Genomic DNA, 144179 nt, shown 5'->3' with positions numbered 1-144179 from the left:
CTGTTCATGGAAGGAAGTAAGACCTTACCTGGAAGCATAAGTCCTCTATGTAGTTTTTATGAAGAAGCTTTTTATTGAGAAACTCGCTACCTATGCACATTCTTTCTGAGGAACACTTCTGGACATTTCTGAGGAAAAAAATACAGAATAGATAAATTACTATTTTTCTCTAAAATCTATAAGAAGTTAAAGACTGTATCAGTTTTCCAGTGTGTTAGGATGGCAGAGTCCTACTTTTGAAGTACACCTTAGCAACACTGTATAGCCAAAAATGCTTTTATACATTGAGTGTGTATGTTGCTTGTTTGGAGAATCAAAACCACAACTATGTAAAAAAAAATTAAAATTTAAGGTTTCATTGCATATTCTTACTGATTCTACTGGCTAGAAAGGTATTCAGTGGGAAAATGTGAAAGAAAAGTCAAGCTTTAATAGTGACTTTAGGAGTTTTTTGCCCTATCTAGCTATTCTATATCTAATATTGTCACTTTTTTCCTAAAACAGGTGATGTTAATATTTATAGTCATTTTAAACTCTATCTCTTTTCCTTCCCCATTTGCTATTGCTGGTATTTTGGGATTTCAAATATTAAATAACCTGCTTTCATTGTCACTATCTTGAGAAAGATGGCTGGTGTGTAGTCATAAACCCTCTCTGGCAATGCAGTTAGTGATACAGTCTCTCCATTAAGCCAGCTCTGCTATCCAAGCAGAGAGAATTTAACGACCTAGATATAACCACCGGGAGAAGCAAATAATGCAATCCTGGTTAACTTTCTGAAATATACTTTTATCTAACTTGAACTGCCAAATTTTATATGATAGCTGTGTTAGGGTTCTCTAGAGAAACAGAACTAATAAGGTATACATGTAGAGAGAGAAATGGGGGGAGCAGAGAGATATTTAATATAAAAATTGGTTCACACAATTATAGAGACTGGGGAGGCCAAAATCTGCAGTGTGAACTAGCAGGCGCAAGACACAGAAGAGCCAATGATACAGATGAAGTCTAAAGGCAGTTTGCTAAAGAATTCCTTCTTCGTCAGGAAGGTTGATCTTTTTGTTCTATTCCGGCCTTCAACTGATTTCATGAGGCCCATCCACTTTACAGAGAGCAATCTGATTTCCCCAAAGTTCATCAATTGAAATATTCATTTATCCACAAACACCCTCCAAGTTGACACAATAGCATGTACATTAATCCCTTACACCTTATTAAAATACTGACAAAAAGACAGGTAACTTAAAATAAATGTTTGATAAACTAACAAAGACATTCTCATTTTATAGGATGTAATGAAGAGGAGGGGGTGGAGGTTATAGAAAATCCATTAGAAGGGAATCACTGAAAAGCTGATGTAAAGGAAAACAGTAGGACTTTTCTTTTTCTTTTCTTTTCTTTTCTTTTTTTTTGTATTCTGTTATTAAATCTCTATGTGTTTACTGTTGTCCCAGAGGCCTTACATATTAGTGGCACATAAAGATAGCTATGAAAACTCATGAGTGCTAATGATTTCAGACACTTCAAAGAATCATGTGTAAAAACCCTACAATTAGTGTGACAATTAATAAGCAGTTTTAATCATACCAGGGTAAGAGATTTTTCAACCTTAGCCTTCAGTGTTAACATTCCCAAAGAGAAAGCAGTATTATACACAGCAAAAATTAAATAATTAAACTTTGGTAAAGGTGTTCCTATTCTGACTCCCAATCAAGCAGAATCAGATATATATGTAAATCTGTAGATATATATTTAGGGTTTTCTGGGGGGTCATTTTCTGAACCTCTCTTATTGGTCCCAAGGCAAGAGTTAGAGTAATTTGTGAGGAATTCTCCCCAGCTAGATTACTGTCTTTTTTTATCCCTGGATACTTAAAATGTGTAAAATTCCTACACTTCCTTGATTCTTATCCTCTACCCTCAAAGCTTTATCCAGTGATTGGGAAAATTTTTGTTCAGCTATGCAATCATACTGGATGAAATGGAAAATAAAAAAGCAGAATCTTGTGCCTTTTGTGTCAAACACAGCACTCTTCCAAGTGCTCAGAGTTAATCGAGCCACCCCCATTTTCGCAAGGTTCTAAAACATTCATTCAAAAACTGTCTCTCTTCAATCTATGAAAAAATAATAAAATGGCTCCTAATTCACTTGCATTTTTAAATCTTCATTCTTTCAAATAACCTGTCAAATATCTTTAAAGCTCTCATACCACATCTTATTTTTATATTTGGAAACAATACAAAGACCTATGTAAACATTAGAGTGAATAGATCATGTTAGAGTAATATCAATTAGATCTATTTTCATTAATCATATATTCAAATGTGTGCATTCAGGCTTTATATATGAATTTTCCCAAGGCAATATGAAAACATTTAGGTAAGTGTTGCTGAACATTACGTGCAACAGTGTGATCATTCATGAACATTTATATGAATCTTTCCTTGCCCATCCAAATAAATGCCACATTGAGCATTCAATATGTTTGAATGTGCAATATCTTACAAAAAAAATAATAATCTTTCTTCAAACCATAATGTTATACATTATCTTACTATTGGGCTTTTACTGTTGTATTAGAGTGTGATTCTGCACATATTATCTTTGGGATTTTATGCTATGAGCCATGGGATGCTCCTATACAGTGATGCTTGGATCATTTGACCTGAGCTTTATTATCTTACTACAAAGAGAAAATAGACAAGAGGTGCTTGCTACTTACATCACTGTCTCTTATTTTGATTGTTTCATTTAGATAGTAAATCTCAGTGGCATTAAAGGTGATCTTGAAGTTAAATATTGTAAAGGAATTCCAAAATTAACAATGGGCTGCTTTAAACTACAAGATGAACAAAATCCACTTAAAACTGTATTCATTCTTTTCTTCACTTCTATTTTACTTTAAACCTCCAAGAATTAATTAAACAGCCCATTTTTCTAAAGCCTACAAAGACACTAGGCTTGCTGAAGTCAGCCATAGTAAGCATCAGAAAAAAGCTGTATTTCCGCTATAAATTCCTGGATTTCTTGTAAGAAATATATTCTTATTCTTACAGAAATGTTAAATAACAAAAACACGTGTAACTTTAAACAGTGTCACCTACGTGAATATTAATTACAGTACAGAAAAAAAACTAATGAAACTTGAACCAACTTACTCAATACTCCCAGAAATTATGGTAAAAATGGGAAGGAAAAAAGGCTCTAAAATTATTTTAAATGCAAAATCAAAGAAGCAGTGACTAACCAACACAATGTCCTTTTCAATCACTTTCTGTAGCATATAATGTGATGGCCAACTCAGAGTTCTCCCTAGGATTGAGAAACGCAGGGAAGAGGCCAAGATGGTGGAACAGCAAGGAAGCTTTTTTTGTGTATCTCGTCCTTGAAATACAGCCAGATCAACACTAAACCTGGACATCTAGAAAACTGACTTGAGGATTAACACAACAATCTTCACAAGTTGAACCACAGAACTCAGCAGGTACGTGGCACAGAGAAGTGAACTGGGGGAGAGAGAAGCCGCGGAGGGCAAGGAGATGTTTTTTGTTTGGGGAGAGAGGATGGAGACAGGGGGAGAGTATGGGAAAGCATCTTCCCCGCTCAGAAGCAGCTGGAGAGAAAAGAAAGAGTATGCAAGGGACTGAACAAAAAAAGGGAGAAAGGAGAAAGGAAAGGGTTTAAATTCCATTAAGACTCTAGAAACAGGTGGAGTGCAGAGACTGAAACTCCACAGCTCGATACCTGGTGGTGCTCTAATGGAAAGGGCAAATCCCCAGAAGCAGGGAGCGAGGCCCAAGGGGTCCATGGGCCACATGGGGAGAGGCAGTTTCCCTGCTGGGAGGACATTTGGTAGAGGCTATGTGGCCACCCCACAGGCAAAGGTCCCTGTGGACCCTGGAGAACAACCACATTTGCTGGTGCTGGAACATGGACGTTAAGGGGGAAGGCTGGTGCCAGATACATGTTGTGATTTACCATAATCCCTAAAACACTGCTGCTATAAGGTTGTGGGAAATTTTTCCAGGGGTGTGAGGGGGTGTAGCACCTAGCCACGGTCTCTGAGCATTGACAGCAGCACTGTCCTGGGAATGCTCCTGGGGGCAGACGGGCACCTGGCCATTGCTCAGTGAGACCCTACCCAGAAGGTCTGAGCAGATCAAAGCCACAGTCCTTCAGAAGTGAGGAGTTGGGAAACAGCCCCATTTGAGAGAAAACACAGGAGGGAGGTGCCACCTGGCAGCCTAATGGCTTGGTCACAGTGTAGAAGCAGGGAGTGGACAGAAGCCAGAGAAAAAGGAGGGGTGCTTGATTTCCAGTCATGGAGAGGACAGAGTTCTGATACCAGAGACTGGGTAGCTGGGAGACACCATGTTCACCCCTCCACGCATGTGCATGCACTCCTAAACTTGCATCAGCAATCTACCCCAGTAAGCTAAGCAGTGCCATCTAGTGGAAAACCCTGCCCAACAGGGCCAACCGTGTTCTTGACAAACTCATTTATGCATCTGCTTAGTTTACAGACTATAAAGTGCTTCAAGCTTGACTTCTACAGGAAACCAGATATAATTTCAATCATAATTCCTGTTCACTGGTCTTTTATTAAATTTTTTCTTCTTTTTCTTTTCTTTTAGTTTATTGAATACAGAAAGAGAAAAAATTATTTTTATTTTCATTTTTTATTAAGAATAATTTTCTTTAATTTTCTTCTACATTTTTTATGTTTTTGTAAGTTTTTCAAATTCTACTTTACTTCTATCATTCCATTTTGTTCTATTTCATTTTTTCAATTTTTCAAACGTCTTCCTTTTTTCCTTTTTTTTCTTTTCTTATCACTCCCTTTTTTCTCTAATCTATCAAGATCCTTTCAACAACCAGACCAAAACACACCTAGGACCTAGATCATTGGTGTGATATTTTTGTGTGGTTGCTTTTAAGTTTTTAATTTTAATTTTTTTTACCTTATTATTTTCTTCCTTCAAAATGACAAAAAAAGGAATGCACCCCAAAAGAAAAAACAGGAAGAAATGACAGCCAGGGCTTAATCAACAAAGATACAAGCAAGATGCCTGAACCAGAATTTAGAATCATGATAAAAAGAATACTAGCTGAGGTTGAATATAGATTAGAATTCCTTTCTGTGGAGATAAAAGAAGTAAAAACTAGTCAGGGGGAAATAAAAAAGGCTATACTGAGCTTCAATCTCGAATGGATGCCACGGGTGCAAAGATGGATGAGGCAGAGCAATGAATCAGTGATATAGAGGACAAAGTTATGGAGAATAATGAAGCAGAAAAAATAGAGGGAGACTTACGCAAAAGAGCACGATTTAAGAATTAGAGAAATCAGTGACTCATTAAAAAGGAACAACATTAGAATCATAGGGGTCCCAGAAGATGAAGAGAGAGAAAAAGGGGTAGAAGTGTTATGTGAGCAAATCATATTGGAAAACTTTCCAAACCTGGGGAAAGACACAGACACCACAATCCAGGAAGCACAGAGGACTCCCATTAGATTCAACAACAACCAACCATCAATAGGGTATATTCAATGCACTGAATCAGAAAAATATGCAGCCAGGAATCCTTTATCCAGCAAGGCTGTCATTCAAACTAGAAGGAGAGATTAAAAGTTTCCCCAGACAAACAAAAATTAAAAGAGTTCAAGAAATTTTAAGGGGGACTCTCTGAGGGGAGAAAACACAAAGAAAAAAAAAAAGAGACCAAAGCAACAAAGACTAGAAAGGACCAGAGAACAACATCAGAAACTCCAACTCTCCAGATGACATAATGGCAATAAATTCATATCTTTTAGTACTCATTCTAAACATCACTGGAATAAATGCCCAAATCAAAAGACATAGGGTAACAGAATGGATAAGAAAACAAGATCCCTCTATATGCTGTTTACAAGAGACCCACTTTAGACCTAAAAAAAAAATTCAGATTGAAAGTAAGGGGTTGGAGAAACGTCTATCTTGCTAATGGTCGACAAAAGAAAGCCAGAGTAGCCATACTTATATCAGACAATCTAGACTTTAAAATAAAAAAAAAAAAAACTCTAACAAGAGATGAATAAGGGCATTATATCATAATTAAAGGATGTATCCACCAAGAAGACCTAACAATTGTAAACATTCATGCTCCAAATATGGAGTGCCCAAATATATAAATCAATTAATCACAAACATAAAGAAACTCAATGATAATAATACCATAATAGTAGGGGACTACAACACCCCACATACAACAATGGACAGATCATTTAAACAGGAAATCAACAAGGAAACAATGGCTTTGAATGACACACTGGACCAGATGAACTTAACGGATACACTCAGACATTCCATCCTAAACAAGCAGAATACACATTCTTCTCTAGAGCACATGGGATTTTCTTCAGAATAGATCACATATTAGGACACAAAATCAGTCCTCAACAAGTACAAAAAGATGAAGATCATAGTGTGCATATTTTCAGACCACAATGCTATGAAACTTGAAATCAACCACAAGAAAAAATTTGGAAAGGTAACAAATACTTGGAGACTAAAGACCATCCTACTAAATAATGAATGGGCAAACCAAGAAGTAAGGAAGTCGAAAAGTACATGAAAGCCAATGAAAATAAAACACCACAGCCCAAAACCTCTAGGACACAGCAAAGACAGCCCTAAGAGGAAAGTATATAGCAATCCAGGCCTTCCTAAAGAAGGAAGAAATGTCTCAGATACACAACCTAACCTTACACCTTAAAGAACTGGTAAAAGAACAGCAAATAAAACCCGAAACCAGCAGAAGACAGGAAATAATAAAGATTAGAGCAGAAAGAAATGCTATCAAAACAAAAAAAACAAAAACAAAAACAAAAACAAAAACAAAAAACAAAAAACAGAAAACCAAAACAGTAGAACAGATCAATGAAACCAGAGCTGGTTCTTTGAAAGAAATAACAAAATTGATAAACTCATAGCAAGTTTTATCAAAAAGAAAAAGGAAAGGACTAAAATAAATAAAATCAAGAATGAAAGAGGAGAGATCACAACCAATATAGCAGAAATAAAACAGTAAGAGAATATTATGAGGAATTATCCGTCAATAAAATGGGCAATCTGGAAGAAGTGGACAAATTCCTACAGACATATAAACTACCAAAACTGAAACAGGAAGAAACAGAAAATTGAACAGACCCATAACCAGTAAAGAAATTGACTTAGAAATAAAAAAGGTCCCAAAAAAACAAGAGTCCAGGGCCACATGGCTTTCCAGGGGATTCTACCAAACATTTAAAGAAGAGTTAACGTCTATTCTCTTGAAGCTTTTCCAAAAAAATAGAAATGGAAGGAAAACTTCCAAACTCTTTCTATGAAGCCCACATCACCTTGATTCCAAAACCAGACAAAGACCCACTAAAAAGGAGAACTATAGACCAATTTCCCTGATGAACATGGATGCAAAAATCCTCAACAAGATATTAGCCAACTGGATTCAACAATACATTAAAAAATTATTCACCACGACCAAGTAGGATTTATACCTGGGATGCAGGGCTGGTTCAATATGAGCAAAACAATTAACATGATTCATCACATCAATAAAAGAAAGGACAAGAACCATATGATCCTCTCAATAGATGCAGAGAAAGCATTTGACAAAATACAGCATCCTTTCTTGATAAAAACCCTCAAGAAAGTAGGGACAGAAGGAGCATACCTCAAGATCATAAAAGCCATATACAAGCAACCCAAAGCTAATATCATCCTCAATGGGGAAAAACTGAGAGCTTTCCCCCTAAGGTCAGGAACATGACAGGGATGTCCACTCTCACTACTGTTATTTAACGCAGTAAAGGAAGTCTTAGCCTCCTTAATAAGACAACAGAAACAAATAAAAGGCATCTAAATCGGCCAGGAAGAGGTGAAACTTTCACTCTTTGCAGATGACATGATACTCTATATGGAAAACCCAAAAGATTCCACCAAAACACTGCTAAAACTGATCAATGAATTCAGCAACGTCGCAAGATATATGATCAATGCAGAGAAATTGGTTACATTACTATATATCAATAATGAAGGAACAGAAAGAGAAATCAAGAAATTGATCCCATTTACAATTACATGAAAAACCATAAAATGCCTAGGAATAAACCTAACCAAAGAGGTGAAAAATCTAAACACTGAAAACTATAGAAAGGTTATGAAAGAAATTGAAGAAGACACAAAAATACGGAAAGATATTCCATGCTCCTGGATTGGAAGGAAAAATATTGTTAAAATATCAATACTACCCAAAGCAATCTACATATTCAATGCAATCCTTATCAAAATAACACAATACTTCACAGAGCTAGAACAAACAATCCTAAAATTTGTATGGAACCAGAAAGGACCAAATAGCCAAAGCAATCTTGAAAAAGAAAACCAAAGCTGGAAGCATCACAATCCCGGACTTCAAGCTGTTTTACAAAGATGTAATCATCAAGACAGTAAAGTACTGGCACAAAAACAGACACTGAGATCAATGGAACAGAATACAGAACCCAGAAATGGACCCACAAATGTATGGCCAACTAATCTTTGACAAAGCAGGAAAGAATAAACAATGGAATAAAGGCATTCTCTTCAGCAAGTGGTGCTGGGAAAACTGGACAGTGACATGCAGAAAAATGAACCTGGACCACTTTCTTACACCATATACAAAAGAAAACAAAACGAAACAAAACAAAAAAATAACCCTCAAAATGGATGAAAGACCTAAATGTAAGACAGGAAGCCATCAAAATCCTTGAGGAGAAAGCAAGCAAAAACTCTTTAATCTTGGCCGCAGCAAACTTCTTACTTAACACGTCTCCAGGGTCAAGGGAAACAAAAACAAAAATGAACTATTGACACCTCATCAAAATAAAAATCTTCTGCACCGCAAAGGAAACAATCAGCAAAACTAAAAGGCAACTGACAGAATGGCAGAAGATATTTGCAAGCAACATATCAGATAAAGGGTTAGTATCCAAAATCTATAAAGAACTTATCAAACTCAACACCCAAAAAATAAATAATCCAGTGAAGAAATAGGCAAAAGACATGAATAGACACTTCTCCAAAGAAGACATCCAGATGGCCAACTGACACATGAAAAAATGCTCAACATCACTCATCATCAGGGAAATACAAATCAAAACCACAATGCGATCCCACCTCACACCTGTCAGAATGGCTAACATTAACAACTCAGGCAACAACAGAGGTAGGCAAGGATGCAGAGAAAGAGGATCTCTTTTGCACTGCTGGTGGGAATGCAAACTGGTGCGGCCACTCTGGAAAACAGTACGGAGGTTCCTTAAAAAATCAAAATAGAACTACCCTACGACTGAGCAATTGCACTACTAGGTATTTATCCAAGGGAAACAGGTATGCTGTTTCAAAGGGGCACATGCACCCCAATGTTTCTAGCAACTCTATCAACAATAGCCAAAGTAAGGAAAGAGCCCAAATGTCCACTGATGGGTGAATGGAATAAACAGATGTGGTGTACACACACACACACACACACACACACACACACACACACACACAATTGAATATTACTTGGCAATCAAAAAGAATGAAATCTTGCCATTTGCAACTACATGGATGAAACTAGAGGATATTATGCTAAGCAAAATTAGTCAGTCAGAGAAAGACAAATATCATATGACAGCACTCATATGAGGAGTTTAAGATACAAAACAGATGAACATAAGGGGAGGGAAGCAAAAATAATATAAAAATGGGGGGAGCAAAACATAAGAGACTCTTAAATATGTAGAACAAAGAGAGGGTTGCTGGAAAGGTTGTGGGAGGGGGGATAGGCTAAATGAGTAAGGGGCATTAAGGAATCTACTCCTGAAATAATTGTTGCACTATATGCACTAACTTGAATGTAAATTTAAAAATAAATACAGAATTAAAAAAAAATTTTAAAAAACTTTAAAATTATAAAAAAGAATAAAAGCATATAGATTAAGAAAAAAAAAGGATTGAGAAACCAATTCTCCCACATTTTGAGAATGCCAGTAGCTAACTCTCTCTAGAAATTCCCTTTAGCTGAAGAAAGCATCTATACTTAGGTCATATCCCATCCCAAAGTAGAAATCTACCCATTGTCAAAACAGGAGTATATAGTCATGGCTCCTTCATCGAAAGGCAAAGCCACTGCTAAGGGGCATCCTAACTCCCCTGCTTCCCAGGACACCACATACATTCATCCATGTAACTGCTTTGAAGTTCTGTTTCTTTCTTTGTCCAATTCTAGTGCCTTTACTCCTACAAAATGCTGATATTGAAGGTACAGACCAAAACACTTCCCACATGGAAATCTCCATCTGAGTCTGTTTTCCATAAATCCTGACTTAAGACAATTAGTGTCAGTCATAGTCTAAGTATATAGTTTTAATATGGGACCATGAAGCTGAATACCATGTGAACAAATTGGCAAGGAGGACTTCATAACTGGCAGTAGGTGGAGCTCTTCAATTATACCAGTGCATTTGTTAAAACACCTGTGGTAAACTGGTTTGGTATGCTGGTGCAAATGAATGTACTCACAAATGCAGTATCTCAGGATTTTGAGTAGCTGAGGGAAGCATTAGAAGGAAATTACATAAGATATCTCCTACTGAGTGACTTTGATGCATCAGAGAAGACCAATAGAAGGCTGTGGGTGATGAATCACCAATTGGAGGTGAAATGTGAAATTCAGAGGGCCCCTATGGCAGCTTACTAAAGATACTCTTATCTCATGCAACTGGAAGCAGGAAAAAAAACCCTGAGAATTTGGCCCAGGAATTAATTATAATACATCAGAGAGCCTTCCAGAGAAGGTTGAACTGTCAGTTTTTCCAACAAAGGATGTGCCAGTGATAGATTCTTGGTTGAAAAGAGTGAGACCCTTTAGGTTTGAGTTGGGAACATCTGGGTTGCTGAATTCATAAACAATAGCTCCAGATCCCTTGAATCCTCTGGCATTTCTAAAAAGGGTTGGGGGGCGCCTGGGTGGCGCAGTCGGTTAAGCGTCCGACTTCAGCCAGGTCACGATCTCGCGGTCCGTGAGTTCGAGCCCCGCGTCAGGCTCTGGGCTGATGGCTCGGAGCCTGGAGCCTGTTTCCGATTCTGTGTCTCCCTCTCTCTCTGCCCCTCCCCCGTTCATGCTCTGTCTCTCTCTGTCCCAAAAATAAATAAAAAACGTTGAAAAAAAAATTAAAAAAAAATTAAAAAAATAAAAATAAAAAGGGTTGGTATGCCTTCACTGCTTGAAAATGATGCAGTGATCACTGCTTCATGGGACATCATGAACACCCCTCAGCACCTGGCTGTAGCTCCTCATTTAGTCTCTAAACTGGGAAAGTGTGAGGGATGCTAAGGGAGATAAGGGACTATAGACCCCAAAGGAACCTGAGGTCACTTCCCAATAAACTTCTAGTGGGTTCTGCAGGACCTAGCCAATATACACTTGAAGGAGTTGGGAAAATATGCTTGGGACTACATCCTGAGAGTCCTACATCAAAAAAGGTAGAACATGAAATTGGATAAGGAATTGTTAGTTTAATTGATAAGGAAGAACTATCCCATTATAAAGGATTTGAGACTTTGACAAAGACCTCAGAAAACAGTACTAATACACTTTCAAGATGATTCTTGGAAGCTTAGAGAAAATGATAGCCAATAATAAGTAAAGTAGAAAAGCCAAAACTGCCATGGCAGACATGAAAAAAAGGAATTTAAAAAATTCACAAAAGTGACCAAGCTACTGGATATACTATGTAAGGCTAGACAACTTAGAACTGCATTCTAAGGTAAAACCTGGAATACACCCCAATTATAAAAACAATAGGAACACACTAGTAAAAGAAACACCATCATCCTTGAGACAATCAATGGCAACTGTCTTCTGTTGGTAGGGCTCATAGCATTTATAATAATAAGTGCTATTATAGAACTGTGTTCTCAGAAGGTAAGAGGGATGATAGAATCTAGAAAATATAGAGGTCAAAGGCAGCATCTAACCATCAGAAGCAAATTGGGTGCAATTGTTATAATGAGTGACAAAATTGGAGTGGCTGTCATGGGTACTCCTAGAGAGTTATGGAAATGGTTACCTTTCAGGCAATGTGAAATAATACAAAGGTACTAGGATTAATCCAAGATTTGGAACTGGCTTACTTGCTACCCAGTAGGCAAAGAAGATACAATCTTGAAAGGAAGGTAGGACATTAGTGCAAATTGTGGCCCAACTCCTAGTAATTTCACTAGTGGTGACCTGGAAAGATGTTCCAGTGGGTGAGAACACCTTTGCAGGTGTGATGGTATACATGTTAGAGGCAGGAGGATTAAATGTGGAATTCATGTGACATACTTGGATACTTCCTGTTACTTCATCCCTCTAATGTAAGTGTGAAGAGACACATGCAGCAACCTTGTCCCAGGAAGATTATGATTACCACGGAGTCAGAACACTCATGAATGAAGGTTTGGGTCAAACCACTAAGTAAGCTACCAAGACCTTCAAAGATGATAGCTGAGGGTTAGAGAAGGAGAGAGAGACAGTGAGTATTAAGATATAGCCCTGTGACCATCTGCAGTGACAGGGGCTATATATTTTTTAATTAACTACTGCCTTCTAAGATTCCTCCCAGAAAGAGAGGCCCTTGAGAATCCTACAAGAAGCGCTTCTCCAACATGTGTAGAGAAGTGAATCTGGAGCAGGGAGTAGGTGGGGATAGGTAGTGACAAGAGCCATGAAAATGTACTGTTGACACATCCTGCTTCAGAAAGCATAAATGATAGAAGACCCCAGATACTACACTGTGAATTTACAACCCCATTCCTGCCAAGGCCACACTTCCTACGGGCTACTACCAACTAATTACTAATTAGGGCAGAAATATTCATGCCCTCTAATGGGAAATTTTGTCTCAAGGATTCTCCATACACTTGACTGAAACCCTCATAGTTGTACTAAAGGCTGAGATTTCATTTCCTGTTCGGCCCTTTTCCCTTTCCGCCTTCCTTCAGAGGTGTAACATTGCACGAATTTGATGGTTCTCCCTGCTTCCTCTGGCTGCTTCCTTGTATTCCTTCCTCTAGTATATCTTGCAAGTCTAATCCTGCCTTGGCTTCTGCTTCTTAGATGAAATGAATTAACACTATGTGATCTCTAATAGATGGGAAATGCTTAGGGCTAGTCTCATGTTCTCATTAAGTTCTGAATGTATTCCATGTTCTGGATTGAAATGCAGGAATTTAAAAGCAAAACAGAACAGAGTTTGCTGAACTGCAGAGAAGATACTTGTGTTCTAGACCTGCAAATCAGCTGGAATTTCAGGACAAGTAACAGAAGAGGTAGAAATATGCAAAGCAGTAGCCCCAGAATTCTACATGTGGTTTCCCACACATTACAGCATGAGGACAGAACTGTGCATGTACTCAGGGGGTCTTAAAAAGACCCAACAGAAGGTAATTAACTGCTGCAGGATAAGACCTAATGGAGGTCATGTGAGGGTGGGAGATTTTGGAGTTATAACACATCCAAGGCTTCCTATAATAAATTATCTATCCCCACTAGCTGCTCTACAATAAAAAGAAATGAGACATGCAAAACATGTAACCCCACAGTTAAGCAAAAAGGGCACATAGAAACATAGCCCAGTATAAGCCAGATACAGAAATTATCAAAAAGAATTTAAAAGAGTTAAAGCAAATATGACAAAGGTGTTACGGAGAAAATTGGACATGATGAAGGAGCAGATGGGGACTCTGAGAACTGCTATGAAAATCTATAAAAGTGAACCAAATGGAAACACAAATATACAAACAAATATCTGAAATGAAAAATTTAATGAGCAAGCTTAGTGGGAGGTTAGATATAGCATGAGAAAATGTTAGTGAATTTGAACACAGTCCAATAGAAATGATCAAACCTAAAGAATAAAGAGGAAAAAAAAGTTGGGAGAAAAATATAAAACAGGCTCAGTGGCCAGTGTTAAAATAGCAATTGATATGATACATGTCATTAGTGTTTCAGAGGAGAGGAAAGAAGAAAATGGGTCAGAAAAAGAGTTCAGTTGAAGAATGATGGCCCAAACTTTGCTAAACTATGTGAAAAACGTCAGCCTATGATCCAGAAAGCTTGTTAAACAACTCCTACATACATAATAATCAGACAGCTGGAAATTAAAGATAAGAAACAAAATGCTGGAGAAATATTAAAAGACACATACTTATGTAGGAACAAATATAGGAATCACAGCTGCCTTCTCATTAAAAAGATAGAGAGGGAAATAAATACAATGAAATAACATCTGTAAAGTGCTGGAACAAGAACAATAAATATTATCCCATAGGTGTTCTATATCAAGCAAAATCGTCCTTCCAAAAGTTGGGTGAAAAGAACATGTTCCCAGCAGACCTGAATTACAGAGGATATTAATGGAAGTGTGTAGGTAGAAGAAAAACAATGCCACATGGAAATTCATATTTGCATAAAATACTAAAGAGGATGGTAAACATATGGATAAATATAAACAAATATTTTCAGTTTGTACTATCTTAAAATTTTTAAATGTCTACCAATTGAAACAAAAACAATAACAGTGTATTGTGTGGTTTATTATATATTCAAAGGGACACTATATGACAAAAGCACAGTGGTAATAAATAGAAGTATATACTTGTAATTTTCTTACATTTTAATGAACTGTCATAATATGCTTTATGAATGAACATTTCTAACTCTTAATCCTCTTCATGGAGATAAAAAGTACAACATAGGAAATATACTCTATAATATTATAATAATGTGACTATACTTATCAGGGTGAGCACTGAGTAATGTATAGAATTATCAAATCATTATGTTGTATACCTGAGACTAGTATAATATTGTATGCAAACTGTACTTCAAAAAAATGAACATTCTAACATGCATAGCAACCAATCTATGAAAGTAATAAATAGAAATATGTCTAAATATATAAATAAAATGAAATGGTAAAAATGTTGGAATAATCTAAAAGAGGGTGGGAAAGACAGGAAAGAAAGAAAAGAAGCACAATAATTAATCCAGTAGAAAAGTAATATAAAATTAATATACCTAAACCAAAGTATATTCAAAATTGGTTAAAATCAAACAGACTTTAAAAAAATTAGACTAAAAACTCTAAATAAAATGAAAAATTATAAAATTTGATTTAAAAAAAATCAAGGCTTAATTATAGGCTGTCAATAATTTCTCCTTAAATATAAAGGCAAAGATAAGTTGAAAGCAAAAGAAGAAAAAGGGTAGAATTTACACAAAGGATACAAGAGTGCTGATGCATAGGGGCATTTGTACCCCAATGTTTATAGCAGCACTTTCAACAATAGCCAAATTATGGAAAGAGCCTAAATGTCCATCAATTGATGAATGGATAAAGAAGTTGTAGTTTATATATACAATGGAATACTACTTGGCAATGAGAAAGAATGAAATATGGCCTTTTGTAGCAATGTGGATGGAGTTGGAGAGTGTTATGCTAAGTGAAATAAGTCATACAAAAAAGACAGATACCATATGTTTTCTTTCTTATGTGGATCCTGAGAAACTTAACAGAAGACCACGGAGGAGGGGAAGGGGAAAAAGAAAGTTACAGAGAGGGAAGGAGGCAAACCATAAGAGACTCTTAAAAATTGAGAACAAATTCAGGTTTGATGGAGGGTGGGAGGGAGGGGAATGTGGGTGATGGGCATTGAGGAGGACACCTGTTGGGATAAGCACTGGGTGTTGTATGGAAACCAATTTGACAATAAATTTCATATTAAAAAAAGGAAGAAAAGGTATATGATAATGCAAATTATCAATAAACAAAATATTGAAAACTCTCAAAACTAAGTCATGAAAGAGAAGCTACTAATGGTTTTATATAACCATTCCCATGGAGCTTAAGAATAGGATAAACTCATCTACAGTGAGATAAATGATAAAGAATCATTACATATGGTAGGCAGAGAAAGTAAAAAAGTACAGAAGGCATTTCTGGGCTGATGGGAATGATCTATGCTTGGACCAGAGTGCCAGTCATAACTTACGGATTTTACCATACTCATCAAATTGCCCCCTTAAGAAGAGTACATTTCAATGAATGTAAATTATATCAATAAAATTAAAATGACTCTCCCCACAGTCCACATTAGACAATGAGAAAGAGTAACTAAACTCATTGTTATGCTTTTGTGAACACCTCTATTCAGCTAATTGTTCCTTTGTTTACTTCTTTCTCCCCTGATCAGATATTTTGGGTTGTTGGCTTGATATTTCAGAGTTTTTACATCTGCCTTTCAAATGTAAACATTATTAACTTATTGAGGTGATATAATTAAGGGAAAACTGTCTCCAAGATTGAGATTCAGGAATATATGTGTGTCATGTTTGTTCTCTGGAATTATAGTGGAGTACACCCTCTAAATTTTTTAGAGTGGAGTTAGTAATGGTTGCCTCCTGAGAGAATTTTTAAAATTAAAGAGCAGAGACACAGTTGTTATATGAAGAAGACCCAATAGCTACATAGCCATGAAGACATAAATGTAACCTGACTATGGATTAATAATACTAAAGAATAAATATGCCAATCATAAAGGGTAAAGAGTAAACCAGAAATAGTACAGAAAAGAAACCTGAGCTATAAGTTTGGCAGTTCCTACCCAATCACAGTCCTATGGAAAGAGAGCTTTGGCCATCAGGCTTCAAATACATTTAGTTCATTGGCAAAACCATTCCTAGGCTGAGATGAATAAAATAAGCTATTAGCTATTAATAATGTGAGCCTACCCTTCGACACATGGAACATCATCATATATTTGAGTCAGTAAATTTGGTGGTCAGACACTAGGATCATGAAAGTTTTACCATAGAATTGCTATTATGTGAGCGTTTTAGGAATATGGACTAGTTAACTTTTCTAACAGTACTATTCCCATTGCTTCACCTGTTTTTATTTTCTATGATTTTTACAGAAAGATTCTTGACATTTATTCTTTCTTTAAATCTCCTCTCCCTTTGGACCCTGCAGACTGTCAGCATTTGTATTTCTATCCGTGGCAGATAACATGTCTATCTGCCCAGTACAGATTTATCTCCTAATGATTATTTTCCTAACGGATCTATCTATTATAATGTTTTATCTTGTGTTAAGATCTCAGTGCTACATTCCAGTGGTAGGATTTATTTTAGGTGCTAAATTCTTGCTTTTTTTTCCTGGTAAGGGCCTTACCTCGCCTAATTTATGAACATGGGGCACACAGAGACCTCCTGAAGGATATGCCATGGTACTATCTCATTGATTTGGGGCTTGCCCACAGTACAAGCTTTAGCCAAAGGAATGTGAGGGAACATAACATACAGAAACTTTAGGAGGCATCAAGAGTTCTTCTTTTTTGGATGTCCCAAATAAGGCACACTTTTTGAGGCTGGAATCTGGAATGAGAAGACATGTAGCAGAGCCATAGAAGTTGACCACAGCCACTGACATCTATTATGAAAAAGAAATAAATGTGTGTTATAGTAAACCACTGTGATTTGGGGAGGGTCACTTGTTATTAATAAAGCTAACTAGTAAAATTCATATACTGGATTAGGAGATAATCAAAATGAAATACTGTAACAGCAAACTTGAATTGCTAATTTGAAGCCATTTTAGAGGTTGTGTGAAGTAAGAGTGAAAAATATACTGTTTAAACAAAAATAAAAATAAGATTAAGGTTACTTGAAATTCACATTCATATAAAATAAGAAAAAAAATCTTAAATAAGAAGGTATCTGCGATCTAGAGTTACTAAAAAAATATTATTTCTTTGCCCTTTGGTTATAACAATTTAAGATTAAGTAACTAGCTAGTCTTCTCATCACTTCATGATCACTTTTGAGCCTTTGAGGAGAGATCACTCCTTCTCCAGCAAGCAGTCACAAGAGAAGTCTATTTTTCTTTGGCATGTCAGGTAAGTCATTGTCAGTGAAGGAAACTATCCCTTTTGGTTCCCCTTTACATATACAAACAATCTATTTATGTCATCAGTGTTATCTTCATCGCCTCCTGTTGTCATCTACAGACCACCTATTCACTGTCATTAATTAATGGCCTGCTCAATTTGTGTAATCCACACTTAACTCCTATTATTCTTAGTGACTTCCAGTAGTCACACAGACAATTTATCTAAAACCCTAGACTTTCTGCACTTCTTGTTTTTCTCATCTCTAGCAAAATTTGGTTTCACTTCAATTCAATCTCCCATTAGTCTCCCATTCCCATAATAATTTTGCATCCTGCACAATCATTAACGTATTTTCCCCCAAATCCAAGTTGTAAGTAACTCACTCTCTTAGTACTACCTATCACCTTTCCAGCTTACTTTCTCTGGCAGCCCCTTAAATTTAGTATATTGTATTGAAATTTCATCCCACAGGGTTGTAGACTTTATCTTAATGCATCTGTCCTCTTATGTTTTCCCTTCCCTTTTTTCCATATTAGATTATCATCTTAGTTCATCATTATTTTCATTAGTTTTTAAGTACAGTAATTACAAGTCTTATTTTCTCTCCTTCTGCCGTACTCGTTCGCAAAACCTCAGCCCTGGTTGAATTCAAGTATATATTTCTGTTGTCTAAAGCCTGTATAACTCAACTCAGCTGAAAATAGTCATTGTAACCACACTGACAAGTCTCTGTTTAAATTCATGAGGTCAAGCCTTAAATAGACAAGCAGCACTACCTAAAAGTAATATTACATGTTCTAAATAAGTTTGCTTTCCCAGACTTTGGTATAAATAATTCAGAAATTTGCTTTCAACAAATACCTTATTATACAGTATCTTCCATTTTGCTTAGTTTATTATGCATGATATAATGGCTTCCATTGTATTCTTTATTTTCTGACATTTCTGCCTAGCCATTCACTACTTCTTGCCCTTTGTACTTGCTATTCTCTCAGCCTACAATGCTCTTACCCAGTTCATAGCTCCCTCTTATTCCACAAGTCTCACTTCAAATGTCACCTCCTCAGAGAGCCCTTCTCTGACCATCTTGTTCAAAGAACAGCTCCTTTATTACCCTGTTATATCACCTTGTTGCTCCTTCACGGCACTAATCACAATATGTAATTACCTAATTTTTTTCTTTTTCTTTCCTTTTGTCATATCTTTCTGCATGTAGAAATTAAACTTCTCAAAAGGAGGAGGAGTTTGTGCTGTATTCTGCTGTATCTTCAGTGCCAAGTATAATGTCTGGCAAATAGTATGTACTCAAGGAATATTTTTTGTCTAATGAGTAAATGAGTATGAGAGAAGCAAAATATCCCACCCCAAAATATACTACTTTGACATATTATTTTAAATTAAAGTTATTTAAAAAACAGCGGGTATAAGAAGGACACTCTAAGCTCCTTTGTTCAGCTGAAAGCAAGAAACAAAAGGTACCCTACCTGTATCAGGAGTTAGAAGGCAACTTTATCATCAGAGTTAGGGACAGCAAGGAATATTCCAAGCTCAAAATTCTTTGTGTTTCCAATTCATCACAAATTTATTTTTTCATTGCCTAAAAGGTATAAAAGGTTCCAGCTTTGGTCATTTCTTTTAGCCTCATATATTTATAAATATATATATATATATATATATATATATATATATAATTAAATTTGTTTTTCTCCCATTAATCTACCAGTCAAAGAACCTAGAAGGGAAGGAAAGGTTTTTTTCCTCTACAAATCAATACCCTATACAAATCACTTCATAACACATTAACTGTTTTTTTTAATAAGTAAAGTAAGAAGATAATAGTAATAAATGGCTTTCAAAGTCTCCTGTGGGCTTCTGGTTCCCTCTTTAACCCCTTACCTATAGGTTGGGAATAAGTGTACCATGAAATTAAGTGAGTAGTTGAATTTACTCATTTGAAGCGTGTTTTTACATGTGAGCTACCATTTGTCATCAGAGAACCCATGATATAAGGCTAGTTCTGAGGCTTCCTATGGGTAAATTCATCTTCAGAAGGATTTCAACATCCATGGATAAGAGTCACCAACTTCCCAAACACCTCTGCTCACCTCAACAGACATATGACAAGTGTCTATAATACCAAGGACACACATTCAAAATCTTCATGGGTTCTAGGTTAGTCCCGAAAGGAATTCTACACACCAGAAATGTTATTTAAAAAAATATATAATAATCCATTCACCCCTGAGAATTCCGTATAAGTTCACTTCTCTGTCAAAAAAATTATAAGTGAATAAATCCAATCTACTTTCTTCATATCTCCATCTAACACATGCAGTCAAAGGTAGTTTTGCATTCAGGTCATACAAGAGGTGTAAAATGAGGTACAGGTCAGATGTGAATTAGACTCATTATTATTTCTTTATTCCCACAGGCTCCCTCCAATAAATATGTATTGATTCATTCTCCCAGAACAACTTTTTCCTGCTGACAGAGTAGGCAGGCATCCATAGACTCAGCGATCAAAATTTTAGCTCATAAAGGCTTTGTTTATCAAAATTATCAATATTTCAATCCATTAAACAGGTAAATCATAAAATGTGTATCCTTGAACAGAATTATTTACTTGAAGTATTACAAATTCAAATATATGTAGGGACCAAGTAAATAAATGAATAAAAAATTCTGGAATAAAATAAATTAAAGGGAGAGATGAAACTACCTAACTCTACTTAATTGTTACTACCAGAGTAGGTGAGTTTGGTATTAACAAGTTTTATGGTATTTAAAAAAAAAATTTTAAATATTGGTGACTCGCTGTGTGTGTATGTGTTTGTGTGTATTTTATTTTTTTAAAAAAATTTTAAGTTTATTTATTTATTTTGAGAAAGAGAGAGAAAGTAAAAGCTGGAAAGGGCCAAAGAAAGAGGGAGAGAGAGAGAATCCCAAGCAGGCTCTACTCTGACAGCACAGAGCCCGACACAGGGCTCAAGTCCACAAACCATGAGATGATGATCTGAGCCAAGACCAAGAGTCAGATGCTTAACCAACTGAGCCACCCAGGAGCCCTTGTGTGTGTTTAATTTTAATCCATTTTGCAAGAAAACAAACATCTTCTGTGGCCTTTACCAGTTAATAATGCTTACCAGTTTAACAGTTAACAATGACCTCAATAGTATTTTTCTTTAGAATCTTCAAATAATAAACATTAATGAATCATTTAAAATGACTGCTTCACAAATTTCAATTTACATAGGACTGTTCCATGTTATAATTATGTACACTGAAACAATATTTTCCAGAGATACTCATTGTATACTATTATAACTATAAAAGCAATTACAGAGATGTGTGTGTATGTGTGTGTATGTGTATATATACACATATACTAATAATTTTTCAACCTTGAACAATTTATACTGCTTTTTCTCCTTTGCTTTTATTATGGTGAATTTAAAATTATATAAAAGGAAGTTGAGTTGCATTCAAGAAGAACTAAGTGGGTAATTACACTGGGAAATATAAGAAAAGAAAGATAATAAGACAGGAGGAAGAAATTCTATCTAAATCAGATACAAGAGAGGCATTTAGAAAGTTCACAAAAATTAAAGAAATTATAACCTTAAACAACAAACTCTCTAAATAGTAACATAGAAAATTATCTAGTAAGTGATCACTATTCAATGGAAAAGCAGTTTGGGGTAGTATTTAGCCTGATAGTTACTCTCTTCTTACCATTCAGTTCCTCCCCTCACCACTGGGAGAACACACAAAAAAATATTGCCATGTTATCACGTAGATCAACAAAGATTTCCCAAAACATGTGTAGGATAGTGTGTCTGTTTATTTTGACATTTCATGGGTCTGTGCAATACAAAAAAGTAGCAAGAGCTAGTATTATAGAACTAAAGGGGTTAAGAGTCTATAAACAATTAAAATGTTGGTTGTGAGCAAGTGAAATACCCATTCCAAACTGGGGTATATTTGACTAGTAGCAGTTAAAAGATGTTTTACAGGACATTGCAAATGAATATTATAAATTAAAGAATATTTGACTAATAGCACTTAAGAATTGTATCTTCTAAGGACATTCACATTTAAATAGAGATCAAGTACTAAATGCAAAGGATAATAAACTACCATGGGTTAGATAATGGGGAAGAACTGAGAATGGTTATGATGGGATTTATCCTGTTCCAGAAATTATACTAGATTCAAAATTGTATCTTGCATTTAAAGTGAAGGTCACCCTTCTGTTGTAAGCTTATTATATTTGATTATTAAGGATGAAAACAAAAGTAACAGAAGGCTGATGAATATACATATAGAAAAAAATCTGTGTAGCTTTTATGGATATTTACATAGGCAAAATAAATTAATTTAGAATAATTTTTTAAACTAGATATCACCGCCCCCCCCCCCCAAATAAAAGAGATTGGGCTGTCTAGTGGCGAAAAGCTGACTTTTCTCATTAATACGCTTCTTGCTTATCCTGATCATTGATTTATAGGTAAAAGACTTTATATGAACAATTCTTAGTGTATTTTAAGATCATTAACAAGAACTTCAACCAGCCCATCTGTGACGATTTTATGTACCAACTTGATTAGGTCATGGTACCCATGGTACTCGTTTTTTGGTCAAAAACTGGTCTAGATCTTTTATGTTACCATGAATGAAGGTGTTTTTGTTTGTTTGTTTATTTTTTTGTTTTTTAGGAACATTTAAATCAGTATAAGTAAAGCAGATTATCCTCCATAATATGGGTGGTCTTCATCCAATAAACTGAAGGCTTTAAGAAAAAACAGACTGAGTTTCCCCAAGCAAAAGGGATGTCTGCCTTCACATGTCTTCAAACTTTAGCTGCAGCATCAACTCTTCCCTCTTCCCAAGTCTCAAGACTACCAGCTTACTCTGTAGATTTGGGAATTGCCAGCCTCCACCAACACATGATCAATTCCTTAAAATAATCTCTTTCTCCCAGGATAGACACACGTGTTATTGGTTCTGTTTCTCTGGAGATTATTGACTAATCCACCAATATTGCCATTATTAAAATGTCATGGGTTCTAATAGCAAGAAATAATTGGAATTTGAGATGAAAAAAACATTCATAAATATGTCAAATTCTGAATCAAAGAGTGAAAAAAGAAATGAACCAAGGAAGAAGTAAATAAATGAAGAGATGATCCATGTTCACAGAAAGGAAGACTCAATATTGTCAAGATGTCAATTCTTCCCAACTTGCTCTCCAGATTCGATCCAATTCCAATCAAAATCCCGGCAAGTTAGTTTGAGGATATTGACAGAGAGATTCTAAAATTTATTTGGAGAGAGAAAAGACTCACAGTATTAGAGGACAACAAAGACAGAGGATTGACATTTTGAGACTTCAAAACTTATTATATAGCTACAATAATCAAGACAATGTGAAACTGGTCAAAGTATAGACTAATAGATCAGTGCAACAGATAGAGTGCTCAGAAATAGACACATGCAAGTATAGTCAACTGATCTTTGAGAAAGGAGCAAAGATACCACAGTGCAGAAAAGATGGTCTTTTCAGCAAAGAGTGCTGAAACAACTAGACATCCATATGCAAAAAAAAAAAAAAAAAAAAAAAAAATCTAGACATATACCCTACACTCTTCACAAAACTTAACTCAGAAGTTAACAGGCCTAAAATAAAATGGTAAACTATAAAATTCCAGAGGATAAAACATGAAAAAATCTAGATGACCTTGAGTCTGATGAAGACTTTTTAGGTCAATGTAGGAAATCATTGATAAAATGGACTTAATCAAAATTTAAAATTTCCTCTCTATGAAAGACACTGTTGAGATAATGAGAAACAAGCCATGAAGTGGAAGAAAATATTTGCAAAAAAATATGTGATAAAGGACAGTTATCCAAAATATACAAAGAACTTTTAAATTAAGCAGTAAGAACAACCCAATTTTAAAATAGACAAAAGATCTGAAAAGACATCTCACCAAAGAATATATACAGATGGCAAATGGACATATGAAAAGATGTTTCACATCATACCTCATCAAGAAAATACAAATTAAAACAATAATGAGATACCACTATATACCTATTATGATGCCCCAAATCCAAAAAAAAAAAAAAAAAAAAAAAAACCCAAACAAACAAAAAACCTGAAAATACTAAATGCTGGCGAAGATGTTGAGCAACACAAAAACACAAACTCTCATTCCTTGCTGGTGGGATGGAAGATAGTACAGCCACTTGGAAGACAATTCAGCACTAAGAACAAGTTTCTTATAAAGCGAACCATAGTCTTACCGTCTATCTTATCAGCAACTGTACTCTTTGGTATTTACCCAAACTGCACATGGATGTTTATAGCAACTTTATTCATGATTTCACAAACTTGGAAACAACCGACATGTCCTCCAGCAGGTATTTAAGTAAATAAACTGTGATATACCCAAACAATGGAATTTTACTCTGTTAAAAAACAAAAACAAAAACAAAAAAACTTCCAAGCCATGAAAAAAATATGGAGGAATCTTTAAAGAATATCATTAAGTGAATGAAACCAATATGAAAGGGCTTTCTGTATAATTCCAACTATATGACTTTTAGAAAAGGCAAAACTATGTACACAGTAAAAATCAGTGGTTGCCTGGGGCTGGGGGAGCAGGCATGAATAGCCAGAGCACAGAGGATCTTTAGGGCAGTGAAAACTGTATGATACTATAATGGTGGATACAGGTCATTATACATAATACATCGGTAAAAGCCTATGGAACGTACAAGACCAAGAGTGAACTCTAATGTAAACTATGGAGTCTGGATGACAATGATGTCAGTGTAGTTTCATTGATTTTAACAAATGTACTGCTCTGGTGTGGGGCGTTAATAGTGGAGGAAGTTGTGCATATTTGGAGGGGAGGGTATATGAGAAGTCTCTGTACTTTCTGGTCAATAGTGTTGTAAACCTAAAACTACTCTAAAAAATATCTGTTTGAAGCATGCCATAGGCTATTATACTATGATACTGCATGTATTTACCCATTTCTTTCCAGCTAAAGCAGAGGGCACAGCCAGCAATTAAAACATGATTCACATTAAGTTAAAGGATAAAGTAGCATTTTAAAACCAGCTGCCATTACTTGCATTATTTATTCATCAGGTGCTGTGTAATTGCAGAATTGTGCTGAATAAAGACAAATGTGTTCTCTTCATTGAAGAACTTACAGTCCAAAGATAGAAGGGAAATTTAGAAACATCTTTAACATCTCAGGATCATCAAATGGGGCATGCTAATGGAAGGAGTTGAGTCCAAAAGACTCTTATGTGGATAAGACTTCTTACTCAATATTTATGTTTATGGTTCTTGTACCTAATAGCATATTGAGAAGAATCAGACTATCCTCAGTTTGGCCTAAGTGTTGGCCTATGTGTTTTTTTTAACCTGGCAAATTGTTATGGATGTATATTTCATGAATCTAATCATATTAAACAAATGACACTAAATTACACTCTAAAACCAAAATTGTTCAACTATGGGAAAGAGGAATCTCTTGAGTCTCACTAAAACTATTATCAGTCATTCAGAAGTGTTCACCTCAATATAAAAGGTGTTATGCTTAATGAATACAGAAATAGCAGCATTATATGACTGGAGAGTTCTTTTTTTTTCCTCCTCTCAATGTTTACATTTTCTTATGTGTTCCAGTAACTAGTTCTTTGTGTTCTTTTGTTTCACTCTTGGTGGGTTTACTTTGTTTTGTTTGGGCCAAACGAACAGTTTCCCCTAATTTAACTTGAGGCATAATACATAAATTAAACCCACTTTCCTCTTGAAGATATTCTTGTTGCAACTTCCCTATTAGAGAAGACAGTTTGATAATGTGAAGCTATAGAATATTACGATCACACTAAAACCTTATGTCACTATTCTCCTTTCCCACTCCATGTTCTAACAGTACTGAACTACTTCAAAGTTCCCCAAAGTACTGGCATTTTATTCTCTGAAGTGCACAAAATCTTGCTTTGTTTGCAGTGTTGTATCCTTCCTCTGCCTGGCTTGCCCTGGTAGATGTGCAAACCACACTTTATGTGTGCCCTCTTCCAGGAAGTTCACTTTCCTTGCTCCCAACAACTTAAAACCACTCCACCTGCTGCTCCCCTGCAGCTCACCCAGATAGGAGATACTTAAAATGCTGGCATTAGTCCACGGTGCCACATGGCAACTTAATTCTTTTACAATCTGACCTTCTCTGAGTGAATGAATTCCCTCCCTCCTTAGATGCTATATTTTATTCAACTGTGTCTCCATGTCCTCACAGATTTCCTGGACCATATTAATTGATCCAAAATATGTCGGACAAATTTTATTAAGTGATGCATATTACTCCATTCCCATCAGCGAGCGTTTTGAGTCCAAAACATATTTGTTTACTGTTTAGAAACCAAATGTTAACCTAAAGAATTTAATTAATTAACCTATAGAATCCTAACCATGCACTGCCCACTCCCTCTCTGCCCCAATTCCCTTTTAACTTAAATAAGAAGCTGTTTTATTCTTGCAGTTTCTGCTAGTTGAGAAGTCAGTGTGATAGAGATGCTAGCGGGATTTGCCTAGACATCAATAAACTCCAAAGGCTCCCGGCGGGCCACTTGTAGTGTCAATAAAGACTCATAATTACTTGCTCCTTTGAGCATTTTAGACCCAACCCCTTAGTTCACTCTGCTGCGAATAAGAGGCTTGAGAACTGAGAGGCTCTTAACTTCTTAAACCTTAGGCGAAGAATGGCAAACATTGGCAGGTACCTCAGAATTTTAAGCAAAGGTGCTGGCTGCTATCGTTGTTATTTTAAGCTGCTAGGGGACTAGTAACTCAGAACTCCCCTTCTTGCTCAGCTCCCACCAAGGACTGGTGGTGGGCCTCACCACTTCCGGGCTTGGGGAGGTATAAGCCCCAGGGGCCAAGAGTGGAAGGCAGCTGGAGCCACTGCACAACCCTAAAGAATAAGTGATTCAATTGAGAGAGGCTGTGGGGTGGGGAGAGGAGAAAGCGGAGAACTTGGAACCTACTTACAGATGGGGTCAATCCTGGCTTCCGGGCAAGATCTCACACTAGGGGTGCCTCCCGACCCATCCATCCCACTAGCCATGAGGCAAAACCAAACCAAGGCATGGATATAACTAGAACAGCAAGCTTCTCTCTTGGTGAGGGCGAGGCCAAAGAACAGTGAAGGAAGTACTCAGACTCACGGTTAACTAGGACTCCAAAGTGCCCCTTCCACACAATACAACAGAAGTAAGGAAAACAGTAGGAGGGAGGAGAGAGTGTAAAATCAGAGGCTAAACACACATCACTGAAATTTTTGAGGAAGAACGTGCCCTTCCTTCTTTCCTTTCTTCCTATCCTCCTACCTTTCCCCCTTCTTTCTCCTATGTCTGGGTGTACTTGCATTTAAAGGATGTCCTTGGTGGCTGCTTTTTCGCAAAATTCTGTTTCTCCGCAGTGAAGTTTAAGGCCGATTGGAGTTTCCTTGACTCCTGCGTGAGGAGTTTCCAAATGGCAGTGAAAAAGCGTCACATAAATATCCATAAAGCGCCTAATGACACCTCTGTCATCTGTTTCCTTCAAGATCCTAAATCGGGGTGGTCATCCACCACCCACCCTGAGTGGGCGATCGGCTAATTGGTTCATGTGTGTATGGGTACTTTCCAGATCGAGCTGTGCACCGAATACTAAACGTCCTCCTCCTCCTTCCCCCTCCCTTCCTCGATTCACTCTTCTCGGGAGGGCGTGTGTATGCGCGTTCGCGTGTGTGTGTCCGCGTGTGTATGTTTAGGAAAGGCTCTTGGATGAAGCTACCCCCTTGCAACCCACTCCCCCCCCCCCCCCCCCGCCCTGCTCAGGACGAAGCATCTCTCAAGCAAGATGCGTCTCTAATCTGTCCCTGGCTGAGGTGTCCTCTCCCCGCTGATAAGGACAGACTATCTCTGCGCTCGTCCAGGGAGCTGATACGTAGGTTTCCCAGGAGGGCGACCTGACTTCCTTCTGGCACGCTGCGTTCTTCCCGGGTTGTGTGACTTGCTATTGCTTGCGTGCGCGGGTGTGTGTGTGTGTGTGTGTGTGTGTGTGTGTGTGTGTGTGTGTGTACACGGCTGCGAGCTTGTGAGCTTCCTCTCCCGGCACAGTGCAGGCAGCGCCGGCGACGTTACTCTCCAAGCAGCCGACAGCAACGCGAGGCAACCGCAGCCTCCGCCCCCTCAGTCTGGTGATTGGCTGGTTTTGCTCATCATTTCCCTGCTAGGAAAAGGGAAGGGCCAGTGACGCCCCCGAACCCAGCTGCAGAAGCGGCCGCCACCTCCGATGCACAAGGTGTCTCATCTGAGAAGAAACCTGAGCCCCAGGGAGGAGGCGCGGAGCGACCGGGGCAGGGCTGGCGCGAACCAGGAGGCAGAGCGCTGGGCAGCGCTCAAGGACCAGCGGGAGCTCGGCCGCGGAGGACCCTTGCGACCCGCTCCTGAGATCCCGGCTCCACACTCTCCTCGAATTTTACAGATTTCCCCCGGCGACTGTATCTCCCCAAAACGGAGCCTTTATCCCAAGAGAAGGTGAGGGAGCTGGGGCAACCAGGACTTTCCCGGGCACCCAAGATGCGCTCCATTAGGAAGAGGTGGACGATCTGCACGATAAGTCTGCTCCTGATCTTTTATAAGACAAAAGAAATAGCAAGAACTGAGGAGCACCAGGAGACGCAACTCATCGGGTAAATGCAAAGCTTCATTTCAGGATATAACAATAATAATAATAATAATAATAATAATAATAAAGTCAAGCCATAAATGAAATGTGAATATAGACGGGAGAGTGAGGGTTGGGAGAGTGTGTGTGTTCATAATGAGCTTTTGTGCGTTTAGTCTCATGAATTAAACAAAGGCTGTTGTTGAGGTGTGTGTGCTTCTCCCCGGCGTGCTCTCAGTAGGAGTTCAACTTGCCCTGTGGGGTGATGGTGGCAGTTGTGTTCGCGCCGGGGCTCGCACGCCCAAGGAGAAGTCACTGCAGAAGTGTCAACAAAGAACGTGTGCCTTTGTCCTTTTAATCCCTGGGCAGAACTCAGGAGAGGTGTCTTTATTTCCCATGTGGCTGTCCTTTTTCTGCCCATCACTCTAAGGAGATACTGGAGAGAGCCTGGCTTCCTCAAAGACTGAAGTTAAAGCCCAGAGAGCAGGAGATGTGTCTCCACTGATTCTTTACTCTTCTTTTCGTTGGGTAGATCTGTGTATCGTTTGAATTAGAAACTCCAGTACAACCAAGAATTCTTCCCTATTTGCTCTTCTGTGGCAAAACGCATGGGCGTCATGGTTACAGTTTTAGCAACTGGGTACTGTAGATTCTCACAGACTATATTTCTGCTATTTCTTTAGTTTGTCTAAATGAGTTCAAAAGCTTCCCCCACCCCAGTAAGTTCTCTAAATATCACACTTCCTTCCTCCCTTCCCCTGGCTTCTGTTTCTTTGAAGTTTACCCAGGAGGTGGCTGCAACTTTGTGTTGCTTACATATCTTGGAAGCGTTTTCTGAGGATGTGACCCTGGTTGTCAACTCTGTTCAAAGTCCTGTTTCGGAAATCCTCCCTTATCCGGAGGCGTCCGCTATCGGAAACTCCACGCTGGCAGAGATGCCAGCCTGATTTTTATGTTCCCTGACAGTTATTAAAACGAAGATAGAGTCTTTGCGTGTGTGTGCGCGTGTGTGTGTGCGCGTGTGTGTGTGTGGACTGCTAAAAGGTGCACGCACGCGCGCGCGTACACACACACGCACACACACACACACACACACACACACACAAACTTCATGCACTCCATTTAATATTCCTGCTCCTCCCTAAGTAATGAGTGTTTAAGTGAGCAAGATGCAGGCTTATACTTACAGAAAGAATCTTCTTTCTGTAGTTCGATCGGAAACTAAGATAGCAGAAGTACAGTCGAAAGGGACTGGAAGGGAATGAGAAAGCTGACGGGCTGGATGGTCGTTATGCATCACAAATCTGTAAAAGGTCTATTCTGGGGAAGAGAAGAAAAGCCTAACTATACGAGGTCGTTTACATAGGGAGTGGGTGGGTTGAAAACGCCGCCTAGCTCAATTGTCAGGAAAGCAGGACTTTGGGCGGGGACGTGGGCATCTCGGGCAGACTTGTGCTTCCCAGGCAGACAAAGGGGTCTTAGGGAAGGTGATAAACGGCGCGCGGGGGAGAGGTGGAGAGGCGGAGGCTGGGCGTCGGGGGGGTCGAGGCTCTTTGTTCCCTTCCGGGCTGGTGGGCTCCGAACAGACGCGTGAGCCCAGACAAAGCCGCCAAGCCTCGCCAGGACTCTGAGGGTTCAGGCCCTCGGCTCGCTGACGAGCAGGAGGGGGAGGACGCGTGAGGCGAGAAGAGGCGCCCCATGCTGCCCAGGCGCCCTCTCCGGGCCTCCCTAAACCGCCGCCAGAATGGGGAAGCGCACCCCGAGTCCCGCCGAGGGAAATGACCGACCTGGGACACTCCACATTTCCCGGGCAGCATTGCTCCTTGGCCCTTTCCTGGGCGCCGCCGGCCAGTGGGCACCGCACAGGACGCCGACGAGGGGCAGGGGGCGCAGGTAGGGGTGCCGCGCTTGGGCTAGCCCGGCTGGGTTTCGCTGGCCCCCTCTTGGGGCGGAGCTGCGGTCGCTCCCCTGCTGCTCCGAGAAAGCGTGAGGCGAGCGCGTGAGTTAATCAAACAGGAAGCGAGGTGCGCACCGGTATTCTCCCCTCCTCCGCGAGAGCTGGCAGCGGGGGTGCAAGAATGAGTGGGGCGGCAGGGGAAAGCCTTTAATGCAGGAAGCCGGTCTCCTCTTGGAAAAAAAAAAAAAATCACTTTTACGGCTCAGTCGGCAACCGGACTCCTCCTCCTTAATTAAAACCCGCAATTACGGCGGTGCGGGGGCAGGGCCGAGAGGCGGGCGCCGGCGCCGCGCCTGCACTCCTGCCCTGCAGCGCCCCGGCCGCGGCGGCCGCTGCCCTGACGCCCTAGAGTTGGCGCTGCCGGGAGAATGCGGGCACAGCCAGTCCCGCTGAGCGCTCTTGCCCTTCTCCGTCAAGATGAAACGTTCGGTGGAAAAGCTTGTGATAACTAGCTCATGATTTCGTTTTAACTTCCAAACAGTGCTTCTAGTGGAGGAGTTGACTCACCCAACGATCTAATGATCTCTGTGACTCTATTTCTAACCTAAGCCACTTACAGGGTCTATTTTTAAGATGAGTGAACTAGAGTGGAGATTTAGCCCAGAGCCCCGACTGATATTCAAAAGTCAGGTTAACGGGCAGTCTGCCCTTTGGGAGGCACTGCGTGACTTTGAGAGTGGGCAGTACATTCAATTAAGGGCCTTTCGTAATCCTTGTACCTTAGGGAACCACCCCTCACCACCAAGAAAACACCCTCCTATTTAGCTTCCCTGCCACCATTTGCAATAGGCAGACCTTTTCTTTATTACACGCCCCCTTCTCTTACCTGGAGGTCCCATCTGGAGTCAGCGCAGCGTTGTTCTTACATACAACATTGAGCGGTCATTCCATGCAGAAGGAAAGAGAACACCAGCACAACTTTCCTGCCTACCATCCACATTCTCATATCCCCAGAGGAATACTAGAAGCATGGATTTTGTAAGGAATTCTTTGAGAATAGGTCAAGTAATTATTGGACATTTAAACTTTCATGCAAACAAAACATATCAATTGCCTGGTATGATGACTAGTTAGTAAAGTTTAACTCAAAAGGCATGGGGCTATAAAGTGGTTTATTCTTGACGGACATTTTTTTTTTTTAATGGGAAAAATGGCACTTACTTCACAATTGGCCCATGATTTCACTTGCTTTCTGTGATTTGGAGGTATAATTGGAAATGTGTTAACTGAAGGGTCCTACAGGTAAAAACATGTGGGTGTGCTCATTTAATAAGATAATGTATTTGAAAGAGTGGCGTACACTTTAATATCATACAAATACTTGTTTTGATTGTGACTTCTTAAAATTTCCACATACTGTGTTCCTAGTTGACCGCAAATGACACTAACTTAATTTTCTTATCATCTAGAGATTTCCTTTTGGCCCATGTATGTTAGACTGTCTCACTAAATGATCGCCCACCCATATTAATAATGAAACATGATAATATTGACAGTGGAAATAAGCATTCATAGAATATTTACCATAGTCAGCAAAGTTGGTTCCAGTTAGTTCTAGGGTAGAACACACTAATAAATCAAGAAACCCAGAATCTGCACTTTACATGCTTTATTTGGAATTCTACTAAAACCTTAAGAAGTAGGTAAGGTAGTACATCTCATCTTTATTTTTAGTTGTTTGATACTTAGGGAATGAAAACACAAAATTGCCTGCTGTTTTTATTCAGGCTTACTTTTGTGTAAGTTCTTTTCTTTTGAATGACTTTTATAATTTTGTATTAAGGAGGACATTTAACCTAATCTGTGGGGAGCACATTTACTCCAAAGCCAAGTTATGAGGACTTTTCAGTAGGGTTGAATGAAGGTCTTTTGGGACCTAATCTCAAAAAACAAAAAAATTAATCATATTTGTCATATACTGCAGAGTTAATAGAATAAGTTGTAGGGATGCCTGGCAACTCATATTTTGAAGAGAAAAATATTTGTAAAAACTGGTGACATAACTAATGATCAGTTTCCATTACTACTTTCATACAGACGATCTTGTAAGTAGGTTTTTCTTAGCTCAATATAAGCAGGAATACTTTATAATATCTGTTGCTTTATGCTGCATTATTTCCTTAATGTGTTTTGTGATTTTTCTCTTTAGAGGTATATGTTGAATCTTCCTGAACATAGCCCTATGCAAAAGATATTTTCAGTGTGCTGTTTAGTAATCATGTTTGATCTGGAATGAAACACTAGTGGAGGGTAGCAACATCCTTCATGCCTTGCATTGAAGGAAAAGCCTTTTTAAGACAGAATACTACCAAGGTCACAATGAAACATCCCTTGGGACCCATCTAACTTTGTACAAAGAGATTTGCTCCAGAGCCTCAGATTGCACTAAGCCTAGGCTTCTTACACAGAAATTCCATCGACCTCAAGGACTGGTTGTAGCTATTTTCATTTAAAGTTCTTTCCAGGAATAAAGCTGAATTTTGGCTTATCACCAGTTCAATGAAAACTATTCAAAGAGCAGAGCAATGTGGTTGTATTTCATTAGTATAAAACTGATTTAAACTTTTAAATTACTTTTTTTTAATCCTACAGGTTCTGAAAAAGACTCCATACAACTAGGTACATCACAGCAATTATTTTGCCATGCAAAATGTACCTTTAGCTACATGTCAGTGAAACAATCTTCCACAGATATTTAAAAATGCCTACCCATTTATATATTTTTACTTCTCCTATGAAGGTTTATCGGGGGTAAAAACAATTGTTATAATTATAGCAATCTCTGGTTAGAAAAAGATGATATTAACAAGCCAGTTAATGAGAGAAAGAGTGGCAAAAAATCCCTAGCCTTAAAAATGGTGAGAGTTTGTGCCCATATTCTTGAAAGTATACTTCCTAAAGTGTGAAGGTTAACTTCTGTATATATCCATATTCTCATTCAAATACAGTTATTATCGTTAAACATATAACATAAAAATTGACTTCTGGGCCTTTGAGTAGTAAATTGCACCCCATGTTTCCTAGCATCTTTTTAAATTTTTTTAAAGTTTATTTATTTATTTTGAGAGAGACAGAGAGCAAGAGGGGGAGAGGCAAAGATAGAGAATCCCAAGCAGCTCCACACCATCAGCACAGAGCCCAATGTGGACTTAATCCCACGAACTGTGAGATCATGACCTGAGCCAAAACCAAGACTCAGATGCTTAACCAGCTAAGCCACCCAGTCACCCCTATTTCCTAGTATCTTAAATGACCTCTATAAAATGATTATTGTTAGCTAAGAATAGGCATGCAAGTGCATCATTTTCATCAGCAGCATAGTTTAAAATATTGATTTTTATAGAATTCTAAATTTCACAGGGAGTAGATGCATGTGATACTTTGAGTTACTTCAGACTGGAACTACATGTTTAAAAAAGAATGCAAACCAAAATACCAAACTATAAGCCTCTAATTACAGAATTCATCTAACAGCTGTTACACAGGCAATGTTTCCATTGATAGTGGGAGAGGATTGCCTACTAATAAATACAGATTTACACTTTTTGACTGAACAAATAATCGCCTAACTTTTTAACTATATTTTTGAGATCTAAAAAAAAGTAAAAGGTAACATGTAAAGAAATGAATGCAGATACTGAAAGGGCTATACAATAAACAGGTAGGATTTTGTTTCTCTGAGTCTCAGTTTATAGCTGCTATAAAGTGCCATGAAAATAGTCTTTTGAACAATAAACTGGTTCTGTTTTAACTGTTCTAATGACACAAATACTTTCACGGGTATCTGTCACTATCAGCACTACCACCAGCACCGACCGTGCCACATTATGTACTTGCCTGACAATATTGACCGAAATGGGTAGCACAGTTGTTTTGTGTGTGTGTGTGTGTGTGTGTGTGTGTACATGTGTGTATAATGTAATAGAAAGTACCAGTAAAAATGGCTAGTGAATAAGTTTTCTTTCTCCTTATTATAATCCCTGTCTCCCTACCACCAACAATTATCAGGAAAGTGTCTCATTGTTGAGATGATTTGAGACTCAATGTAATTTTAGAAATTAGCACGTCAATAATGCTTTATAAGTTACTTTCACATACAGACTCCCACTGTCACAAATTCATTGCATATTAGATAATGTTATTGCAATTTTCAAGATCAAGCAAGGCCGCTGTGGCCTAGAAAGAGAATATTGTCCAAGGACATATAGGCTAGCAAGTGAAAGAATCACCAACATGTCCAGATCACCTGGTATTCCAAGGTCTTCTTACCCCCAAAAAATTTCTTTCCATTGTGTCTGTAGGCCTTCTGTGGAAACAAAATTACAATCTTGAGAGTCACAATTATACAGATGCAGGAGAATTGGCCAAACTTCCTGTTTCTATTGTCTAAACACAACAGGGAGGGGTGACAGAGTTTGAAACGGATTTTTTTTTCTTTAAACACCACAAAAGACTTTATAGGCAAAATGTTTTTATTTCAAAAAGAATAAGTGTAAATGATTACCCTGATAAAGTCATATTCTCTTAATTCTTGTAGTACCATTCAGCAATGTCATATTTCTAACATGTAGAAAAAAGTTGTATCGACAATTTGTTACCAGTAATCTAAGTCAAATTATGTATTATGCTGCTTAGATAAAATGTTTCTTACTTTCACATAACTGGCATTTTTGTTTTGTTTCAGAGATGGTGAACTGTGTTTGAGTCGATCACTTGTCAATAGTTCTGATAAAATCATTCGAAAGGCTGGCTCTTCAATCTTCCAGCACTCTGTAGAAGGTTGGAAAATCAATTCCTCTTTGGTGCTGGAAATAAGGTGGGTTTCTTTAATAAGCCATAATAAATTTCACATCATGTTCTTGAATACATTGGGCTTGGCAAACTTATATTGAATGCTTGATTTATAGTTTAAGTATGAATACTTTAATAAAAGAGTGAACCAGCTCTACTTAATGTTGATCAATGAAGGATATGAAGCCATAAAACTGAAATCATTATGCAGTCAGAAATTTAAGGATGAATGTGTGAGTTTTGAATATACTGTCTCTATTTTAATGGAATAAAATATTCAACAGAATACTAATATTTAATAGGCTTTTCTTTTTTTTATTCTATTAGTCAGGGTGGACATATATTTTGAAACCTACCTTTAACTTCCTTATAAGTTTTTCCCTATCTTGTGTTTTTGCACACTGGATGAAAGGACAGCCTATTCAATTCCTATTTTGCTGACTATTATAAGTAAATTTGCTTTACCCTATGAATAGATATTTCTATGTGAGCCCCTGTAATAAGAGTCTCAATGATTATATCCTAAATTGGCAAAAGTCAGAAAGTACATTTTCTAGAGTACTGGTTTATTCTTTACTTTTTATTCTTTATAAGATTTTGGCATTTTACCTGAAACAAGCTCATGAAATCAATCTCAGTGCCTGCATATATCTATTATATCTTATTTTCTTCTAGTATAATCCTATAACTAATAAGAAGTTTAAGGCCAGACCTTCCTAAGCATGGAGGAAGCAAGCAGATCATGTGTCTTTACAACTACATAGCTATATTGGTTGGTATGTTTAAATCAGAGCATTTCAGTAAATCAAACTCGTTTTAAAAGTTTCAAAGAAATATCCTTTACATGATAAAATAATTGCATTTTTATATTGGCAAAATGCTAATTATTCAATGATTGGATATTCCTGCACAGATTTTGTAAGACTAGGTTAGTGGTTAAGAGGATAAGCCATTGATCTGTTTGTTGGGTTTCTATCTACTTGCTTCTTGGATCATACCAACATATAATATAGATTATGACCAACTTGAAGGAAGAGTCTACTACACTCATCTGTAGAGTATGCATAACAATTCTTAAAATGAGTTGTAGCAAAGACACTACATGTTGAAATATACTTGGAAGATTGTCTGGAAATTTCTTTAAAAGATGGGTGCCAGGGAAATGTAGGAATCATTAGACTACTTTGCTTGAAGCTTTGGAAGTGTAAGGAGAGGGAAACAGAAATGAAATCATGGCAATATCAAATAGTGTATGCTTGGTTGCTTTTAGTTTAGGGGAAGTTTTGTATATTTGTGGGCAGATAATAAGAATGAGGAGATGAGTAGAATCTGATGACAGTTTATAAGTTGGTGTCTTCTGGGTAGAATATGGTCAGCAAGCAAGATTTATTTCAACTGTATAAATAAAAACCCTCAAAACCAATATTAAAATTAGGAGATTCCTTATAAAAGCACAGATTTTCATATACTCTTGAGAAAAGGAAAAATTGGATGACTGGGCCTGTATTCCTCCTGAGAACTAGTTTCTGAGGCCGACTGTAGCCATGATCTCTGCAGTTCAACATTTTTACACCTGGGGTTCATTTCTTTATTGATACATATCTAGTATCTTCCTCACTATCTCACACCCCTATACACACATTTAAATTAAAAACCCTGAAAAGGATAATTATATGAGGAAAAAGCAACAGAATATGGGACTACATAGGGTCATAAATACAGGTGTGTTTTAGTTTAGAACAGAATAAGGATTACTACTTCTTGGAAGTAGATTGGGAAAACAGAAATATGGGTGATTTAAAAAGGAAATATTTAATCTATAGGTGTCCCAAAAAGAACTCTCAAACTGAAAGATTGGGCAAGAAGGGGGCCAATTAGGTAAGGATATACAGATCAAGTAAAGAAAAGTAGTGGAGGGGCGCCTGGGTGGCTTGGTTGGTTGGGCGTCCGACTTCAGCTCAGGTCATGATCTCGCGGTCCCTGAGTTCGAGCCGCGCGTCGGGGTCTGTGCTGACAGCTCAGAGCCTGGAGCCTGTTTCAGATTCTGTGTCTCCCTCTCTCTCTGCCCCTCCCCTGTTCATGCTCTGTCTCTCTCTGTCTCAAAAATAAATAAACGTTAAAAAAAAAATTTAAAAAAAAGAAAAGTAGTGGAAGAAAGTAAAGTAAAATAAGAAATTTTAATAGTTTAATGTATCTAAGTATGCTAAATAACATATCAGATAAGGTAAAGTCTAATAAGTAAATTCAATAAGTAATTAGCAATAGTTTAATTAATATATGTGGCCATGCCTTTCTAGTATCTATACAAAAATGAATACTATAGATCCCCATGAGGATAAAGAGATACATTTTGCCATTTTTAAGATATTCAAACTAAGGGTATTAACCATAAATTGAGTGAAGAAATTCATTATTATAATTTTACAGTTTAATGAAGATTGTGTTCATATCTTTGAAGGCAATTAATCTGTTTTCAGTTATAACAGATGATAATATGTATGAAATGTTAGTACTCTTTTCATATGATTCTCCGTAACAGATAAAGAAGTAAACAATAAAACATTGAGCAAATATTGAATAATACATACAAAGTTGTCACTTCCTTACAAGGAAATAATCTGTAAAACCATTATTGTACAACATGCAAACAGTTCATAAAAATTAAAATTGACTATAGTAGCAGTAACTAGTGAGTATTAATCAATTTGACACCTGTAATAAAAAATTCAGACTATGAAAATGTCTGGTTGTTAGCTGAGTTTTGTTTTTCTTAAGTTGTACAAGAAACTAACCATAAACTATTTTGGATTATTAAATTTCTTTATTTCTTCCCTGCATGTATAACATTTATGAAGAACCATATTACTTGGTGTCTGTGAGTGGGTATGGACATATTTTACAAGTGTTTTTAAAATTCTACTTTGAAGTTTTGATTAGGATATTACAACTAATCATTTTTGATCTTACATGATTAAACCATGCTTACAAATCTTTCTAACTTTAAAAATCTCATTACATTTATAATGCTCTTGTGAAATTCCTAATAAATTATTTATCTATTTGCATTAACATGTGGAGCAGTCACTAAAGATAAATTGTTTTTCCCTACATTAGTAGACATGATTTTCTTTCTTATTACTAATTTTTCCAGCCATATATATATATATATTCTGCTACTTTCATAAGCACATTAAGAATTGATTTATATATGTTCATCAAACAACTGTACCTCTGGGGAGTTTTCTAAGAGAGATGGCTCCACCTTCATTGTACTTTGAAAATTCATCAGTATTTAGAAGAGTTTATACATTCCACAGCTAATTTCACATTTAAAATAATTACTTTGGTTAAGGACTTGATTTCATTGGTAGTTGTTTGTTCTTTGTTAGCGTAAGCCAAGAAATGATACATTTAAGATACATCAGGTGTTTGTGAGTAAATCCGTAAACATTGTACTGAGAGATTATTTGATCGTGTCCGACACTGATGACTTGACCATTTTTTACATCTTTGGGTTGTTTTTTTTCCCCTCATTTTTCATAGGTTGAATAGAAACCTAAAGAATTACAATACCAAATGTGGACATATAGAGAGGTACAAGGTCAGCAACTTATCGGGAAAGATTAAAAACATCATGATTAGTTTGAAATAATATTTTCAACTCTTAGCATTGTCAGACATCAAGGTTTTTAAAAAGGTCAAGCTTGCAGGTTAACTAAACATAATTGCACATTTATATATGCTTACCTATCAAAAATAATTCACTGTTGCATGCATTCATTTACTTTAGAGCAAAGTCCACATAAAATTCTTCTACATACTTTGTTCAGTAAGTAACCAGAGGAGCACATTTTGGGTCACACAGCTTGTTTGTTGCTCAAACTTCAAAGCTAGTTCTGTCCAACTGGTACCAGATCTCTTATTATTAAAACAATTTGTGGGGGGGGGGAACTCTATTTTCATACTAAAAATGTAGTCTTTATGGAATACACATAGTGGAGGGTTCTTTTGCTCCAAAATAATAAAATATAGTATTAATTCATATTGCTAAATGCTGTGCCAAATAATCAAATGACCATCTGAGGTGTAAATTAAGCTAAAAAAATGCTTTTCTTCAAGCATTTTGAGACAATTTTGCCTGGCTCTGGAGGATTTTTCTTTGATGCTAGAATATCTTTCTGTATCAGTTGGGACCCTAAGCTCAGAAGTCCTATAACAAGCTAATTATGTTCTTTCAGTGCTTTGAAAAACATTGCCTTGTGAAAATAATCTTTGAGACAAAAATTTGTGTGTTCTCTCTGCATTTTTGTAGGCATAATGAAACACTTGGCATTTCTTAGCCTTTTAATTTTTTTAATAAACCACATTAGTAACAATTGATTCAATTCAGTGATTTTTGGTTAAAGTCAAAAGTTTACAAAAACTGATTCTTTTTATAACCTAATTTGCTTCTCAACTTGTGATGTGTTCCAGCTGTAAGATTCGTCTTAACAATAATCTCTGATGGAGTCAACAGTGTCATTTAGATTAAATTTTAGTTGCCACAGCACGTATGCTTGTTGTTGACAAGAAACCTACAGAGAAGAAAGAGTGGCACCTGGTGATAGGTTAGCTATATTTAACATTACACAAGTGAAAACAATGTTTAGTAAATTAACTCTCTGGAACTCTGCAGCTGCTATTTCAAGTGATGTGTGTTGTTGAAAGGGAAGTTCTAGTTGAAAATTCAGTTGAAAAGTTTCTGTATAGAATCTATTCCTGTCAGTTTAACAGTCTCAACCAGCCTTTCAGTTTAAACCAGGATTGCCTAACAAAACATAATCTTTATGACTAAGATTTTTAGTCTCACTGAAAGTGAAACATATTTTCAGACTCCTTCAGTTATCTTTATCATCAAAACAGTTACTGAATTTAGGTTTTTGCTTCAAAAGTTACATTATGGCCACAAAACGACAGTTGAAGACCTGTCAGGAATCTTTTCTGTTGTTGCTCTATTCAGTCACATGCAGAAAACATGACCCCTTGTTTTAAGTATCTGGTAATAACTTGACCGCATATTAAGAAAAAGTATTAGGAATAATTTGTCTCTCTCCTGCTGAAATCATTTTGTTGAATCTGCTGTTTTCATGCATGTCAATTATCTGAGCAAAAGCATGTATGTTCTTGGTGATAAAGTGTTGTTTCAGTTCAGCATAAGAATTTTTCATGCTTCCAATGGCATTTAGTTAATTATACTTAGGCATTAGTTTTTTTCTTTTTTTTCAGAGATTTACAGTCTGAATAACAACTAGATTTAGCAAATCTACAGAACTTTTTATAGTCCATTACATCTATAATCTAAAAAAAATGCCTATAGCGTGCTAGGGAGAAAAACATAACCTTTCCATACTGTTTGCAAAAAAAAAAAAAAAAAAAAAGAAGTTATTAAGCATTGAAGTCACGATATTATTCACTCATAATAATTATTTTCAATTTTTCTTGGATCCTACACCAGGATTCTGAGCTAAAATAATGTTCCATGCATAGATGTAAGCCCTAAAATAGAAAAGTTTAGTTCAATATTAGAAAAAGGACATACTGCAGACATTCAAGGTTTCCTTTCCCCCTTTTCCCAGTTTAAAAAAAGCAAATAAGGACACCTGGGTGGCTCAGTCGTTTACCTCCCACTCTTGATTTCGGGTTGGTTCATGATCTCACGGTTAGTGAGTTCGATCCCCACATTGGGCTCTGTGCTGTTAGCACGGAGACTGCTTGGGATTCTGTCTTCCCTCTCTCTCTCTCTCTGTGCCTTGTGTGCATGCTCTGTCTCTCTCTTTCAAAATAAATAAGTAAACATGGGGCGCCTGGGTAACTCAGTCTGTTAAGTGTTGTACTTTGGCTCACTCAGATTGTACTTTGGCTCAGGTCACATCTCACAATTCATGGTTTTCAGCCTCCTTGTCAGGGTCTGTACTGACAGTGCAGAGCCTGCTTCAGATTCTCTCTCTGCCCCTCACTTCCTTCCTCTCGCTCTCTCTCTCTCAAAAATAAATAAACATTAAGAAAAAGAAAATAAATAAATAAACATTAAAAAAATAAAATGAATAAAAAGACAAATACTATACTAACAAAATAAACAATTGTTCAGCCTATACAAGAGCATTGGAAGAACACATAGTATTATCTGCATTTAATAATTATGTCATGTATCTCAAGTGTTAGACAATGTGTTATATTTTGAAATTTCTCTGAACTCTTATTATTCGTTTTTAATATCAATTTTCCCTAAAAGTGAACAAATTAAAGATGTTCTATTATACTGAGGAATGTAAAAGACCTGTGTTTAAAATATTTTGCAGTGCTCAGGGTTGGGCTGGCTGGAAACACGTATTGAGCTTTTCTGTGTATGTAGCAAACTGTGTCCAAATACAGTAGCTTTGTGCCCTGAAAAAAAAAATAAAGAATAAAACATTTTGCTGCAAAGTCTCTATAACACAGCAACGGTGCTGTTAATTGGAAAGTCCCCATCAGTTGACAAGAACGTAAGTGGTAACTTTTTCTTGAGTAAAGGGATTTTGCTTTTTGGATTTCCCAGTTAAAGAGTCTTCTTTCAAATCTTGTTCTCTGGTCTATTTACTTCACATTTGAAACACTTCACCACTTGTGAGTTACATCTTCACATATCTACAACATCCCCTTTAAATTATGTTCAAAGGAAAATGATAATCTAGTTTGGTGATTTGACCACATCCGTGCAGTTTTTATTTTAGAGCCAGCCTTGTCATTTTCACAGGAAATGAGAATTTTTTTTGAAATACAGGTGTCAGGCATTACTAAAACTTTTCTCTAAACAAACAAATGTCAGTAAGTATGTACAAAAGTTTCTATGGATTGCTGTTCTTGGTGATAGTTAACTTTTGTGAAGAATTATATGTTCTTAACATAATGAAAGACTTCTTAATTTTCTGTAATTCATATACCCTATAGTTGCTGATTTCACTAGCAATTGTCTTCACATATAATCTGTACTTAGTTAAGATGAACTGTTATGGTGCTTGATAGCATTTTTATTAATTTTTAAATTTCATTTATAGGGCATTTATAAAGGTTTTTCCTGTATAAATTCTAATTATGAACCTGATATTCTGATTGGAGCAAAAATTCAAAAAATATTTTCTTTTCCAGAGAATTAATGGTTATATCCCTTGTGTATCAAACCTGGCCAAAGTTTTCAGTCAACTGGTTTTCTAATAAGACATTAAACTGGCACCTATTTAAAGCAAACCAAAGTAAAACAAAAAGGAAGATTTGAGTTAGTTATTTTTCATCCCTCCTTGCTATTCATGCTTCTGGCTTGTAAGTGTGATATGGAGAATTGCCCTTTTGGTTGAGTAGTGGGAGGAGATCACATTGTGCTCAGTAATAAAATTTACAAATGTGTTAGAGCTTAAACCGTAACAGCACTAAAGGAAAACATGTCTGTCATATCTTAAATGTTATAATAATGGCATTGTTTTTAGCACTCTGAGAATACAAGCTTATAATAAGAACACTTCAGTAAATTATATCCAACTTCCAATCTTGGAGAGAGTTTCTCAGATTGCTTCTGGCTGGTATATGTTTGGTAGCTTGAGGATTAAGTGATCTCAGACGTCTGTAGGCAGGCTTATCATTTCTTTAGAAATAAAATTCCCTCAAAAACATGCTAGACTCCTGGGCCATTTCCTTATAGTTAATTCCTTGTATAAATAACCACACCCAGAGATTTCTTCTGAACAGTTCAGCCTCTGACTCTCCTCTAATTATTCTAGCTTCACCATCCTTTCCCTCAATTTCCCTCCCAAGTCATTTGAATCTATAAATTTGGTGGGAAGGCAATGACTCTTGCTCCTGGGATGGCTCTGATTTATAGTTGTGTCTTTTGATAATTGGGGTATTTGAAACATTTTGGAGGTCCCAATTACCAAACTCACACAGTTTGCATACAGGTCATTGCCATTTCCATCTCAACTTGCCACTTGGCTGACTTTGTCTTAGTGCCTTCCTAAAAGGAGCAACCAACATAAAACAACATGAAACACTTTTTAACCATTTTTCCAAGAGCAACAGGCTTATTATATATAGGATATAACTCCCAGGTTACTGCAGATAAGAGTTTTGATTATATCAAAAGCCAGCTATACCTTTATTTTTTTATCGTCTAACTTAGGATATACATATTTGTTTATACAGCACCTTTGAATCTGTTATAAATTTCTTTATTTGGTATGGAATAGGCTAAGCTTCCATAATACAAAAGAGAAACCTTAAAATACAGTGGATCAAACAAGTTGAGATTTTATTTCTCTCTTGTATAGCCACGCACATGATCCACCCATATCCCATGTAAGAAAACTAACTCGCATGACCAAACCCATCTGCGCTTGGGTTTGTAAACTTGGAAATGTTTTAGCTGAGGATTCTTATGCCTGAGCAAAACTTAGAAAATTCAAATACTAAAAGCAAGATAGCAAGGAAGATCACTAAGGAACTATTAGCTATCTCTGCCATGCATAGTGAGTTATTTTATCTATCCATTTTTTTCCTCTAATGTACCCATCTTTCTTCCTGGATTCTTGAAAGAAAACTTTCATACAGTGTAGTTTTAACCCTTCTACAAATAATTATAATATATACATGATTTGAGTTAGTTTTATTGGGAAGTTTAATCCTTTTAATACAGTTAAGTAAGGTATAATTCCAAACCATTTTAAGTTATTTCTATTTACCTTAACTACAGAACACAAAACAAAACAATATGACTATAGAAAATTAACTAAAGCTAGCAGAATATGTAGTTAGGCAAAGTCAAGTCACAGCATTTTTGTTTTATTTAATAAAATTTTCTTTTTGGCCTTTTTCAAATTTTTATTTAAATTCTAGTTAACATATAGTGTAATATAGGTTTCAGGAGTAGAATTTAGTGATTTATCACTTACATGTAACACCCAGTACTCATCCCAACAAGTGGCCTCCTTAATACCCATCACCCATTTAGCCAATCCCCCACCTACCTTTATTCCAGCAACCCTCAGTTTGTTTTCTATAGTTAAAAAAGAGCCTCGTATGGTTTACCTCCCTCTTTTCTTGTTTCCATCCCCCCATGTTCATCTGTTTTGTTTCTTAAATTCCACATATGAGTGAAATCATACGGTATTTGTCTTTCTTTGACTGACTTGCTTCGCTTAGCATAATACACTGTAGCTCCAACCACATTGTTGCCAATGGCAAGATTTCATTCTTTTTGATGGCTGAGTAATATTCCACTGCATATAAGTGCCACATCTTTGTTATCCATTCATCAATTGAGGGACATTTGGGCTCTTTCCATAATTTGGCTATTGTTGATAATGCTGCTATAGACATTGGGGTACATGTGTCCCTTCAAATTAGTATTTTTGTATCCTTTAGGTAAAACCTAGTTGTGCAATTGCTGGATTATAGGGTAGTTGTACTTTTAACTTTCTGAGGAAACTCCCTTTTGTTTTCCAGAGTGCCTGCAGCAGAATAAATTATTTTTTCTATATCTTTTGATAGATGGGGACCTTTTTTCACTCTATAAATAGATGTGTATACTATATTTATTTGACAAATCATTGAGAATGTATGTGCAAATGATTTTTTAAGGACAAATTCAATTTCAATAGAATTCACTTATTTGGTTGTTTTAATTACCACCTGACAATTTAAGATTAGTAATTTACCAATTTATATTTTATTACCCGTTACTTTGTGCATATCACCAGTTCTTGGCTATGTTGTTATTAATGGAAGACTTTGTATTTGACATATAGGAAGAACATTCTTCGTTTCCTAGATGCAGAACGAGATGTCTCAGTGGTCAAGAGCAGCTTTAAGCCTGGTGATGTCATACACTATGTACTCGACAGGCGTCGGACACTAAATATTTCTCAGGATCTTCACAGCCTCCTACCTGAAGTGTCACCAATGAAAAATCGCAGATTTAAGACCTGTGCAGTTGTTGGAAATTCTGGCATTCTGCTTGATAGTGAATGTGGAAAGGAGATTGACAGTCACAACTTTGTAATAAGGTGAGCTTTCTTTTGTTCCTAAAGATTGTAATTTCTTCAAAGATGTTTTACTAAGGAATAGAAAACTGACAGAAGAGTGTAAGTCTAGTATCAATATTAAGGATTATTGAAAAATCAAACAAATATTTATGTATGCTTTGTTTTTCTGCATAGTTTCCAAATTTACATTTACCCTGGAAAATGAAGTTAAAATTATTGTGTCATTGAAAGAAAAGGTGATCTTATTGTAGCAGTGTCACACCAGCTTTTTTTTTTGCCAGTTGACAATTTTATTAGATTTAATACACAGACACTGACTTTTGTTAATCATTTTCCTTGATATCAATTAATTTAATGTTAATTAATTAATTCACTAATATAAATAATAGTTAATTATTGGTTAATTAGTTGTTAATTTTATAATCCTTTTTATATATAAGAAATTATATTTATTTATTCATAAAGATTATGAACATCTATGTAATGATGTAATAGATGTAAGCAATTTTACACTTATAATGACAATTATTTAGCAGATTCTAAGAACATAACAAGTTTATAAAGCAAATTTTCAAAAAGTACATAAGCAAGGTTACATTTGATATCTTTCACCAAATTGCCTTCATTACAGTACTCTATATATTTGTGTATGTTAGTATGCTTTAGTTTTTGAGTTTTCTCACATAATTAAACATCCCTGTTTTTCATTGATGGTGAGCAGATGTTTGATGAGTCATGTGTTTGGTTAACCTTAGGTGAAACAAACAGCCATAGAAATGGGATTGTGATGACATCATAGGTACTGGTTTTTAATTTCCAATTCATGCATCTGAACATATTTGTTGGCTTGTTTTAGTTGTTCAGAAAAAATTTTCTGAATGAATGAAGTATGTATGTTTAAATATGAAATAGCTCAATGTCAACATAGGAAAGCATACCAATTTTCTATGTTGAAAACCTAAAGTTATGCTGGAATTCAGCCTGTAAAAGTATAGATTTTGAAAGATAAAAGTATAGATATTTCTTTGAAATATAGCCTTAAAAATAAATATAATTATATAAATATTAATCATAAATTGGCAGCAATGTTTTCATAAAGTAATAATGGCCATGAAAAATCATAATAGCACACTATCAGGTGAATACATTTCATAACAATGAATAGAACTACAAACATTTTACTTTATTATCTTACTTTTTCTCAATTGGATGCATGGTCAAAGATTGATTGGATTGAGGGGGAGAAAAAACTCTGTCAACATGTAGATATACAAACAAAAATGTATCCAAAGAGGAGGTAAAAAAAAATTTAATAAGGGAAAGAAAAATTGGAAATTTAAATTGGGAAAGAAAAAGGGAAATTTAAATTGGAAGTGGAGGTAATGAGCTACAACCACTGAAGTCTGTGTGAAGTATGGTTGTGAAGAAGAAACTAAGGCTTCTAGAATTTCTAAAGAGACTGAAAATCAGAGGACAGGAATAATAAAGAAATAAAGATTTATAGCATAAGTGGAAATTGTTGCAATGTAAAGAGAAGAATTTTCAAGTTTGGTTAATACTGGAGGAATACAGGATCACCTGTGACTGAAATCCTTGTTCTTACATCCCTCTAAGCTTTAGCACTGGGATCTATATAACTTATTAGGTTCAGCCTCACCTTTGATTGAAATTAAGACTGTTGTCTTAACACCTCTGCCAGTTCATATAATTGCCACTTCTTTCTTATAGTGAAAATGATTGAGTATTCTAGCAACTTTGAAGTCTATAGTACAGTATTGTTCACTATAATCATGGTGCTGTGCATTGTATCTCCAGAACTTTATTATCTCCTTGTTGCAAGTCACTTATTGGTTTTGAGCATTTGCAAATGGGGGAGTGATTTTAGGAACAGAACTTCATGAGGTTAATTATACTTTTCTGAGCTATGATTATTTTAATATTTATTTATTTATATATTTATTTTTGAGAGAGAGAGAGAGAGAGGCACAGGGAGAGAGAAAGAGCGAGAGCGAGAGCGAGAGAGAGAGAGAGAGAGAGAGAGAGAATCTTAAGCAGGCTCCACTCTCAGCATGGAGCCTGATGTGGGGCTCAATCTCAGGACCCTGAGATCATGACCTGAGTTGAATTCAAGAGTCAGATGCTTAACCAACTGAGCTGCCCAGGTGCCCCGCTATTTTATTTTTAAAACTTATTTTACAAGAGCAAAATAATGACCAATTCTATAAGCTTATAACTGTGTTATGGAATTACCAAGAAGTGTAAAAAAATTAGGATAATGATCTTAATGAAGGCATGAAAATTATCACTATAATTATTTTTATTTTCTTCTCCTACCCCGAAGTTTTTACTAGTTTCCAAAAATAGAAGTTGGAATATTCTAGATAATAGTATGTACTAGGGCAATGCAGCCCTGGATTAGGTTTCTGGTTTTATAAGGAAAACTTTAGCCAAAGTCCACTTATGATTGGAAAGAAATAGTCTCTGCAGGAAAACAATCTTGGTTGTGTAATAATAGCTGTTTGGAGAATTCATTCCTTTGAGTCTCATGGACGCAGTAGTTTTCAATGACATATCACTAAACCAAACTTCAATCTTTCCTAAAGCTCTTGCCTTTCTCATGGAGTTCTGCCACATCATCTATGTGCCAAATACCTTTTCCTTCTCTGAGTATGTGTGTCTTTTTTTTTTTTTTTTTTTACTGTACATATGTTTCTTTTACTCTAGAATACCACAAAGGACTTTTGCTTTAAAACTCAATGGGAGACTCATTCCTTGAATTAGTTTTCTATCCATATCAAGCTGGTTGAAGTTGTTACAAATTTTGGTAACAATCTTTAGAATCTTTCAAATATCTCACCTTCCTAGATACCTACTGCACATATATCTGCATATCTACAGATGGTGTTGGTCATTTGATTGCATGCATAGCCTGTGTTCCCAGGTTGTTTATTTGTTTCCCACTTTTCCTGTTAGTAAGTTTGTTAAGAGAGAGATAAATTATGCCTGGTCTGCTTGCAGAGGGCACTGATTAGTTCAGTGACTCCTCAAAGATCACATACATAGAAGTATTATGTTCAACTTAACCTCAAGCTTTATAAACCAAATATTATTTTTAGATAAAATCTTCAGTTGACATTAATTAAATTTTAAGCTTCACTTTTAGTTTTTTTCAGAAAGACTTCAAAGAAATAAAATGCTTTTTTTTGTTTAATGATGTATAAGTGTATTATTATATGGCAACAGGAATCTCTTGTTCTAAGCTGTTGTCCTATTGGGGGGAGGAGGGTATATGGTGCATACACGTGGCATCATTGACCTGTGAAGTATAATTTTGGAGAATATTATTTTTTATTATTTTATTTTATTATTATTTTTTAACGTGTATTCATTTTTGAGAGACAGAGGTAGAGCGCAAGTTGGGGAGGGGCAGAGAGAGAGGGAGACACAGCATCCAAAGCAGGCTCCAGGCTCTGAGCGGTCAGCACAGAGCCCGATGTGGAGCTCGAACCCAGCACCCATGAGATCATGACCTGAGCCAAAGTCAGCCGCTCAACCGACCTGAGCCACCCAGGTACCCCAGAAAATGTTATTTTTAATACCTCACATAAGTATTTTAAAATTAGCCTGTGAAAAGTGACCATTTGTATGTTTGCCCGTATAGTGGTAGTTGTACATAAATACAAAGACACACACATTGTCATGCCTTTCTTGTCTTAAAAGAAATATTCCCTTAAACAAAAACAAAAACAAACAAACAAACAAACAAAAAAAACCAAAATACTCCCTTAGTGGAAGTTTGTATCATCACTTAACTAATTAAATTAAATGATGGTTTCAGTGGGATATTACACAAAGTAAAAGCCCTGGTCTTTGTGATGCTTCAAGTAAAAAAAAAAAAAAAAAAGGAAAATCAATTAAAGCCTAGTTTGGATTCCCTAATGCCTGACTAGATATGGAATTTATGTATAAAATCTATGTCTCATATTTACATGTACTTAAGTAACAGGAAAATGCACTTAAATAACAGATTCCACATATAAATGATATCATACAGTATTTGTGTTTCTCTTATTTCACTTAGTATAATACCTTCAATTTCAATCCACGTTGTCACAAATGGCAGGAAAGGAAATATTTTAATATTATTCATTACATCTACTTCTTCAGATCTAAGCATTTTGAATACTCTGGATTTGTTATCTTGAAACCATAAGAAACTATGACTTTCTCTTATGTGCCTCTGCATCCATAGAGTTGGCACAGACCAGGATCTATACAAAAGAATTCTATGGGATGTATGATTTTATCTCCAATATTTTCTTTTCCTGTCTGGGATAACTCTTCTTCTCTTCAAATAAAATCTATATCTATGGCATTTTTAAGTGAAGAGAAGTATAATTTTAGGCTTAATGATAGCTTTGTTTTATTAATTAATAAAAAGACATTCCAAATATTCAGTGGGCTACTGTTACACTGCTAACATCATTTTAAAAGATGTCTGTAGACAAAAGAAGGAAAAATATATGTGATTTTAAAATTGTGAAACACTCCTTTGTACCAGTATTTATAGAACCAGTAAATTTAGAGGTTTCCACAAATAATTCTCTAAAATTCTCCATCCAGGTGCCACATTAACTATAATTCTACTCATCGAACATATGTGTTTGGTATGATGCTAATTGTCATGTAAAATGAAAATGTGTTAAAAAGTAAACTGTAATTATTTTCTCAAAAGTATCAGTAACTTACTACATTAGTTTATTCATACAACAAACCTGTTGTGGCCAACCATGCCACTCAGGCCAGTCTTGAGTGGAGCACAGTTATAGAAATGATTACCTATACATTCCTTCTTGCATTCCTTCTGTGTGGGGTCAGAAATAATCCCTGAAATGAGACATCTCTAAACACACATGGTAAATTTAAAATATTTGTCTGTGGTCAGCTCCGTTAGTTCAAGTTGTGCAGAAGAATACAACATATTTGAAAGAGAATAAGCTATGCTTCCTATACTGAATGAGACTGTTCAAACTCAGAATTTTATGTGAAGTCTTTGATATATTGAAATATTCCATAAGAATTCTAGATAGGTGACTAACCTTTAGATATCACATACAATACATTATAAGAAGATATCATAGAGCATTACAAGGCATTAGTATAGTGCCACAAACTGTCTCACAGCCCAACATACACTAAACAGAACATACCAAACAGCTACACAACTTATAGAAATAACCAAGCCTTCAATAGACTCAATCACTTTCACAAGATATGGAACAATATTCAACTCAGTCTAAAGGGCATGGTGACTTCTACTATAGTTATACTGTAAGGTAGTTGGACCCACTTTTAGACTTTATGTACAATCTATGGAACAATCCTAATAGTACTTTCTCTGAGCCAAATTTAATTTTGATAGCTCTTTAATATCACATGAAGAAGAATAATGATATCACTAGAACCTTCATCATTAAGTTTAAAAAACTGGTAAGCATTAAATAAATTATCCTATTGATATTAATTTTTTATATTTTTTCTTTGGGTGGCCTGACATATGCTAAATATTGGAGAGAGAATCAACACTGCACAGGAAAACCATTGCCCAGTATAGAATTCAGGAGTACAAGCCGAGTTCATTGTAGATGATATTGAAAGAAGGTATATGCTTTCTATGCTTTTGTTTTTTTAATTTAGAAGCTGAGATCATTGTATAAAGTATTTATCTTTACTTAAGGTATTACAATTTACCTACTCACAGAGCCCACAGAGTGATAGAATTGCCTCTACAAAATCTCTGCCCCGTTCATTCCACACATACATATCTAAAAGTATGCTGTAAAATTTCAAGAATTTCAAGAATTAGAAGACAGTATGTATCATTTTATATCATCATAGGCAAAGGAAAACAGGTTTATAAAGCTACTTTTACACAATCTGTTTAAAAGTATCTTTTAAGTCTTTTTTTTTAACTTCATGTAGTTGTAAAATTATTATAACATTGTATATTTTAAAGTATATAACTATTTAGTGGTGAAAATTGCTTTGGATTTTGCAATATTTAAAGTGCTTTTAAATTTTCCTTCAGTTATTTTTTTAAGTTTTTCACATAATTTACACCCCTGTGAACTTACAAAACAGTACATTCTAATATTTGTCTTTACTCAAGAATTTCATGAACTTAGTAGTTTTCTGATGACAACAGAAATTTCAAATAATTCTTAATATTGATACTGAGAGATGGTGGAGAACAAATCCTCAGTCCATCTACCCTATTCTTCTCACCTCACCTAGGTGTGGGAAAGCGCTGGTGTATTCTTTCCTTTTCCTTCAATATCTGGGGATTGAAGGAAATGTCAGGCAACCTGTCCCTACTGGGTTTTTATAGAAGGGAGACTGTGTCCAGTCTGATAAAATAAATATGCTCTGCTCTGTACCACTTTGACATCATGTGGAAGACTCTGAGAGAGGAGTAAATTAACAGTTGCAAACAGCAACTGATATTTTTGACCATCATATGCTGCTCTTCACTGTGCTTAAACAGAGATGCTAGGAATAGCAAGTAAGAGTGAAGTGATTAAGAAATGGTTAACTGAGGGCTGTAAAACACCTTTTGTTCTGTTCGGGCTCGTTGGAATTTCAAATTTAATTTTGTTTATTTATTCCTTTCCTTGTACCTCTTTTTTCTCCATTTTATACTGCCCCCATCTTCCCTCCAGTCTAGACAACTATCTTGTATTTGCTCAGTTTCTCCTTTGTTAATCATCATCCTTGGTTCCTGACGTGCTCAACCAACTCTCTCCTAATTTCCTCTTGGTTCATTTTTTTCCTTAAAATATAAAATCAGCAATGAGAGGTCAGTTAAAATTATCTATCTATCTATCTATCTACCTATCTATCTACCTATCTACCTACCTACCTACATATATTTATACATACATATTTATATAAGTAAATCCTTGCTGTTCAAATTGTACTTCTGAACTACCAATGCTGTCATTACCTGGAAGCGTGTTAGAAATACAGAATTTCAGAATTTGCAGCAGACCTGTTGAGTCAGAATGTGCATTTGGTCACAGTGCTCAGGTGGTTCTTATGTGCTTTAAGGTTTGAGATGTATTGGACATCTCAGTATATGTAGACACTAAGCTCTAGGTAAGCTGGAACTCCCAATATGTCTAATTTATTTAGCCTGTATCTTCACGATCTAACACCAAAATTGATATACTGAAGTATATGCTATATATTTATTGAATGAAAGAATTAATGTAGGACTTAAGAAAAATACAGTTTGTGTTCATGTATTGTTGTCTTAGAGCTCATGCAACACTGGATTTCAAAATTAGTATGTTAAGAGGAGTCATATATAAGTAAAAGTCATTGAAACACTTACAATTAAGAAGAAAATACAGAAATATGAAGGATAGTATAGTGAAATATCCTAGATGTCAAAAAGCTGGGTTCCTGCTAATAGAAGCATAATATTAAACAAATGTCTAATTTTTCCACTGTTCAGTGATAATAATAATATATGCCTATCATTTCAAAGTGTTTTTATAGTGTCAGCTGGGAAATATAGTAAAGAAATGCATAAACTATAAAAATAATGATGAATGATACTAAAACACATCATGTTTAAGTGTTGTAGTTGAAAATTAAATTTGTCAGTGCATTTCCCAATAGACATGGACATTGACTAGAAATGCAAATTCTCATTGTCTGATATATACAGGAAGATAAACTTTTTCCAAATTCATCAAATATGTATATAGTTGACACTGAATAACATAAATATGAAAGGCAAAGACACAGGAACACTTCTTAGATAGGAGCATCTGTAAAATCTGAGTACATAATATTAGAAATAATTGTAGTGAAGATACATATTTCTTCAGGAAACTGAGGCAATCAGATAAAAATGTTTTACTTTATGATGATCTAGTTTCCTAAAGGAAGGGATAATATGTCTTTAAAAAAGAACAAGATGGAGGAATTTATTCCCCTTGACTGATACAATGCATTTTCATAACCTAGTCAGTTCTTGATTCTCCACTAGTGGCTAATTTATGGCAAACTTTAAATCATCCTCTTGCCCTTCTATGCATGTAACTCTTACAGCAAAATAGACTCTTTTCTGGGAGAGAAAAATATTTCTGCTTTTCTCAATGTTCATGAAAATGGCCTTAATTCTTTCCCCTCCACCTTCACAGAGAATATGTTTGTCCTTAACTCAAATGTGTTAACTGCAAAAAGCTAAGTTTCTGGTAATGAGTCAGGTCCAAGGCATTGGAAAGACTTAAAAACTTTTTTTTTTTTTTATCAGGAGTGCCTGGGTGACTTAGTCAGTTAAGAGTCCGACTTTGGCTTGGGTCATGATTTGGTGGTTCGTGTGTTGAAGCCTCACATTGGACTCTATGCTGACAGCACATAATTTACTCCAGCTCAGAGCCTGGAGCCTACTTCAGATTCTGTCTCCCTCTCTCTCTGCCCCTCCCCACTCATGCTCTGTCTCTGTCTCTCTGTCTCAAAAATAAATAAACTTTAAAACATTCTTTTTGATTAAAATAACCACTTTATATTTTATATTTTAGGGATAGTTCCATTGCATATGCAATATTTACTCCATATATTTCCTACCATATTTTTACTTAATATTTTATTCATATTTTTGATCTTGAAATTTTATAGTTTTTACAAAACTAATTATCTTTATGATTTCTATTGATTTAATCATACAATTCATGTTCTGGGTAGAGAGCAGAATTTCCATTTTATATAATTATTTATGAATTTTAAAATTTAACATAAAACCAAATATGGACTTCATTGTGGATTGTGATCTGAGGTGAAAGTCTGACTTTTTTTTTTTCCTAACGACATCATTCCTTGGATAAAAAGACTTTATCTAGAAGAGATCATTTTTTTTAATGGAAATGACAATGATTAACTATTTTAAGTTTTAGAAATTTGACTTACAATGCATAGCCCATTTTCTAAAAACACATTACTATAAACAGATACAATTTTTCATCTATCAGTCTGGCAAGGACTTTTAAAACTCTTCATATTCAGTGCGAAGTTGTGTTGATACTGGAACTCCTGTGAAATGCTTTCAAGTACATAAATTGATACAATTACTTGAAAAAATCAGCTTGATAATGTCTACCAAAACTTACAAATAGTGTATTCCTTTATTTACTATTTGCAGTTGTAGGAATCTATCCAAACATAAACAATTGCTTGAGTATCAAGGAATTGTATAACATGTATGCATGAAAAAAAGCATAAGTCAATCATGGTACATCTAGATGATTTGTCGTTCCACAAGTGGAAAACAGGAATCTAAGGCAAAGAGACCAGTAAGCATAAAGACAAATACTTTCCATGATCTTCGGTTAGGTAGAGGTTTTTGGGACCATTGAACTATTAGGTTCAAAATGAGAAACAATGTGGAAGAGGAAATTGTCCAGGTATGTTGGGCTTATAAGATGAAGGATCATTATACCCTATTAAGGATTTACATAGCATCCTGTAGTTCAAGAAAGTTCCTTAGAGTTTGTTGGTTTGTTTTTTCTTGTGTGGGTTTTATTGTTGTTGTAAGCAGAAGTGGGATATACTTTGAGGTATATAAGCATAGCATATTTACAGATTAAAGGACCATGATAATAAATAAATCAAAGATAAAAACAGGAAGAGAACTGAATAAGGAAGTTACTAGAGGAGGCAAAATGTGATTAAATCCAACTCATAGGACAGAGAAAGTTGATATAATTCATATTAATATAAACTGTTGTGGAGATTATCATTTCCTGATATGAGTTGAGCATTAGCAAATGGACAGTTGATCAGTCCTTCTATAGATTTTCAAAATATGGCTTCAGTTTTGGGTTTAAAGTATTTGTTATTTTTCAACTAGCAAACTCATCTGTAATAGACATAGGCCCAAAATATCTACTCCAAAATCAAATACAAACTTTCAGCACCTATTGTTTCAAGTGATGCATAGCATAGCTTTGATCTTTCTTATAATTTATTCATTAACACCTTCATTTTTTTATCTGCCTACTTAACAGGAAGTGGAGATACAAAAATGGGGAGTAAGTCTCTAAGTTTGAGGTGATTACAGTCCAGTGTAGGAAATAAAGTAATGATCAAAAATGTGTGCATTGCTTTATGAGAGTTATACAGAGAAGTAAGCACTTGTGGTGAGGCAGAGAGGAGACATAAGCTGATGGTCAAGGATGATTTCCTGAGGGAAGTAGCACTTGAGTTGACTGAGAAGGTTAATATAGAAAGGAGAGAAAGGAGAGTGAGACCAAGTCCCAACTGGATCCATTATGCACAGAGGGACCTGAGTGTGGAAGAAAGTGGCATTTCCAGGCCTGTGGGGGCGTTTCAGCATGCTAGAATAGAAGTTTGTATGGGTCAATGGAAGCAGGTGAGGCTGGAGAAGGAGGCTGAGAGACAGGTAACACAGGGTCCCTGGTGCCTTGCTAAGGAGCTTGGACTTCATTTTGCAGGTAGTCTGTAAAGCCACTCAGTAGAGGAATGACGTGGCCAGTTTAAATTACAGGAAGATTTCTAGGTAATAGATAAATTAGAGAGGGATAAAAATGATACGACTAAGTCTAAAAGGTAGAGATAATGAGGGCAAAGTAAGATAGTGACAGTGGAGCTAGAGTGGAAGGCAAATTAAAAAAATAAAGGAATGATATGGACTGTATACTAAATGGAAAGGAAAATGATAATAAATATGAATGTGCTATGTTTTAAAATGTGACATTTTTTTGGATGACAAAAAATGAATCTTGAAGAAACTAAACTGATTCCTATTGGTTCCTCTGAGTTACTTAGGCTTAGGTTGACAAACTGTTTTTCCATAGGGAAAAAAAGAGTTTCGGTGACTTTCCTGAGTACACACAGTAAGGGAAGGAAGCAACAATAGAGCTTTTTTCTCTCCTACTCAAAGCTTAATATTTTATTTTTAAATTAAGATTGGAAACACTTATATTTTTTAATTAGAAATAACAGTTTGTGCTGTACTAGATCAAGAGAGGTCTTCAGTTGTATGTTTACTCTGAGACATGAAAACCAGTGACAGATTGTTTTTATTAGGGTAAATTTCAAATTTTGATAACTTATCTTGAAAAAAAAATAATGAGGAATGCTGTTTTAATGTCTGATATTTCCACAAGGCACCAACCATTCTTCAAAGTAGGCTAACAAAACAAATCCAACAACAAATAAAACCTCACACACACGAAATGGTAACTATGTGAGATGATGGATATTTTAATAATCTTTGTTTTGGCAGTTATTAATATATATATATATATATATATATATACACACACACACATATATTTGTATTTATATAATCATCATGTTGTATACCTTCAACCTACACAATATTATATGCCAACTATATCTCAATAAGGTGGGAAGAACAATTTAAAAAATCACAGAAATACAAAAGAAACACCAATCTGAATTTATAGTGTTGAGCAGTTTCTCCAGTTATGATCTATGGACCATTTTGTGGGGCATTCCCTTTTCTAAATTTTTTTAATGTTTATTTTTGAGATAGAGAGGGAGAGAGAAACAGAGAGACAGAGTGTGAGCAGGGGAGGGGCAGAGAGAGAGGGAGACAGAATCCGAAGCAGACTCCAGTCTCTGAGCTGTCAGCATGGAGACTGATGTGGGGCTCGAACCCACAAACAATGAGATCATGACCTGAGCGGAAGTCAGATGCTTCACCTACTGAGCCACCCAGGTGGCCCTTTAAATTATTTTGAGAGAGAGAGAGAGAGAGAGAGAGAGAGAGAGAGCGCGCGATTGGGGGAGAGGCAGAGAGAGAGAGGGGGAGAGAGAATCCCAAGCAGGCTCCACACTGTCAGTGCAGAGCCAATGCAGGGCTCATACTGGTCAACTGCAAGATCATGACCTGAGCCAAGATATAGTCAGATGATTAACTGACCGAGCCACCCAGGAACCCTAGAAATTCCTTTATTTTAATATCTATTTAGTGTGTGCAAAAAGTATCCCAAAATATCCTAAGGCCAGATAAATGAGGGGAAAACTGAAGACCTTTTCTCTCAAGAGAGTTAACACCTTCATCAATGAGATAAATCTTTAAATCAGATAGATCTGATTTCAAGTCTTAGCCTTTCCATTTAATATATATATATATATATATATATATATATATATATTCAGTCTCAAATGATCTATTTACTTCTGTAAGCCATGGTTTCTTCACATTTAATGTAAATAAAATCATCCTTCTATTTTTTGTGGGTATAGAAGTAGAATGAGATAATGTGTGAACTTGACTGATATAAATTCAAGTACAAATTATTTATTCAGTAAATGTAAATCTTTCTTCTGATGGTTTAGGATTAATGTATTTGTAGTATATTCATGATGTGAAAATTACATCTGTGACCTAGGTACACAGAAGATGTAAATATTTGCAGTTAAATGGTCATTGTTGCTAAGCAGTACATTTTCTCCATTGAAGTATAATTGAAATAATAGTCATTCGAGAGTTCAGAAACCTGGATCCTCCTGCTGGCATCGGCATTAAATATAGCTGTGTGACTTTGAACAAGTAATGTAAATCACTTTGGGTTTTAGGTTTCCAATATACCAAATGAGTCAGTTGAACTAGATGGTCTCATAAATTTCTTTCTGGCTCTGAAACTCTATGACTTTATTTTCTTATGATTCAATAGACACCTTTCAAATAGGTTCTGTCAACTTGCACTGTTGTTTCAATTTTTTTTTCCTTCTGGTTGCCATGTTTTATGAATAAATTTGCTTCTCATCAGTCAATTTGTGGAAATAATATTGTCCACTTAATATTGCATCCTGTAATCTGGCTTTTGTTTCCTTTGGTCCAGGAGTGTTGCCTTTCTTCCTGATGTAGTCAAGCAAATGTTAGACTCAAAATTAAGAGAAGAGTATCACTTCTTAGGCAAAGAAAAACAAAACTAATTTTTAATGATTCATACAGGTTTTGGTAAATATGATAAGGTCAAGGCCTTGGGAAGTCATGGTACACAGAAAATAAATAAAGAAGAACTAGTAAATACAAGTATCATCAAAAGGAAGAAAAGTTGTTTTACATCAACATCATTTAGTATAGTTTTGGGGAAAGGACCCTGACATTTTTCTAAGAGATCAGACCTCCCACTTCCCATATCTACTTTACTGGCATCCACCAAAATTCTGGGAACTACAGAATGTAGTCTTTTCAGTATGTTGTTTGACTTATGCCATTACTGGAAATATTTTTTTCTTAGAATATTGGCAGTCAGTATGGTACCAAATGTTAACAGTGACTATCTTTTAGAGGGAAACTTAAAAGTGTTTTACGTTTGAGTTAGCTTAACTTCTGTTTTTGGTAGTGATAGTGTGTGTGTGTGTGTGTGTGTGTGTGTGTGTGTATGCATTTCCCCATGCAGTGAATGCAAATACTGTTTTAAAGTTGGGAACAAAACCATTTTACTTTAAAAAGAAGGTTAAAGTGGGTGATGGACATTGAGGAGGGCACTTGTTGGGATGAGCACTGGGTGTTGTATGGAAACCAATTTGACAATAAATTATATTTTAAAAAAGTGGTTAAAAATCTGGAGATAGGTGAGAAAGATGATATCCTGGCAATCTGAAGAGTTGGGTTCAGTTGTAATAGTACCTGAGTGATTTTGAGCATAAAATAAGGCTAGAGGGGCACCTGTGTGACTCAGTGGGTTGAGCGTCCGACTTCAGCTCAGGTCATGATCTCACAGCTCATGAGTTCGAGCCCCGCGTCGGGCTCTGTGCTGGCAGCTCGGAGCCTGGAGCCTGCTTCGGATTCTGTGTCTCCCTCTCTCTCTGCCCCTAACCCACTCACATCCTGTCTCTGTCTCTCTCAAAAGTAAATAAACATTAAAAATTTTTTTTTTAATGTTTATTATTATTTATTTTTGACAAAGAGAGAGACAGAGCATGACGCTCAACCCACTGAGCCATCCAGGTGCCCCTAAATATTAATAAACATTAAAAAAATAAAATAAAATAAATAAAATAAGGCTAGAGTTAGGGCTAGGGTAACTTATAGAGTTTTGTAGCCTATAGTTTTGTGTATTTTCTCATTAGTGACAAGCATGGTATGTGTGTGTGTGTGTGTGTGTGTGCGCGCGCGCGCGTGTGTGTGAGGGGCGGAGGGAGACGGGGGGGGGCGGGGGACAATGTGTTTTGGATAATCAAAATCATTTGAAGCATCAAAATCATTTGAAGCTTTGGTATTGTGCACTAAATTTTAGGTTTGTAGTTTTGTTGTTGTTTTGTTTTATTTACTTCAGTTTCATTTTGGGCCAACTTATTTATTTATTTATTTGAAGTATAGTAGACACATAATGTTAGATTACTTTCAGGTGTTCAACATAGTGATTCAACAAGTTTATACATTATGCCATGCTCACAAGTGTAGCTACCGTTTGTTGAATTTGTAGTGTTTTATATTCAAAGTTGGGTTTAAATCCCAGATCTGAAGCTATGTAAACTGAAGCTTTCTCCCCCCTCTTTTTTAAAACATGATTATAGATAACTCAATTATGTGAATGTTCTTTAAGATTTGAACAACTTATATATAGCATCTGACAAAAGGTTATAACTAGTAGTTGTTATTATATTTAATGAATTGTGCAAATGATCAGACTGAAGAAATTGGTCTTGTGTCAAAAGCATAGTGATCTCATAAATAATTGAGAATGATTTTTCTACTGTGATCCATAACTTGTTCAGGAAAGAAGTTCAATATTAGAGTCCCATAATTTTTTGAGTAATGGTATAATCTTTTGCATAAATATATGGCTCTTAATTGTCATTATTTCAAAAAATAGAAACATGTATTTAAAGTTTAAAAGTAAAAGCAGTCATTCTATGAATTTGTTGTCACATAATTTCAACAAGTATTATTTCATTCAACAAATAATTATCAAGCAGCCACTATATGCCAAATCCTGAGAGACTGCAGTAGATATTAGGGAAATAAAGATAAATTACACGGTCTAAACTGTTTGGAGTTTGCAGTCCAATGGAGAAGATAGACATGGAGAGGAATAAAAAAATAGTAAAGTAGCAATAGTAATAGAGCTAGGAACAAAGTATTGCTGCCAGTGAGACAGAAGGAATTAATTATACAAATGAATGAAACTAAGTTTTAAGACAGTTCTATTTGGAACAGGAAAAATAATTTCCTTTCCAAGAATATTGTATTTTTATGGTTATTATTGTCCTTAATCTTTGTTTTCATCATCTTATCAAAGTATCGTGTGAATGTGCTTTTCATGCTTTTTAGTCCCAATGATCAAGATCACTGATAATCATCCTTAATTTTTTAACATGTATATATGTATGCCTTGCCCTTCACTTTAATTTTTCAAATTCCCCAAGCATGATTTTCTATATGTATCTTAAGAAAACTATTGGGGCGCCTGGGTGGCTCAGTCGGTTGGGCGTCTGACTTCAGCCCAGGTCATGATCTCATGGTTCGTTCGTTCAAGCCCCGCGTCAGGCTCTGTGCTGACAGCTCAGAGCCTGGAGCCTGCTTTGAATTCTGTGTCTCCCTCTCTCTCTGCCCCTTCCCTCCTCATGGTCTGCCTTTCTCTGTCTCTCAAAAATAAATAAACATTTGGGTGCCTGGGTGGCTCAGTCGGTTGGGCGACCAACTTCGGCTCATGGCATGATCTCGCAGTTTGTGAGTTTGAGCCCTGCATCAGGATCGGTGCTGAAGGATCGGTGCTGACAGCTCAGAGCCTGGAGCCTACTTCGGATTCTGTGTCTCCCCCTTCTCTCTAACCCTCCCCTGCTCATGCTCTGTGTCTTTCTGTCTCTCAATAATAAATAAACATTAAAAACATTTTTAAAATAAATAAATAAATATTGAAAAAATTAAAAAAAGAAAACTACTAATATTTGGAATACTTAATTTGGTGCCTTTTATATTTACAATATTTTTGATCTATTCTTTAGTTACCTGATAAGGATATTTCTAAGTCTTTGTCAATTTTAATGCATAATAGGCTTTTAAGCTTATCTCAATATTTTATGTGGTGTTCAATTAAAAAAAGAACACTATCCGGGTAAGAGAGAAGTGGGAGTTTCATTTTTACAAACCACCAACTGAAACTTGTTATATTTTAATAAAATAAAGGGGGTGGGGTCCTAACAATTGGAAGAATGCTGAATACTGGTAGTTTCTTGTTTCCGCTTACCATCCCTATGTACTAATTCTTCTTATGGGTAAATTCAGACTTATGGGTATTTTAAAACATCAGAGTGAAAAAATTTTATCCGTCTTTAGAGCTTCTCCTGTCTTCCTAACTCGTTTTGAATGAATTGCTCTGCTTGCTGAAAACACTAGTTACCTAAACTAGATACATCAGTGGAACAGGTCACATTTCTTGTTTCAGTTTAAATAATTCCAACTTAAAAGGATGATTTTTTCCAATATTGGTCTATTTTAGTTAGCACAGTTTCTGACAGTTAAACATTTTAACACTTTCAGTTAAAACAAAGTAAAAGCAGTCATTCTTAACACATCTTAACACAGCTTAACACATATTTATTGGTACCGCACCCCTTGTTTTCTTGAGCTCATCTCTCTAAACACATTTTATCAAATGTCTAATGGGACATCTGTAACATGTTTAAGAGAACTAACATGTTAAAAATAAAAATTGAAGCAACTGTACAGGTATCAGAAGATTTGGTGCAGAGCTCACAAGACACCCTGAGGGCCCAATCCAGGTAGTAGATTTGTTTTCTTTGGCATGTACCATCAGAAGCCCAGAAGAGCCTGTCCCCTTTAAATGAGGAAATATATTCAAACAAAATTGCCCATTTTCCAAAGTTACGTTAACCTCTGACCCAGTTCTGCATGTTTTCAGGACATGGTTTAGAGCATCAGCAGTGCTATTAGAAGACTGAGATATCAAATAGCTGTACACAGGTTCTCAGTTCACATACACAAGATACACAGAGTAACTCTCATTATTATTATGGTTAGCTCTACTAATTTCATTAAAGATATCAACACTATATAAGCAAGTAAATATGATAACTTTTCAAATGTGGTTGAATAAAGGTACTAGTAAATATTTTAGAACAGTAGAGGGGCAGTGATTTTTCCTGCCAAAGAAATACTGTAAAGCATTGCAATGGATATTAACCTTTGACTTGTAAGAACAAACACAACTTTTTTGGATTAGAGGCTAGAGTGTATTGGAGAGGGAGGTCATTTCAGGACGAGACCTCATCATAAATAAAGGGACATAGAAAAGATATATATGGAGTAGTCTGAAGCCTTATCTCAGATTTAAGATAAGCAATGGGCTTATAGAAATAAAATTCTGAAAAGGGTAGGGACAATGTATGAAAGCCCTGGACTGATATCAGCAAAGAATTTTTGGTTAGGATAAAAATGTGATCAAAGGTGCATTTCAATAAGATGATAACATCCTTGAAACAGAATAATAAAACTGGAGTCTTTGTGTTAAAAAACTGGAGAGCAATGTTTTTCAATTCTGTTTAATAAAGATGCAAAGTAAGAAATACAACTTACATCATGATATACTCCTACTACTGCTTCCATGGCTGTTACTACATAGGCCACACACACACACACAAACCTTCAACAAATTTTCATAAAATTATGTGCAAGAAACACTGTCATTTTCTAATATTTTCATTCTCTTCTTTCACATTCTTTAAAAATGATGATCAGTGACCCCAAATATAATTCATGATCCACCACTGGGTCTAGCTAGTAGTTTAAAAAATAATTAACAAATCAGTGCAACAAAAGTCCAAAGAAACATGGTGGTGACTAAGCTGAGAAAATATCAATAGGAATAGAGAAGAAAGAATATACTAAAGAGAGATTTTCTTTTTTTTATGTTTATTTTTGAGAGAGAGAGAGAGAGAGAGAGAGAGAGAGAGAGGGAAATGCGAGTTGGGGAGGAACAGAGAAAGAAGGAGACACAGAATCCAAAGCAGACACCAGGCTCTGAGCTGTCAGCACAGAGTCCGACGTTGGGCTCAAATTCCCAAACCACAAGATCATGACCTGAGCCAAAGTCAAACACTTAACTGACTGAGCCACCCATGCACCCCTATTCAGGAGAGATTTTCTGAGAGGAACTTTCTGAATTAGATATGGAGGATGAAAGAAATATGGAGATCAAGGCCTTTGTGCCAAGTCAAAATGTGATTTTCTACTAAAACAGACTATAAGGAAGTTCTACTTAGAATAAATATGATTTAATGAATGTGAAGTTGCCTTGGCCTACTTTGTTATATCAGAAAATAAAACATTCATTTTTATTCACTCATAATATGACAATTTTTCTGAATACTTGATTGGTACCAGAATCCCTAAATCCTCTGAGCATACTACCAACTGTCTTTCCAGGGCCTAGTGTGGAATAAATCATATATACTAAGTTAGAAATTATTTTTCAACCCTTGGTTGTACTTTCAAAAAAATGAAAAAATATATTCATAACTTATAATGACAAATCAATTTTTTTTCTTTTCTTAAACAAGAAAATTAAATGTCAAAGCTATGTTGTTGTGACAAGTTTATAGTATAATCACTAAAAGTTAGCAAACTCAGATGTGTTTCCCACAGCCTCTGTAATGACCATAGTGTACATTGTTTATTAACACCATGAATTACAATGAGAAGAAGTTACAGTTTTTCTGCCTTGGTTTTCTTTCTTGGGTGATTAAAATATCAACTATAATGTTTTGTGAATCCCGTTTCCTTCTTTTTAATGCACAACGTAACTTTTAAGGACATACATTTCATGCTTAATCAGTTCTTCCGTCTTTAAAACAGTAGTAACTGCTTAGCAACCATTGATCAATAGGGTAGTCCAGTCCCCTGATTATGACAAGAGTACCTGAAAATATATTCTAAGTATTCTTGCTTGGTTTCCCACTCCCATGTCTTAAACATTCCCCAGTCATGAATTTTTACCCAAGATAACGAACAGGGAATTTCTCAACAATGGCCAGCATTTTCTCTTTACACCGTCTTCAGAAAAATAAAAATGATGTTTTTTTAATTACAAAGGAAGCATTTTGAGGGTATGCTTAGGATTCATTCTATATGCAATTCCAAGAAGTAACATTTACAGTAATTCAAATAAATATTAATCTTGCTACCCTATATACATTACATATTTACTTTTGTGAAAAAACAATCACAGGCAAATTCTTAATTGTGATAAAGGCTGACATTAATAAATCATTTTTAAATTCCTTTAAAATCTGTGTCGTATAATGACAAGTTTTTAACAATGCTCAGGAGGTTTATGAACTTTTATAAATATATTGTCAGGCCCCAGATAGAGGACAGCAATTAAAATTCTTTCCTTCTAAATTGCTTATTGCACATTACTGTGCATTGACAACCAGAGGCTGTGAGAGTTTATTTTTTAATTGAGAAAAATATATTTGTAAGTCATTACCCTTCTGATGCCTTACTTTCCCCTTTTAATTCTCCTATAGTTCCTTTTATCGCTCCTCCAGTTTTTTCCTCTTTTCTTGAAAAATAGGTGATGATTTGTAAGTATTCATACTACTCAAAGTTAAGCAGGCTCCAAGAAGAATGATCAATGTCAGAGATTGATTAAAAATGTGGAATCAGAGTGAAAAGCTTTGACTGTCACCTGATTTCCCAGACTCTTGTCTATTCATATGCTAGATTTCATGGTGAGAGTCTAGGCAGAGGCCCATTGAGTCAAGATACCTGTGTAAGCTGAAGTCTTCGAGTGAGTCTATACTTTTTAGGCCTTATTTTTATTTTTATTTTTATTTTTTTCCACTGGAATAGGCCTTATTTTTAAACCAATGCTTTATATAAGAGGAGATATTTGTATTTTATATTACATTTAAATTTGTTACCGTTACTAATAGCCTTCTAGTATTCTCTATATTGTTGTGAGATCTTTTCAGTATCCTTTCATTATTTTAAAATCCAGGAGATTTTTTCTTCCAACAATACCTCTTGTTCATATTAGTTTTTCATAATGAGAACACTTTTTTATGAGAAAGAAGTCCCCAGAAGAGAAAGAAACTGAACATCTAAACAGTTCAGTGTATTTCTTTCAAAATTAAACTCATTGAGTAGACTGTACATCTCATTCTCTCCTGAGACAATTTCCTTATTTTACAGAAGAGAATGTAGTCCACTGATGTTAACATAGAGTCTCAACTTGAATTTTAGTCTTGTGCTTTTAAATGGCACCAACAGGGGTGCCTGGGTGGCTCAGTCAGTTGAATGTCTGACCCTTGATTTCGGGTCAGGTCATGATCTCATGGGCTTGTGGGTTTGTGCCCCGTGCTGTGAGTGCAGAATTTGCTTGGGATTCTCATTCTCACCCTCTCTCTCTGTTACTCCCTCAAAATAAATAAACTTTAAAATAAATAAATAAATAAATAAATAAATAAATAAATAAATGTCACCACCAGCCCGCTGCCTTCTTTTCTTCCTTCCTTTTATTCCTTCCTTCCTCCCTCCCTCCCTTTCCTTCCTTAGTCTCTGTATATATACTTTTTTAAAGCTTACTTACTTATTTTTTTAAGAGAGAGAGAGTGAGAGAGAGCAAGAGCAACCGAAGGGTAGAGAGAGAGAATCCTGAGCAGGCTCTGCACAGTCAATGCAGAGCTCCATGAGGGGCTGGAACCCACGAATCGTGAGATCATGATCTGGGCCAAAGTTGGATGCCTAACTCACTGAGCCACCCGGATGCCCTTCTACTTTTAATTGCCTCACCTTTCTTCCATAATCTGCATATTTTTTCCCCTTCACATTCCTTTTCATGTTTACTTGCTTTGATTGTTTTTCAGAGGAACACAGCTGTTTATATATCCCTGCCAAGGAGTAATCTCCACATGCCTGGGTAGTTATCTTCTCCCATCCAAGACCCCACTTTTGGTGAGGAGTGTTTACAGAAGAGTGAGGAAGGATGTAACTTTCTCACTTCCTTTAGCCAACCAGACCTTCAGATCAGATGTGTGAATCAGTGAAGTTACTGGGATGATCAAAGATACAGCTCTATCACATTCAGGTGCAACTGAACTTGTGACAAAGATATCTAAATTCGTTTGTCTAGTTCTTCCTTTTCATACACAGGACTTAATTGATGCACGATGTTTCAGAGCTTAAAACCTGCCTTACTCTTTACGAGCTTTGTAAATTTATACAACTTACAACGACTCAGTTACTTCATCAATGGAGAAACATAATGAGAGTGCCTGTCTTATGAAATTATTATGAGGAAAACAGCAAAAAAAGGCAAATAGAACAATTTCTACCACACAATCAATGCTAAATAAAACTTAGCTATTAATCTTCTTGCTGTAGTAATAAAAGACCTTCACTACTTTATTTAAGAATTGTGTCAAAGTCCTAATTGTAGAACTTTATTCTAGTTTTTCCTGCATATATGTGTCCTATTCTCTTAAGTACATTTAGCCATGTTTATGAGCCTGAATAGTTTTCATATTGCCTATGAAGTTAGATTTGTTTTGTCTAATATTCAAGTCATTTTTAATCAACCACTGAGTCAACCATTTAAATCCTAATTAGTTTCTTTTTGGAGGGGGAAGGGGGAAGAGTGGCTCGACTCCAGCCAAAATGGTTTATCACATGTGCTATCAGTCAATCTTTTTTCCCCACACTGTTGTTCAGTAAGTTTTTTCTATCTACATGCTCTTTAATTTGCCTGCATGCATTCCTTTTATCTCTCATAATAGGTTGCAAAAGGAAAGGGCATATAAAAAAAATGATTACCATAAGCTAATATTTATTACCAATTCTAAGCAAACAATTCTAAGATGAAATTCAGATATTTTGTTTCAATTTTCTCATAGCATTTTAATCAGTGTTAGTAGCATCATTTATAGAAAAAGTTGGATCTCAGAGAGTTTGAGTAACTTGCCCAAGGCCATGCAGGTTGGGATGTGAACACCAATGCCCACATAACTACTCTTAAAAAGATGGCTGAGGGGGTCGCTTGTGTGGCTCATTCAGTTAAGTGTCCAATTTTGGCTCGGGTCATAATCTCACGACTCGTGAGTTGAAGCCCCTCGTTGGGCTCTATGCTGACAGCTCAGGGCCTGGAGCCTGCTTTGGATTCTGTGTCTCCCTCTCTCTCTGCCCCTCCCCAGCTTCTCTCTTTCTCTCTCTCTGTCTCTGCCTCTCTCTCTTTCTCTCTCTGTGTGTCTCTCTCAGAAATAAATAAACATTAAAAAAAAAAGATGATTGAGGGCAGAAACTAAGCCAAATACTTTTTATTCGTAAAGTTTAAGCTAAAATTGCATACATACTGGATGCATATTTAATATATTATTAAATATATTATTTATATATATTATTAATATATTATTTGATAATATAACAATGACTCCATTTTGGATTTGGCAGAAGTGTGGGAATAATATAGCCTAACGTAATTCTCGGTATCAATTTTTTTTAAATGTTATTTATTTTTGAGAGAGAGAGAGAGAAACAGACAAAGTGCGAGCTGGGAGGGGCACAGAGAGAGGGAGACACAGAATCTGAAGCAGGCTCCAGGCTCCAAGCTCCAAGCTGTCAGCACAGAGTCTGATGCGGAGCTTGAACCCACAAACTGTGAGATCATGACCTGAGCTGAAGTCAGGCAATTGAACAATCGAGCCACCCAGGTGCTCTCATTTTTTTTTTTTAATTTTTTTAACGTTTATTTTTGAGACAGAGACAGAGCATGAACGGGGATGGGGTAGAGAGAGAGGGAGACACAGAATTGGAAGCAGGCTCCAGGCTCTGAGCCATCAGCCCAGAGCCCGACGCGGGGCTTGAACTCATGGACCGCGCGATCCCTGACCTGAGCTGAAGTCCGACACTCAACCAACTGAGCCACCCAGGCGCCCCTCTCATTTTTGTATTTTAGAATGAGTTTGAATTTTTTTTCAATTCTGTGATTTCCCTGGAAATAATATGGCACTGTTTTTCCCACCCTTGCCAGTAATGTAAACAAATCTGGGTTTGTGAAAAAGTTTCCTCTTCTGTTTTGTCACTTAGTTATTTTCACAACATAAGTGTCATTTGTTTTTATTTCTGTCAAATTGAGGATTCCATTAATTGTTATCTGATCAAGCATAAAATGTGATATGTGTATGTGTGATTGTGTATTTCTGTGTGCATCCATCACACTGAAACGCAAATCTTCAACATGATGTTTCATCTCTATTTCTTACACTTTGTTTACTACATTGATGGTATGCAACATATAAATTAACTGTTAATCCTATGATTCAAATTTCAAAATGTCATATCAGTTTGATACTTAATTATTTTATCGACATTCTGAAAATCCTCTCCTTCAAGAGATGTGAAATATAAATATTATTCTTATGGTTGAGATACATAAAACGCTTTGTTTAATAACTTCTCAGGATTTGGGGAACATATGGCTGAATGGACTTGTATAATATGCTTAAGTCCTGGGAGTCTGCACTTTCTTCTATAGGAAGGTTGGGATGAAGGATGAATATATTGACATTTTCTCTGATTCTGAAAGAAATCACATGTATAAATAGTGTCAATTAAAACCGCTATCCTGAATCATTCTAAGACAGTTGTGCTTTTCTTTTATATGCACTATGTCCTTGGACATGTTTCTTAACCATTTTGTCCTTAGTTTCTCATCTCTGAGTAGAGCTAATATTATTCCTTACCATAAAATATTGCAAAAATTATTGGCTTTAGGTCTTTTCAGGGCTTACTACAGTCACTCAACAAAGTCAGCAAGACTGACTGATAGGTTGCATGTTTTAGCTTCCTCTAGCCATTTGGAGAGGTTAACCACAAAACCTAAAAAAAAAAAAAAAAGAAGAAAAGAAAAGAAAGAAAGAAATAGGTATCACAGATTCTTTGTTCTCTTGGCTCTTCAACTCAAAAGCAGGATGGGAGCGGATATGAACCATAAGCTTCCTTTGAGGGCAGAAAAGAGAAGAGGTTATCTCACATTTCATAGTCTGTTGGCAAACATGGTTCCCTTGGTAATGATAGTTTGTGTTGAGATATTTCAGGGTTGATACCTGTGTATCAACAGTGTTGATACCTGTGTGTGTAGAAACACACACAATGGGACTGGCCAAGAGAGCAAAATAGATGTTAATCATGTGTTTGGAACTTGTTTGAACATTAAATGGTAAAAAAGAATACAATTTGGTCTATAATCCACTCATTGTTGTTTTCTGCTCATTAATCTATGTTATTCATTTAAAGAAGTGATTAGCAACCTCCTGTATCACAGCACACACTATTTTACTTTAGTATTGTGGATGACTAGTTCTATAGCTAGCATAAGTGTATAACACAACCCCTGGGATGAATAAACGCACAGCTAAATGAATGAACCTTATCTTATGGGTATTACTAACAATAATGGTCAAGATTATTTTTTGGCCAGATTATATAATTTGAAAATAGCACAAATAGTAAAATAGCTGGGAAAAGAGTTCTGAGTATTTGAATATAGTATAGTATTTGAAAAATGAACTCTCAAGACAAATCTGCTGAGCTGTTGAAAGGGGGAACTTCTAGTTGCTTAGACTATTGAGCTATTACTTAAAGGACATGCAGAGAATATTGACAAATTAAAAGACATGTCCCTAGGGAATTCTGTGATCCTGAGGTGTTACACATGAAATAAGAGTTTTTTCCTTAAAAAATTAAATGAGTTAAAATTAAAATTAATGTAAAACATTTTCTATAGCATTGAAAGAAATGAAAGTATTTTCAGTTCTATATAAAAGGAATGTTGAGAGGCCATCACATCTGGTGTGAGGTCAAGAAGAAATTTCAGAGGTCTAGAGTATACATTCCTGCAGGTTTTTAATGATGGAAAATAAACACAAATAAATTTAAAATTGGGTAGCTTTGAGTATACAGGGAGTTTGGCCAACATACCTAATTCTGAATACCTGTTTTCATGTTTTTGATATGTCAAAAATAGTCAGGTAGTACACAAAATTTAATCTTGTTAAAGAAATAGAGTTTGAGTGTATTAATATTCTTATGTACTCAGTAGTTTTGACTCACAGAAATCCTTCATTTAAAAATTGGCCACTGATCAGTTTTATGAGATTAAGAATTAAATGAAAACTAATGTGTTAATTCATAAATGCTTCCTACACATTCTGGATACTTATGAGTATTATAATCCTTCAGAAGATTTTAGAAAAAAGAAAGATGCAGAATGTTTGATTGCAGATCTATTCATAATCTTGCTCAGTCAGCAGTATTGCTACTAGTAACACTATGCAGTTCACAACAAGTCTACTGAATTGCAGGAGTGCAACACAGCTGGTTGGTTATTTTGGGTTTTATAATGCTTGCCCCGATTATGTGGCATTCAGCTAATTATATGACTAAATATCTGACTCAACCACAGAGTAGTTAATTTACTGACCACATGTGGACACGATGTTAGTCTTTCCTTCCAGTGAAAAACCAGACATAGTCACTCCAAGGAAAATGAATATACTGGACTCCTAGAGCTAATGTAGATTATATTTTATGATGTGTCCTTCTGTTGTGCTATTTTCAGTGCTTCTATTTCCATCCCTCACAAGCCTGGTTACACTGTGCTTAGGTAATAAAAACTTTACAATAGAGTTCATGTGAATCAATTACTCTTTCATCTCCTCCTGCTTTTTTTAGTGAACAGTACAATCAGTTAGCATTCCTTGCATCATATACATTGGCTGGTCTCCTAGATCAACCCTATTCTCAAAAAATATTCTTATTCTCTAAGTTTACTTTTGCTTCCTACTGGAAAGTACCTGTTTTTCAACACCCAACATCACTGATGAATCTATTAGTTCTTAAAAGACACATGGCCATACATTTATGTTTAAGAAACATGCTGAGTCAATTCTAAAAGTCAATTCTAAAATCCTAAAAAAAAATGTTGGCCAACATGGGACTAGGAATATTTAATTTTTTTTTATATTTATGTATTTATTTTGAGAGAGAGGGAAAGACAGAGCACAAGCAAGGGAGGGGCAGACAGAGAGGGAGAGAGATTCCAGAGCAGGCTCTGCACTGCCAGCACAGCCCAATGTGGGGCTTGATCCCATGAACTCTGAGATCATGACCTGAGCTGAAATCAAGAGTCAGGCGCTTAACCACCTGAGCCACCCAGGTGCTCCAGTATGGGTGTTTTTAAATCTGTGATAAGAAAAAGTAATGTAAATCATAAAGTAAGTGACATTTTTCCCCTGAAAAGATAATGCAGTAGAATGGTATTTTTTTTTTTCTAACTCGGTTGGCTCTGGTAATTTTAACAATTATAGAAAAAATGAAGTAGAGATGTTGTTTTTCTACAGTAGAAATCCTCTGAAAAGAATAGCTGAGGAATTTGATGGGGAAGACATATTATGTTAACTGTAACATTAACAAGCATTGTCTATTTTTACCTGAGGAAGGAGAAGTATCTGTAATACTGACGTTCAGAATGCATGTTCCCTGAAGAATTCAAATTCATCTTGCAATCAACTTGGTTAGAATTTTAACTATTTTTAAAGTTGGTATGAAACACAGTTTAGGACTTGAAAAATAATTATGTCCTCAACCTACAGTGAGTTCCACAGTAAGATGTCCATTTTGGCTTCTGTTCACATGTAGCTATTCCTTTCATAATATTCTTCATAATATTATGATGGCATCCATAATATTCTTACTGTGATGGGAATGAATAATATCTAATCTCATATAGTGCATGGATCATGGCTAAAGACAAATAAATGTCACACACTGTAGTGGGTATAATTAAATATATATAACTTGAAAAAAATATTTTCTAAACAATATGATGCGTTATTTTTTATTTGTTTTCTCTGAGGAGCTCATCCTAAATAATACAGACTTTGCTGAATTGTGTGAGTTGTTCCTTATGGTAGCTAAATGGTGTCAGAGATCTAGCAAGTAATAAGATATATTAATTAAGAGAGATAAGGAAAGGAAGGATATACAAGCCAGTATTTTAAATAGTGGAGCACACACTTCACCCTTTAATTAAATGTGACTTGTTTGAGAATTAAATTAAAGTGGCAAAGAGCACAAGGAAGGGAAATGTGAGAAATTTTCATAATGCATTATAACCCACAAAAATACAGAAAGAGGAAATCAGTTTATTTCCCCTTTTCTTTAAAGGCTGATATTAGGGAAGAAAAATAAAAGAAGAAATTGCGTGTATGTACTGTGTGTGTGTTTTCTTGAAGGGGTAGATTGAATAGATTCAAATGATTTTTTTATAAATTATCAAACTATTACTTGTTAAATATCTAACTTTTCACGTACAAATTAACGTTTTTTAGAAAATGAAAAACATTTTAAAACTATTTTTAAGTCAAGTATCCAAACACCTATGTGATAGGATCAAAGAAGCATCAAAATTTGATTGAAGACAAAATTCAAGGTGCTTTTCAAAGCTTTCAAAGCTTTCTTGCGATGTAAGAATGAAATCAGGTGCAGGCACTTTGTGAGACCCTGGAGCTTCAGTGGGGAGAACAGGACATGGAATTCTGTCCCTCCTCCACAAAGCATATGCGGCCTGATAGCAGGGGAAAAAAATGTGCATTTTGATGATGTGCTCAAAAGGAACAGAAAGATATTTGATAATAAGGGCTTTTCTGAATTGTTTAATATCTCAAAAAGGCATATTAAATGTAATAATTCCACTTTTCTTACATTTCTTTCCCATTTAGGGCTGTAGAGGGCAATTAAAAATATGGTTGTGGAAAATGCTATAGCAAATTGTACTTTTACTGGACCTCAGGATACAGAAAAGCCACCTTCACTTAATTATGTTTATAAAGTTATTAAAATGACCTAAGTTTGACAAGTGGTGTGGAATTAGAATATCAAGTCTAATGTGTGTTTTACTTACTTAGAGAACAGCATGTGGTTTTAGGTTGCCTACTGCACGGCAGCTGAGCTTTTGTGAATTTACCATCATAAATTCAACTATTAGGAATTCATATCATGTGGTTTTATGAAGATAGCAACAAAGAGTATTCTTAGACAACAGGCCGAATTAATATCAATGACAGTTTGAGCCCTATACTAGGAGAGCACATCCTTATTGAAGATAATATTCCTGAATATGTGATAACTTACTGAAAATATAATTTTATCAGGCAGATTATCTTATTTTTCTAACATGGTAGGAAAAAAAAATGCTTGTTCCCCATTCTTCTTTTTATGTACACTGTTTTAGGAGTTAATGTTTCATATTAATTTTTCATTTGTCCATTAATTTTTTTCCTCTTCAGGTGTAATCTAGCCCCTGTGGTGGAGTTTGCTGCAGATGTGGGAACTAAATCAGATTTTATTACCATGAATCCATCAGTTGTACAAAGAGCATTTGGAGGCTTTCGGAATGAGAGTGACAGAGAAAAATTTGTGCATAGACTTTCCATGCTGAATGACAGTGTCCTTTGGATCCCTGCTTTCATGGTCAAAGGAGGAGAGAAGCACGTGGAGTGGGTTAATGCATTAATCCTTAAGAACAAACTGAAAGTGCGAACTGCCTATCCATCATTGAGACTTATTCATGCTGTCAGAGGGTAAGTGTCTGGAAAGGACCAGTCTGTCCTTGGCACAATGGAACACATAACTAAATGTTTTCCCTAGACAGGAGGGAGCTTCAGGAAAAGCTTCCAATGGATACATGTTTCTCCTTTTTTATAATGGGTACGCTATTCAGCAACTTGCATTTTGTTTATGTGCTATGTTATCTTAAAGCTCATTCTCTTCCTTAAAAAAAGCAAATATTTGAACTTAGCATCTATTTATGTCTAGTCATGAGCATACTACTGGTTTTTATGTTTTGCCATGTTAAAGAGTAATAAGAATTCATGGTAAAGTTGATGAATTTGGGGTAAGAAAACTACCAACAGAAGTGCTAAATGGCTACTGGGCAATATTGTGGAAGCATAAATGTTAGATATATTTAAGGAGCAATTAAGTCCCTTCTGTAGTTAAGAGGTCTACTAGAGATAGAGAAGGCTGGATGAGATAACATGCCCTGATGCTTCCCCCCAAAAGCCATAGATTCCAATTTTATGAATTAGGTTAACATTTCCCTTTTATTAATACAAGCTCAGATGTAAAACCAAGAAATAGACTTTATATAAAAGTGGCAAGTGGCCAAAAGGCCAAGTTCAGTCATGCACACATATAAATGTGTAAAATATATAACACAAAGATAAGCAGTAATGTGTATTTATTGAATATCTACTGAATGCCAGATATTGGAGATAGAAAAATGAAGAAGTCTGATTACTTCTTTAAAGGAATGCATAGGCTTTATAGCAGAAACAGATGTATGTATACAACTGGCTAGTACTTAAACGAATGTTAAGAGGGTATATTGTCAGGAGTGTAGAGTTTGTTTCTCATGTTAGCAAAGAACACTTAAAAGTCTAACATTTCAACCAGACATAAAAAACAGAATAGCTATTTATCAGGGATAAAAAGAGAAAGAGAGAAACAGGACAGAGACAGAGAGAGAGAGAGGGTGACAGAGAAAACCAAACAGAAGGAAATGTTATTGCATTATTAGAGTGAACCGAGACAATGATGTAATTAAGAACAAGGTAAACTTGAGGAGTAATGGAGTCCAGTGTAAAGCATTGGAATACAAGGTTGGAAAAATAACTTGTGATTTGATTGGGAAAAGAATCAATTTTATTTTAAAGCACAGTTATATGTGTGAATTTAGGAGAGTAAGTCTTGTAACACCAGACTCTGAATTGGCAAGAAGAGGTGCTAGGAGTATGAAGACCAATTAGACTTTTTTGATTAATATACTCGCAAGATGATAAAAATGTGGGGCATAATTAGTGGCCATGGGAGGGAAGGGCAAGTTCAAGGGACCAATTAAATACAATGGATAGAAGTTCTAAAAGAAAAAAAGTTTCCAAACCCAGAATTAAAAATAGTTTGCTTCATATACTGTAATTGGGACTGGGCTAAGGTGTTTTCATTTTGTTTTGTTACTGTGATACTTTCCTTCCAGGATTTACCTACCGTTTCCTTGTTTAAGGCTCGAGACAGTTTCTTGGATTGTGTTATTCTTCACACAATTAAATTGCATTCTTATAACTAAATCATGGTTATTCAACATTCACTCTTTTGATGTTTGACATGAAGCTTCAACAAAGTAAGATAAAATACATTCATTTGGAGGATAGGTGTTTTTTTTTAATTAGAAAGATTCCTGGTAATTACAGTTTGACTCTGAAGGAAAAACAAAAGTATTTTTAACAGGATAACTTTATAAAGCATTGTGCTAAGAATGCATCTTATTTTTTGATATGTTAATGTTGAGTATCATTTGAGTGTGAGAAAATATTAAAGATAACACTGTCTTATTGTCTTATCTTAAACACACACGAAGACACATACACTCTGACACACACATAGAAATATTCATACACACTCCAGTGATAGTTTATTAAGATCCAAAAACAAATGCTTTGAAGTAAGTACTCTTTGATTATAGGAAACTAATAAAATTTAAGATTACTCTGAATTAGTACCATTTTAATAGACTATTTTCAGAGCAGTTTTAGGTTCACAGCAAAATTGAGAGGGTGGTACAGAGACTTCCCATATGCTCCCTGCCCCCACACATGCATAGCCCCACTATCAACATCTTGTACCAGAGCCGTACATTGGTTACAACTGATGAACCTACATGGACACAACATTATCACCCAAAGTCCATAGTTTACACTGCAGTTCACTCTTAGTTTGTACATTCTGTGGGTTTTGACAAATGGGTAATAACATGTATCCTCCATTATAGTATCATACGGAGTAGTTTTACTCACCTAAAAGTCCTATTCATCCATTCCTCCCCATTAATTCATGGTAAGAACATTTTTTGTTTGCTTCTGTTTGTTTTTACTATGTCTATAGTTTTGCTTTTTCTTGAATGTCATATAGTAGGAATCATATAGTAAGCCTTTTCAGATTGGCTTCTTGTGCTTAGCAATAAGCGTGTAAAATTCCTCCATGTCTTTTCATGGCTTGACAGATCATTCTCTTTAGTGCTGAACAATCTTGCATTGTCTGGATGTACCAGTTTATTCATTTACTTGTTGCTTCCAAGTTTTGACATTTATGAATAAAGCTGTTGTACACATCTGTGTGCAGGTTTTGTGGTGGACATAATTTTCAACTCATTTGGGTAAATACCAAGGAGTATTATTGCTGGATCTTATGATAGGGGTATGTTGAGTTTTGTGAGAAATTGCCAAACTGTCTTCCGAACTGGTTGTACCATTTTATATTCTCCACAGTAATGAATGAGAGTTCCTGTTCCTCCACATCCTCACAGCTGTGCTTTCAGTGTTCTGGATTTGGGCCATTCTAATCGTTAGCGTAGTGATATTTCATTGTTGTTTTAGTTTGCATTTCTCTGATGACCTAATGATGTGGGGCATCTTTTAATATGCGTATTTGTGGTCTTTATCTCTTTTTCAGTGAGAGGTGTATTGAGGTGTTGGGCCCATATTTTAGTCAGGTTGTTGGTTTTCTTATTGCTGAGTTTAAGAGGTTTTTGTATATTTTGGATAACGCTCCTTGACCAAGTAGGTCTTTTGCAAATATTTGCTCCCAATCTGTGGCTTGTCTTTTCATTCTTTTGACAAGTGTCAAAAGAGCATAAGTTTTTATTTTTAGTGAAGACCAGCTTATCAAATATTTCTTTCATGGATCATGCCTTTGGTGATATATCGAAAAAGTCATTGCCAAACCCAAAGTTGTCTTGATTTTCTTCTATGTTATCTTCTAAGAATTGTATAGATTTGCATTTCACATTTAGATCTACAATCCATTTTGAGTTATTTTTTGTGACGGGTATAAGGTCCGTGCCTAGATTCTTTTCTTTATATGTGGTTGTCTAGTTATTCTAGCACCATCTGTTGAAAAGATTATCCTTGGGGAGCCTGTGGGGTATATATTGAAGGGCAGGAGTGAAGTTTGGTTGCATGCACAGCCTGGGTCCTCCCAGCAATTTCCAGTGCAAGATGGTGCCAGGAGAATCTTAAAAAAAAAAAAAAAAGACTACCTTTCCTCTGTTATATTATCTTTGCTTCTTTCCGAAACATTAGTTGACTATATGCTGTCCTGATTTTGCTAGCTTTATGGTAAATCTTGAAGTTAGGGAGTGTCAGTCCTCTGACTTTCTTTTTCCCCATTAATATTGTGTTGACTATTCTGGTCTTTTGTCTCTCCATATAAACTTTGCAATTAATATTTTGTTCCCTAAATTCTGTTGTATATTTCTTCATTCACTCTAAGTGGCAAAGCACAAAATAAGAGGTATGGTTGAAATGGAGCATTTTCAATAAATTAGAATCTAAATGGAATTGTGCATGATTAATAGCTGTGGATTCACATAAGCTTTTTTACAGACTTTTAAAATTTATTTATTTATATTGGGAGAGGTTGAGAGGATGAGCAGTGAAGGGGCAGACAGAAAGGGAGAGAGAGAGAATCCCAAGCAGGCTCTGTGTGGCAGCGTGGGGCTTAAAACTCATGAACCCATGAGATCATGACTTGAGCCAAAACCAAGAGTCGGAGGCTTAACTGACTGAGCCACCCACGTGCCCCTTTTAACAGATTTTTTTTTAATATAGAAAGTGCAGGGGCGCCTGGATGGCGCAGTCGGTTAAGCGTCCGACTTCAGCCAGGTCACGATCTCGCGGTCCATGAGTTCGAGCCCCGCGTCAGGCTCTGGGCTGATGGCTTGGAGCCTGGAGCCTGTTTCCGATTCTGTGTCTCCCTCTCTCTCTGCCCCTCCCCCGTTCATGCTCTGTCTCTCTCTGTCCCAAAAATAAATAAAAAACGTTGAAAAAAAAAATTAAAAAAAAAAAAAAAAAAAAGAAAGTGCAGGGGGGAGCCTGGGTGGCTCAGTGGTTAAGTGTTTAACTGCAGCTCAGGTCATGATCTCACGGTTCATGAGTTCAAGCCCCATGTTGGGCTCTGTGCTGACAGCTCAGAGCCTGGAGCCTGTTTCGGATTCTGTGTCTCCCTCTCTCTCTGCCCCTCCAGCAATCATGCTCTGTATCTTTCTCTCTCTCAAAAATAAATAAACATTAAAAAATATATAGAAAGTGCAGAACCTTTTAATAACTAGTTCATCAATACTCATGTTTTGTTTTATCCACATTCCTTCCATAACGATTATAAACTATTTCACCTAAGCATTTTATTCCAAAGATTAACAAGGCCAAACTTCTGACCACTGGTGAAGTTAATGGTATACTTTCTTTAGATTACTATGCTTTAGATGTTTTTCACAAGAATTGTTTTGAATTCTCCATGAAGAACTCACCTTGCTACTGTACTACTCATCCATCTATGTGCTCCCCCTTCAGATGTCAAACGATTGAATTCTAAACTGTGACCCAGGATATAAAGAAGTAGTTCTAGAGGTGCCTTTCACTCTTCAAATCCCATTGGAAATTTGTACAGGTGGTATATGTGAAAGGTGACTTCATTTATGGAATTAATGAAATGAACACATTAATGCATGCAATGTAGCATTTCAACATAATGTTTATATTCTGCAAAGCTACTGGAACTCTGGAAGAAAATAAGGAAGTGTGAATACTGATGAAACAGATTCACATGATATGAAAGCATGAGCAAACTCCCCAAAGATCTGTTCTTTAAGTATCTGTTTTACATCTCTCTGAAACACTGTGGTTAATAAAGTTCAGGAAAATAGTTTAGAGAATTTCATAGCCTCTGTTGATTCCTGGAGTTTGTTGTCTCTCATAAAAAGTTTAGAACACCTAGTAAAAGCACGCAGTTTAGTGTGCATGTAATCACTGTGTATGCAAAGGGCCTTCCAAGCACTGCAATTACAAGTAGAGAGTTTAAGTGATTTGGAAAGCAAAAGGTTCCTGAACACAATGAGAATCATTTAGTTTTCATATTGTCAAGCATCATTATTTAAACTTTTTCCTCGCTGAAAATTATGATGGCTTACCAACTTCAAACGTCTATTCAATTGTCGGGATTTTTTTTATAAAGCCCCAAAAATATAACCTCAATCATAAAACTCAAAGAGATTCTTAGATTATGTTTTAATGAATGGTCATTCTTCCCAAGCCATATTAAATAAAATGTAAGGACAAAAGGATAGCTAGATTATAATTTTAAAACAATCTTACAAAATAATGAAAGGGTAATCTAATGGGGACAAATAAAAGATATATTTACAAATTTAAGACAATACCTGAATGCATTAAACTGGTGTGGAGTTGCAAGCTTTTCTCTGGTATTTCTTCAAAAGCTACACATGACTACATATTTTTATAATTATTTTGCAGTTTTCCTTATGAAAGAGGAATAATTTTCATAAGACTTTAAGAATGAAGAGGGGATTTTGAAACTTCAAAATGACTTGCTGAAACTTTAAAAATGTGACAAGATATAAAAAATTCAAGGTTCTATTACATTTATAATAAAATTGTCAATGTACAACACATAATATACTGAAACAAACATTTAACCCATGGACTAGTTTAAGATACAATTTTAAATTATTATATGACCTATCAAAATATATTTTTATAAAATATTTAGTGTTAGTCAAAAAAGTCCTATTTTTATAATTACTATAATTTGATGCACAATAGCCAAGTGCTGTTTTATACAGTGGGATGGTTATACTTTATTTTCTCATTTATTAACATGGTAAAAACAAATCAGCATGAAAAAGTAAACCCTCAGTTCCACTACCAAGTGCTATAGATAATTTTAAGTTCATTTATTTATTTTTGAGAGAGAGAGAGAGAGAGTGAGAGAGAGTGTGAGAAGAACAGAGACACACAGAGAGAGAGAGGGAGAGAGTGAGAGAGAGAGAGAGAGAGAGAGAGAGAGAGAATCCCAAGCAGGTTTCACACTGTCAGTGCCAAGCCCAATGTGGGCTCAAACTCATGAACTACGAGATCATGACCTGAGCTAAATAAAATCAAGAGTTGAATGCTTAACCGACTGGGCCACCTGTGCACCCCTGATAGTTTCTTAAGAATTCTCCAAGAAAAGGGGCACCTGGGTGGCTCAGTTGGTTGAGCATCCGACTTTGGCTCAGGTCATGATCTTGCGGTTGGTGACTTCGAGCCCCGCGTCAGGCTCCGTGCTGACAGCTTGGAGCCTGGAGCCTGCTTCAGATTCTGTGTGTCCCCTCCCCACCGCCTCCCCACCCCCACCCCCACCGCCCCGTCTCTCTCTGCCCACTCCACCAGTGCTTGTGCTCTGTCTCTGTCTTTCAAAAATGAATAAACATAAAAATGTTTTTTTTAAAAGAATTCTCCAAGGAAAGAGATTAGATAGATAAATAAGTGTATTTTAAAATTATATTTTATATGCATAACAATGTTATATACAAATTTCCAGTTCTTGCTTAGAATGATATACAGTCTTCTGCCTCTTTTTTTTTTTTTTTTTAAGTTTTTACTTTAGGGAGTTTGTTCCTTGGAATCTTATCTCTATTCTCTGGTATCTTAATTATAATTCTCTTACCTCTATTCAGATATTTATATTTAAGAGCATAATTGATTTAAACTTTAGTTTTTTTTTTTTCGGGGCGCTGGGGTGGCTCAGTTGGTTAGAATGTCTGACTTCAGCTCAGGTCATGATCTCATGGCTCCTGTGTCAGGCTTTGTACTGACAGCTCAGAGCCTGGGATCTGCTTCGAATTCTGTCTCCATCTCTCTCTGCCCCTCCCCACTCGTGCTCTGTCTCTCTCTCAAATATAAATAAACATAAAAATAAAACCTTTAGATTTGTTGCAATCATTCTGGAAAATATATTCAAACATTTATATTTGAATCCTTTGCCTCTGACAATTATTATGAAGCATTAAAGTATTTAAGTCAAAATTTAAATATTCAAGTCCAAATTATTTTATAAATTTATATCATCCATTAGTTTATTGTTTCAGTTCTACTACAACAAAAAAAATGTTTGTCCTATTTTGTCATCATACCCTAATTATTTGTTTTAATATCAATATTCATATAATAGAGACTATACTCTCTTTAAGTTGATAGAGATACTTTGTATTAATCAAGATAAACACTTAGATTAAGGACTGGTTAATATTGAGATTAATAAAAGTTGATAATGTTCTATGTGTTACCTTGATAGATGGTAATTCTAAAGTTATCCAACAATTTGTAAACATCTTCACCAAAATGATTAAGGGAAAGATAAATTCAGTTCATGTAGATTTTTAAAAATTTTTATGAGTTCTATCTATGATATCTGTTTTTTTTTATCTTTTAGTGGAGAATATATATGCTACCCTTATAGTTAACAAATCTTCCAAATGTTTCTTATTTAAAGGATAATTTAAAAACTACAAAAGAAATGTACAAGTGTGAGTAAAATTGACTAATGAATGCATTAAAATAGCTTGGAATTAAGAACTTTCATTTGAAATGCTTGGTATACCCTATGACCTATAGCAGAGTTTCTCAAATTAGAGTTAACAGATGTATTTTGCAGGTTCTGAAAAAATATTCTTATTCTTTTGAAAACTTGTCTCTACATTGATCCAAACTGAGAATTCTGGCTTAGAGAATTTTCAAGAATTATTTAGGAGTTTAATATACAAGAAAGGTCAAAATAAAACTATTCTGTCCATGAACAAGACTATTTATATCCTTCAGACTCAGATTTGTATCTTTTAAAATGTGGGAAGTGACATAAATAACCATTTAGGTTCTTTTGAGTGCTGAGTTTCACTGGTCCTGTGCTTTAACTGTTGTTGCTTAAGTGAATATTCAAAACAACACAATACACATTTGTACTTAATATTTACAAACATCCTCAGAAATGTCATCTATTAACCTAAATAAAAAGCTTTGTTTAACTTAATCAACATAATAATTGAGGTAGCTTACTAAAATATTCCTGCTTCAAAGTCATTTCTCTTGGAATTTAAATATTCTTTATATTTTTCAAGACCATAATTAAGCTAACCCACGCCCCCCATCTAAATGTTTCTTGTTGCTGGTAAAAGACATACACACACACACAAACATGTACACACACATATACACACAAATATGTGTAAGTCTGTGTATATAGATAAGTATAGATATAGATATAGATGATATAGTTATAGATGATATAGATATAGAAGATATAGGGATATATGTTTGTTAGGGAGCCATTTATCCTATTGAATTTGTTCTTTCTTTAAATTTCGAAAATTATTAACCTGTTTAAAAAGCATAGCTCTTGGGGCGCCTGGGTGGCTCGGTCGGTTAAGCGTCCGACTTCGGCTAAGGTCATGATCTCGCGGTTCATGAGTTCAAGCCCCGCGTCGGGCTCTGTGCTGACAGCTCGGAGCCTGGAGCCTGTTTCCGATTCTGTGTCTCCCTCTCTCTCTCTGACCCTCCCCCGTTCATGCTCTGTCTGTCTCTGTCTCAAAAATAAATAAACGTTTAAAAAAAATAAAAAGCATAGCTCTTTCTATAAATGCAAATTATGTAAAATTACTTCTGGAGTAGTGTTTATATATTGCATACAGGAAAAATAAAAATAATATATACTGCTACATATACACACAACATATAACAATATTTAATATACTATTAATATTTTGTATACACTTAACACAGTATGTGATATACAATATAATACACTATTATGAGCAATTAGATAACATATGATATACTAATAGTATCCCATGCAAGTTGTTTGTTGGACTTTTTGCATGTCAGACAGTACCAATACACTTTCCTTATAATGATACATTCATATGCAACTTGTCATCACTTAGGATTTTGAAAAATTGATTTTGTCATGCTTAACATATGGCAAAAGTTTCCCACTTTATATTTATTGTGTTGGCATTTGTTGTGCTATCTTGAATTTATTCTTAGTAATTTCATCTTGTGTTGGGAGGAGAAGTACTCTTTTACACTATTACTGGAAGTGACTAACTTTTGAATTATTTCCTCTTATTCAGAATATAATAAATTAATCTGCATACTTCATAAGCAGTATACTTATTTCTTCATTTTTGTCATTAAATAAAATGAAGTTTAACAATGGGATATCACTTAATATACCCTCTTAAGTTTCCTGGGGTTTTGCTGGATCATTTAGGTTTTCTTTGGTAGGCAACCCATAAACTAGCAGGTTGTGAGTACTTCATTCACAATTTAATGATCAGGGTCATAATTTCTAGCGTGTGCATTTAAATGTAGGAAGGAATAACAAGACTTGCAGAAATTAAATCAAGTGATATGTCTTTTCTGTGTAGCTGATGTTCTAAATTTTTCATTAGTCAAGTATATCTTTCTATTAAAAGAAAAGCAGCACACAGTTAATTTGTTACAATGTATGATATTTTTCCTTAATTTTTTTTATTTGAATATAGTTGATACACAATGTTAACATTAGTTTCTATGTACAACATAGTGATTCCACTTCCCTATACATTATGCTGTGCTCACCACAAGTGTAGCTGCCACCTGTCACCATACAACACTATTAGAATATCACTGATTAGGGGCACCTAGGTGTCTCAGTCAGTTAAGCTTCGACTTTGGCTCAGGTCATGATGTCACGGGTTGGTGAGTTTGAGCCCTGTATCCAGCCTGTTGCACAGAGCCCACTTGGGATCCTCTGTCCTCCTCTCTCTCTGCCCCTTCCCCGCTCATGCGCGCGCTCTCTCTCTCCCTTTCAAAAATAAATAAACATCAAAAAAAAAAAAAAAGAATATCATCAACTGTATTCCCTATGCTGTGCTTTTTGTTCCCATGAACATTCCATAATGGGAAGCCTGTATTTTCTACTCCCCTTCACCCATTTTGTCTATCCACCCACCTCCTTCCTCTCTGGTAACCATTAGTTTGTTCTATTTATAGGTCTAATTCTGCTTTTTGTTTGTTTGTTTATTCAGTTGTTTTTCTTAGATTCTGCATATGAGCGAGTCATATGATATTTGTCTGTCTTAGTCTGAGTTATTTCACTTAGCCTACTACTCTCTAGGTTTACCCATGTTGCAAATGGCACAATATCATCCTTTCAATGTCTGCATAATATTCCACTGTATATATAACAATGTATGAGTTTTTAAATTTTTATTTATCTTTTTATTTTTTCTTTCAAGATTTTATCTAAATTCAAGTTAGTTAACATATAGAATGTATGATTTTTTAATGTGGTTCCTAACAAATTAAAAGGTTTTATCTTCACACATCTTTTAGCATCACTTTTTTTCCAGTTTTAAGACTGACACAAAAATACCACTGCTCAGATTTTAGTTACTACACTCGTTTTTCAGACATGAAAATCTTTCAACTTTAAATGAATCTAAAGATAAAAGGCTAATTAAAATTAGGGTGATCTTCTGCAGGCTAAATTCATGTAAATGACATGAGCTTTCAGAATTTGAATCAGACCAGGCTCCCAATGGAGTTCCCAGTAAAAATAGAGACTGAAATAGACCATTGGTAGGAAATATGAGTTCATCACTGTTATTCAAATGGATTGTTTTGGAATATTGAACCAACTCAAAGTCACACAAGGAAAAGTAATTTTAAGAAACAACTGAAGATCGTGACATTCACTCCAAATGTTTTCTGAAAATGGCTTGTTTTAAATTTAATCTTATGCCAAAAACATTTCCAAATGGTTTCTATTTTGACCAATGAGCAACACAGCTGTAATATTTATTTTAAAAAAACATGCATCTTTAATGTTTTTGATTAGCTAAACACTGCATACTGGGTATTTTAAACCTCATGATATTTCCATGATGAAATGTTTCTTTCTTTGCTGGGAATGCGGATGTTTGTCCTTCTGGAACTGCAGTGTTTCCTGAAATCATAATCCAGTTACCCTTGTGTTAAAGTATTGTTTCCTAGCAGCTCGTGTCAGTTATATTTCACTGTGGAATGTGAAAATATAAATGGCTTGTATCTGAGAAATGATTCACAGGTATATGGCTCACAAAGGAACCTGTGGGAAGCAGAGCTTCTAGGCTGCCCTTGGCCAACATATTTCTCTCTCATTGAGACTAAAAGGTTCTGCAAAGTATCTAGAATGGCTTTTGAGGAGTGGGGAAGCCTTCATGGTGGTCAGTGACAATGACCCATCCTGGTTTTTTTCCCCTTGGTATGCATTTTTTTTTCTTTTCTCCTCCTGGATCATTTCCATTCTTTCTTCACTCTTGTCCCTTATTCAGAGATTGACCTGGGAGTCTTTTCTCTGTATTTTCTTTACAAAGGATGTGTGCCTCTGAACAGTAATCAGAATGTATTTTATTGTTCCCTTTGTTCTCTATGTTATAAATTTCATAAGTGCAAATACTTATTTATCTATCTCTTCATATAACTAAGAGAAAGGATGAAAGCCTATATTCATTATGATGGGGGTTGGGGCACAGGTGCAGAGGAGTAGAAAATTGAGTCATGAAAAAGGGCAAAGTTGTTCTGTAGAAAGACTTTGAAGTTTGAATCAGGGTTAGTTCTTTAGAGCAATCAAAGAAGCAGGGCAGCAGGCTGGATGGAGGAAGCAATTTTTTAATCAATCTGGGTATCACTGGAAATCCTATTTACCATGCAGCTTATTTTGAAGCAGAGGGAAACCCTGCCAATAAGGAAGGCTTGAATCTCCATAGAGATAGCTTGTTTTCCCAGCAATGTATTAATTAATCAACTGGTATATGTGAAGAACCAACTTGTGCCCAGTACCCACATAATTGTAAATCAATGCTTACTAAATTGTACCTGCCTAAGGTATTGTTAGAATAAAACTGTTAGACTAAGTTCTGATTAAAAAGTAAATGAACCATAATAATGAAGTGAGACACTTGGGAACATCTAGAATGAACATCTATAAATTCATCCTGAAAAACTAAGAAAGTTGCCCTAATTCTATAATTTCATAACTTAGTGTCTCTTGATTATTACCTTGAGCATTATCTTTCAAAATCCATATATATATATATATATATATATATATATATATATATATATAAAATCATATATATATATATGTATATATATAAAATCATATATATATATGATTTTTTAACAGATTGATTTATTATAGTGTTTTCTAGAAGAAAAAAGGCTATTTTAAATACTGTAGCCAGGGAAATAAATTGATTTTCCACATTTTTAAATTCCAAGACTGAAATTTAGTATTCAGAACAAATGTTTATACTGCTATATTTAAGAGCTACAGGAAAAATTCATAAATTTATTTCATAGGTTATAGTCAGTACATGCTTTTGGTTGTTTATTCCCTTTCTACTTTCAAACCCCAATCCTGTAATGAGTGGTAGAAACTATATAAATTACCTTAGAAATTCCCTTGTTTCTCTGACCTTTCAGGAAAGAAAAGAGGAACACTCATCAATATGCAAACTATGTATTGAATTATTCTGCATAAAGCTATTCTAATTTAAGTCCAGGTGACTGGGACTTTATTCCATTCCACGATTTCTTATATACACTAAAATAATTGTCAATTTAAGATAAAAAGCAAATATATAATAATGTTTAAACAGTGTGACTAGATACTGAGTTTGCCAAGGAAGGTTATTGAATCAACTACTCCATAAATCTTTTAAAAATGTATAGTTTCTTATTTCCTTAGAATAATTTAGATGTGGTTTATCTTGAACTCCTTCAACCTACTTGATCAGGTGTTTGCATATGATTGATCATTGTCAGTCAGCTAACCCTAGCTCCTAACATTTTTTAATAGATTATCACAGTCTCAGCTGCAACTTCCAAATTATGGCTTAGATATTTGAAATGCCAGCTGGTACCAAGATACCAGCAATATATGAGAAGAGAATAATGCAAAAGACTTGATGCTTTGGATTCTGTGTCTTCCTCTCTCTCTGCCCCTCCCCCATTCACTTTCTGTCTCTCTGTCTCTCAAAAATGAATAAACGCTTAAAAAATAAAGGAAAAAGACTTGGGGCTTGAGCACTAGACTTTTCATGTAGGAAAAAAGTTATTGACATATCTGTTGCATATTTCAAAGGCACTTTTGGCAAGGGATCAAGGGAAGGGTCATCTCTCCTTTTTTTCTCTTCTCATCATTCTTACCCCCAAATTATTTAAAAATCTGGGTGAATGAGTAAACATATTGTACCAGAATAAGGGATTGATTTTAAAATATTTTTTAAAGTCCTTTTAAAAATTCCTTCTAGTTATGGGTTTATATAAAAACCAAGAATTGGAAAGCATGTTAGCCAGGAGCAGGCTAGAAACTCTATTTTCTATGTCTGGGATTGATGTCTAGTAAATAAAACATTTACATTTTCACAATCCATGGATGAAATAAGTCAAGGAAAATATTCAGAGAAACAAGAGAAGAAGGAAAAATTATGGAGTCCCAGTAAAAACCAGTATTCAGTGGTAGGAAGATAAACCACACTGCAGAGGTCAGTCTGATAACTCTACCAGCTTGCGCTCACTGAGGTCCATCCCAAACAGCTAGACCTATTTTCTGTCCCCCAGTAATATGCTGAATGATGTTCCTTTTTATGCATTAGTGAGTGAGTGCACTCTCCCTTCAAGATAGGGCTTGTGGTTCAATATGGTTTTCTGAAGACTGTATTTAAACTCAATATATTTGTTGACAACTGTGGGAAATATTGTTCAACAGCTTATTTTGAGAACCAATCAAATCACATTATATAAGTTGTAAATTCTTACACTTGTTTTCAGTGTTCATTGTCACAATCATTTCCTCCAAATGATATTATGCTGGTACTGCCACTTCAGAGGCCTAAGTGAAAGTAAAATCCTAAAATATTTTCTCAGTTATTTTTCTTTTAATTTATTTTGAGAGAGAGAGAATGAGTAGGGGAGGGGCAGAGAGAGAGGGAGAGAGAGAGAATAAAAAGAAGGCTCTGTGCTGTCAGTGCAGAGCCAGACCAGGACTCCATCTTATGAACTGTGAGATCATGAGTGAGCTGAAATAAAGAGTCAGATACTTAACCAACTGAGCCACCTAGGCACCTCAGTATTTTCTCAGTTCTTAAGAAAAGATAATTTCTATCCTATCTTAAGAACCTTAGCCTTCGGCATATTGTACACCTAAAACTAAGGTAACACTGTATGTTAACTATACTGGAATTAAAATTAAAAACTTGATTTAAAAAAAAAGGCAATACACACACACACACACACACACACACACACACACACAACTTTAGCCTTCTGATACACCATTGTTACTCCTTGTCAGTAAGTTAGGGTCCTGTGTAAATGGTAGAAGTTTTGTACATGCCATGAAGGCTTTCTCATCCTTTGAAAGACCTTACGTCTATATAGTTTGAACAGATTTTAGTTTCAATAAGAAATAACCACCTACACTTCAAATACTCAGGAGAGAGAGGATAAAGTAGCTTAGATAAACATTAAGGTATATATAACTGATAGCTAATTCTTAACTAATGGTAAATAAGTTGTTGGGAATAAAGAAAAGTAATCATAAAGGCCCAAAGAATAGACGTGGGAAATCTGGGGAGTGAGAAGTGGAAAAGCCGTGGGTGCAGCAGTACTGCTGATTTTTTCCTCCTGTTGCTCCTTACTTTGCATCTTTATCCAGCTGGATCATGAAGTTAGGCACTGCAGTCAAGGTCAGCACCAAAAATTGTGACAAGTCACTGCTCTTTTATTGGGTAAATGCCTGCTTGTTTTCACATGAGTTTGCAGCCCAAGAGCTCATTCCCTGATTAAGGTTTTTCTGGACAAAATGTCAGTCAAATGCTAGTGTATGAAGAACTCAGTTATAATCACTCCATTCTATCCTGCCTCCACTTTTATCCTCCAAACCATCATCCAATGACCATGTTGATGGTCAAATGGAATGCCTTGCAGAGAGAATGGGCTGGCGGTTGCTATCATTAATTTCTCACCAAAAACAAATTGCTTTTGTTTCGGGCAGCATAACATTTTCATTCTCAACACTAAATTGTTGTCATGAAAAAAGTATGGTTCACATTGCTTGCCTCATTCTCTCATTACTCATTTGAAGCATGCTCTTGAAGAAAATACTGTCCTTTGATGTCACTCTAGGGATAGTAAAAGCAATGGAAGAATCCATTTGTCCTTCTGTAAAAAAATAGTCATAAAGTGATAGTGTAATAAAGAAATTAGGAATTCTTAGGTACCTAGCTTGTATAGATTCCATTGAATGAATTATATAGACTCAGCTTCCTTGGTCTTTATAACATTTCAGGGCAATTTGCCAAAATTAATTAAGCTGTAGTTCCAAGTAACTGAGTTCAGATATCCAATGATAGTTGTGCCAGTTAAAAACTTGAATGAAATTTAATAGCTAAAACAATCATGTGACATCTAGATAACCTTTACATAATCTAAAATGCAAGGGACTCTATATTACACAGTTAATATTTTTGATAATTTGGTTTAATAGTAACTCCTTTTTTTGCTCTTCCTTTCCCCCAGTGGATCTTACTCAAAGTAAAATTATTACCTGCAGCTACTTATGATTTTGCATTTTATTCCATTGATCTTACTCCTCTCAGTAGAACTCCGTAAACTTTCTGCAAAAATTATTTTATAGCCACATATAAAATTTTCACAATGTGACAAGCTGATCTTACATTAAAATATATGTTTTTCGGTAGTGCTTGAGAAAATTGCACCGTCTTATAAATGTTTGACAGTAATCATTTTAAAATAATAAAAATTAAGGAAGCAATGTCGGGGTAGGATGTGGGCACCTTCCCCAAACTCTTTGTTTTTGCTTGTTGATAGTCATCACATAAAAAAATAAAAGAACTTGATTCTTTGTATAATCCATATGTGTTGTAGTCAATCCATCTGTAGGTTCCCATTAATAAAAGTCACTACTAGGAAGAATCAGTGCTACTAAACATATTTTGTAGTTTATTCAGCTGGCAAATATTTTCTCTGTTTCTTTTTTGCCTAGACCAGATGCCTACAACAAAATTGCTGTCCGTTTCAAAACTAGTAAGCTGATTATTTTACAGAAAATAATAAACGCAGAATATGTTTCATACAAATATTGTAGTAATACACAAAGCATGGTAGTCCTATTCGACGGAATAAAAAATCAGATTCAGAATTTTGCATTAAAAAGTTTGTTTTGAAGCAGCAAAATACTTTAAATCACATAACTCCACATTTGGAAAAAATGAATAGATAGTGTTTCTGCACATTTGCTCATTCAGGAATATTTATATGGCCAGGGCTGGGCTATGTCTGGGGCTGCAAAGAAGATATCTAAGCATGGGCTCCCGCAAGGGAGGAAATCCCCACTTTCATAGTCCAGGGTTTTATGTAAGGAAGGGACAAGGTAATTTGGGAATGTAATTTGGCAAGTGCTTGGAATACCTTCAGTGGGATGTGAGTGGGATCACTGAGTAGAAACACACAGAAGAGTTTCCAAGCAGGATTAAAAGTCAACTGAGAGTATATACCAATAATTCACAGTACTGCCTACTTACAAGTTGTATCAGAGTTACCTACTGCAAAATAGTCCTCTTTTGAAAGACCTAAACATGATACCTCTACCTACAGCTTGATTTAAAAAAAGAATGGTAATAGAGTCCTGATTTACAAAGAGCTTCAGGATCCAAACAATGCTTCTACATGCTAAAATTTATTCTAGAAAGGGATGGAAGATGATAAAAGGAAACAGTTATACAACTACTGAAATGAGTAACCTGTTTAGAAATAATTCAAAGTGATAGAACAAAATTATGTTCAAATAGATTTATGAATCTCTCCTCTTTCTCCACCATGATATATGGTGGGTTTGACATTTCCCTTATTCCATTTTTCTCATTTAACTTGGTGTGCAAAGGAACTAAGTCCTTGGATTTCTCACTGTGTGTGAGACACTGAATATGACAATGAGGAGGCATACTGTGACTGCAAGTAGATTAGGTGGGGGGGTGGGGTTTACAAGAATAAACAGGAAGAAGCAATTATGAAAGAGAAAGGTGACACGCTGGACAAAGTATCTTCATTTTTTGTTGGGTTTTTTTTTTTTTTTGCTTTGTTTTTTTTTTTTTTTTTTTTTTTTGTTTTTTTTTTTTTTTTTTTTTTATCTCTGTAATTGGAAAACTTTGGAGATTGATTTTCTTATGTCCTTAAGAAACTAAGGACAAGACAGTTACAAGAGCAAATGAGGCTGACCCTCAACAAAGAGATCCAGAGACAATAAAGCTATTCTACAGGACACTTCTCTGACTGGCTGGGAGATGATGGAAGCATGAGGTTTCCTCTTTAGCAGTTAGAGTGTTAGGAAATAACTTTGCATTGCCCAAACATTGTGACTCATGATGACATGAACTGCTTGGGGAATTTGACATTCCTCTTCAATGCTCTGGACCTTTTAACACTTAGGTTTGACTGGGGACTTTCTAACCAAGCTGTTCTGATGGTGATATTACAGAACATTTTCATAACTTGTGCTTTTATTCCATTACAGTAACACATTGAAAGATGTTTTATAGTGTCTTTGAAAATCCCCTGTCTTTACCTGTAAATTTGCCATGTATTTATTTATGTTCATCAAGCTGTTTCTTTAAAGATACCACTCAGGTCCTCCCTAAAATAAGTATAAAATATTTGGAAATGTTGAAAAAGGTGTGAAGAAATTCATAACTGCTTAGAAAAACCTAAACCCATTAGAAAAACATTGAAAATTCTCATTTCATGCATCAGACAATTTTTTTTTGTGTCTCACTGATAAAATCATAATAACATAATATATAAGTAAGGGATCAGGAATATTTAAAACAGATTTTAGTTGCAGGAAAATATTTAAATGATATGATTGTCATAAAAGTATATAAATATATTCCATTGTGTGTGTATATATATATATATATATATATATATATATATATATATCTTTATCCATTCATTAGTCAGTGGACAGGGAGGTGGGTGGGGGATGGGGGAAATAGATGATGGGTATTAAGGAAGGCACTTGTGATGAGCACCAGGTGTTGTATGGAAGTGTCGAATCGCTATATTGTACATCTGAAACTAATATTGCACTGTGTATTAACTAACTGGAATCTAAATAAAAACTTGGACAAAAAAGTATATAGATATATTATCCATAGCTAATTAACATGTATAAATTTTAGTGACCATTTGATGTAAACTAGATAAACCTCTTCTTTTACAGAGCAAGGTATTGAGGCCCAGAGTCCCATCTAGTAAGATACTCAGTAGCAAGCCAGAATCACTGATAATAGGAGCAGCTCACTTTCCACCATTATCTCCATAGAAGAGCATAGCTTTATATTATTATAACAGTTTTTGTGCTATTTTATAATTCCTTTTTGATGTATTGGTTTTCAATGTAATATATACCTATTAATTTATATAGCCTTGTACTTTGCCAAAATGGTATTCAGAAAGTGAATGCATTCCTATTTATATAACTTACCACATATCTTGAGCTGTTTCTGGCTTGTGTTTCCTGGCCAGAGATAAAAAGATTATTTTTCACAAACAAGAAGAGGAAACACTTAAATAAACTGCCTATCTAGCTAAGGATTTTTATCCCAAACTTTAGACATAAGTTTTTAAGTAATTCTAAAATAGAATTCCATTTATTATTCAACCCAAAAAGAGATAACACAATTCCTATAGCTGAGTTCTGAGCATTTCATTATATTTAAGTTCATTTATCTACTCAGGCTTTCAGCTGACATCTGCGGAGCAAATCAAGATCTCTTCTAGAAAATTGATTGATGGTGTGCCATATTATTTGTGAATCTCATGCCATCTAAATTTGAATTATTTTATTTTAAATGAAATTTGAAAGCCATTTTTTTTTATTTTTTAATATATGAAATTTACTGTCAAATTGGTTTCCATACAACACCCAGTGCTCATCCCAAAAGGTGCCCTCCTCGATACCCATCACCCACCCTGCCCTCCCTCCCACCCCCCATCAACCCTCAATTTGTTCTCAGTTTTTAACAGTCTCTTATGCTTTGGCTCTCTCCCACTCTAACCTCTTTTTTTTTTTTTTTCCTTCCCCTCCCCCATGGGTTTCTGTTATGTTTCTCAGGATCCACATAAGAGTGAAACCATATGGTATCTGTCTTTCTCTGTATGGCTTATTTCACTTAGCATCACACTCTCCAGTTCCATCCATGTTGCTACAAAAGGCCATATTTCATTTTTTCTCATTGCCACGTAGTATTCCATTGTGTATATAAACCACAATTTCTTTATCCCTTAAAATATGGAGTTGGCTAGAGAACAATTGAAATTTGTATCTAAACTGAATATCAATTCTTGGGCATTCTAAGTTGGTGAAAGTTTAGAGGAATAAATAATGTTTTTAGAGAAAACTTTGTCAACATGGCTTAGTTTTTCTGGGGAGTTTAGTGTGGACAGCACAGCATCAGAATCAGAATGTTGCTGCTTCACAATTTGCTGAAATTACCTGGTAATTATTTTTTGTATTGTACATATTTATTATTGTATACAAAGCAAATATGCGTAAGGATATACCTGAGAAAAGTGCCAGAGAATACATTCTAAGTGACTACAATGTTGATGACTTACACTTCAGTCTCTGCACTTAAGTCTTCACATTAAGTCTTTATTTTAAATTTGGATTGAACAAATTGCCTTCTTACAGATACATAACCAAGTGACTTGCAATACTTTGACTTTTAATTCAATATTTAATTTAACAGATTCTTTTACTCTGGTTGCTCCCTGTTACTAACTCCTTCAGTTATTAATGTTTGGACTAGAATGAGAAAAGTACAATTTAGATATTCTTTCCGGCCAAAACACATTTTTAAAATATGTTGTTTATAGTGTTTCTTTGGCACTTATTTATTTGTAGGCATGTGTATGTAGTATGTGTAATATTACATTGGTCTTTATTAAATTCCCTGATTTCTTTCACTTCTCTTCTAGAAACACCCTATTGCTATTTCTGTTCCCCTTCCTGATTAGAGAATAGGGGTAGCAAATTGATGACTAACAATTGATTCCAGTCCACTGACCTGTTTAACACCACAGATACTTAAAAATGAAGTTTGTTGCCAACGTTTTATAACCATGAGCTTTCAAATAAAACTTTCATTTTTTGTTGATTCTTTAAAAAATAGGAAGATCTGGCAATATCAGACCTTTATAGCCTCATGATAACTATGAGCCACAGCTGAGTTGTTCTGTCTTCTATAGTCTAGGCATTGTTGTCCAGTTCTTCACAATCTACATAACCCTTTGTCTCTTCCATTCTGACAATAAGCCTGACTTACTGATCATAGTTTTCTGCTTTATTCATCTCTCAACCATTTGTTTCATTACTCTACCTTTTGGGAAGAGAATGAGATACAAACATACATGGTAATTGATTCAGATAGTATTAGAACTGGAGAAGACTTTGCATGTCATCTACTCAAAGATCTCATTAAAAATAATGACATTAAAGAATATTTGGGGGGTGCCTGGGTGGCTCAGTTGGTTAAGCGTCTGACTTTGGCTCAGGTCATGATCTCGCGGTTTGTGAGTTCGGGCCCCACGTCGGCCTTTGGGCTGACATCTCGGAGCCTGCAGCCTGCTTCGAATTCTGTGTCTTCCTCTCTCTCTGCCCCTCCCCTGCTCATACTCTGTCTCTCTCTGTCTCTCAAAAATAAATAAATGTTAAAAAAAAAGAAGAATATTTAGGCAGGTTAAGTGACATCCTAAGACTCTAAGCAACCTGTTTCAAACATATCTTTTGATACCAAATGTTATGCTCTTTTCACTAGTTCAAGAAATTGATTCTGAAATAGTTGTAGAAAATTACACAGTATTTCACTGATGCAGATTCTTTCCAAGAAGTGTGTGTGCTAATAACTTTTTAAGAATCAGCTCTCTGGGGAAACAAACAAAACTGGAGTATAGTGTAAATACTCCCACCATGTCCAATTTCAAGCTAATGATGAGATGTCAGCCAATTTATAAAATTCAAGAAGATTTAACAATGGCCTTGGTGAATCAGTAAGAACCAGCTCCAGCCCGCCAGACTAAGTATGTGATTCAAAGAAATTCTTGTGTATATTATAGAAAAATTCAAGCTATTAACATACAGGCTATTAACAAAATCTTTACTATCACACTGTCAGAAATGTCTGTCTCATTTATTAGAATATTCTCTTTTTGTTATATCTACTATTGCAGTTTAGATTGGCTAATGCAAATGCACTAACAAGAGTGATATACATAAAAGCAAAATCAATAACTTTTATTTACTATACTAATAAAAATAAGCAGGCATAGCGTATATTTTATATAATAATCCCTAACGTGAAGTCTCTAAATGTTATTGACTACAGAAAAATACTCGACTTCTTTGCCCTGGAATTGAGTTTGGCCTGGCTAAATGCTTTTGAATAGCTTTCAGATTTTATGATATTTGTCAGAAATGAATATTTGTGTCCATTATTTTTGACTTACACATTCATCATTTTTTTCTAAAATGTAAGAACTCCTAATCTCATTAATAATAGTTATGATACAGCAAAATTCTTATATTCTAATTTCTGTATTATAAATGCTTAAAACCTTTTTTTCAGGAGTTAAAATTTTCCATTTTATTAGAAACTTAGTGGATTGCTATTGACTCTCACAGATAAGAAACATGTTTACTTATGGCGCACCTGCATAGCTCAGTTGGTTAAACGTCTAACTCTTGATTTTGGTTTAGGTGACGATTTCACCATTCATGATTTCAAGTCCTGCATTGGACAACAAGGAGCCTGCTTGGGATTCCCTCTCTCTCTGCCCTTGCCCCACTTCTCTCTCTCTCTCTCTCAAAAATAAATAAACTTAAAAAAATGAAACATGTTTACTTACATAATTGGAAAATTTTGATTTCCTAACTACTTAACCCAAAATCCAAATTATATTAGGAAAAATGATAATAACTTATCTGAGAAAGCAAAATTATATTAAGTCATTTGCTTTGGTAATAACTAAACATACACAAAGAAAAATATGTATGTGTCTATTCCAGTTAATGAATATCTAATTTTATATCTAATTTCAGAACTCTAATGCAATATTTTATTGAACTAATTGAATTAATTATTAATACAGAGTAAGATTCATTTCTTTTTTTAATGTTTATTATTTTGAGAGAGAGATAGAGCTCTTGTATGCATGAAAGAGAGTGGGGGAGGGGCAGAGGGAAGAGAGAGAGAATCCCAAGCAGGCTCCTTGCTATCAGCACTGAGCCTGATGTGGGGCTGGAGCTCAAGAACTGTGAGATCATTACCTGAACTGAAATCAAGAGTCCGATGCTCAATGCCACCTAGGTGGCCCAATTAATATTCATTTCTATACAGAAAAACAAAACAAAACAAAACAAAAAAAACTCATGTGGGTGAAAAGTAGCAGTTCAGAGTTTTAGAAAAAAAAATTCACTTCACTTGTGACATGTTATTGTAACTCTCAGGTATCTATTTCAGACATGTTTTAAGAAACTGAAATATTGTTTCTTCCTCATTCCAAAATAAAAAGTATCTCATTAGGAGAGAATTAGAACCTTTTACAATACATAAGACATCGTTCATCATTATTCTCTAGCAGTTTTAATCCTATAATTGAAGAGAATGATTTTGTCAAGAAAACTGACTTTGGAGAGCTGTTTTTGGCAAGATAAAATAATGGATGTTTCATTTAAAATCTCTTAAATTCCTTCCCATAGTTGAACACAGTTCTACTACAACCAGTACATCTGAAATATGCAAGAAAAAGAGTTACCCAGAGCCACAGAATTATTAAATGTTATAGATGGTGAATCTGTGTCATTTGTTTCCATTATTTTTCTTTTCTGGTTGAAAGAAGCAATAAGGAAACAGGCAAATGTAACATCTGATTTAGGGAAAGGGAGGAAGGATAAGATTTGGAGATAAACGTTCAAATACTAGTGAAAGGTTGCTGATGCTCACAGGACCTGGTACCCTACTTACTTTATCTATTGTCTAAAAAAGACTGGCAAAATGGAAGTGTGTGTGTGTGTGTGTGTGTGTGTGTGTGTGTTGCACTGGGAGAATCACTTGGAACAGTTGTTGAATTCTATCCTTTATTATTTATTAGTTTTTCACCTAAAACATAAATTATCTCTTTACTCAATAGTTTGGAGAGGGTTAGGACTTTGAGTTTGGGGTGAGTGTATGGAAAATAACATCAGAGGGGCGTCTGGGTGGTTCAGTAGGTTGAGTGTCCGATTTCAGCTCAGGTCATGATCTCATGGCTTGTGAGTTTGAGCCCCATTTCAGGCTCTGTGCTGACAGCTCAGAGCCCAGAGCCTGCTTAGAATTCTGTATCTACCTCTCTCTCTGCCCCTTCCCTGCTTGTGCTCTCTCTCACTCTCTCAAAAACAAACATTTAATTTTTTTTTTAAGTAACAGCAGAGAAAAGTAAAATCACCTGTGTTCTCATATTCTAAAATGATCCTCAAGACAGAATTTAGGAGTAGAAATGGGTGCATAAGACTAAGCTATGTATTGGCTGATTATTTAATGTGTTTTACTGAAATTTAAAGAGAAAGTGCTGTATGGAAAATAAAGCTACAGGAATCTATCTAGCCAGCTAGCTAGCAATCTAGCTATTTACCTATCTACCTATCTATCATTTGTCATTTGTCTTTTGGTTTCCTTCTTTGTAAAAGAAGCACCTCTGACAGCTATGATAACTCAGATTGTGAAAGTGGAAAGTAGAGCTAATAATAAAAATAGTTTCTTATTTCCTTCAGCTTTATTGTGTGTGTGTGTGTGTGTGTGTGTGTGTGTGTCTATGTGTGTTTTAGCACTAATGAGAAAATTCCCTAGACTTCTTTAGAGTGCCTATGAGTAAAGTCAATAGTGATAATAACTGGCATGGGAGTATTTTTACCTGGAATTGGAAGGTAAATCTCAAAAGTGTTTCATTTAAATGTTAGCACAGAGCAGTTTTCTCTGATGGATTTTATTCTTTCCTAAGCATCAGTGTTATTTCTGCCAAATCTAGGTAAAAATAGAATCTGGAGATGATAGAATACGTTTCTAGCATTTTTTTCTAATTATGTGTAGTTCAAGTTGATTGACTAAATTAGTTTTTATTTCTAAAAATTATTTGTCCCCCTCAGATATAAGGAATGATAACTGACTTGGCAAGTGGAAGTCAACATGGAATTTAACACTTGCCATGGAAAACTGGAAGTTGTTTAATCCTGGGTGACATGTAGTAAGGAGTACCATATATTTAACTGAGAAAAACATGGTAACCTTCTTTGTTAGATTTTAGAAGTGTTTCTATTTCTGTTTTTTTAATTAGTTAATGTAACACAACTAATAACTAATCTCAGAATAATACCCAAAAAAGTTATAAAATGGAATATTGGAACCTCAGTCACATTTTACTTTTTAGTAATTTAAAGATTTGAAATTAATGTAATGCCAACTAAAAATGGCATGACGAAATTAATAGCATTACTGAGATTCAGGGCAACCTAATTTTTCGGGCACATTCTCTGGAGGGAGATAGGTTAATTCCCAGTTCCACAGCTTACAACACGGTGACTTTGGGCCAATTCATTATTCTCATGATTCTTCACGTTTCTAACCTGTAAAATGGGGTTATTAAGAGTAAGTACCTCATAGGGCTGATGAGAAGATCATTTGAATTATATGTAAAGCATATAGAACAGTGCCCAGCACATTGTAAGTGCTAAATAAGGCTTAGCACTAACTAATGCATCACTGAAAAAACAGGTTCAATAAATTACCCTGTGGGTAATTAAGAAAAGCTCATTTCTTTCTCCAGGTATTCCCACATCTCTAGGCACCCCTCATTCCCCACCTTTCTGTTGGTTTATTTACATTAATAGTGATTGCTCCTAATAAAATACATTGAATTATTCAAAACTTTGGTAGAAAAACCTATCGCAGACCCAGTAATTACATCTTATATGTTGCCCTGGTATCAGAAAGCACTCTACTCCAGCCATTCAAGTTTATCTTTCTCTCAATTTGGTTTGAAGTAAACTGATGTTTATCATTCCATTCTGGTGAATAATAATAATGGATGAATATTTCTAATGCATCCACCAAAGGGGAAATACCTCCATTCCAAACTTGGCAGATATATCAACTCTGCATCAGTTGTTGGTAAATCTCTATTGTCTTTTACTATGTTATTTCTGAAAGGCTAATTGGCAAACATAGTGCTGTAGCAACTTTTTCTGTTCTAAACTTAATTTTAAACTTTGCACAAGTGACAAGTAGAGCTTGTGATGCAATATCTAGTATGAATGAATATGAAACTTATTTCAACCACTAGTAATATCAACACACCATAAAGTAAATCATCCGGTGTTTACTTTCTATAACACTGTATGTGTTCCAGTTTCAGGTGGCCACATTTGTTGGGACTAGAAAAAAAAAAAAGGATTTGAGAAAATCAATGCTTTTTCCACATATTTTCCCACATAATTTGGTTATGTTTGAAAAAAAATAGCAATATCTTTCAAAATAGCAAACCATGCTTGTCTGTCAGAAGATCTAACATTTCCACAAACAACTAACTCCGCATATGGTAATCTCTGGGGTGTTTTCTGATACCAACAAGCAATTCTCTGGACACCAACTGTGTCCAACAATTCGATTCAATTTTCACACAATCTACATGGATTTAGCTTTAGATCCCACAAGTTAAAGGGCTCAGGCCCATATGCCTACCCTCCACTTCAGACAAAATCCCAGGTCCCCAGCCACCTGCATTTCCAACAGACTGGCTATAAATCAAGGGTTCCCACAACTGCTTCCTCGGGTTTGATAATTTACTAGAACTCACACAAGTCAGGAAAGTACTTTACTTACCATTACTGTTTTATCATAAGGAGTATAACTTAGGAAATGCCAAATGGAAGGGAGGTATATGGCAAGGTATGATGGAGGTGGAAGAATATGGAAAGGACATGGCTAGGAGCTTCCAGCACCTTGGTGTATACATCAACCAGGAAGCTCTCTGACTTTCCTTGTTCAAGAGATTTTATAACCCAATCTCTAGTCCTCCCTTTCTGGAGGTCAGGAGTGGGGCTGACAGTCCCCACCCTCTAAGAGTTGTCCTTAATCACCAGCTTTAGTCACCACACGTTAAGTCACCTCATTAGCATAAAGTCAGGTGAAAGTGAAAGGGACTCTTTATGAGTAACAAAAGACACTCCCATCACTCAGGAAATCCCAAGGGTTTTAGGAGCTCTGAGCCAGGGACTGGAAACAAAGACTAAATATACTTCTTATTATATCACATAACTGAGAGAAATGTTACTTTGTTGAGTTAATGAAATGAACACTTGTTAAAACATCTAAACCTACGAGTGTCTTTAGAATTTGGATTGAGAACTTTGTGTACAAATTGAGAAGACCAAATTAGGGTCATGTCTAGGATGTAAAAATGCTACAGCTATAAATTCAATAGTATAAATTGAAAGACTTCTTCCCATTTCTCTCATGTTTTATGGCTTTGAAAAAAATTAATCCAAAGAGGATGCATCAATTTCATCATCATAACAACTTGAGAATGAGAACAAAATATAAAATTAAATTAAATTAAAAAGGCAGAAAAAATATTTTTTAAGCATTCAGAAATCCAAACTTAAAATAAATCAACTTAAAATAAATCACTTAAAGCCATCAACTTAAAATAAATCATACAGTAATCTCTGGCAGCAACTATGTCCCCATAGGATACCAAATTGCAGGCATTGTCACAAATAAGGACATTTTTTTATATGAGATAGATAACCATGAAGTTACTGTATTTAATATCCAAGTAAAGTTTTAAGAAGTGCTAAGTCCTAAGCCCTTCTACCCTTTTTCATGCCCCACAAACTAACAATCGTTCCTTTTGTCACTATGGGATTTCATGTCCTATTTCCTTTTATTATTTTTCCATTTTTTGACTTTTCTAATTTTATTAAAAATAGACCGCAATAGTATATACACATACACATAATATATATTAAAATATTTAGATCATGTTATACAGGCAGCTGCATTATTATTGTTAGTACTTACATGGTTAAGATGATTTCCTAAACTTCAGCTTTCTATAATTCTTTCATGTATTCATTTAATAGGCTATGTGCCAGGTGCTTTACTAGGTCCGGGGTGCAAATATGGGTTAAACAGACACAATTATCACCTTCACTTGGATGATTATATCACCACCAGAAAGTTGGAGTCTGGTATAACAAGTGCTATATTGTGTGTGTGTTTGGCTGGGGCACAGAGGGGTCACTTCTAGAAGTGAGAATGGGAGACTGATTAAAAGAAAAAGACCTTCTGGGGAAATTGATGTTTTACAGTTCATGCCAGGAATAAGGAGGAAGTGTCTCAGGCAGAGAAAATGACACATATAAATACATGCCTTTGTGCAATCATTTTGTTATCTAATATTAGCTGACACTCACGTAGCACTTACTGTGTGGCAATCATTATTAAAAGTGATTTTCGCACTAAGTAAACAACTCTGTGAGCTAGTTCCTTTTTTACTTCCATTCTAAAAATGAGGAAACTGAGGAAGTAACTAGTTAGGTAACTTGCTAAAGTCTACACAAATGGTAAAGAGCAAAGCCAGAATCAAAGCCAAGAAACTTGATTCCATAATCTGTACTTTTCATTTTATGATTGACATACATTAAAGACAATTTTTAATTTTTTATACTAGGTATTCTTTTTGTGTGTCTTTTTTTTGATGCATGTATTGAAATTTTAGTTAATATATAGTGCAATATTGGTTTCAGGAGTAAAATTCAATGATTCATCACTTACATACAACACCCAGTGCTCATCACAACAAGTGCCCTCCTCAGTGCCCGTCTCCCACCCACCTTCCTCCCTCAGCCCTCAGTTTGTTCTCTGTCATTAAGAGTCTCTTGTGATACTATATGATTCCACTCATATGTGGAATTTAAGAAACAAAACAGATGAACATATGGGAAGGGGAGGAGAAAGAGAAGTAAGTATTCATTTGGGAGCCCAATAAAACCAGTAAAATTATTTCAAAGACCAACTTACAATAGCTGAAATAATACAAATCAACAAGTAGACTGTCTCATTTATCATGAATCAGAATTTTATGACAGACTAGGAATTCACTTCACTTTGACAAAGATTTATTGTTTTTCTCTACATGCAAAGTTCTCTGCTAGGACCTGGGGACATAAAGATCAATTAGTTTATTAATCTCTGTCCTCCATGGCTTCTCAACTTTGCCTCAAGGTTATATGTTAACCAATAAGAGTATATAAAACCTAAGACAAATACAACAAAGCAGATTTCTGAATGATATGAGAACAGAGAATTTACCTTATTTGCCTCTGGATTCATAGCATAGTAGCAACACCTAATTAAATATAGAATGAATAAATATGATGATGTGCTATAAAGGGAAGAATTACTTGCATCAGGGTAAATCATTAGATATTTCATTTAAAGAAGGCATCTGGGGCCCTGAATAATGGATAAGATTTCCTTGATATAAGGTGGTATAGTTGAAACTTGCTTGACAAATGGAGGAGAGGATGAACAAAATCATTAGAGTGGAAAACTAGAGAACTGAGTAAAACCATTGAGAGAATTATCTAAACAGTTTGACTCTGTAAGATTCCAAAAAGTCTTGATTGATGTAACAAGGAGCTTTATTCTTTTGAAAGAGGACAATAAGAAGTTTGTGAGCAAGAAATGAAAGACTACAGTGTACTTTCTTAAAATTAGTGTTGTATTGGGTAACTGGAAACTATAAGCATATTGTAGAAGCTAGTTTGTTAAACTGTGTGAAAATTAATGATGATCTAAAGTACACTAATAAAAGCAAGAAGAGAAAGCAGCAGAAAGATTTGGGAGTCAGCTAAAGGTGTACTGAATTTTTAGGATGCTGCAATACATGTTAGTGCACTAACCTATATTAACTGAAAGACAGTCACACTTTGAAAATAACAATTTCCTTCACTTCATTGATGAGAACAGCAAATCTTTCTTATTATTACAGTTGCTGGGGTCCAAAGCATGTTTGAAAAGGAAACATCTGTGATACTGAAATATCTTCAATAAGGAAACATCTGTGATACTGAAATATCCTCAATATTTTTTTAAGAATTGGAAAGGCTTCCCTCAGGCATATGTCCCAGATATACAGTGCTGCGTTTTAGGTATACTTGCAAAAACTGTGGTGTCCCGACATAGCCCCAAAAAGAAAAACTCGTCTCTGTAGAGTTAAGCAAAAAAAACAAAAAAACAAAAAAACAAAAAACAAAACAAAAAAACAAAAAGAAAGAAAGAAAGAAAGAAAGCAGGGACTGATTCATATCAAAGCTCTTATTTTAAATATAAATGAATGCAACACATTTAATTTATCCAAATATGAAGTCTTTGTTATTTATATTAAGTATCTACTTAGAAAAATAGTGTTTACATGAAAATAGATTCTGTTTAGAACTCATAGATAAATTCTAAGACTTTGCCAGAATTAAAATTATTTTTTTATTTATTTAAAAAATTGTTTAATGTTTATTGATTTTCGAGAGAGAGGCAGAACATGAATGGGTGAGGGGCAGAGAGAGACAGAGAGAGTCGGAGACAGACTCTGAAGAAGGCTCCAGGCTCTGAGCTGTCATCACAGAGCCCAACGAGGGGCTTGAACTCACAAATCACAAGATCATGACCTGATCCAGGCTGACGCTCAACCAACTGAGCACCCAGGTGCCACCAGAATCATTATTCTACACAAAGTATGGTTCTAGATTCTGAGAGACTCAAATATTTTTCACTTACATGTATAGGTTCCTATCATGTCTGAATTTCTATGTCACCCATCATTCCCCACTCCAAAAGAAAAACAAATGTGGAAAAGTTAAATCAAGGGTCAGATGTGAAGAATTTTAAAAATAAGATGATTTGTAGGGCACCTGGGTGGCTATGTCAGTTAAATGTCTGACTCTTGGTTTCAGCTCAGGTCATGGTCTCACAGTTCCTGAATATGAGCCGCGCATCAAGCTCTCTGCTATCAGTGCAGAGCCTGCTTTGGATCCTTTGTCTCCTCTCTCTGTCCCTTCCCTGCTTGCGCACGCTTTCTCTCTTTCTTAAAAATAAACACTTAAAATAAAATAATTTGTTTGGGGCCCCCTTCGTGATGACCAGGCCTTACTCATCTAGGAGCACTTTATCCAGCTAAGAACTAGAGTCTGACTATGATGGAAGCTTAGGTTGTAGAGCAGAAATAGTGGAAAATGAAGGAAAGGTAAATGTGAGGAAGCTGAAGGGAGATGAGTGGATATGCTGCAGATCTGGGTGTCTGCATGGGGGGAGTGGAATAGCAATAACAGTAACTCCATTGACTGAGCATTTACCTTCTCATTTAATCTTCATAAAAAATAGATTTTATAAGCCTCTTTTTAAGATGAGAACAATTGAGGCTCAGAAAGTAAGAACTTGTTCAAAAATCCAGGTAGGAAATTGTAGAATTGAGAAGTGCTTTATTTCATAAGATATAATCCTAGTATTTCTATAGTCAGATTTTGGAACTTTTCCTAATCTGACACCACCAAGGTATAATATACATCTCCTTACTTCACTTATAAACAGCTCATGGGATGTTCAGTTACAGGGTAGAGGTTATCACTTTCTCCAGGATGGTAAACTGTATCTGGTGAGTAGTAGTCCCTCAAAACTAAGTGGTTGCTGGAGGACTGGAGCATTAAATGAGGAAAAGAGGGAAATCTTTCCAAAATTAATTTACACAGATACATATAATTATATAATGTAAATAATGATCCGCTGATAAAAACCAGCAACTTCAGTTTCAACTCATATTATTGTCAGCCGAAACTTAGAGCAAGTCCTATATGTATTCACAGTAGGATTTATTTTAAGAAACTATGGGTCTAAATTTTAAGAAGTAATGTGTTGGTTATATTATATTTTAGCAATTTGTTATTGAAACACTGAAGTTAGAGTTAACCTAATTAACATAATAAAATCACAACCTAAGTAAAAACAATGAAAAGTATTTAGATTTGAAGTCTATGTAAGTATGACTGTATCCTCTGTGGAAATAATTTGTACCTTTTTTTGGGATTAATTTTGGTTGTATTTGCACACATATACTTTCTATATGTCTAGGCTAACACAAGCACACAGACAAATATAATGCAGCCATTCAAAAGGATAACTGGCTAAATAACACATTGATTTGCCATGTTATTCTGGATGAAGTGTCCTTGACTGCTTGCCTAAACTCACAAGCATTATTACCATATATTATCATCCAGAGATATTGGAAGACATAAAATAGGTCTCCTGAGAGTTTGAAAGGGTATCCTGAATTAAGGAAAATAAAATCTTTGTTTTATATAGATATTTGCTGCATAAGCACAGTTTCCAACTTAGAAATTGATTGAGATACAAAAATGTGGTTTCTTATTGCCTGCTGCTTTTATGGATTTTATTAATTGGGGATTTCTGCAATAAATATATATTGGTCAATTTCTATGTGTCAGATCTAGTGTTAATTGGTAGAGATACATTGGTAAATACCACCCTGATTGACACAGAGTTTTCACTGTAGCAGGGGAACATTGATTAGATAAATTATTTGTATTAAAATTGGGTAAGTAGTACAAAGGAAAAATGGGTGAAAAATAGGGAAGATTTCCCTGAGCTAGCGATAATAAGCTAATACTCTCTCGTTCGCTGTTTTATTCAGTAATAAATAGTATAGTGCTATGTGTGAGGCATTATTTGCAGCACTTTACAAATATTAACTTATTTAATCTCTATAACAATCCTATAAAGTGAATATTGTTCCCATTTTACTGACGATGAGGCGAGATACAACACAGTTAAATATCTTCTTCAAGCTCACCCAGTAAGGGTTAAGGTAAAATTTCTAACCTATGAAAGGAAAAAGACAAAGGAGAGGGCATCAGGCCTAAAGATAATTGTTTTGAAGAGAGGGACAGTGCTAGGAAAGAGTCCTTGATTCACAAAACTCTCAGGAGCTCACCTGGTTCTTTTGTTCACTGGGATCCTTTTGGTAATTATCCTGAGAAGATGGAGCATGGCAGGGCTTTGGGGTGGGTTCACTGATATTTCTACGTGCAGGGTAGTCACATTTCATGAGGAAAGATCTGTGATTTGGTAATAGTCCTGTACTTACACATCCCTATTCCCACACTATCCACCGGAGGATCACAGCACTGTGTCTGGGCTCAAATATTTCTGCATCAGAATTCATAGACATTTCATAGTAGGCCACCTGACAGGGCCTTGTTCTTTTCCTGACTGTAACAATTAAGCAAATGAAACTTCTTCTCAGTCTCAAACTTGCTAAGAACATTTCCCAGGAATCTGGGTCTTTGAAAAAGCTGAACTCCTCCTTGTTCAATCAGAGAGCATTATTAACTGAAGGCCTTGCCCTCTTTTGACTTGAATCAACACCTGTGGACTAAGGATCTCCCACGCCCCATGCAATTTGCTGATCCTCCTGTATTAGAATTTTAGAGCTTTCCACCTAGATTTTCAACAGGCAAACTGCAAATTTAATCCTGAAACATGGCCTTAGATGTCTCTAGAGTCTTGCAAGTGAGATACAGCACAATCTACAGCACAGCACAATCTACAGCACAATCTATGCTTTTGGCCTGAGGGAAATCTTTTTGCAAAGATGTGCTTAGAAATCTTAAACTCAACCTATATTCCCATCTAACACAAAAAAAATTTTTATTCTATTATAAGCTACTTTCAGAGAGGTTTTCAAAGAGGTATTGCTTTTTGAGATCTCAGAAAGAAAACCTGGAGCTTCAAGCCTGCAGAAGGAAGAGCAAAGGATTGCTCTCTCAGGTGCTCTGGGTGAATGCCCTGAAATCTGCTGGCCTGGCACAAACAAGAGACTCTGAAAAGCCGAGGGAAATATTCCTCACGTCAGGACATATCAATTTATCACCCATCAGCTCGTTAGGGTTTTGCACAGTGGTTGGTTTATGCAGGCCCCAGTTGGTAATGAACTCACAAAGTGAAAACTCACCTCTGGAGGGAAGCAAGTGCTCATCCGGGACAGGTAATTCACCCTCCGGTGAACAGGAGTGGACTCATGTTTTGTTGTTACAGTCACAGCTTTGCTCTGACTGGCAAGATGTCTCAGAACTGTAAGTTAAGGGGCCTGATTTTTCACTTTGGTTTATATATCTGTATATACATAGATAAATGGATGTGGATAGAGATTCCGTTTGAGACTTGAACCACTTAACTGGTGTTTATCACAGTGCACATGGTGCTTATGCTGCCCATGGCATCAGGGAAGAGCGTTGCAATGGGACACAGAAAATCTGTGATCTTCAAAGACACTTCACACGGTCCTCATAGTGTCACAGAGATTGCTACCACGAATGTCACTGCTATTTAGAGAGCCATGAGAGTGGCATTGGTACATCCTGGACTTCTTAGAATGGCGTGTAGCCTCAAGTGCAGCTTGTCACTGATTAAATACAGAGCCCACCCACTGTGAGAAAACTCTCTGGAATCCCAGCTGCCATTCAAAATGTGAAATCCAGGATGTGACCTGTCAAAATGAGCCACTTCAGCATATTGTGTCAATGCAGCTGTCACTGAAATACATAAGTCTTCAGAGAAAAGCATTCCGACTGTTTCCAAGGTGGAATGCATACAAATGTACAGCTCTGGTCACATTTGGATGTGACTTTTTCAACAGGATCCTCTACACTTAATAAGCAGATGGGTGAAAGTGACCCCAGTACCTCTTCTCATCTTTGATTGCTAAGCATTTTCTGGAAGCAAACTGGTTCATTATTTCTCTTGGTCTGTTTTTGAGAGCGGTAGGAAATTTTTGGAAGTCGTACACATTTAAATTAGGCATTAATATCCTTCTCTTTCCTCAATAAAGATGAAAATTCATCTAGATTCCCCAAAATATTTCAATGGAATGTCTGAAAAAGAGACAGTTCTATAACCCAGATTTAAAAGAAGTATTTTATATTTATTACTTGATACTGAACTTATCCTATTCTACATTTTTATAAATTTATAGCATTAACACGGAAGTTTATAATAAAATTTGAAAACCTCTAACTTGTTCCATTAATGTCAAGAGAAGCTCAGTAAGATTAGTGATGATATAAAAATTTTCCAGATAATGGGGCGCCTGGGTGGCTTGGTCAGTTAAGCGTCCGACTTCGGCTCAGGTCATGATTTCACGGTCTGTGAGTTCGAGCCCCACGTCGGGCTCTGTGCTGACATCTCAGAGCCTGGAGCCTGCTTCCGATTCTGTGTCTCCCTCTTTCTCTGACCCTCCCCCATTCATGCTCTGTCTCTCTCTGTCTCAAAAATAAATAAACGTTAAAAAAAATTTAAAAAAAAAATTTCCAAATAAGGAATTAACACATATGGTCCCTCAGGTGTGCCCAAATCGGTGGCAGTAAATCAATTTTAGAGCAAATTTATTGTCTTGTAAGTTTACTATTTAACGTTTCTGAAAAGTAGGAAACAGGGTCAAGTAACAAATTAATGATTGATTGGATGTGGTATGTTCTTGATAAAACTGGCTGAAATAAGTTTCATAACAAAAATGCCTCATCCTAGAGTTTTATTAGGGATTGTAGAGATCCACATTGTCAACCAACAGACTTCCTTCTAACAGCAAAAGGAGATGTGAAAAATATTTGATTCAACTAACACTACAAGTCATAAAAGTCTTGCCATCTCAAACGATTTTTTATTTTAAGGCAATATTGTGAACTATGCATTCTGATATTTAGGTAGTTATAACATATCTATGATTTGTTCATGTATATATACATTTGCATAGCAAACTAGCGATATACATTTACATATGCATCGTATGTGCTTATTTACATGTGTATTCTACATATCGGTATATTATATAAAATGGTACATATAACATGCAACATATAACTATATGTATTATATAGTCATACTTAGTATATAATATCTAGAGAGTCACTTTTTTAAAATTTATTTATTTTAAGTAATCTCCACCCCCAATGTGGGGTTCAAACTCACGACCCCAAAATCAAGAGTCACATGCTCTTCCAACCGAGCCAGCTGGTTGCTCAGAGATTTACTTTTTAAATTAGAACAAAATATCCTATTTCCTAATCATAACCTGTAAAATTTGTTTCACTTATCTCAGAAACTCTTGATTCCAACAATTCATTAATTTATTTTACAAGTATGTTCATGCTTACTGTGTAAAATTGAGTAGATTAATGTTTCTAGTTTGTATATATAGAAATTTAGAACTTGTCTGTTGCAAAGTGCCTGAAAGCCATCACTGAACCATGAGGTAACCTTGAGACTTTCACACATTTCATTTCTCCATTGCACTGTGACAGATATTTTTTTCCCCAAACACCTATCATATTCCCCAGATGGCTTAGACATCATCCCTGGAAGATTATGAATAATGTTTTAGGTTGAACAGATGTAAGCAATTTGTAATTTTTCCCCTTTCTGAACCAGCTTTGTTTTGATGAATCAACTGGAAATTGAAACTTATGTAGAAGTCCTGTCTGAAAAGGAGCAGTGTTTTCCCACAGTGGAATATGTAGTCAGCTCTTAAGTGTGGGCAAAAGATCAGGAACAAGGAAACTGGCCAAAATGTGTAACAATAAAAACCGGAAGATCATCACTTAGCATTGTAGTGTAGTTTCAATTTCTTTAGTCTAGAGCACCACATATAAAAAATAGTTCTAGGTCATTACAAACCAACTCAATTTCCATAAACTTTTGAAGAGATGGTATTTAACTAGTATATGTATCAGGTTGCCTGTGTTTGTCTCTGGTCAGAAAACTCTACAGAAAACTAATTTGGGAAATGGAGAACACGATTAAATGTTAAGAGAGAAGGGAATAAGCTAAACTTCTGGCAAGGATTTGTTTACTCTGCCAAATTATATTTTATATAAATTATATAGATTACAATTATATTTTTGACCTTAATATAGTCAACCTAAATTGAGCCTTACTGGAAATTCAGTTTTAGGGAAAACACTCTACAAGGTATAAATTAGTTAAATACTCTTTTATTAAAAAAAAAGATGATAAAAAAATCTACCTATGACACCTAATTTTAATTCTACAGCTATAGGTTGCACATTTATTTATACACTGATATTCCACTTGTAAATTATTTTCCTTACCATAACCAGTTGTCAGACCTAAAGGACCACTTAATGCCTGGAGTTCAGTCACCGCTGTGCACCTTCCAGAGCCTCTCTCTGACCTGGTAATTCTTGCTGTGGGAAGAACAATCATAGTGAATATTTTTGGCTTTCTTTAAATTGACGTTTATGAGACAAACTAATTGGCAATTGGTCTGGATTAGATAACTGAATTCTTAAGTACTTCAGAATTTGGAAAATCCATATGCTACAGACAGAATATAATAACCAAAATGTGAACTTTGAAAGACAGCCATCAATGTTCTTATTTGTATGCTTATTACTACATTTCAACATTACCAACTGAGAAAGCTTAATGTTAATATTATAAAAAATTTTTAGGTAGAATTAATAGACCATTCTTAAAGCTATTTTAAACCTTGCCCCTTTTAAAAACTGCCAAATCTCATGTCCTTCTTTAGTTATATTTGGAATTTCAAAATAAATAGTATGACTTAAACCCAATCAAAAGAATTGTAACATTTATTATAGCTCTTCTACATCCACACCACTCCAGAAATCCACCTGTTTCCCCGTTTGCAGTTGAAATAATCACTGGCTTTAATAAGCTAGTTAAGGATCTTATCAGGTCTCACATGTAGGCAGCCATTTCCAGGAACTCATTTGGTATATTTTCTTATTTAATTAAGGAACTCTACAGGATGGCCTACATTGGCGCTCTCTCTCTCTCTCTCTCTCCCTCTTTCTCTCTCTCTCTCTCTCTTAGATTCTATAATTAAATGTTCCTTGGATATATAGCTTTGTCCCTAAACTCCTGAGTTTGCTTTTATATACAACTGATAAGCCAAAGATGAAAGGCTTGTTTTCATGCCAATACAAAATGAAGGACCCTCAGGACTGCTCTAACAGAGTGTCCATGAATTTTAATGATTTGCAGGTTTTGGTGTAGCATTTCATTTACCCTCTTTATTTGAAAGTATGAATGTTATGATAGGAACTGAGACATTTTAGAGGTATTTTATTAGTTAAGCAAGACCATTAGAGATTCAATGTGAACTTTTTTTTCAGTTTATTTATTTATTTTGAGAGGGAGGGGGAGAATGGGAGTGTGAGTGGGGGAGGGGGAGAGAGAGAGAGAGAGAGAGAGAGAGAATCCCAAGCAGGCTCTGCAATTCGGGGCTCCATTCCAGGAACCATGAGATCATGCCTGAGCTGAAATCAAGAGTGGAACACATAACCAACTGAGCCACCCAGGTGCACCAGTGTGAACTTTTTTAATATTTGAAACTTAGTCCATGGGGTGGCTGGGTGGCTCACTCGGTTAGACATCCAACTTTGGCTCAGGTCATGATCTCACAGTTCCTGAGTTCAAGCTGAGGGTCTGGCTCTGTGAAGACAGCTCAGAACCTGGAGACTGTTTGGTATTCTGTGTCTCCCTCTCTCTCTGTCCCTCCCCTGCTCATACTCTGTCTCTCTCTCTCTCTGAAAAATAAAAAAAAAAAAAAATTAAAATTAAAAAATTTTTAAAAATATTTAAACTTAATCCTTTTATTCCAAAATTTAAATGTAATTTATTCTCCAGTAGTGCATACTTCTTTTCTGAACCTATATATTCTCCATATTTCATCTCTTGCTTTCTGTATTCTTTCATGTATTGTGCATGAAGGAGGTTTTTAAATGAAATTGGAGTCAGCATTCAAAACAATATTACATGAATGTACTAACACAAAGAGAAACAGATGGTCAAGAATACTGTACACATGCTTTGTAAACCAACTCCCACAGATTGCCTGTCTTCAGATTTTTTTTTCCCAAGTAGAATCAATCATCAGACAAGTGATTTCAGATTCTTTATTATGGAAATATTCCTCTTGAGCACCAACAACAAAAACAAAAAGCCATTTCAATTACATTTCCATGTTAAAGAAAGTTATGTTTCACCCTCTTGATAAGTTTATTGTTATGAAGTCTGAGCTAATTATCTCTATCAACTTATATTCTCATTCAAAGAGTCAGGAAAAAAGTTTCCTGACTCTCATTCCTGAATTTCTATTATATCAGTAAAACTAAAATAAAACAAATCACATAAAATAAATGGTTGTCTTAGGCAGTGCCTCTAAACTTCTGTGAATTTCATGATTGCTATATTCATTTAAACTGCATAGTTCACATTCTAGATGGAAACCTTATGATCATTTCTCCCTGCTTGTTAAAATTTATCAAATTTAAAAGAAGTAACTATTAGGCTTTTTGTTTTGTTTTGTTTTGTTTTGTTAGATGATTTGGCCCTAGTATATAATGCAGGCAATAATCCATGAAGTTCTTTAAAAAAAAAACAAAACAAGAACTACACTAAACTCAAATTCACTAGTTGAGTGAATATTCTATAGGTATGTGCATAGGTACTGTGTCTGACTTTCTTAATATGCATCAACATGATATACATACATTTGTACATAAAATTCATAATTTATAGTGAACTGTTATTTGTATGAGATCATCCAATTTCTCCAATATTCCAGAAGGTAAGATGTTTTGCCTCAAATTTACAGATCAGGAAACTGAAACACAGATAATCAGATATTAAGGGTGGAGGGATTCTCACCTGAACTAACTGAATAGGATTCTTGCTAAACACTAGAATCATTAAGGAGGAACACAGAAGGCCAAAGGAGAGGCCTACTTGAAAAGAGAGCTCAGAGAAGCATAACTCAATTTGGTTGAGACAAGAAGCTTCTAGCTAAGAGTACAATTGCTACGTATATGATAACTTCATGTTTAACCTTTTGAGGATCTTGCAGACTGTTTTCCAAAGGGTCTATACCACTTTACTCTCATGTACAGGCACCAACAATGTATGAGTGTCCCATTCCATAATATCCTTGACAATACTTACTATTATTTGTCTTTTTTATTATAACCACCCTAGTTGGTATGAAAAAGTATCTCATTGTGGTTTTGACTCACATTTCCGTGATAGCTAATGATGTTGTCCATCCATATTGGTCATTTGTATATCTTCTTTAGACAAATACCTATGCCTTTGCTCATTTTAAAATTTAGGGGGTTTTTTTGTTTTGTTTTGTTTTTGTATTTTTATTATTGACTCATAGGAGTTTATTAATTTTGATGCAAGTCTCTTATCAGATATCTGATTCATAAATATTCTCTTCCATGAGTTTTTTACTATTTTGATGGTATCTTTTGGAGCACAAAAATTTATAATTGTGATGAAATCCAATTTAATTTTTCTTTGGTTGCTATCTGAAAAAAAGCTTTGCCTAAGGTCATCGTACTTTATTCCTGTATTTCCTTCTAAGAGTTTTAGAGTTTTAATTCTTGGATTGAGGTCTATGATCTATTTTGAGTTCTTCTTTTCATATGGTATGATGAAGGCGTACAACTTCATTCTTTCAACAGTGCACATCTCAGTTAAAGTACAGTTAGTTACACAGTAGCTTGATTTTGTAGTACTGTTTTCACTTTTATACTTTTCCATTGCAAAGAATAGCATATTGCATAATGTAGTTGTCTTTACGGCTGTATTTGATTGTTTTATTTCCTCAGAAGTGCAAGAACATTGTTTTGTTTTGTTTTGTTTTTTACTAGTGGACTTTCATTTAACAACTAGTTTATAAATGTGATTTATAAATTAAATTATTCTACTTAAAAATGTATTGAAGGGATTGGCATTCAGTGAGGCTGAAAGAGAGTAAAAGGAGGAAAATTAGCATTGACTCCATCAGATTGGAGTTTCATCAAAAAGAGATGGCATCTGGAGGGAAAAATACACAAGCCTTTATTAATATTTTGACTTAATTAAAATATTATGTACCACCTATAGCCCTTCAAAGTTTCAGGGATAGGAATATAAAATTTCCCCTAATTAATCTGGTGGAGGAGAATTACAACGGTAGTATTTCTAGTGAAGGCAGCTCTGGAATATAATGCAGACCCCAAAGCCTGCATCAGTGGTGTTGCCTTGGTGATATTCCTTTATGGGGCTTTTCCCTCAGCTGGAAGCCCCTTTATCAACTTATATGCTCATAGAAAGCTGTTTATTGAGTGATAAATTTATGTCACAGACAAAGCAATTGTCTAAATGGGCAGTCCCTTCACTATTGCACACTTTATGGCAGGAATAAATATAGAGAATAATGATCTACATTTGACTAACCTCCCCACATGTGATTATTTTGATACTTGCTGGGAAAGCTTTAAAGAACTTCTTAGAACTTGCTTATGTCTATCTTGATTCTGTTCCTTCACTGGGCTTTGAGAAGTCTGATCTTTGGCTGATGTTTAGTTTGTATACTTAGCTAGCAAGCATTTTACATTATCAAATGGATTATGGATCATATTAGTTAGTCTTGACCGCTCTTGAAATAGATTTTAGCACAATCCCTATTTGGAAGGTTAATGTAACCTGACTTATTGATGAAAACTGGGCATACCCATTTGTAAATTGTCCAAATCAAGCTAAAATAAGGACATCAGACCATTAGAAGAGTTGTTTACATTTTATCATAGTAAAAGGGACTTTTATTAGGAAGTTGTCTTTATGTTACCTAGGGAATGTGGAAATACAATCTCTAAGTGCCTTCTTGGAAGTTGTTTATGTAGAGAAAAAATTTCCATGAATAAAATACTGCTATCATTTTTATCTTTCAATATCTAACCCATTTTTGATATGCTTTGAGATTACCTACCCCCACTTGCTTTTAATTATTTTTTTTCTTTTCTTGTAGGACCCCATTTCCTATGATAAATGATTTCATTGTTTCCTTTTCATATTAATAGGAAAAATGAAAAGTTCCCATAATTTTTGCTTTTCAAAAAGCAATGTGATCTCATAAGGAGAATCCTACATAAGGCTGTTTAGCAGTAACCTTATTTAACTCCTTCATCATGTTTCAAAAGACCATCCCCCTTTTGTTTCCAGTATTTCACCTTTTGGATGCCACTACTTCCTCATTCTGCAAGTTCAGATTATAAATTTCAGTTTGTCTTTCAGACTTCAATTGTGTTAAAAAAGAAGGTCATTAAAACCTGTGGTTTTACATCTACTTTTTTTTTTTTTTTTTTTTTGGCACAGCCCCCATGCACCAATTCAAGTTTTTAAGCATTATCTTTGAGAAATTCCAAAATATATTATCTTTAATAACTTCTTTTAAAATATTTTAAGTACTCTTTTTTTTAGACTTTTTAAAGACTTTAAGTACATCCAATGTGGGGCTCAAACTCAAAACCCTGAGATCAAGAATCACATGCTCCACCAACTAAGCCAGCCAGGAACCCCCATCTTTTATATATTTAATATAAAATTAATCTGTATATTATAATTGTTTTTTAAATTCTCCTTCACCAAAATCAGATCAACATGTGATATAGTTTTGGAGTGATCCATTTAAATTCTATTTGCATTTCTTTTGTGGTGAATAAAGTCTAAAGGATCCCCTTTGTTTATTTTTAATTTTTCTCACATCTCAGCAAGATTCCATTTTCTTGGACACTATTCTCCCATTAGCTTTATCTCTGAAATTGTGATGGATAATTTTATAATTTTTAAATAACCAAAAAACAATTTATTAATTTTTATGTAGAGAAGAATTTTCGACCTCTAGATACGAGTAATATAGGGAACTAGAAATGATATTAAAGTTTTTAACAGGGTGATTTTATCAAAGGGCTCTATAACATTATTGAAGAGATGAGCTGCATGTGATATCAGATTACACATTATAAAAGTAGGAGTAGTTAATCACCACAAGCAAAACATAGACTCCAGCTACAAATAGATTAACTCTCATGCTCCTCAATCTGAATTCAGAAATTGTGACCTTTTAAAAATGAGAGTTTTAGATATAGTAGGAACCATATTAAAAATCTCATTTCATTGTTGACTAAACTGAAGCTGAATAAATTTAAGTTGTTTGCCCAAGATCATGTAGTTAGTTTAAGGTAAAGCAAAGCCAGCACTCCAACTTTTCCAGTGCTTTTCCCACTATTAAATATTATTACTCCGAGATTGCCAAACCATGAGTATGTTCCATTTTATTAACACTACAAATCTCTAAAACACCAGCAAGAATAAATTAAATATGCATTCATTAATTATCTACTGTATATCCAGGACGGGGCTAAATATCATATTTAAGAGATAAAAATAGAAGACTCATTCATCTTTGTTTTCATCATATAATAATGTTAAATTTCTCTATTATCTTACATTATTGAATGCAAATTAGGGGCACCTGGGTGGCTCAGTCAGTTAAGCAGTCTGACTTGATTTTGGCTCAGGTCATGATCTCATGGTTGGTGAGTTTGAGCCCTGCATCAGGCTCTGCGCTGACAGTGCAGATCCTGCTTGAGATTCTCTCTCCCTCTCTCTCTGCCCCACCCCCCCCCACTCCTGCTTGCTGTCTCCCTCCCTCTCTCTCTCTCAAAATAAGTAAGTAATTTTTTTTTTAAAAAGATGCAACCTATACCCTCATCTTCTCTCTTTACAAGTGAGGTATAAATAAATAATTACCTGGAAATTTTTCTAAGGTAAGCTTCCTTAATGTTGAATTTTTTTGTGCAGACCTTATGGGTAGACAGGTCAGGAAGAATATTTTCTATGTGTTCTCCAGCCAGTGGTGTACTGGAGCTAGCTGGTACTGGCTGGCAAGAGTGGATTGTGTTCCCAACTCAGTGTTCACTGATGTCAGGTCAGTAGCTTGAAATCAACTGTGATGGGAGTATTTACACCACAGAAATTGGTAAAGGCAACTCTTTCTCAGCAACTCTTTCTCCCTGGTTAGTGACTGCTGGCTGTTAAACAATTACCAACACACCATGTATAGCATATTGGCTGAACAAAATCAGACAAATTATTTACTTCCTGAGCTTTTCACTGCACCTTCTGCGCAGTAGAAATGATAACATATACTGCAGCATATATAACAGGATTTTATGAGCAGCATGTGAAAGTACTTTAAAACTCTGAGTATAAAATATAATAACTAACATTACAATAACAAGAGTTATATGTTCACTGATAAAATATAAGACACTTGGCAAAACCAATATAATAAGAGGAGATCTTGAGTTTTATATCACTATCTGTGCTCAACCAGACTACATATGTGGCCAGGTAAAAAGAGGGCTGAAATTCAAAATTAAGGTCAAAGCCCGATTCTTGTGTTGGACACCAAATAACATAAATAGGTACCAAATAGAATATAGAGATTATTGGGCCTAAATTAGTATCCCTATTCCTTTTTCCATGCCATGAAAACTCTATGCCTCTGATGAGTCAGGTTTATGAAGGTCAGTATAATAATGTAGAGCTCTGCATGCAAAGGGCACCTAGAAAAAATACTGATAAACTGACCCATTGAGGTTATGAATTCCTGCATTTTAATAACACGTCAAAATACTTTAAGAAGCTTATTCATATCTGCATGGAAATCCCTACCCTTTGATACAATGTCATTGCCTTTGACATTTGCAGTGTGGTTAAGTAAGTTATATATTGAAACTACAAAATCGTCTTCTGACGTGGAACACTTTTGAGAGTGTTCATGGGAAAAGTGGGTCCTATATACTGGTCAGCTCTTATTTGCCTTTGAAAGAAACAAAAAAGCCAAAAAAGCTACATGTGTAAAATACATCACCATTGACACCAGACTATTAATCACCAAAACACCATACAGAACTTTATTTTTTCCCATATGAACCCTATGTTGAAAATGTTCTGGGGAATTACTGTTCCAAGCTGAATTCTCTTGAGAAGCTAAAGAATCCCATTCATTTTTAGTTTAAATTGAAATCACCATAGCCAGATAGGGGTGGTTTAAAACCCGGTCTGTCACCTATAATCTCCATGACCTTAAACTGGTTATTTAACCTGTGAAGCCTCGATATCCCCATCTGTGAAATAACATCCATTCATGGGTTTGTGATGAGGATTAAAGGAGAAAAACAACATAGGTAGAGTACTTAACATGGTCTCTGGTCCTTTATACACTCTCAATTAATTAGTGTTACCACTGCTACCTTTTATGCCACTGCTTATGTCTATATTCCTGACTTTATTCCTAGCTTGCCTAAGAACTTGAAATATGCCTCATATCAAGGTAGAGTTAAGCATCTATTACTTTTTCTTTCAATGGAATAACATAAGGATTAATTATGGTGGACTGAATTATTCTCTGTGAGTATAGTGCTGGAAGTTTTTTGTTGTTGTTATTTGTGGGTTTTTTGTGTGTTGTTTTGTTTTTCTTTTCTTTTAAGAAATGATCATCCACCCTGCTTTTATAGAAAGATGGGCTATTTCATAATCTTAAGAGGTATTATGAACTTAACCAAAACAGCTTTAAAACAAAATTAAGTTTTCTATACTTTAAAAAGTAAATTCACATGATGGAGCATATTGCAGACTGGGAATATGATGGAAGGATAATTTGAACAGTTGAAAACAAAACAGCAGAGATATGCCATTTCAATATGCCAAGGATGATTGCTTTAAGTGTTATATTAGCCAGCCTATACACATGTACTTTTTCTAAGAATGAACCAACATATTAACAAGTATGAAGGACAGAATATTCAAAAACTCATATATAATATTCAGATATTATTAAAAATTAGTTTGGAGGCATGGAGTACAGAATTGGGGCAATGCCAACATCTTCTGCAAAGATGAATTATGGAAAGCTAATTTTTAAATTTTTTTAATGTTTATTTATTTTTGAGAGAGAGAGAGAGACAGAGCATGAGCAGGGGAGGGGCAGAGTGAGAGGGAGACACAGAATCAGAAGCTGGCTCCAGGCTCTGAGCTGTCAGCACAGAGCCCAACACAGGGCTCGAACTCACCAACTGTGAGATCATGACCTGAGCCAAAGTCAGACACTCAATCGACTGAGCCACCCAGGCACCCCTGGAAAGATAATTTTTAAACAATATCTCAAATTTCTGTAGACATTTCAGACCCAGAAGCCATAATATTTACCATTAACAGAATCTTTCTGGGAAACAAGCACAAAGCTCAGTTGTGGGAAGATAAATATGAGAGGAGAAGTAGTGTGAACAAGCACCTCATGCTATATACTTCAATATTGCATTCCAGATAAAAGAATCACTGGGCTCATGAATGGAAACTTTGCATATAATATAACATTAAAACTGGAACAGTGGGATTCCATACTTTATATTCTAGGATATTTTAATATATATATTATACCATATATAATATATATTATATGTATTTTATGCATATTTTTATTATATATTTTTATATTCTATTTTATATTTATATAGAAATTTCCATGTTTTTGATTTTTGAAAGAATAATATCTTAAGAGGAAAAAATACCTATTACTTCTAAACTTCTACACTTTTTTGTTTAAATATAAACGCTAATTAATATTCCTTGTTTGCCAAAATGTTGAGTGTGAACTGTCATGAGTGTATCAAATGTGGAATGCTGTTGATGATAAGGTTTTTTTCTTTTATTTAGAAAATGTTGGTTGCTTGAAATAATATATTTTGGCTTATCAGGTGATCATTACCCAATTTTAATTTTTTTTTTCAACGTTTTTTATTTATTTTTGGGACAGAGAGAGACAGAGCATGAACGGGGGAGGGGCAGAGAGAGAGGGAGACACAGAATCAGAAACAGGCTTCAGGCTCCGAGCCATCAGCCCAGAGCCCGACGCGGGGCTCGAACTCACGGACCGCGAGATCGTGACCTGGCTGAAGTCGGACGCTTAACCGACTGCGCCACCCAGGCGCCCCTCATTACCCAATTTTAATATGAGATAAAAATCTAACCTATTGCTGGCTTTAATGTCAAAACTACTATAAGTACTTTTTTTGCTTTTCAGTATATTCAAACCTGAAAAAAGCGAAAGAGAACAGAATGAGGAGCAGGTAGCACAGCAGGGCCAAGAGTGTTTCACACAGTTTCAGGCAGTGTGCAGTTTCATGGAGACAGAAGATGTGAAACACCAATGGAATCTTACAGATGAAGGAAACTCCAAAGCCACACAATCAAATGCTTTTGTTTCTCAACTAAGGAAACATGCCCACTGAGGTTAAATGACATGACCACAGGGAACATATAGTGACAGAAGGCATTAAGAGAGAAGTGTGAGCTGGAATAGAGCGGGTTTTTCTGGAAGATGTTAAAATTCAACTAGTATTACTTACTATGTGTCAAGCTTTCTGCTATGATTTCCACACATACTATCTCTCTTACATTATCATGACAACCTTACAGGCTTAATATTATTAATCAAGGCCCAAGGAAGAGAAGTAGTAGCTTGCCCAAGGGCTCAGGCATTGATATATGATATCACAGATTCATACGCACTTCTTGTGACACAGATTTGGTGGATAGAGACATTGCAACCGCTAAGTTTGTTTGAAATAAGAACAATGGATATGTTGGAGGAAGAGTAGGTAAGACACCTGGCTTAGCAAGAACTGAGCTTCCATGGTGGGAAGTAGTGAGACCTATGGAGGCTACTGCATGTATAAAAAGTTAGAAATGTTCAGGGCACCTGGATGGCTCAGTTGGTTAAGCATCTGACTCAGTTTTGGTTCAGGTCATGATTTCATGGTTAATGGGAATGAGCCCCATGTGGGACTCTGCTCTGTCAGCTTGAGATTCTCTCTTTCCCCCTCTGGCTCTGCCCCTCTCCCACTTGCTCTCCCTCTCTCTCTCAAAATAAATAAACTTAAAAAAATAAAAACTTAGAAATGTTCAATAAAATCCAGGGTGAGTTTGTTTCATACAACAAGACAGAGTATTACAACATTAAAGCAGAAAGGAAGAGAAGGAGGAAAGGAGAGAGGGAATTAATAGTATCTGAAATAAAACTTAGCCTAGCTGATGAAAAAATATTCTATGTATGTCTATGAATGATATATTAAGACTAAAACAGACAGAGAAACAAGAGGATGCAGCACATTATAACAGTAGTTATCTGCATGTAGTTGACTTATAAGTAATATTTTATTCCTCATTTTTTTCTTCATATTTTCTACAGGGAAGCTGCATTGATTTTGTGATGAAAAATATCAATTTCTATAAAAAGAAATAGACACAGAGAAACTAGATTATTTGCCGAATTGAAAATATTGCCAAATTTGAAATTACAAGAGAAATGAATTTGAGATAAAAATTAGAACAGCTTATCCTGAATTAGAATATAAATAGTTCATTATTTTATAAATGCATTATTTTCAGTTCAATATCTTCCTAATTAGGATTTAAAATTTAAGTTAACATTCTATTTTTGATTAACTCTTTATAAGAAATTTGTGGTCTTTAAATGTCAGCTTGTACATAAGTAGATACTGTGCGATATGGATTTTAAAATTGTTCTCTGGATTTTGGCTTGTAAAGTTGGCAGATATTATCTAACTGATTGTGCTAATAGAGTTTAAAAAGAATATCCATTTTTGTCCTCTTCACATATGGAATGTGCTCCTGGGCAAATACTGAATATCGGTAATTTATGTTGGCCTATACAATGTCAGGCCCAACATTAGATTTATAATAAGCGCATAGGAAATTCTTACTGACTATATTTGGATCGGCTCCTGTGTTTTTTAATTTCACAGAATGTTGTTAACTGTGGCCTTAGTTCTCAACTGCTTTAAGGTTTTGTTTCAACTTATCTGTTACATGTTGACACCATTTAGTAAGGTCTGTTTGATAAATGGCATTTATTTTGTTCTTTTTCTCCAAAAATATCCTGAAAATGGGTAGTTAATTTTCTTTGAAATTATTCAAATTGTTTCAAGCCAAACATCAGACAGTTTTAGAACTTCTAAAGCAAAGTGTATTTACACCAGTGCTTGAACTGCATGGATTAAAGTAACAAGTTTCTAGAGCCTCTCTACCCATTACTTTCAAATAGGATGCTTTGTGATCTGAGTTTAGTTTTCAAAACACAATTTTTATTAATATTAATTAATTAATATTCTAAGTATATCTTTCCTATTCCAAAATTCACAAATTTATTTCCTCCATAAAAACCTCACTGAAGTCACATCACGTACTTGAGAATTGTCCCCAAAATTACATGTTTCTATTGTTTTCTTCTGGATGTACTGATGTCTCCACTATACTCTTTTGCCTGTTAGCTTTTAGATGTCAGGCGTTTGAGGGTAAGGAGATGACTTCACTGATTTTCTGTTGTGGTATCACATGGGGTGCCTTGGATCAAAAAAGTTGAGTTACTATGTATCTGTGATACTATTTTAAAACACTTAGGCCAATAATTTTGCCATCAGCGTTTTTTTTTTTTTCCCTAACACTATAATTGCTTATTTGTATTACATAAAAAAGTTGCTTTGGTATTTTGTCTATGAATGATCAGAGTTGAATGAATATTCAGGAAATCTTTCCAGAATTAGAAAATGCAAAGTGTTTATTTATAATGTGTTCTTGAAGTCACATATAATGTGACCTTGGAGTCCCATATAAATAATATGGCATTATACTATTTCCTGATAGCTTTTTTTTCTCACTTTAGAAATAACATAATTCAGCACAAACTTCATATTGTCAGACTATTCCTAATCATTGACATTCATTGGTGGAAATAATCATTTTTTGACTGAGTTTGAACTTGCTTCACCTGTTTTAAAAATTTATAAATAAATGCATTTTTTAAAACTAACCAACTTCATCAACTGACATCTGTAATCACACACAGATCACATTACAAAATTTTCCAATAAGAATCATTCTATGCTAGAACATCTGCTTTCTCAAAGCTGAGGCAGCTTTGGTCTCTATCAGTCTCTTCAAAACCTTCAAACCATAGTTTAACTAAACTTCTCACACAGAATCAATATCTGGGTTTCTTCATGATGTCAACAATGCATGCGCTATGGTTTTTGTTCATTAGCTACCTTTGTGTTATGAGAAAATTCTTATATAATCTTCTTTGAAGACTCCTTCCAAATGTTCTTTACTGAGAATAGGCTTTCTTAAAAAACTTTTGTTACAAAAGATCTATAGTGCATTTCATATGGCTCAAAACATTTAGCACGTGGCCTTTACCCAAGTAGAAAACTAAAAGATGTGAAAGGTCAATCCTGGTTCAGAGAGGGAGAAATGAAGGGGAAAAAAAGAGGAACAATAATGGATAAGTATCTTTTCCCTGTTTTGGATGTTTGTAGGGAGGTTTCAAAGTCCAATATTTCTTGATCAGCATTCAGTAGTCTAGATGTATTTGATGTCCCCTGGAAAACGTCATAAATTAGTAAAAAAAAAAAAAAAAAAAAAAGACAAAGGAAAGAATACTGTGTAAATCCAAGGCAAGTGTTTAAACACAGCAATGACCAAAATTTTATATAATCTTGCCCTTACATTTGGATGGCAGGGTATATATTTCCCCAAATAAGAGACAATAGTAAAAACAAAAATAAAAAAAAATTATTAACTTAATTTTATTTATAATTGGACAACTTTGAAAGTTAAAGAAAATCTATACCCTTCCTCTTTTAGCTGTTTCCACATGAGATAATGAATATGCCAAGAAATACTGGAAACCCCCTTCTTTGCCAGGGGTGATGATTAACTTGTGAATTTGCATGCTTTTCAGGTGAACAAAGTTTGACAACAATGATGGATCTGAACATTTTGGAGTATTTTATCACCTTTGAAAATGAACAGTATAAAATACTTATCAGCATTAAATTTATTTTACCTATTTAACAAAGTGTTAAACTGAATAAGTGGTGAACTGTTTATGTTCATGTGTTATTTGTTTTATGTCGTTGTTCTGTGGGTTGAGGCAACATTTTTAATTAGCTTTAGTAAAATGGGATTTGGACAATTGAAATGAAATAAGTCAGTATAATGCAAGTGAAGCATTTGTTTGGATTTTTAATTGAAATATCAGAGATTTTGAAAAACCCAGGGGCAAAGTTTCAAATTTTCTTTTTCTAGGAGAATTACTCAATCTCTGCCCAATTACTGTGTCTTTTATAGTCGTATTTAACACTTTCTGAGAAGATTCTATTCTGTATATTATGTATTTGGTGCTAATTCATTTTGAATATGAGATTCTACAATAATATTTACATACTTTCTAGGTCCCCTGTTTATTTATATGACCTCAAAAATAAGGAAATAAAGGATAAGAGAAAATAATATAAAGAGATTATAAATTTCTAAATGCTTAAGAAATATTTCTTCAGGAATCTTTTGATTGTTATTCATAAGGATACTTTTCAAATTTGATTTACTTTAATTCCACATAGTATACTTTGCTGTAGGGTATGTTGTGTGTTCCTCTAAATTCTTCTCTTCTGTGTGTGTGTGTGTGTGTGTTTTCTTTTCCAGTTACTGGCTGACAAACAAAGTTCCCATCAAAAGACCCAGCACAGGTCTCCTCATGTATACACTTGCCACAAGATTCTGTGATGAAATTCACCTGTATGGATTCTGGCCATTCCCTAAGGATTTGAATGGAAAAGCCGTCAAATATCATTACTACGATGACTTAAAATATAGGTACTTTTCCAATGCAAGTCCTCACAGAATGCCATTAGAATTCAAAACATTGAATGTGCTACATAATAGAGGAGCCCTGAAACTAACAACAGGAAAGTGTGTAAAGCAATAAAGCACATTTGAAAACATACAAACAAACTGAATATGCACTTCTTTTCTGAAGATGCTTCCTAAGATTTGAAAATAGGATCCAGAACAAGACTGAGTTTCAGTATCCACCAATTATCCGAAAGGTGATAAAGGACATTTATGAGAAATCCGCTACCAGCTGATGAAATACCTGCAAAGTGCTCTAAAAAACATATTTCGACTTCAAGGGTCCTAGTAAGTGCCACTTCCACTAAGAACACAGTTTGAATGTAATCAGTAGTGTTTACAAGATCCAACAATGCACTTGTCATTAGTTAATGAGGCAAATATGTTCATCACTGTTGGGCTGCCACGGCAACGCCAAGCACATTAGAAGAGTAACCCAGCCCTGGGGATTAAACCATCCTTGTCAGAAGAAATCAAGATGGAAATAGTTGGAGCAGTGAAATCCATAAGATTAAACAACTCAAGTAAATGCCTTCAGTCAGGACTCTGAGTCTGATCATGAATTTTATGTTTTTGTTTTTGTTTTTGTCTTCTGGAATCTCTTTTGGTTTGGGTATTGGGTGCTTAGAAATCCTTTCTGAGATAAAGATGAATGAGATAAATAACCTTCAAGAAATCATTTTTAAAGTTCTTATATTTTTAAAGAGCAATCACACAATGACTTTGTAAAAACGTTTTATTTTGCACAACTTTAAACCTCCAGAGTTTTTCCCAGTGGTGTAGAAGGTACCAGCTAAACTGTGCCACTCAGTAATCTTGAGCCATTCTAAAGGAAAGATGTTCAATGTCATCTGAGATGGTAAAATTAGCAGGAAAAAAAAAGTACTTTTGGTACCAAAGATTATACTGATGTTTCTACACAACAAACCATTCTCCTTTCATGAAAATAATATATTAATATATTATGATGCTACTAATACAGAAGTTGTCTTTAAATATGTTGAATTTTTCAAACTCAAACTTTATTTTTATTTGAAGAAGACTTCCATAACTTTTACATTTCATAATAATTTTCTGGAAGCATTTTGCCCTTTAGGATAAATGTCAGACTGATAGGGCTGAAATCTGACTTCCAGTTCTTTGATATTCCCCTTATTACTCAAATGGAAAGATTGGCATTCTCTTTACATTACTGTTAAGTTTTCTTAGTGCAGAAATAACGTGATTAATAGAATGCTGTTTCCAAAACAGGGATGATTACTTTTAAGAGGTTTAATAATGAAACTGTGTCAGCATTTTGCACTTCAAGTGAATGAAATTGACCAATATTTTCTCTGTGGTTAAATTTATTCACAGTACTACATTAATGTGTTTTCAAAGAAGCACATGAAATTATTAATAAAGTGATTCAAAAAGTTTTAACATGTGATAGAATTGACCAATGGGCCAGTTTTCTGTTAACTTCTACTTCAGCGGCAGGTAATTCTGACAGTGAATTGTTTAGAAAGCAGAAGTGCTGTGTTCCCACTTCTACTCTTGGATTGAAACCCTTAGATGACCTCTTGTTTCTTAGGGAAGGCAGTGTAAGAAGAGAAGAAATAGTGTGGGGAACATGTATGTTTTGTTTCTTAGGGAAGACAGTCTGAAAAAAGAATAAATATCATGGAGATTTTATATATATATATATATATATATATATATATAATCATAGAAAAGGATGTCCACAGTAGTACAGTTCTTAATATATTAATAATACATGGTATTATTTTTAAAAATATAAGAGAACCTTGGGTTTCAAAATCCTATTTTTTAGAATTCATGTGTCTCTAAGAAAACAAAATAGAATGCATAAAGGAGATACATAGCTAAAAATGCTATGAACATGATGCACTTTTATCATTAACCTCTTATTACCTAATGGAAATCTTAAAAGAATTAGGCACATGTTTTGAATGTAAAGTTGAAAAGTCTGATTTATGTAACAAATCCAAAGTAGGTGATTTATAGAACCTTAATTTTTACTATTTGTGGGTAAGTTGTTGGAGTAGTCTTTAATTTGAATTCGATAGAAAATTTGAAGTCACAAGTAAATTCTGGTAGGTACTGTCCATCTCAGAGCTCATTAAAAGTTTGTCTTACAAAGCAGCAGCAAGGAACCTTGCCATTTTTACTGCATTATCAACAAATGTATTTCAACAATTTTAAGGCCACAGCAAAAGCATACAGCCACTCATCGTTTTGTGCATTAATGTTTATCTCATAGATGCATTGAGTAGTGCCTTTTTAGCTTTGCATTGCTTTGTTACCCTAACTTTGTGTTCTCTAAATAAATTGCCCAGTTCTGAAAATGTTCAGCATATAAAAAGGGCTTCAGTATCGACTGAGACTACTTTTGTTCATCTCAGGGAACTTTCAATACTCAAGAATGAATTCAAAGGTATTTAGTGTTCAAAGAAAACAAACTGTACAAGACCATTTCATTCCCTATTGTATACCTTTCCATTCACCTCACCACCTCCACAATCTACTGTGGCCTTCTTACAGGGATAAGGCAAGGAGATCACTAATAGCAAGAAGAAGAAGAATTCCGTTTAACCAATAAGGGCCAAAAGGGATCATGATAAAATAAAATTATACATACGTACTTGAAACATCTGAGTTTTTTTTTTCTTTTGAGACTATCTATCATATGTTCACAGCTTTAATTTTTTGTTTCTTTTTCACAATTTACCCCTGTACCTGGCAATGCTCAGGCAGCTGATTGTGAAAGATGCTTGTCCTTTAGAGAACATGGTTGTTACTGTGCTGTTGACACGAATAGGCCATGGAAACAATTTCACCATTACCCAGCCTGTTCTATACTTAATATTATGTTGCTCGAATAAAAAAAAAAAAAAAAAAAAAAGAATCAGTAACAGATTTTCCGGGCAAATCTAGTGATTCTGCCCATAGGACTCATGAAATTACTGTGGAAGTTTTTGAGTCTCAAAGAAGGTGCTGGGCATTCAAATGTCTTTCTGTATTGTATATCATATGAAATGTATATCAATCGCTAATGGGAATTTCTACATATATGCTTACATAAGAAATTTATTTAAATAATGCTATGGGTAGTGTACATACCAACTAGTTATTAAACTTCTCCACAGGAAAAGGGTGAACAAAGTAATTTATTTCTAATTGAGCCAGTTAGTCATAATGCACACAATGTGGTATTTGGTTCATAGGAGTTGTTTTCATGTGCTTATTGTTGGGGGTATCTATAATTGTGGAAGAGGTGTAGGAAGAGTTACGTATTGTTAGTTGTTACCTCTACAAGTTTGAAAGTTTCCTCATTAGACCTTATCAAGTTACCAATGTTTTGAAAATTGAGTGAGAGAGGGTTATTGTGCATATCTGACAAAAGAAAATCCAAATAAAGCCCACCTAGAAATAGATATTTTATTATATATGTGCTATAGATATATCTATATAGTACAAATAGACATGTGTGATGCATATATACAATGTTATATATGTGTGTCTGTGTTATATACACAGAGTCTGTAATATACACGCACTAGATTTGTGTTATGCTAACATCTTCAGAGGCTGTGCTGTTAAGCACTCTGGAGATAAGACCACTTTAGAATAAAGAAGTTCTTTTGAGACTTCAGTTACTAACCTAAAGAGGGATCTACTTTATAACTGAATTCTATTGTTCATACTTAGAGTGTCAATAAGGGTCTAGTATGGCCAAATCTTAAAAAAAGGAAAAAAAAATTAAAAATTAAAAAAAGTTTTGAAGCTGGCAATGTATTTGACTTAGACTTTTCAGATTGTGGCTCCGGGCCCTGTGTCTCCATTTAAGTAGCACCTTTTAATAAATACTGTTTCTTTGTGTAGGCAAAAAGCACAAGTGTTTCAAATGTATATAGCAGGAGAAAAAAAAAGAGTTTACAGAGATAGCACTGCTGCACAGGATAATTGCTACTGAGTATTTCTTAAATCATTTGTGGAATTGAAAGATGAGATTTATTCTGTCAAGTTCATTCTGTTCAACACTGTTTCCTATTGTTTATGTATAGCAATTGGGTGTAATTGTTTTATCATTTGTAAAATTGTAAAATAAATTAAATCCCCCCTTTTTTTTCCAATTTTTCTCTTATCTCTTACATTTAAGCCCTCGGTTCCACTTTATCTGTCATTATAAGGAACAGGGGTTTTTGGGTTTTTTTGTTTTTATTTTTATTATTTTTATATATAATAAAGTGCATGAGTGGGGGAGAGGGGCAAAGGGGGAGAGAGAGAGAGACAGAGAGAGAGAGTGTGTGCATCCCAAATAGGCTCCACGGCCAGAGGCAAGCCTGACATGTGGGTGCAATCCCACAATCCTGGGATCATGACCTGAACTGAAATCAAGAGTTGGATGCTTAACTGACTGGGCCACCTAGGTGCTCCTCATGAGGTCCCTTTTATACCATTCTGCACTTGTAAAGCATTTGCTAGAGAACCATTAACAATGGATAATGAATATAGACCTTATTGGTATTTACATGATTACTTTTTATTTATAAGGATCCATATACCGCGGGTAATCCTTATTAATTCTTGGGATAAAATAAGACCTGATGTGAAGCTGTAAGATGGATATGGCAATATTTCAGTTTTACAGATGAGATTGAGAGGTTATGTGATTCGCTGAGGGTCACACAGCTTGGAAGTGAAAGAACCAGGATTTGAACCCAAGTGGTCTGACTTCAGTGTCCACATTCTTACCCATCACAATTTGATGCTGCCTCTTTTTATTTAACGAAATTATTATTTAATGAACACAAATCAAAAGCATAAGTAAGTATATAGGAGGGGTATATAATTTAGATGTTGGGACTGTCTGATAAACTATCCCTGTCCCAAGATAGAGCAATCATCCTCTGTGTCTTCCAAGTCAGTAGCTCTCTCCTGGATGGTGTTGGATAAACATTGCCAATTCTTGGTCCAAACTCTTCCTATATTTTTTTCATGAAAGTTTGATTACTTTTATGTTAGAATCTGACTTTATGTATCACAAAATCTACTACATTACAGCTATATAAAACTCTCATTATGAGATTCCTATGCAAACATTTGATTGAATTTGGGTGTTTCATTCATCTCTATTAGCAACTACTGAAATATCTTAAGGTTGAAGTTCTGCAGAGGGCAAAGTTCATGCATTTCCTATATTTTAAAAACTTTTTTACTAGTGTCCTCTTTATAAGAATAGGAGTAATTAAACTCCAAATTAAGGGGGCAGCTTAATGATTTCCCCTATTCACTAGTTTCAATATGCACAAGCCCATGAAAGAAAAACAATCTTGGATGTAAGAATAAAATTGTTTGATTCATTCTGTTATTTTTAACATTTATTTCTTTATTTTGAGAGAGAGAGAAAGAGACAGACAGACAGACAGCATGGGTGAGGGAGGGGCAGAAAGAGAATCCCAAACAGGCTCCATGCTGTCATCACAGAGCCAGACCCGGGGCTGGATCTTACGAACCGTGAGATCATGACCTGAGCCGAAATCAAGAGTCACTGCTTAACCACTGAGTCACCCAGGAACCCCAATGTTTGATTCATTCTTAAAACATATATCTCAGTTACTTAGTTGCTTAGTTTCTGAAACTTCAATAAACAAGTTATGTGAAATAATTGAATGCCAATATAGAGCTCATGCTCTCTCTCTCTCTCTCTCTCTTTTTTTTTTTCTTTACTTTTTTGTTTCCAGATTGCTGATTTCTGACTCAATTACCAAAGCAGAAGTTCTCAAGTAAACACAGAGAATACTAGTCCAGGACATGTTCCACAAAAATATGGTCTTTGGATAAGAATTTTGTGTATCTCTCCCTTGGAGATTCAGAAAATATATCAACATAGTAAAGGATCTGAGAAATCTTACAATAAAGAAAGGAATTTCTATGTGAAAAGACACTGGTAATTTTACATATAACTTCTATTAAGTGTGAAATTATGTTCTACACAACACACTTTGGATAATACTTCAGAACATAACAAACAGTGCAGAGAAGAAAACATGGAACAGCAGGCAGAAAGGTTGATAATTAATTTATTCAGTGTTCTTTTTCTCATAGATCAAAATATTATCTAATAATATTTTCAAATATAAAAATATTTGAAACGTATTCTACAAAGTTTCTATATTAATTTTTACATTAACAATTATTCTTTTTTTTTCCCTAAAATATTAATCAGATCATGGCTACATTTTTTAAGAGCAGTCTCAGACCTAACTTTATTGCTCATTCTGGGCAATGGGAACAAATTAGTTAGCATGAAGGCATTAACAGCACAAGAAGAAACAAATGCTACGAGGTGCTAATTTGCATTTTCTAGAAACACTCAGTGTATTATAGTAAGCTCTCTGCTGTCTGTCCGGCCCAACTTCCCTACCTCTACCCTCCCAACACCACACAGATGCGCTGTCTATGAGCATATCTCTCAGTGCTGCCAAAATGTAAACACACTCAGTTGGTAGCAGATGTTTTCCCGGAAAGATCGTACACTGGAGTTGTTTCACTGTGGGTTCCATGTTAGTTTTCTCCACGATTGGGCATAGGGTCATTGTGTTCAAATAGATCATTTGTCTCTCAGATACAGAACAATAATGGTAGATGCAAGCTCACCTGTTTGGCATTTACCATGTGCACATAAATAGAAATGTTTCTTAAGTCTCTGCCAAGAAGTCAAATTAAAATATATATATGGGCCTTTAATGCACTCTAAGTCCTTATTTGCTGAGCTCTGCAAAGCTAAAACATAGGTTTAGGTAAAAGAAAACTAAGCATTCTCAGCTTTTCTATGGCCATCACTGTAATGCAATCTTGAGGATTGTTATAATAATTGCCTGTATTCATAGTTCTTAGTGCTTTTTTTCAATATCCTAGGCATTCATTTATGTGGCAATTTAATTTTGTAGACACTGATGGCATGTTTTTCTTATGTGAGTTTATAAACTCATTTGATATGTATGTATTTGCAAATCTTCATGGTAGGTAAAATCTAAAAATACTTCATCTTATAATGGTTACGCTTATTCAAAATTTATGAAGTAATACTACTTATTAGGCACTCTACTAAACATGAGGTTTCCTTGGAAGAGACATACAAGAAAACAAGTAATCAGATCCTTCGGTAACAAGTATTCTATTTCTAGAGTTCCCACAGAGTTCAGGAAGCAAAAAGGAGGCCAGGCAGAGGACACAGGCTACATGGGGCATGGTTTATAGTCAGGTGGTAAAATCAAGACAAGCAATACTCCACTATCAAAGAACTAAAGAACACAAACTAGCTGCATTTTTCTTTTTTTTTTCTTTTCTTTTTTTTTTTTTTTTTTTTTTTTTTTTAGTAATCTGAACAGTAGGGTCTGAGAAACTATTATCCCATAAAATGGAATTCAAGTCCTGCTTATGGACATTATATCACTTTCACCCCCACTCCTAACCAGAATCATTTAAAAAAAAATTTTAATGTATATTTTTAAGAGAGTGTGTGAGCAGGGGAGGGGCAGAGAGAAGGAGACACAGAATCCAAAGCAGGCTCCAGGCTCTGAGCTGTCAGCACAGAGCCCGATGGGGGGCTTGAACCCACAAACTGTGAGATCATGACCTGAGCCAAAGTCAGATGCTTAACCAACTGAGCCACCTAGGTGCCCCCTAACCAGAACCATTTTTGAATTATAAGTTTAAATAAAACTGAAGTCCTCCCTAAATCAAATACCTACTACCAAGGCCAAATAACTGCAGACCTACTGAAATTATCCACTGAATAAGATTCTCCACTTCCAAATATCTCTGTTAATATTAATATCTACTTTGTTTCCAGCTAGATGGAATGCACCATAAAAAAAAAAGTCTTGTACTTATCTCCAAGTAATGATTTTTAACAATGATTTATTTTTATCACTTTGATACATTTCTAAATTATCATGACTTTTAAGTTTGATTTTGGGATGGTCACAGAATTTGAAAATATACCTGGTCAAACTTTCCAAGATACAGAATGTGAGCCTTCTTTTATTACCTCTCATTCAGTGACCTCACTTTGCTTCATGGGCTTCTGTTTTTATGTCCTTATCTAAAATGTGTTTGAGGATTTTTCTTCAGTCTTCTTCTTCTTTTATTTGTTTTTCCACCTCACTTGTAAATTTTATTGTTCCTGGAGACAGGAAGGCAGGTAGCCCTCACCCTGTACAGAGAGTGTCCCATGTTCTCACTTCTTCCTGATGCAGTTGATGGGGAGCTTTGTGTGCCAGGAGAAGGGGAAGGCCTGAGCTTGGGCCAGACACTGACAGACACCACACAGGCCAAGAGCAGGGGGAAGGAGTCCAGGCAGCTGGGGGCCAGGACCTGGTGAATCAGCAAGTTCAGCAGGTTGTAGTCTGCGAAGGACATCTGGTTGCCCGAGATGAAGGCTTGGCTGGCCCCCTGGTTCTGGGACAGTGGGATCTCAAAAAGCTTCATGTGCTCTGGTCATGCCTTTATATACTTCTCCTTGCCTGCCTTGTAGTTGTGTAGATAAAGACAAGGTATTTGCAGCAAAGATCCTCCACAATGTCTTTCAGCACATACACCAGAGTCATCTCCCACTGGTCTTTCTCATAGAGCCCAAGGGAGCAGCTTTCAGATGGCATTAGATTGGTTCAGGATAAGATCTCCATCCTGAAACTCAGGAGGCTGCCCATACAAACTGGAGGCCTTGAGTGAGTCCTGCAGCCAGGCTTCCTTGGTCACCACTTCTTTCTTCCAGCTCTGGCCCTGGCCAGCCAGCAGCATGGGCATGGCCTTGTAGCACCCATGAATAGGGAAGGAGACAATGGTGTAGGGCAGTGGTTGTAATACAGGCTGCGGGGGGGGGGGGTGGCAGAACTCTTCTGTTCTCTTTTTCTTTTTTTATCTATCTATCTATCTATCTATCTATTTTTGAGATAGAGAGATAGAGAATTCCAAGCAGGCGCCACACTGTCAGCACAGAGCCCAATATAGGGGGTGGGGGTGGGGTTTGAACTCACCAACCATGAGACCATGACCTGACCCGAAATCAAGACTCATTCATGTAACCAACTGAGCCACCCAGGCACCCCTTTTCCCTCTTCTTTTATCTCTACACCTCTAGATATCTTACCTATTCTGATGCTTTCTAAACTGGCACATGTATGGATATGTGGGGATAACAAATTTAAGGAATCTATTCAGAGAAAAAATATGCATATTCATGTCATATTCATAATATAGGTTCCCTTTAAAACACAGTTCAAAGTGGTTTTAATGCAAATAGTGTATTGGGCACATGTTCCGAGGGAGTGGAAGTGAGGAAACAGGGTGCCAGAGACAGAATGCTTGTGTCCCTCCAAAATCCATATGTTGAAATCTAATCCTCAATGTAATGTTATTTGGAGGTGGGGACTTTGGGAAGTGATTACATCATGAGGGTGGAGCCATCATGAATGGGATTAGTCCTTATAGACGAAGGGCCCCAGAATGCTTCCTGACCTTCTACACCATGTGATTACATAACAAGAAGATGGCTGCCTTTGAACCAGGAGGCAGGCCCTCAGCAGACACCTAATCTGGCGGTGCTTTGTTCTTGGATATCTCACCCTCCAGAACTATGAAAAGTAAAGATGAAAAGTTTATTATTCATAAGCCACATAGTCTATTATATTTTGTTATAGCAGACTGAATAGAGTAAGACATAGGGAAAGCATAACAGGAAAGATGAGAACTATATAAAGATGTGTTTTCAAATTGTTTCTGTGGAGACTGAGTGCTCAGTCCCACCTGGACTGAGGAAATTTAGAAGCATCTCAAAATTCAAGGAATGTAAAGAAGAAGCAATTATGCATCAGACTCTATCCTCCATTGAGAGTTTCTCCATGAGTGATAAACTTCCTGAACTTTTGGTTAGCATAAGTGAATTCTCAGGTAGCTCCCACAGATGTCCCAAGGCATGTGCCAGAAAAGCACCCAAGCAGTATGCAAGAAGCAATGCATGCTTAATATTAGGCACAGTCTGTGCAGTATTGTTTGCTAAATCAATTACTAGCATGAGACATGAGGCAGGGAAGTGAGGCAGTGCACAAGGTATTTAATCTAATGTACCACTTGTATAGGCTGGTAACCTCCATTAATTCCAATCCATAACCAATCCAAATTGTCAGATGGCTGTAAGCTTTACAGAAGAGGAATAATTTGGCAACTTTAGTCCTATCATCTGTAAACCATTCCAAATCATAATTGGTATTCATCATCTCCTTAGAATTCCCTCACTTCAGCTAATGTGGGTTTCTTGTCTAAGAGGTGACCCAAATCTTCAAGGAGTTTGAGGACTTAGTTGACTTATCCATGGTGGACTCTGATTGCTGCAATTTTCCACTCAGATTTATTTCTGAGGACTAAAGCAACAAGAGACACCCCATGAATCATCTGGGTCCCAGACATACCTCCTCCTTCCCCATTGTATAGCACCAAATATATCTCTTTGTCAAGTTTAGGGTCAATTTCCCCTGCCAAAATCATAACGCATTGGCATGAGCAGCCCAACTCAATGAGGTAGTAATCTTAGCTTCAGGTTCAGTGGGATCTTTATTGTGTCCGCTGGAAGAAACATTCCCACATTAGAAATCAAGACTTCTCATCTAACAGAGTCTGAATTGTGAATACCAGAAAAAAAGATTTCTAAAATAGACTGACAGGAGTAATAGGAAAAGGAACAGGAAAAGTACCAATGGTACTTTTATTACTTGATAACAAGACTGGAAGTCTAGATGTTAGGGACACAACATTATATATTGGCCATTAGTTTAATGGATATTACACATCTTAAAAGATAGCATACCAAAACTGCATGGTGTCTTAGCTCTGAGCTGTCATTTTACTGAGGAGTTAAGGGATCCTTCTATTATCACATTAACACTTTATGGTGATACAGTGTGGAGTAAAACAAGTAGAGTCAGCGGTAATGGAAATGCATGCATTACCTCACCTTGTTTGCCATAAAATTGGCTTGTTAGTACAAGGAAATTTTGATGATCCTATTCTAATGAATTAGGAGTTTTTTAAGACCCTGGATGATAAGGTTGGTGAAGTACTGAATGTAGGAAAGCAAATCCATACCCAGAATTATGTTAATTCTGCTAAGTTTAAATTATTTTCTCCTGTTGAAGGATCTAATTTGAAAGGGTCCAATAACTTCACCATGTATCATTTCAATATGCCTTCAAATTGCTCAACTTGAGTGTGTACCATATTGAGGGCCCACAATGGTTGCTACAATTGATAGGTTGTACATTCAGCAGTGGCAATAGTTACTCAGCCTTAGTGAGAAGGAACCCACACTGTTGGGCCCATGCATAGTTCCATCTCAGCCACCACAGACAACTTGTTCATGGGTGCATTGTACAAACACTGTACTGGCTGAGAAATGAGTTGACGCTCATCAGTAGGATGGGTCATCTTGTCCACCTAGTAGTTGACATATTCTTCTGGGACAGAGGTTTTTTGTCTCTGTCAAACATGAGATACACAATAATCTAAATCTATCTGAAAGTAATACTCCAGACTTCCTTTTTTTCTATGTTCCGATCTTTGTCCTTCTAGGTTCCTATTCAACTAGTTAAGTCATGTGTCACTTTGATACAGAATGAATGACCAAGCATACTACTCCCAACTCTGCTCACTGGGAGGGTTCCCTCTTACCACTGTCCTGTAGGACCATGCTCGGATTGTGCTGAAGTACAGCAGATGTACATTTTCAGAATCCACTAAAGCTGACTTGTCAGAGAATTAGACCTGAATTTTCCCTCTCTGTCAGTTGGTCCGAGGGAACCCCCTAGGAAGCCATAGATGTGAGCTGAGGGATAAACAACAGTTCAACAGAAATAATTGATATGGAATTCTGTGCCATAAGTATAACTTATGCACCCTAGACTGACTTAGGTTCTATCCTGGATCATTTGGTGAATCAAAATAGTATACTGGTATCATATAACAGGTATAGGGGAAATAGCAGTTTTAAGAAAAAATAGGATTAAATGACTATTGTTAAACATCATAACTGATACTCTAGAAAAATACAACAAATGGCTATTGCTAATTAACAGTCAACTAAAAAGATAAAGAAAGGGACCCCCTGAGAGTTCACACAGATGTATTCTTCCTCTGAGAAGGGAAAAAGAGAAAGCTGAGGACTAATCCAAAACTTATTGTGAATAGCCCAGCTCCAAAAGAAGGTAAAACTCTCAAACAAGGAAGCTTGTTTTTTTTTTTTAATTTTTAAAAAGTTTTTATTTATTTTTGAGGCAGAGAGAGACAGAGCATGAGCAGAGGAGGGGCAGAGCGAGGGAGACACAGAATCCGAAGCAGGCTCCAGCCTCTGAGCTGTCAGCACAGAGCCAGACACGGGGCTTGAACTCACCAAATGAGAGATCATGAGCTGAGCCAAAGTTGGACGCCTAATTGACTGAGCCACCCAGGTGCCCCCCAAGGAAGCTTGTTTTATCAAAAAGGGAGCCATGTTTGGGGAAGAAATTTCTGGGACACATAGAGTGACACATCCCCAAATACTGAACTCATAGCTGCCAAAGTGTTCAATAGCAACATAAGGCTAATGACTATTGACTTGGGTAGCAGGGCTCAAGACTGTTCTTCTTTAACAGTTTGGGGCAGAGGGAACTTTCATAGTCAATAATCAGTGGTGTCTACGCAGGAAGAAGCTCAGGGCTACAGACAAAAAGGCCTGGTCTAGTCCTGGCTCTCTCACTTATTTGCTCTGAAATCTCTAATTTTCAAATTATCTGTTAACTAGAGAGTGTAATACCCTCATAGAGTCTGACACATAGATATGCTAAGATGTGATGACTGACAAAAACTAATTAAATAGGAGAAGGATTTGTGATATACTATACACTGAAGGTACTTGATAGGAAGAAATATTGTAAAAGACCTATTTTCTCATAACAAAATATACAAACCTTAACATATATATTAACATATGTTCATAGCAAAACAGAATACAGAACCCTTGATTTTCCATGGTAAATTTATATATTTATACTATTAAATAATGTATAGTTTATTATGCATGGTTTAAACTTAATAAAAGTAGAATTATACTTTTATGTATCATTTTACCACTGGATTTTTCTCTTAGTATGATATGGCCTAAATTGGTGTTGATACATATAGCACTATTTGATTCATTTTCACTACTATTTAGTATTCTGTTACATGAGCGCAAATTTTAAAATCCGTCTGTTGGAGTATTCAGATGAAAGAATAATTTTCAGACAACATCCTGCCTCCAGCTTCCCAGATGCAGAGCCGAAGCTTCTCTGCATGTGTCAAGATGCACTCTATGTGCACACCTGTACGTCTCAGGTCACAAAGTTCTCTTAATTACAGGTTGATGCTCCAGGTAAACATTTTCCTTACAACAAACATTTAATTCCACTTCACTCCAAAGGAAACAGGGTATTTCAAGGAGAAGATGCACTCAGGGTGGCTAGGACCCTGACTGTATTAAATGATAGCTATTACAGATTTCAGTGTAGTTTTCTATTACTCTTGGCTTATCAACCCTTCAGGAACTTGTATCTTTTTGTTTCTTTAATCACATTTCTTGACACTTAAATTTTATGACCCAAATAGTATGTTCTAGCCATACTAAAACTTTTTAGCACCATCATTTTCCTATTTCCTCTGGTTTACTCCTCCTAGCTAGAACACCCTTCCTGACACCCACTACATATTAGCTGGCTAGAATCTATTTATCATTTGGGTCCCAGCTCAAACATCAATTCATATTTCCTATATCAAAGCACTGTCCAAACTTTATTATTATTACATATTTAACTTTATATCTACTTTTACAAACTGATGACAGCTTGGGGACAGAGATTTTACTGTACCAGTTCTGTTATGACTAGGGTGCCTCTCATAGTATCCAACACATAGTACGTCCGTGATACTTTTAATGCACAAATTATTTAACTACTATATTTAACTGAATCCAAGGCAAACATATTTTAATATTCTAACAAGTCTAAAGTCAGAGTGCTACTTAGCATTTAGTGTTTATAGCGTAATTGGAAGATTTGTTTTGTTTTAATTTCACCTAAAGTAACAGAGTCTTACAGTTGAGGATATATTTGATTTTACAAAAAGATGGTAATTAATGACGAAAATTCATGGAGTTGGAAATTATCTTCTCAATGTAGCGTTTGACGTTTAATAAATGATAAGTGTACTAGAGATGTGCAATGAGTTAGTTATTAGCCATCAATTAGTGTTGACCAGATCTTTTCTGTCTCATTTGTATTCTCAAGAGAAGTCGCTTAACTGTTTCCTTCATGCTGCATTAGCTTGTTCTTATTCCACAAATTGCTACAATGCAAAATTTGATCTGCAGGATCTCAAAATACCTTGTTGATAGGCATTATATATTAATATCACCTGGTTGTCCACAATGAAAATCTTTACAGCTTGAGAAAGAAACCTGTTAGCTCTAGCCAGGCAAGAAGTACATTCTTTACAGAGCTTAACCCTTAAAATGTAAAGTGTGCTTCCATATATAATCAAAAATAGAAACACTAGTATGTAGTAAAATAATTGTTACAAAGTAAACAATTTTGGGTTTATCCATTTTTAAAATCAATTATCAAATTCTTTTTTTTTAATTTTTTTAACGTTTATTTATTATTGAGAGACAGAGAGAGACAGAGCATGAGGAGGGGAGGGGCAGAGAGAGGAGGAGACACAGAATCCGAAGCAGGCTCCAGGCTCTGAGCTGTCAGCACAAAGCCCATTATGGGGCTTGAACTCACGAACCGTGAGATCATGACCTGAGTCGAAGTTGGACGCCTAACCAACTAAGCCACCCGGGTGCCCCTTATCAAATTCTTAAAAAACAAAACAAAACAAAACAAAACAAAAACTGTGTTCCTATCATGCTGGCTGTTTTCCTAGTGAGTAATCTAGCATTGGCCAAAAACTTCAGGCCACAAACACCTGTCCTTTCTGAGTGAAAGGACAAAAGATGTTCCACCATGTATTTAAATCTAAACTCCTTCTTTTTCATCACCAAGTAGAACTCCATATATATATATATATATATATATATATATATATATAATGTGGTGTATATATAAACCACATGTTCTTTATTCATTCATTGATAGAACTCAAGGGCATTAGGCTAAGAAAAATAAGTCAGAGAAAGAAAGATATCATATGATTTCACTCATATGCGGAATTTAAGAAACACAACAGATGAACATAGGGGAAGGGAAGGAAAAATAAGATACAAACACAGAGGGAGGCAAAGCACAGGAGACTCTTAAATACAGAGAACAAACTGAGGGTTGCTGGAGGGAGGTGGGGGATGGGTTAAGTGGGTGATGGGCATTAAGGAGGACACTTTCTAAGATGAGCACTGGGTGTCATATGTGAGAGATGAATCACTGGGATCTACTCCTGAAGCCAAGACGACACTGTATTTAACCAACTTGAATTAAACAAAAATAATGTAAACTCCTTTATTTGCAATTATGAGTAAAAAAAAAATTAGAAACCACCTGCCAATTACACAGAATGCCTGTCTTTTCATCTCAAGGGGAGGTGTTATGGACAACTTTTTAGGTACAAAACCACTTGCCCATACTGACTTTGTAGATGTTCCAGGACACAGGGCCCTTAGTAATGCCTTGTTCTAAAATCTAGACTTCCAGGGCTCAGTGGGCAGGAAGTCTGGTTTTCTTATTCTGAGCTACTGCTGCCAAGCTAGCGCTCCCTTCTTTGGCCTTGGCCTCCAGACTTTTCTGAACAGTCAGACACCAGGTGTTGAGTCCTAATTCTGGCTTTAAGAACAAAGTTCGGACTCATAAACATTAGCTCCTGCTCTCTTCTTTACTCTGCCCTTGTGATCAGGTGACCTCACTGAGGAGCCTGTTTTGGGATTTTCAGGATGATCATGAGTATGACAAATATATCTCGGCCTCCTGAGTCTAATTTAGACCTGATCTTTGTTGCTTTTATTTCAATGCCTGTATCAAATATTCATATGATTAGAGGTTTGACATTATGGACAGTTACATGACAAAATACAGTAAGATCCTCCTTCCTGACTCAGGGAGAATGTGGAAGTCATGGGGATTAACCTTGTTTTGAACACATGCTCTGGAAGACTAACATTCGAATGAATCTTGATGCCAAAATAAAATGCAGGTATCCAAGTAGTGGAAATTCCCATCCCCTCCCATCTCATTTAGACATAAAGTCAGTCCTACAAGTGTGTTCCCTCCACACCTGGATACTTCTATGGCTCACTTTCTCTTCATCTTCTGTTCTTTTCCTAAATATCACAGTCTCAGTGGGCCTTTTTTATTAAATTATATTAAATTTATACCTATTTCACTTTCCTGCCTTATTTTTTACCCCCAACACTCTTCACTATTTGATACCTATATGTTACTTACTTTTCACTTACTCTCTACTTCTCTTTCTAGAATATTAAGTTTGGGAAGGCAGAAGGTCCTGCTTCTATTATTCACTTTTCTCAGCATTTAAAACTGTATGGCACATAGCAGGTGCTCAAACAGAAGTTTTTGAGGGGGGGGGATTTTTCTTAATGTTTCTTTATTTTTGAAAGAGAGAGAGTATGCACTCACGTGAGCAGGAGAGGGACAGACAGAGGGGGACAGAGGATCTGAAGCAGGTTCTGTGCTGACAGCAAAGAGCCTGACGTGGGGCTCAAACTCACAAGAGCCATGAGATCATAACCTGAGCTATGTTTATATGCTTAACTGACTGAACCACTTAGGTGCCCTGGGGAAGAAACATTTTAAAAATATTTGAAGATTTAGAGTTACCATGGACACTCAGGTCCATAATTTTGATTGCCAAAAAAGAGACTGAAGTGGGAAAATATCCTATGTCTAATTCAACAAGCTCATTATTTATGACTAAAATTCATAACTTTATATATAGGAATTCAGTATAACATTGGATGCTTATTTTTAAAAAGTATCAAAAGCTGCAAATTTTAAAATACTGAGCTCACCTTTCACACTTTCCTAAGTTTATTATGCCATAATGATAATGATAAATTCATTCACTTGTTCACTCTTTTAATATAAGGTTGTAAAGTGCCTCCTCTCTGTCAAACATTTTCAACAATTTCATGGTACCACTGGTCACTTTGATTTATCATAGGTCACCTTATCAAACAAAACAACAACAAACAGTAGAGAGAGACTTTCTCATTTTGGTTACACAACTTTGCTATGCAAATAAGACAAAATAAAGTTTGTTAACCACAGCAGTACCTATTTCATCTTCATTCATAATGTCAGATATGCACTTCCAAGTGTATCTAAAACATAGGAGTCTTCTAACTTTTTTTAAATAGGACTCCTACTAAAGAAAGAACATAGGTATGCTTCTCAGACTGGGGGACAGTGTGCTGCACTTCCCATCAATTTACACATATGTAAAAACCTGTGCCCACATGAATGGTTTTGGTTATGTTTCTTTTCTAATTTTAATTTTGTTATTCTCGATTATAAGTTTTACTAGGAAAAGATCTTCATATATTTTCAACTAATACAGTTAAAGTAAACTTTTTCAACCAGATCCAGTTATGAACATAATTTTCATGACACAAATGAATAAAGTTAGTGTATCTTAGGGAAAACTAAAGAAAGAGGAAGAAATGAAACATTTCTTTTTCATTTTTTACCCCAAGAAACCTCCTTTCTTCACACAATGCTTGGTTTCAGGGAGGCTCCAGTATGTTTTGAGGGAGGGTCTGCCAATTTCAGATGAGTAGAGGAGTTTAAATTTAATCAAGTTTGTTTAGCAAGGCTAAACAGTTTGTTTCCCTGACTGGACGTCAAGTAGTTCTGTGGCTCATTAAAAAAGGAAGACAGGTTTTTTCCTGCTTTCTCCTCTAGGGTTTTGATGGTTTCCTGTCTCACATTCAGGTCCTTTATCCATTTTGAGTTTGTTTTTGTGAATGGTATAAGAAAGTGGTCTAGTTTCATTCTTCTGCATGTTGCTGTCCAGTTCTCCCAGCACCATTTGTTAAAGAGACTGTCTTTTTTCTATTGGATGTTCTTTCCTGCTTTGTCAAAGATTAGTTGGTCATACTTTTGTGGGTCTAGTTCTGGGGTTTCTGTTCTATTCCTTTGGTCTCTGTGTCTGTTTTTGTGCCAATACCATGTTGTCTTGATGATTACAGCTTTGTAGTAGGGGCTAAAATCTGGGATTATGATGCCTCCCACTTTGGTCTTCTTCTTCAATATTGCTTTGGCTATTCAGGGTCTTTTGTGGTTCCATACAAATTTTAGGATTGCTTGTTCTAGCTTCAAGAAGAATGCTGGTGCAATTTTGATTGGGATTGCATTGAATGTGCAGATAGCTTTGGGTAGTATTGATATTTTAACAATATTTATTCTTCCAATCCATGAGCACGGAATGTTTTTCCATTTCTTTATATCTTCTTCAATTTACTTCATAAGCTTTCTATAGTTTTCAGCATACAGATCTTTTACATCTTTGATTAGGTTTATTAAATTTTATGCTTCTTGGTGCAGTTGTGAATGGGATCAGTTTCTTTATTTGTCTTTCTGTTGCTTCATTATTAGTGTATAAGAATGCAACTGATTTCTGTACATTGATTTTGTATCCTGCGACTTTGCTGAATTCATGTATCAGTTCT

At 35.6% G+C, this 144179-nt stretch overlaps 1 protein-coding gene, 1 long non-coding RNA gene and 1 pseudogene across 2 annotated transcripts in view; 1 reads left to right on the top strand and 2 right to left on the bottom strand.

Annotated features, from left to right (window-relative positions):
- The window catches only part of LOC125934332 (uncharacterized), a 21088-nt gene extending 1494 nt beyond the window's left edge, over positions 1-19594 (bottom strand). Inside the window, exons 1-3 of the long non-coding RNA XR_007461324.1 lie at positions 19486-19594; positions 17413-17541; positions 29-128 (exon numbers count right to left, since the gene is read on the bottom strand). This is a non-coding gene — a long non-coding RNA (uncharacterized LOC125934332). The remainder of the gene's footprint in view (positions 1-28; positions 129-17412; positions 17542-19485) is intronic.
- An 8678-nt stretch (positions 19595-28272) lies between these two features.
- ST8SIA4 (ST8 alpha-N-acetyl-neuraminide alpha-2,8-sialyltransferase 4) lies at positions 28273-128336 on the top strand. Its single transcript, XM_049647650.1, is given in 7 exon segments — positions 28273-28478; positions 28480-28566; positions 28568-28758; positions 35375-35506; positions 45294-45551; positions 73908-74201; positions 125222-128336. Coding segments are annotated over 7 exon segments (1365 nt in total). The 5' UTR covers positions 28273-28358; the 3' UTR covers positions 125505-128336.
- A 5264-nt stretch (positions 128337-133600) lies between these two features.
- Positions 133601-135982, bottom strand: LOC125935248 (glutathione S-transferase P-like; annotated as a pseudogene).
- Positions 135983-144179: the final 8197 nt, after the last annotated feature.

The sequence above is a fragment of the Panthera uncia genome (assembly GCF_023721935.1).
Source record: "Panthera uncia isolate 11264 chromosome A1 unlocalized genomic scaffold, Puncia_PCG_1.0 HiC_scaffold_17, whole genome shotgun sequence".
In the NCBI taxonomy this organism is placed as follows: Eukaryota; Metazoa; Chordata; class Mammalia; order Carnivora; family Felidae; genus Panthera; species Panthera uncia.
The sequence above is the reverse complement of the archived record's forward strand: the minus strand, read 5'-3'. Positions and strand labels throughout refer to the sequence as shown.